This window comes from Schistocerca piceifrons, chromosome 3 (genome assembly GCF_021461385.2).
Source record: "Schistocerca piceifrons isolate TAMUIC-IGC-003096 chromosome 3, iqSchPice1.1, whole genome shotgun sequence".
NCBI lineage: Eukaryota > Metazoa > Arthropoda > Insecta > Orthoptera > Acrididae > Schistocerca > Schistocerca piceifrons.
The window spans coordinates 52,746,595-52,890,773 of record NC_060140.1 but is presented as its reverse complement, the minus strand read 5'-3'; the positions used below and the strand labels follow the sequence as shown (position 1 = coordinate 52,890,773).

Here is a 144,179-nt window from a genome sequence, read left to right as displayed (position 1 = left end):
TAACTGTTGTTGTGAAACACAAACAAATGTACAGTTCAAAGAGTTTACTGCGAAGTGCCGCCAGTGTAGGCAACTTATGAAGCGGACAGTTCTCCACAAAACAAAAGAAACCACAGCCGTCTAGACTATACAGTTCCAGAGAAAAATGCCAGTATGCGAAATGATGGAAAATAAAATTCTCGGAAATGTCGTTGCATGATTATTTTCAAATATTTACTTAAAATAGTAAACAATCGAATATTTCAATAAACCAACACCAAATTAAGCATAGACATCCATATTTTCATAATTTTCATAAAAGTAAAAACGTCAAATTTTGTCATTTTTTGCACCACGCCTCCCCTTAAGTGATTGTCAAAGAGTTATGATATATTTAGATATGTGCTTGCCATGTAATCTCGCCAAAAACCACTTTATGTGAGGGACCAACTTAACCTCTGTTGGACATGTCCGACAGAACAGACAGCGCTGTTTTTGATGCAATGGCCGGAAACATCAATATTTCGAGGGAGGTACTGACGTCAGCCGTTATTAGGCATTGGAATAATTCTGTGGCGAAAGCTGAAAATTTCTGCCGGGACTTCTGAGAGGCACCCACATGCCTTGCTCATACTGTGGCATCAAGCAGTCAGGCCTGCAAGATGAGTGGCCTGCCAAGCGAGTGGATTCATTCTTATTTATCGAGTAACATGAACTCTAGTACTCACACTTAAGTTACAAGTTATCCTCCTATATGATTAATACGCAACGGAAAAACGCATCTGACTATCAGACACTACGCACTGGCAATACCACATTTTCTTTTTGTCTTTTATTTAACGGCTTTTACCGACACGTGGCCACCGCACTGAATATGAATGGCGCACACATTATAAATTCGGGACATTATTACAACATACAATTCAAAGGAAAAGTCCGCCAATCTTTTTTTTTTTTCACTATCTTATTTATTCCGACAAATTCTCTAACCTAAACACGCAAATTCTATAACCTACAACAATAACACATGAGAAATTCCGCCCAGTGGGCATGGCTTTACAATGGTGAATCTCTATATTATGGTCTCGTAATTATTTTTAACGCTACAGTGCACTTTCTGGATAGGATGGTGGATCTTTTATTATACGTCACACTTCGACTCTCACAATCATCATCACTAAACTTTCCTCCAGACCGAGCGGTACTGAAGGAACAAGCATAACCCACTAATCTTTTGAAACTACCTCGCTACTCTCCCATGCAAACCACACATACCCAAATTACATGACATACACCACACTACAACATGAAATACTACACAGAAGATGGTCACAACAGTATCACTTTCCGCTTTCCCACTTCAATTAATATTTATCCCAGTTTCACACGACACTGCCCCACTTTGTAATTCTACTTTCCTACTATATACTCAGGAGATATTTGCACGTCTTCCTGTGCAATGCAAGCCAAGTGGCGTTGCTGGATAGACGGCCGACTCACCTTGCTTCTCTCTCAGAGTTTGAATCAAGCGTCACACGGAATCATATCACGCAAAGTAAAATTAAGAACATCACACACGCGAGTCCTCAACTGATACGATGGACGAGTACTTCTCTTTATCCTTTGTCTCATACACAGATTGAGACTCACACAGTACTCACCACATGGAAGTACTCGTCTCTAATTTCAAGTCCTGCACACGCCATTTCTTAAATATTTCAACTTATGGTACACACGCTATCTCTTAAATATTTCAACTTATTGTACATACGCTAGTAATTCAGCTTAACTTAAGCACACGGAAGTATTTCAACTTATTGCTACATGTGGTTTCATTGTGACCGTTGGTCACTTTCGAAGATTACTACAATCCCTTTAATATTACCTGCCTGACATTTAATTCTCCCCACAAAAGTTCCTGAAATAGAGAAATTAATATTTCAAACTACTCTTAAATATTCCACATACATACCATGTCTCCACTCTTTCGTCATTGCGGAGCACAACTAAAACAGGTCTTAACAGCACAAGATCCAGCGGCAGAGTTCTGAAGCATGGCCGTTCTTGAGGTTCTCTCCCATCTCTGTCGAGGTGGGGGCAGCACCTTGCTATCGTATTGGTCAGCCACATTTCAGGCGCTCAAAGCTCTGGTAAATTTCATCTCTTTGGACCCACCGAAGGTGGCCAAAGGATCGACTCAAAGATGATCATATATTCACATTCACTATCTGCGGTTAGCAGACCACCATACATTCATTCATTTCACAGATCTCACCAAACTGGATGTAGGGATCTACTTTGTGGGAGTGCACAGGTGATCAATTAAATAAATAAATTGTCATTCTTTCCCACACTGGTATCCGACTTCGCTGTATTAATTGAAATTGAGTTATTTTACAAAAAATGTGTTGTTCTGACAAAAATAATGAAGTATGTTGTACCTATTTTCAATGTCGGGCGGTACTGTACCCTTTCACCACCGGCTACCCATGCAGAAAAAAATGGCACGGTACTATCCTTGCAATGCGAGGGTAGTTCCGAACATTTTTTTAAGCAAGCTGTATTAGAACAAACTTAGTAAGTCATGAAAATAACCAGGAGGAGACCTTAGCCCCTGGTGACCTCAAATTGACGACCAAATGTTTTTACTTTACCAAATTATTGACACAGTTGTTGCATTATTGTACTCGCCACAATCCGGAGTAACGTACACATACAGATTTACAACAATCCACATGACAAATAAAACATTACATCATACAAATAAAAATTAATGGTGAGATAAAAATTTGCTTAGTTACTGGGATCTTTGTTATTTTTATGAGTAATCCAAACTTCACTAATTCTATGACAAATGAAAAAAATATTAATTGTACTCATGAAATTTCAAATAGCTCACCGTCCAAACACAGAACAAGTAATCTGACATTAATAAATTGCGTTGTAATAATCTTTACACGGCAATGTCTAAATACAAAACAAAATCAACAAAAGAAAAAAATTTCGTACACTAGTTACACGTAGAAGTCAGGCTCCATATCAATACACGCATTAAATAGTTAGCAATAAGTGATTGAATCCACCAGTAGCTCTCGTATCTTACTCTACTGCTCATTTCTCTATTGTTACATATTTAGACGACAAGAACTTGCATTTCGACTAGCCTTCGTTACACTTTAACGTGAAATATCACCACTGTGATAATGAAAATAAGTGGCTTCAGTCAACACACCAACAAGATCATTACTGTCCACGACATCAAAATGCATCAATTATTTCCGATATTTGATGTGCAATGCAAACTCTTGTCCCCTGTGACAACCTTACTGACCAATGCAACAAGAGCCACTACGTTAGTATTACGCCACTGGCTAATAATTAAAGCATCATTGTACCAAATATTCTAATAAACATGCTACGTGAACTTGATAACTCAGAACAAACAAAAAACAAACACTAACTATTCTAAACACAAATGTTAATGAAATACAGTTACACTTGCTGTCCCTTCAGGAATGAAACATATAAAAAAAATTTTACACAATTACAAGTACAAATACATTGTTCCCTATCTTGCGAGTCACACGGAATCACTTCATTTTGTGATTTTCTTGGGGTCAAAAAGTTGCTGATAGTTTTCCTAGAAACACTGTCTCGGTGTCTAAGCTCTCCCATGGTTTCCCGGACGAAAGTCTTTAAGTCACTCAAATCGGCATTTTGAACACGCACTGATCAGTAAACTGTATCTCACATTAAACACAAATGTCATAGTCACACTCAGCGTACCATCCACACGAATCTGGTCGTCCAGAAATGGCCCTACAACTACTATTACCCACGGTTCTGTCCTTTCAGTTCATGGTGTAATTAAAAGTCGTAAGTTCCAACAACCAGCACTTATTCCCGCACCAATTAAAGAAATGCCTCCTACTACAGACGCAAATGTCAATGTCCCACTTTAGTTTCTTGCGTTCATACAATAATTAGTCACCAAACGACAACTGTCCTCTTCAAGAATACCAAGCGCCCCACATGCAATTCACAATGCACACTTAACAAGTCACTGCCAAAAGTTTATGGATCCCACCGTTCAGTGGTCAAGACAAAACAAAACGATCGTCCTGTCTGCTAAAGACAAAATCTTTTCCACCACTCACAACGTGGGAACACCAGTCCTTCACCTTCCACCTTATGGAGACATGCGAGCAGTCATCTTGCTTCACGGCTGCACAGTCCAGTGCTAGTTAATAGTTGCTGGTAACAAATGCCCGCCGGGCTCTGCCGCGCGTCGTCCATTCTGCCGTGGCGCCGCTGCGCGCCCCATTGAGCAGAAGTAACCACCCGCTGTTGCCTCCGTGGGATACTTTCCCCAGTCATAAGGGTGGCGGAACTCATGAATGGCCAGTGGTACGTGCGTGTCGCCCCAGGCCGTTGACCTGCTGTACCGGCCGCGTAGAATGTAGCCCGACTGGCAGTGGAGTGGGGAGTGCCGCGGCCCTGTCGCCTGCTAGCGGTATGGGCGTTACAACACCCAATCAGTCAGACCCTTCCGTGCATCTCGCAACATTACAGACAAAACGATATTCTTACATTATTTAAATACTCATTGATTACACATATGATCTATTAGATACATTGGTAATAAAAGAATCTTTGTTCTAAAAAAACATAAAATTATACACCTTAGTTTTCTACATATACAACATCAACATTTATCCCTTTTCTATATACAGCCCACACTTGTGCTATTCATTGTACCTGTCGTCCCTCATACAAAACATGAAAGTGTAAAAAAAACAAAAGGAGTAATAAGCAATCTATACAACTCAAAATTACAATATAAAATAGTAGACTACTCTAACATCCTATCAAAGTGAAAATATTAGAAACTGTTGATTCTAAAGCTACAATATACAGTGAACCTTTGTGCTTGTGACAGACTGAAATTAATACCCCTTGAAAGTGTTCTAACAAAAAAATAAGAAATAATCTACACAGCTCACAACTACCTACCACATGTTATTAACTAGTAAACTACTTTAACATCCTAACACAATAAACATTTTAGAAACTGGTGACTCTAAATCTACAACATACATTACACCTTTGTGCGTGTGACAGACTGAAATTAGTATCTCTTTATATATTTTACATTGTATTATATATAACAACATTTCTAGGACACGTGTGTACCATCCACATGTCAGATCCTGACCTGCCATCGAGGTTCATCCAAATCAAACAATAGCACAATAGTGTTTTAGTTATGGATCGGTAGCATCCCTTTACCAGAGTCTGCACATTGATCACAATAAATTCTACGACTCTCACTCACCAGACATCACATTTTCCTTCTCATTCAATCCACTAATACACTAACAGAATAGGTCTAGAAGTCAGCTAACTTTAACACCACCACACTCACGACAACATACCATACCTTTGCTCCCTTATACTCATAACACCACCACACTCACGACAACATACCATACCTTTGCTCCCTTATACTCATAACACCACCACACTCACGACAACATACCATACCTTTGCTCCCTTATACTCAACCACATAACACAAGAAGCTGTTTCGGAGATAGCATTCCAGTCTCCGAATTCATCCTTTCACTTTGGCACCTCTCTCCATCGGCTTACCTCTGCATTCGCTTTACCGACTATTCCTCCTGCTGAATATCACTTTAGAATTGCGACATTTCATCTAAGAACAAAAAATACACAAATTATTCCTCCTGCAAAATAACTGTACACATTATTGGTACCGTTTTGATTAGTTATACTGGTACCAGGCTTCAACAACAACAAAAAATATTATTTTTGCCAAATTGCAAATGTTATGCTAAGAATTAGATCTACACTTATATTACATCTTACGTCAGTATTCCACAACGTTCACCATCTGGATCTCATACTCCCTTTATGTCCTTTCACATTGTGCAGTTGTCCTCATCTCTTCATTCGTATTTCGGCTCTCCGTCCGTCCATTACTCCATCATTTCCTGGTCTTCCTTCGCCATTGGCATCAATCTCTATTGCAGCATACACAGGTCTCTCTGTAACATACATCTAAGACATCTCCACATTATTAATTCTACTCACCTTTATTTACCACTGTTTCATCACGTCGAATCTTTCTTTATTAATCACAATGCTTCACGTCGCTTCTCTCCTTAAATATCACCTTTATCCACTACTATTTATCACGTCGCTTCTCTATCTGCCATCTTTATCCACTCATTAATCATCACGTAGTTTCTGCTTGATCCTTATTCATATGACAAAAAATACCTACATACACCACTCTGTCGACCCCTGTTCATGACTCATTCGACCAGTCTATTCCGTCATACTTCCTGACATCCCGCCTGAAAATTCTTATGTTCGATTTGCCCCTGCACAACGTTACACACCACAAATAAATACACTGACTACCATAAATTGCCTACTTTCAATCTATCCTTCACTTTTGCATAATTTGATGTTAGAAATGTGATGAAGCCCACGAGATTGTTTTCCCTTGATCGTCTCAATCAGTACAGCATTTTCATGGACAATCCGCCTCACTCTGAATGGTCCACTATACACAGTAAAGAATTTGCTAGTTAGGAATCTAAGCTTACATAAAAATTAAATGTGTGCAGATAATATACAAGCTGGGAGAAATGGGCAGCCCAAGTGTTAGAAACTTAGGAGCTAGTGGCCTCTTTCCCTAACACCAGATTCCGAACAACCATACACAGCACTTCATTATAACTGTCACCACGACAATGACATCAGATGGCATCTAATTTAAAAAACTTCGATCACATTACAGATGTTTCCTGTAACAGCAGTATTAACGTACCCTATTCCATACTGACCACAATGTTGACCTTTTTTTTTTTTTTTTACATTACGTGTTAAGTACGTGCAATAGTCAAGTCACACTAATTAAACTGGACTCATTGGCATTATTACATAACATTTTATCAACTGGTTTCTTTGAGGAAACAGTCCTTTTACTTTACAGTTCGAAATAAAAATTTGCAAATTTTGCTCTGAGAGACCAGCCTAACAGATGCCATTACTGGTGTTTTATTCTCTGATCAGAAGTATGGTATCTGCATTCCTACATATTAGTAGAGTATGTCTGCTACATAGACAATTTTCAGTGCCAGCTGCATGTGTTTTAAGGCAAGATGCTAAGGGCTGATATGTTGGATTTGTTTCTCCTATCCATCAATCTATTACGACAAGAAAGAAATACCAGGATTCTATGCTCTCCTGTCATTCTGATAGTTTCTGCCGTTCCTATCCTCGACTCTGTCTGACCTATGAGTCGTTTCGCCGTTCACAATGTTGCTCTCATTACCCAGTTCCTGTAACAAGTGTTGAAATGACGCGGAATCGTCTAAGCCTCTGCCCGCTATCACTATATCTCTGCGCAATTTCACTGGCAACTTCGCTACACATCCTAATGAGCTCCCCAGGTTCGTATGTCTCATCCAAATACCTATTTCGTCTCAGCATTTCCTGATAGCACGACACTGGATCTCTTGTACCACCTTCGTTACGATTTGGCATCATCAATATGCTTTGCGTAACCTGGTCCTGCTTACTTTGCGACCAGAATTCATTTAAATAGCTACTACAGTCTTTAATATCCTCCTGCATTTTCGCTCTAGCCTCGTCCCTCAAATGGTTATACACTAACTTCGTTTTGAGGAGCAGTCCCCACGATGAAGGTAATGAATCTTGAAATTGAGACAGCCTTGGACTATACCCAGTTGGGTCTGCCACCTGTTTTATCCGACACAACCGTTCTTCTGACTCTGTGAATTCGTCTTCCTCTTTCTGCCTATTTTCGTTTTTTGAATTTATCTCCCTCTCCCTCTGCAGTCTACCTGGTGGTGTTTCACCTTCGCTTCTGCACGCTAATTGCAACTGTGCTAGTTCTTCCCTATGTTTCCTATTTGTTTCTAATTGTGCCTCTTTAAGTTGTAATAGTGATTGTACCTCCTCCTGGTCGGCATAAACCTCTCGCTGCGTACTGTCAGAGCCTGTCTCGCCTCTTATACTGAGCTTTTCTACATCTGCACTAATCGTATTCATTCTGACCACTACCTCTTTGATTCGCTCATCCGGCAACACGTCCCTACGCTCAGTAGTATCACTCTCTATTGCAAATACTTGTACCTCCATATTATTAGCTTTTTCTTTCACGGCGTCACATACTTCCTTCAACGCACCCAGATTCTTCTCCTCCTCATCTAACTGATTATTAACTGCGGGCAGACGCTCATCGATGACTGTGTGTAGCTTCCTCATTGCCTCTTTATTTCCCTTATCCAATGCCTCCATACTTTCCTCACTATCTTTATCCATCGCTTCCCATCTTTCCTTATTACCTCTATGCATCGTGTCCACTATTTCCTTAAACTCCCTACCCATCTTTTCCAATCTTTCCTTATAATCTTTATCCATCTTCTGTAAAAACTGCAGTATCACATTATCATCTGCTACTTTCGACGCGCTCACCTCGTTCGCCTGTGAAACCGTAGCTTCGCGAAGGGTAGCTGCACATTCACTGCATACCTGACATAGTCCCGGCTCGCCCGCGTCGTTGGGAAAAGCCCGCGTTTGTGGACAAAGCCCGCCACATAAAGGATCACCCAGCAGCGGTCCACTGAACAATTCAGCCCCTTCGGAGTATTTGCCATCCCCGCTCATTAACCCATCGTCAACAGCTACTTCCTGCTGTACTGCTACGTTCACCCCAGAATCGCTATTCTCCATGGTGGCTACACTTTTCGACTGCGACCTAGTTACTACGGACATTACGCAAAAAAAATTATGCAACGATATTCCAGCCTCGGACGATATAGCAATTGATTACATAAAAAAAAAGAAGATCCTCACCAATCCAGAAAGAAATTGCAAACAGAAAAAAATTTACTTCTTAGTGCTATCACAATAGTTTCCATCAAAAAATAAAAAAAATCTTAACAGCAAACCCTAACAGCTAAATATCCTGGCAAAAATATATCCTGGCAAAGTATATCCTGGCCAAATTATCCTGGCAACAAAATATCCTGGCAGGGTCGAAATTATGAGAGGCATCCACATGCCTTGCTCATAATGTGGCATCAAGCAGTCAGGCCTGCAAGATGAGTGGCCTGCCAAGCGAGTGGATTCATTCTTATTTATCGAGTAACATGAACTCTAGTACTCACACTTAAGTTACAAGTTATCCTCCTATATGATTAATACTCAACAGAAACACGCATCTGACTATCAGACACTACGCACTGGCAATACCACATTTTCTTTTTGTCTTTTATTTAACGGCTTTTATCGACACGTGGCCACCGCACTGAATATGAATGGCGCACACATTATAAATTCGGGACATTATTACAACATACAATTCGAAGGAAAAGTCCGCCAATCTTTTTCTTTTCACTATCTTATTTATTCCGACAAATTCTCTAACCTAAACACGCAAATTCTATAACCTACAACAATAACACATGAGAAATTCCGCCCAGTGGGCATGGCTTTACAATGGTGAATCTCTATATTATGGTCTCGTAATTAATTTTAACGCTACAGTGTACTTTCTGGATAGGATGGTGGATCTTTTATTGCACCTCACACTTCGACTCTCACAATCATCATCACTAAACTTTCCTCCAGACCGAGCGGTACTGAAGGAACAAGCATAACCCACTAATCTTTTGAAACTACCTCGCTACTCTCCCATGCAAACCACACATACCCAAATTACATGACATACACCACACTACAACATGAAATACTACACAGAAAATGGTCACAACATTATCACTTTCCGCTTTCCCACTTCAATTAATATTTATCCCAGTTTCACACGACACTGCCCCACTTTGTAATTCTACTTTCCTACTATGAACTCAGGAGATATTTGCACGTCTTCCTGTGCAATGCAAGCCAAGTGGCGTTGCTAGATAGACGGCTGACTCACCTTGCTTCTCTCTCAGAGTTTGAATCAAGCGTCACACGGAATCATATCACGCAAAGTAATATTAAGAACATTACACACACGAGTCCTCAACTGATACGATGGATGAGTACTTCTCTTTATCCTTTGTCTCATACAGAGATTGAGACTCACACGGTACTCACCATGTGGAAGTACTCGTCTCTAATTTCAAGTCCTGCACACGCCATTTCTTAAATATTTCAACTTATGGTACACACGCTATTTCTTAAATATTTCAACTTATTGTACATACGCTAGTAATTCAGCTTAACTTAAGCACACGGAAGTATTTCAACTTATTGCTACACGTGGTTTCATTGTGACCGTTGGTCACTTCCGAAGATTACTACAATCCCTTTAATTTTACCTGCCTGACATTTAATTCTCCCCACAAAAGTTCCTGAAATAGAGAATTTAATATTTCAAACTACTCTTAAATATTCCACATACATACCATGTCTCCACTCTTTCGTCATTACGGAGCACAACTAAAACAGGTCTTAACAGCACAAGATCCAGCAGCAGAGTGCTGAAGCATGGCCGTTCTTGAGGTTCTCTCCCATCTCTGTCGAGGTGGCGGAAGCACCTTGCTATCGTATTGGTCAGCCACATTTCAGGCGCTCAAAGCTCTGGTAAATTTCATCTCTTTGGACCCACCAAAGGTGGCCAAAGGAGCGACTCAAAGATGATCATATATTCACATCCACTATCTGCGGTTAGCAGACCACCATACATTCATTCATTTCACAGATCTCACCAAACTGGATGTAGGGATTTACTTTGTGGGAGTGCACATGTGATCAATTAAATAAATAAATTGTCATTCTTTCCCACACTGGTCTCCGGCTTCGCTGTATTAATTGAAATTTAGTTATTTTACAAAAAAAAGTGTTGTTCTGACAAAAATAATGAAGTATGTTGTACCTATTTTCAATGTCGGGCGGTACTGTACCCTTTCACTTCAACCCAGATTCCCTGCTTTACGTAGGCAGTCGCCGCAATCCCTTCGGCTATCCGCTTTCTGGCCAACTAAAATGCTCATTACACGCTACGACGTAGCATCTCTGTCCATTTACCGCATTTGCTTGCAGCGTTTCCGCTGCTCCTGCAAGAGATTTAAACCCCACTGTGCATCCGCCCTGAGGGTATCAGAGCAATCGAGCTGGCAAGTATACTATACACGTATGTGTAGTGTCTCTTCTGCCGGACATGACCGTAAGATTGACTCCTACGACATCCTCAGTGCGGATGCACAGCAGCATCTTAACCTTCCGTGATGATACAGGAAACGCTGCGGGAGATGAGCCAAATGGACAGAGATCATACTTCAAAGTTGAAATTTTCGGTCGGCCGGAAAACGAGCTGAAACTGCCAAAGAGGTTAAGGTGGTCCCTCACACAACGTGGGAAATTCAGGTTCGAGTCTTGTCCAGCACAAACTTTCCACTAGTTGTGGCCGATGTCAGTACCTCCCTCGAAATGTTGATGTTTACCGCCGCTGTAGCAAAAACAGTGGTGTCTGTAAGTTTGACTGCTGCCTAAAGAGCAGACACCACACACGTGTACAGTACGTCTGTAAGGTGTGTTATGTCCTAGCCAGTAATGCCACCCGAGCCCGCTGTCAAAAGGTTGGCAGCATCAAAGTCCGGACGCCGTCCGCATAAGCAGCGCCAGCGAGACAGGAAATCGCCGCAAGTCTGCGCGCGCCACCGCTGGCTTCTGGCTTCTTAAGCGCTGGAGTCGCGAGCGCTAGGACAGTTCTGCATTCGCCGCTCAGTTGTATACTCGCCACCGAATTGTGTACTTGCTAGTCAGTTGTGTGTTCATCGCAGCAGAGTTGTTGTTTGTCGTCAGCCGACGCTGACCTAGCCGCTCCGACTCGAACTAGACAGATTTCTGTAGACACCGAGTTCCCTACTGTGTTTCTGTATCTTCATGAATAAAGATAAGTACCGACTTTTATTTAATCTGAGTGTTTGGGCTTTCATCTTTCTGTTCACTGTTCCAGCGGACCGGTCGGCCCGCTATTAAAAGTGTGGCGGTGACTTCGTAAGCCATTTCTACAGCCAAGTGTTTGTCGCTACGAACACCGCCACAAAAAGGTGGATTGCTGTGATATCGTCAATGTGAATGCACAATAGCGCCCAAACCTGTTGCCGAAATACGGGAAACGCCGCGATCAAATGACGTAAATTGACTGGACGATCCTTAGTAGTATTCGATAAACTGAGAATTTCGGTCACCTGGAAAATGTTCTCAGATAGCAGAAGAATTTAAAGCCTAACAGAGGAAATCTGGGTTTCAGCGCTCATCCTGCGCAAATTTTCAACTTCCGCCATTGAATTATTTCAGTACTTAATTGCAGCTGACTTCAGTAACTCCCTCGAAATATTGATACAATGTGCACACTGCCAACAAATGCTATACGGCACTCGTCACTTGGACCAACACTTACACCGTTTGCCTAGAACTCTCCTCAGTTACGACTATTGAGAAATTTGTATTGCCAGCATACAACAAAAATCGCTGTTACTGTTAGTTAAAGAATGTTGCACGATTCATGGTGTCAATTCCCTCCAGCACTACAACAGACATTAGTCAAGTCTATGCCACGTCGTGTTGCGGCACTTCTGAAGAGCCAAAGAAACTGGTACACCTGTCTGATATCGTGTAGGGCCACCGCGAGCATGCAGAAGTCCCGCAACACGACGTAACATGGACTGGACTAATGGCTAAAGTAGTGCAGGAGGGAATTGACTCCATGAATCCTACAGGGCTGTCCATGAATCCGTAAGAGTACAAGGGGTTGGAGATCACTTCTGAACAGCACGTTGCAAAGCATCCCAGATATGCTCAATAATGCTCATGTCTGGGACTTTCGTGGCTACTCGACGTGTTTAAACAAAGAAGAGTGTTCCTGGAGTAACTCTGTAGCAGTTCAGGGCGTGTGGCGTGTCGCATTGTCCTGCTAGAAATGCCCAAGTCCGTCGGAATGCACAATGGACATGAATGCATGCCGGTGATCAGAAAGGATGCTTATTTGGGTGTCACCTGCCAGGGTCGTAACAGTCCCCTGCTGACGTGAAGGGTCTATGGATTCATGAGGTCGCCTCCATACCCGGACACGTCCATCCACTCGATACAATTTTAAACGAGAATCGTCGGACCAGCCAACATGTTTCCAGTCACGAACAGTCCAATGTCGGTGTCGACAGCCACAGACGAGGTATAAAACATTATGTCGTGCAGTCATCAAGGGTACATGAGTGGGCCATCGGCTCCGAACGCCCATATCGACGATGTTTCGCTGAATGGTTCGCACGCTGGCACTTGTTGGTGGCCCAGCACTGAAATCTGCAGAAATTTGCCGAAGCGTTGCATTTCTAAATGATTCTCTTCATTCGTCGTTGGTCCCGTGGAGACCGCAACACCATATACTACTACTAGCACTACCACAAACGCCACTACCACCACCACTACCACCTTAATGAATATGTCTCAATGACCACACGCCCTTAAGAAGCTTTATGAACACAATATCCCATTTCGATTGATGAAGTTTCCCCATGAATGCCGCCGTAACACTCGATGCAGCAGTACCACTTTAGTAGATTTGTAATGAACGTCTTTGAGCTCAATACAGACACCTCACTAGGAATGGCATAGGTGAAAGTACGTAGCATCATATTCCTGGCAATGAAAATAGATTGTTTTCCTACGCTGCAATGTTAATAGTGCCTTTGGAAACAGCATAGCATAACTTTCCTGTTGCTGAAAGTATCCCAGCGGACTGAGAGGCCATAAATAGCTGTGATACATGCTGTACACACTTCGATGAGATATTGCAACCCTCCAACACAATGGACTACTGTCCATTTCAGAAACTGGAGCATGGTTGGGGAAAAAATTGTGAAGTCCTAAAAATACGTCTGTGTTCCGGTGGGAAGCAGTGCCTTAGGTCTAAACGTAGGGCACTCGTGGCACGCAGCGGCTGATGACAGTGTGACCGTCAATGGAGCCTGTCTCCTGATGTTATCTGAGGCGTCCACGCTCTTAGAATGTTGTCGTTAGTTATGATCACTATCGACAGCAGAGTGTGTATGAAAAGGCCTGGCACTGAGTCAAGGGCAAGCAGGTGAGCACACAGTGACTAGGCCAGCACTCAGCAGCAACGGTGCACCTGCGAAGTGCTTCACGATATTGGAATGGGGCTATAAATAACACAGATGTATCCCACACTCAGGTCTTCACAGCTGCACAGGTTGTAACCTGCCAATTAACATATGCTTTACGTGAGAGATGTTCATATGACATTTTGGAGACAGGGCCAGTGATATCACATATCCTAGGTACGTTGGAAAAGATTAGCTTTGACAGTGGCATTAGTTAGCTCTCATTTCTGCCATTAACATATGCATTACGTGAAAGCTGTTCATATGACCAGCTGGAGACAGGACCAGCGCTGTAGCCTATTCCAGGCATATTTGTAAGTATATGGTTCAAATGGCTCTGAGCACTATGGGACTTAACTTCTGAGGTCATCAGTCCCCTAGAACTTAGAACTACTTAAACCTAACTAACCTAAAGACATCACACACATCCATGCCCGAGGCAGGATTCGAACCTGCGACCGTAGCAGTCGCGCGTTTCCGGACTGCGCGCCTAGAACCGCTAGACCACCGCGGCTGGCATTTGTAGGGATAAGCTGTGACAGTGGCATGAGGTAGCTCTCAGCTGTGATCCCAATGCCACAACATGAGCTTGGGTTGGGTCGAGTGGTCTCTGATAGCTTTGCTGCCATACTCGACCGAACAGGTCCAAGTACCATGCAGATGCCTGTGGTGTCAGTGGAACAGATAAATAAACGTTCTGTATTATACATTGTCGTGGTGGACGACAGATTTGGAAACTGGAGTGATCTGTAGAGATTGAATAAGAGCACCCTAACCAGTCCTTCCGCCAACCTGTCGTCTTCTAAAGTTGTATCCCCAGCGCAGAAGACAGCTCGTCGGTCGTGGGATCTTCTTCGGTAGGGGCTGCTGTGCTGTCATCTCGAACTTGAACCCGTGTTTGTGTTTTTTTTTTATGGTGGAATGCCACTTGCCCAGGTTCGTCTTCGTATATACAGAGGGCAAGATCTATAGTACTGACAATGATGGTAGGCGACACCTGTCAGTAATGTATTCTGTTTGTTTATATTTTAAAATGTCACTTTTTACACTGTCTGCTACAACACTCGACACAGCTTTCTCAGTAGTACGGTAACTTTCCTGACAACTTCAAAAAAAAAAGTTCAGATGTGTGTGAAATGTAATGGGACTTAACTGCTAAGGTCATCAGTCCCTAATCTTACACACCACTTAACCTAAATTACGCTAAGGACAAACACACACACCCATGCCCGAGGGAGGACTCGAACCTCCGCCGGGACCAGCCGCGCAGTCCATGACTGACAACTTCCGAAACAGAGATACACGTCCGGCTGTGAAGAACACCCGAAACACAGTGACTAGCGCAGCCGAAGTACTTCGCCTCCCAGGCGCGCCAAACTGACCCGAAGGTGTCCGAGGCACTTCGTTTGTAATGTCATTCCTCTCATATTTCTGAAAAGTAGTGAAATTTAATAAACAACAACAGTTTGTAGGGTAGCCATGAGTGATTGCCATACTGAAAACTGGATTAAATACAATGAGAAGTACATAAATAATTAATAAGAGAAGTTTGGCGTCTTGGCGCCTAACACCTGAATGTGCCGACCAATCAGAAGCCAGTACAATTGGTGGACTCTCCCATGGGAATGGTACATGCTGTATCATCTGCTGCTTGTATCTCACTCCACTTTTGTACCATATGCTACTTCAAGCTACATCAAGGCGAGCTTCTGGCATGATAAAATACTGGCGGCCACAGCTAGGAATATCACACTATCCTCCCCAGTGACGGCGATAATCCTTTAAACAAATGAAACCTTGACACGGTTGTTCCTATCCCTTCCTACTGCTCACACAGCAGAGGTGCGATGCATTGTTTAAAACACTAAATATGCGTGTAACACAAGTGGGCTGTGAGGTCACATGGTTTTGAACGTAGGAGAAGTGTGATTACAGCACTTTATATTTAGGGTAAGTATATTTTTGAATTTCCCTCCCTTTTCGTTTCCCGTCGTTTTAGGCTTAGCAAAAGTGGTCGAGGTACCCATCTTGGATTTTTGAGGTCCCTACCATTTTAAACTTTCCACAAGTGAGCTACTTTGAATTTATAGCCATTTTAAAACTTGGTTAACTGGCCTAGCTCCCCTACATTGAATTTTGTAGCTTCCAACCGTTTTCAGATTTACGCCATTTTAAACTTAAGACATTCGAATTAAGTATGCCACCTTGTATTGTGTCATCAGAGATGTCGGGTGAAATGTAGCAGTGTTGAATGACAATGTAAGCAGATGTCACCTGAAATCTGGTAAACGTGCATCCTTTGCCCTTCTACTCTCGTACTGCAGGTACACCAGTTGAAAGACACAATAGGGAATCGGTATTTGATAAAGGAGTAAGAAAGCGTAGTAGTCTACTACGCACGTTATTAAACCTGCACGATCATCAAGCACTAAAGGAAACCAAAGAGAAAATTGGAATCAAAATGAATGTTCCGAGAGAGGAATGAAACTTTAACATTTGGCCACGGAATTGCGTAACTGTCAGAAGCTGCTGCAGCATCAGTTTAATGGAATAAACGACGCCACAAAATGAAGTTAAAATAAAATCACTAACAAAAGAAAAGCAAGGACAATGGAGCGTAGACAAATTATAACTGGTTTTTGTGAGAGAATTAAAGTAGCGAATCGGACACTAAAAGTAGTAGATGAGTTTTACAATCTGAAGAAACAGATGATGGAGGAAGTAGATACGATATAAAGCGCCGGCTGGCAATAACAACAAAATCGTTTATGAAATAGAGAAAATTGTTTACACTGAACTTAAAAGTAAATATTGACAGTTTTTTTAACGTAATTCGCTGGGATATATTCTTAAACGTTAGTTACATGTGTATGATAAACAATACAGACAACAGGCAGACGCAAGATTTGGAACCGCGGTGATACAAAAGTATGTTATAGATTAGATGGGTAGAAGAGGTAGCTAATGAAGTGTATGTCAAATTGAGGAGAAAACAATTGTATGATAGACCCTGACTAACACAGTGGGTAACTCATCAGTAAAAAACATGAGAAATCAAGGAGTAGTTGATTCCGTAGTAGAGAGAAGTCCGCACTGTGGGGATGGGGGGGCGGGGAGGGGTTACAGTAGTTACACACAGGTAGGACCGACTTGCGAGCAAAGATGCATCAAAGCCCACAACAGTAATAAATAACCTGACCAGTTGAGCATCTCTATCTCAACATCGACAAGAGGTTAGGCGTTCACGACTTTTACATATACAGAGTGGAGGTCGCATGAAAAAGGGAAAAAGGGTGGTGATGGTGGTTGTTGGGATGTTGAAGGGGAACTAAACAGGGGAAATAGGGGGAGGGGGGTGAGCGGACAATAAAATCGACATGGGCAATTTTTCTTGAACCTTAAGATATGCAACCTAACTTAAATCACCCACATCCGGGACAGATGATGTCAATTTGAGTGCCTGTCTTAGTGTGCAGGAAATGTTTGGTTTTATTTTTTCCACCCTGTATGTAACAGTAAATCCTCGATTCTTTGAAGTCTCAAATTCCCACGCATAAAGCTGCCCAGGCCTTATTACTTTACAAATGAATTATTCTGTTAAATATGTGACGTTAAGCATGTAAGTAGAAAACGTTGGACAGGGGTGGAAACTATACTTAAAGGTTGTTGGAAAACACAAGTGCTTTCATTATAAAACATAGAGAGAATGTAGTCTGTGCAATTTCGGCTCCATTTTAAGCAAAAGTAAGTTTCCCGTGCTTCTCAGAGTTTATGATGTATATCTCCTGAAATATGTGTCGTACAGTGATATAATTTTGCACGTACAGTCAGCACAATATGTAGACTCTGTCTGCAAGGCGTGTTGCCAACAGTGTTAGTGGTAAGGAAGTAAGCAGCTAAAAGCCATGCTTTATGAAGTTTTACTGCGCACCATTTTAGTCAGAAGCTACTTTTCCTCACATCTAAATGTGTATGAGGTCATATCTCCTGAGCTCGGCACCCTACAACGAAATAATTTTGCAGGTGTCTCCAGTGACATACATGGGTATTGTCTGAAAATTGTGTTACGAATAGTCAGTAGTAAGGAATTATTAAATTAAAAAGCCTTGTGTGATGCTACAGTTTTAGTGCAGAGTACATGAGCAGGGAAAATGTAAATCTCTATAAACGTTTTTCCTATGGTCATTTTGTGGGAGTTGTGAACTTTAAAGATTTTCGTAAAGCAGTCAAATTAGTGTAAAGTGTGTCGGAAGTGTTTGAGTTCTCTCAGTCTTAAATATCAGATGCATGAAGTCCGGGTATTTGCTCACCATTAGTTATTAACTTTAGTCCTCGTCTCATTGTATTAAACATTTAACTTAAGATTGTACCTCTAAAATGAGTAGTTCATGATAGCGTTTTAAATTCGGTCAATAATAACGCGAAGTATTTAAAACCATTTCATACGCAACCTGCATCTGGTATATGGCATCGGGTTCCGGAATATTTGCTTAGCTACACTGACGGAAAAAAATTGCAACACCAAGAAGCAGCAGGGCGACACAAATAAAAGGTGGTAGGCGTGTTTCTACATCTCAAGGGTGATACCTGTTCAGATTTCGCGCCAGTCGCATAGGAGTAGCTCTAGTAGCGCCACCACGAGGATGAAAATCGTATTTTATTTAAATACAACCTGTAAGGCCTCGAGCGTAGGCTACTTCGAGACTGGGCGGGGCGTCGTGAGTTGATGTTAGTGAAGAGAGCCGCTGTCAACACATCCCTAAGTTTCAACGAGGTTGTGTAATAGGGCTACGAGGAGCTGGATGTTCCTTCTGTGATACTGGAGAAAGATTTGGCAGGAATGTAGCCGCTGTACATGACTGCTGGCATCAGTGGTCACGAGAAGGTGGTGGCACCAGGACCGGACGCCGGTCGGCCATGTGGCACTACCGAGAGCGTCGTGTTCGACGTGTGGTTCTGGAGCATTGTACTGCATCTGCAGCAACAGTCTGAACAACTGTTGGCACCAGAGTGACATAAGGAGCTGCTACAAATCGCTTACTTCAAGGACGTTTATGAGCCAGACGCCGTCTAGCGTGCATTCCACTGAACCCAAACCATCGCCACTTGCGTCTTCAGTTGTGTCAAGTGAGAGATCGTTGGAGGGCAGATGGAAATTTGGTGATTTTTCTGATGAAATATGGTTCTCGCTCGGTGCCACTGATGCCCGAGGGTAGGTTGAAGGGCTCCAGTTGGGGGCCCACAGCCGAACCGCCTGTGTGCAAGGCACACCGGACCTGCACCTAGAGTTATGGTATGGGACGTGATTTCGTATGACAGAAGGAGCGCTATCGTGGTTATCCCAAGCACCATAACTGCTAATTTATACGTCATTATGGTGATTCGACCTGTTGTACTGATAGTTGTGATCAGTACTCCGAGGGGTGATTTCCAACAGGATAACGTTCTCCCACACACAGTTGTTGTTTCCAACACGCACCACAGTGTGTCGACATGTGGCCTTGGCTTGCTCAATCACCTAATCTGTCTCCAATCGAGCACATACAGGGCATCATCGGACGATAACCCCGTCATCTACAACCAGCATTAACCATCCCTGTATTGGCCGATTATGTGCAACAGGCACAGAACTCCATCTCACAAACTGGCATGCGGCGTCTCTACAACACAATGCATGCATGATTGTCTGCTAGGATCCAACATACTGACCTTTACAACATTTATCAACGCACCAGCGTTTCACATTTCCATTGGCTTATCTTGCCCTTACATTAACCTGTAATCTTGAAATGTTAATCAGTTAAATATGTTACCTAGACAAAAGTATTCCGGAAATTTCATTACTCTATATTATTCGCTTTTTTATGTGGCGTTTTTATTTTTTCGGCGGTGTGTGTAGACTGGTCAGATATTTTTTTAACGCCCCTTGCCCATAATAATTACTAAATCGCATTTTAGTTCCATATTCCGATTTATACATGTCTGCCACAGTTGGCATATAGGTTCCTTTCCTTTAGCTCACCATCTTCACAGTAAAGTGTAATACAGTGAGTGTGTCGCTGTCTCTCACCTACTGATTGTTCACACATTTACTAAACGTTTGTCGTGCTATATCTTGATTGTCATACTCAAACTTATACGCACTTCTTCAATGTAATAAGTAATTTGTATTGTGAACTGCAGCGGCGAATGGCAATTTGTGCCAAGGCAAGAACTCCGAGGCAGATGCGGTAACCACTACACCACCTTGTCACAGTGGCTATGAGACATGGACTGCACTACCACGCCTCCCTCCTCAGTGTAGAAGTCCATTCACACGTTCGCCCACTTAGTGCTCCCCTTAAACTCGAACTGCATTTCAGAGGCTCTGCAATTGTAATGGAACACCATAGATGTTTGGAACTTGAAAAGTTCTTTGGAACCATACAGCTCCATCTGATTAAGGCACCAATGTCTGGATTTCAGGCAGGATCCCCCGTTTCGTTCGATGCTGAGGTATTTTTCCAGTATATGTGGAGAGCCTCTGGAATGCAGTTAGAGTTTAGAGGAATGTCTAGTGGGATGCAGCGTGAAAGGGAACTTTTGTCGAGAAGGGATGAATGCAAGGGTAGTCTGTGCAGTAGAGGAAAACCATTGTGTCGGGTTGGCGTAGTGGCTAGCGCATCTGCCTGCGTGGGCAAGAGCTACAGTTTCGGATCCCGGCGTTGGTAAAAAGTTTCATTCATCGCTTCACTCTACATACATACGTCATAGATGTTTGAGACATGAATAAGTCTCCGGAGCCATATAGTTTCATTTGAATCTAATGAATTTCTTACAGAAATAAAAGAACGCACTGACAACACTAAAACTTTATCAAGTTACATCTGTGTGAAAACTACAGTGAATTTTGTTGAGTTTTATTTTTCGGACACAACACTATCACTAATCATTGATTAATTGCTTCGGTATCATAATACTAGTGCTGAAGATTAGGGTGGAACGTTACGAAGTCTGATTTGGACCACTGAAAAGAAAACAACATTGTCAATTGACATCTCGAGTAATCGAGACATCAATAATACTATCACTCACTGGATGTCAGTCGCAGTATTTGTCGTAGGTGGTAGACGAGGAAGACACATTTACCATATTGTTGCAACGAAGACGTCTACATTCCGCGTGACATTTTTCTGGAAGCTGTAGTATTAAAGCAGTAGTAACTTCTAAAACGATCATATGTCTAGTGATAATCAGTGAAAATACAATGTCTGTTTAGAACAACAGTCGAAATCAAGCACTGGAGTTCTCTGTAATCTTGCGTTACCTGCAGACTGAAAGGTTCACCACTCTACGCGTACCCCAAGACAGCAGGTGGTGACTGCTCGTTTAATGTTTGTGTCCCCTATTTTCACACTAGGGTTTCTCTGGAGAGATCTTTTCAGTGAAGTGTATGTTGTTTTGCTATCGGCTATCTTGAGTTCGTTGTTGTGACATCACTGTGTTACACTGTGTTATTGTTTTGAGTGTTCCATTTTCTCTTTCTTCTAACTGGGACCTACCGTTAGTAGACACTATGCCTAGAAGACCGTCTGCGTATGCGACAACTCCTTCTGTCGTTGTTGTTTACTCCAGTAGTTTCAGGATTGCTTCAATAGCGATATCCAGAAGATGGCACCGCAGATCAATCGTTGGGGACAGCCTTTTGTAATTCGCTTGATTACTTTTCGGCTGTCCATCTGCCATTCGACCACTCTGTTCTTACTGTAGTCTAGTAGACTGTTGTGTACTGTTTCTGGTACCTCCATATGTCTGAGCCTCTTGAACATTGAGGCCACCAGAAATTATCGAAGGCACTCATAATGTCGATCATAATTGTCATTGCATACTTAGCCCTGGTGTTGTTTGCAAATTGTAAAGCTTGGTTGATGGCATCATCAATCGCCCTTCCTTCTCTGATACCGAGTTGGTCTTGGCTTAGGCCATGGAGAGCTCTGTGTGCCTGTAAACGACTGCACAGGAGCTTTTCCTGCAGCTTTGCAACCGTATTCATAAGACATGTAGGCTTATATGACTTGGGACCTGATGGATCCCTGTCAGCTGCGTTCTTTATTACGACTGCCCTGTAGACCTTCTAAACTGTAGGCACACTACGCAGTCGTAGAGCTTTGTTTAGCAGAGTTATAAGGAATGGAGTGATCGGTTTTAATACTTCTGAATGAATTCTGTCTGGTCCAGGTGCTTTTGTTGTTTTTTAGCTCTGAGATCGCTATCGCCACTTCTTCTTGCGCAAAAGGATAGGTGCTGCGGCAGTGTTGTATGGTACATTCAGTTCCTCTCGCAGTGTTGCTTGTTGATGTGTGTCAGTGCTGGCGGTGTCATCAGGTAGGAGCCTGTGCAGCAGGAATTGTGCTCTTTGTCTCCATCCCTTTGTCATCGCGCCGTCATCCTGCCTTAGCGTTCCCAGAACTAGTGAGCTCTTTATATTTACTGTATTTGTTTTGTATGGTTTCCCCCATACGTTTGTCTGTATTTGCGTTACCACATGTCTGTCCCAGTGCTGTTCACCTTTTTGTATTGGGCGTTTACGAGCCAATATGCTTCCAATCTTCTTTGTCTATCTCTGTCTGCTATTGACCGTTGACCGTCGATCTTCGGGTTTCTAGTTTTACTCTAGTCAGTTTATTTGTCCATGGTATTTGCGTGCGTTTAGTGTTCTGTGTTTTTAGTATGGATATATTTTGTGCTTTTGTGATGTGATTGGTAAGCATGTGTGCACTGAAGTTAATGCTTCTGTCGATGGTTTCAAAGGTTTCCGTCTTGTACTATTGCTCGAAGCCTCTCCCAGTCAGCTTTATGGAATAGTAAGCGTCGGGTGGCTACTGTGTTGGTTGTGTTGTTTTTCTTGTTAGTCTGAAAGTGATCGCGTTGTGGTCACTGACAGTAATTTGGTTTTGAATTTTCCGGTCCGTTATGCATTACCTGGCAGTGTTGTTTACGAGTGTGATGTCTATATTACTTTTCGATACGTCATGTTCTCTGTTTGATGGTATGTTCCCTTCTACGTTCGTGTAGTCACGTTTGCTGTATGACGTCGTTTATTATGCGTCCTCTGTCGTCTGTTTTGTTGGAATCCCACAGGGTGGACCTGGCGTTTATGTCCGAGGATATGAGAACCTTCTTACCTTGTACGTATTTGGCTACTAGCTTTATACACTCGTAATATGGAATGCCTATATATGGAATGACTGTATTCATCGTACAGTGAAGCAGTTATCAATATATCTCCTTGGAATGAATGTTCAACTGTTAACAAGTCTTCATTACATAATTCGGCTATTTTAACAATGTTTATATGTTTATTTAATATAAAAACTGCTCCCTTGTTGTCCTGAATACCGGTTCTGGTGACCACATTTGTTGGGAAGCATGTCAGCCTTGTTTGGTGTATGGCTCTTGTAGACAGAGTGTATCAATGTTTAGGTCTTTAACCATATTGGGAGTTCATCACTCACTTGTTTGTTCCTCACTGCATTCAGTGGAATGTTCATTAGTGTTACTACTGGCGTGCAACGTGTACGTAGAGCCGGCCGGTGTGTCCAAGCCGTCCTAGGTGCTACAGTTTGGAACCGCGCGACCGCTACGGTCGCAGGTTCGAATCCTGCCTCGGGCATGGATGTGTGTGATGTCCTTAGGTTAGTTAGGTTTAAGTAGTTCTAAGTTCAGGGGACTGATGACCTCAGATGTTGAGTCCCATAGTGCAAAGAGCCAAGTGAACCTCCTATTTCTTTTTTTTTTTTTTTTTTACGTAGAATTTTTGCTACCAGTTTGAGTTGAGCACAGTCGAAGTACGTCTGTCCGTGTGACCTGCCCCTGCCCTGACTCCGTCGGCATTGATCTTATTCTTGTCAAATAATTCTTCTCTTCGTATACGTACTTGCATTATTAAATCTAACAACTGCTCGGAGTCGGTTGGTATGCTTTCCTTCTTAAGGATGATTCTGTCTGTTTGCTCTGTAGTTGGGAATCACACAGAGTCACCCTTTGGATGCAGCTGCCTAAGCAGCATTCTTAGAGCTGTCTGTAAAATTTCCTTTCTTTCTAATCTACTTAGCTTAACGTTAAGTTCTAAGTCACTATAACTAGGGATTTTGTTGACTGTGATGGGCGCAGCTTTTGTGGTACGAGATGCCATCGGGCTGGTGCTGGGTGAGAGCATCTCTCGGACAGAGGTGGTTGTCTTTGCAATGGCGCCGTTGGTGGTGGGTGCATTGGACCTCATGTCGGCAGCCTGGTACGTAACTGTGGAGTCGGTCGGTCAGCTGAGGTCAGCGTTTTGTGCCGTGTGGCGTGTCTTGGTGTTGAAATACACACTACGTCATACACATTAATCACTTCTTTTGTCACACGGTGAGTTCTAAAAATGCTTTCAGCCGTATGTAGAAGACTATTTTTGTGTGGTTTTACTAGGGTTGCGATACCATCCGTTACACTGGGGGTGGATTTCTTCTTATTCGGTTTTTTGTTGTGATACTGAGAACTGGTTGTTTCTGGAGTATCATTGCTTTGTTCTTTGGTGGCATTGTTGGATTGTGCAATGGATGATTGTCCTACTGGGGGGTACTGGCTTCTGATGTGGTGGTTTCATCTGTTGGTGTGTTTTCATTATGTATTTTACAGGTATCAATTGGACACTTGTATTCATCATTTTCGTTTTCATTGTCACTACCTTCGTTTTCATAATGTATTATGTTTTGTGTATTCGCAGTCTCCGGCTGTGAATTTGGAGTCAGTATGGTTTCATGAGTGGATGGTTTTATATCTGTGTCTCTTTTCTCTACCGTCTCTTACTCGCCAGTTTTGTTGTTATTACATTCTGTAATATGCGGTTCGGTCACACGACTGGGTTGTATTGTGCCTGGGTTCAGTAATCCGCCTGATACAAAACCTGCATGTTTTATGTACAACTCACACTTGTTTGTATCGTATTTGCTTCCATTCTTACTTGATTTGGCTAGTTGTGTTTGGTTTTCAATACTTGCGTGTTTTATTTGTTGTCTTATGTTGGGTCTAATGTTTGGATTGTCTATTCTCAAGGCTGTTGTCGATATGGCGCTGTGGTTTTCGCCGGTATCTGACTGTTCGGGATGATTTAATAACTCGTCCTCCTATTCCTCTGTTCTTTGGATTAACAAGCATTGAAAGTTAATTCAGTAGAACGTCTCTTTCTGTATTAGTTTTTCTACCTCGTTAGTTATCGATTCTTGCATAAAATAAAGGCGAAACGCGTATGGCACTAAAATTGTGTTTTATTCAGTTGCTGTCAGACGGTCCATAAGTAAAAATTATAAATATACCGTAATGTCTAGTAACTGTCTGTATGTCTGAAATTCTCTTCCTTTTCACTTATTACATTGTCTTCTCCTGTTTCTACATGGAATGCATGCTATGGATTCTCTGGTCCTGCACTCGGATTTTTTGTGGCCGGCATGGCCACACTTGGCGAGTGTTATAGCCTCTTCGCTTCTGTGTGTGTTGGTGCAGCGACCGTAGTCGCAGCACTTATACAATTGAGTCACAAAGTTGGAGTCTTTGACATTATATGACTCGAGGTTAATGTAGACTTTTGGTTTTTGGTGAGGTACCAATAACATTTTGGGACCTGTTTTGAAGCGAATTTTCACGTCTTGCTCGATCTAGTCGTTTCGTTGCTTAAGTTCTGCTGATGGACGCTCTCGGGAAATTCGTTGTCAGTGATTGTGTCAGGGACTCTGTGGTCTATATCTAGAGACTTTAATTTTCTCGAAGCTTCACATACGATGGTGCCCAGTTCCCTTGTTTCTTCCATAATTTTTCTGCAGTCATCTTGAGCAGCAGTCTCTACGATAACTGCAGTTTGTATTGTTCGAATTGATTCGATAAGCAGGTTCTCTTTTCTGGGCTTTATTTTTGCTTCGGAGTTTGCCTAACTGAATTTTCATCTTGATTGGCTGTTGATTTGATGAACAATGCTGTGACGTGTTTAGATTTAGCTACTTTGATAGGCTTTGCCTCCTTTGTTTTGGGTGACGATGTCAGGGCTGCTGCAAATGCAAGTGTCAGGCTTTGATTTTGTGCTTGCTCACTCACCTTTGTGGTAAGTTCCCTAACTTTTTCTTGCAGCTCCCTATTGTGATTGCTCAGTACATTATTTTCAATCTTTAGTTTCCCTAATTGTTCTTACAAATATTCTATTTGCATCTCTTTGGCAGGGTCTGATGCTTTTTGAAAGGTCAGAGAAAACTCGACTTTTCTCCTCCTGTAATAATTCAACCTTTGCTTCAGCTGCTATCAGCTGGAACGCAAGAGGAAAAAGCTTATGTTCTAAAGTCCTGAGTATACTCATCAACAAATGCTTGGCGTTGGGTTCTCCTCATAATTCAGAGATTATATTGTCTGGGGGGCATCAGGGTGTAATCTGCAGCTGTGGACGCCATTTCTGCTGGGTTGCGCAGAGCAGCTATTTGCCACCTACCTCATACTGTCGAACCTCGTCTATTGCCTGCTACCGAAGTGGTGTATCATGTGTGATGGATGGGAAAGGCTTGGCAGTCTGCATAGTGTTAGTACAGTTAGCCATCGGAAGGTAATATTGTTTGATAGATGGGTGTTATACGACGGCCAGATGCTATAAGCTTTACTCGTCTCTGACAGGACCATTTTGACTTGAAATTTTCCATAACATTAGCTCATATAACTGAACCTCGACATACATAAGGGAAGCCTCCAGTTCAACTGCAGAAGATCTCACCATGCTGGCGTACCTGCGCGCACGGAACGCTCGTTTGCTCTGCAACTTGTTTGCTAATAGGAACAGTGATGTAATTGTCAAAATTCAAATGTGATTCCTCGTACTTGCTATGAGCAGTGCAAGACGGAATGTTACCAATTTTCATAAAATACTTCTCACTACACAACTCGCGATGTGGAGTAGGTGTGTGCAAACAGAGTCAAGAAAGTAAAGAAAAATGGGGAACTAATCTTAATCTTCACAACTTATAGTCGAGAACAAAAACTCCATGTTTAACTATGCTTCATTACACCATGAGAACAATACACCTTTTCATAAAATTCTTACACCTAAACAAGTTAGCAAAACTATTTCTTAATAACGGTCCTGTGTACAGTTGCCTTCCTTGACACTTATTTCAGCTAGAGGACAAAACCATATATTGTATTATAAAATTTCCACAGCAAACTTCAACCATCCTCAATGTTCTAAAGATAAGAAACTACACAGTTACCAATATAAAACACTGTATTACCATAGAAGTGGGCTTTTGTCATCATACCATTAACGTAATTTAATTATCTCAATATCTTTCCTCAGAGCATAATATTACAAAGTCTCTTTTTACATAATGCTGCCTGCACTACATGGGTTCCATCATTTCAATCGAAGTACATTGCCAGACTGTCCAACACACACTGCTACTATCTGGCTTACTCTAACGAACACCTCTCGTCTCCAACAAAGTCTTACAAAGGATATGGTTGTATCAATATTAAAGATGTTGAGTACATTTATCACATTCGCTACTTCATTCACATTTGTGGTAAAAACTTACTGAAAATTGTCATGGCAAATAGGGCAGCCTCCTTCCAAAGGTAGAGGGTGAAACTTGGTGCTGGCACATAGCGTACTTCTATCGAATAGCAGCAATAGGACCCCGTTCGACGAATGGATTATCATTTGCAGCGTCTCGTGCCCTCATTTCTTCAGACACTGAGCAAATGTTTTGAATGTAGTGTAGGACATAGGCACGAAGACTGGTGATCAGTAACTTTCTGCCACCACCTCTCCTCCCCATGCAAGTACAATACTGGAACTGAAAATTTTCCACCACCAGGATTCGAACCCACTTATCTCTGAGCCGAACGTCACTACACGGACATACATTAGTGATCTAGGCTAGAATGAAGGTACTGGAGGTTACACGGAGAAATAAAGTGAGGTATAATGTCAATTATGTGGTGATACAAATTTGTGAAAGCAAATGTGATCATTCTGCCTGAGGTCAGGGATTGTGTGGCTGGTTGATTTGATCATGCCACACGCACCCTCTGCTTCATACTGTCCATACCGTCAATTAACTCTGGCATGTAACACGCTTGGTACGTGATACGTGTAATGAGTGTTCCATTTGACATTCCTCATTTAGTCGCACAACCAAAATCTGTGTGTGTGTGTGTGTGTGTGTGTGTGTGTGTTGACATCATCACTACGGATGTTCACATTTTTATTTTACTCTTTACAAATCTCAGGAATGTGCTGGAGGTAGCAGAGTTTCCCTCGGATCTGGAAGTCGGCGTCAGAGATGGCTCGCCAATAGACAATGCAGTCGACTCTGACAATTCTGTGTCAATGAGAGAGGCGCCCATCGAGCGGAATACGATCTCCAGAGACTTACAGCTAACGGAAGACACGAGTAATCTGCCCGACCACGTGAGTACAGAGGCTTTTCAAAAGCTGATACTCAATTTGAAACATATGTCTGTCACTTCAAACATATCAGTGACTTATCGAGTGACTGCAACATCTCAACTTGTGTCCAATCCCTATGTGAAGGAACACAGCAGCGTTTTACTGTAACGAATGTGAAAACTGCAAACGTAACATATGAACTTCATACCATAAATAAGGTCCGCGGCAGTATAAAGGTGATTAAAATTTAATAATGATTATGTTTGAAACAGAGTAAGAAACAGTTGCATGGCATAGTTGGCTGGGAGACCCTGATAATCAGGTTCAGTTACCTGTTCGGAAATAGCTTTCTTCCTCTTCTCCCGATGTGTCTTCAGTGGCGGATACAGAAAAACTTCAAGGAGGGGGCGCAAAATATATCTTGAGCTACCTTTACTTTTACCGTAATAAAAAATAATCAAGTCACATACAAAGTTTAAGAAAGTTTTATTTAAACTGGTTACACACATTTACAAGAGAATGGCCTCTTATGATATAAAAAAGTTACAGTTGCGGTTCTTTACCTGAAACCATGAATTTTATGCACCTATTCACAATAAATTTCTGGGTGAGCGTTCGACAGCATAAGTGCCTTTAAGTCGATCCTCTTTCATTATCGGCCTCAACCATATTTTTGTACGCCGCAGTGTTGAAAAACTTCCTTCTACCGTAACAATAGATGCAGGTAGACAAGGAAATATTTTTTACAGCGCGTGCAAAGTAGGATAGTCAGGTCTAGGAGAAACAGACAACGCTTGCATAAGAGAATCACTATCATTATGGGCGTTCATGCTCATTTGCTTGTATTGAAGAATCTCTTCCATTAGTCTCTTTTTAATCACAAAGAGTGATTCTTCCTCAAAGAACGGTTGTTCAGTTAAGCACTGATTGAATTTATGTGCCAGATCATTAACTTATGTTTCCGTAGTTGTGAGGGCAAAAGTATTTTGAAATTTAAATGATAAATATTTTCTTCAGTTAAACGTTCTCTCATGTCAGTCGTAACATGATCCAGTGCTGGAATAAAAACAATTCTTTTCCTGTATGTCATAGCATCATCATTATGATCGCAGTTTTCCGTGTGTTTTTGTCTGCCTGTAAGACGAGGACTTTTATGGAGTGTGAACAAATGCCTACTGTGAAAGCGACAAACCAGTATGTACCTTACGACGCATAAAATAAGGGCGAGTTTCCAATGATGACGTCATCCGGCAATTTATGTGTGTGGAGCTGTTATTACCGATTCCGGTCGTTTCTAGTGCTCTCGACAGAGGGAATATATTGTAATAATGCGTTTTTAGGAATTTTCCCGAAAGTCACTATTACCGAAGGTACAAGCATCAGTAGTTTTCCATACCTAGCTCGTATTACGAGTGTGCTACATAGGGAAGTACAAATACTCGATAACTCGACTGAGTCGAGTCGACTGACGACAAATACGAACGAATAGCGTGCAGGCTGACTGAGGGGGCCAGCGCTGGTGGCAATACACGCGGCCCCGCTGTTGTGGTTACTGAGGGGGGGGGGGGGGGGGGGGAGGGCGCGGAAGGGCGCGCCACTGCGTGTCTTAAGTGCATATGTTGAGAGTATGTGAATTTAATGTATGTACAGGGTGACAATTATTGAACTATATGAAATAATATCGTCACAACTTCTGAACTGCTTGCGTCAGTACTGTACGGTTGGTCGCGGGGCATTATGGGAATTACATCTACATCTACATCTACAGCCATACTCCGCAAGCCATCTGACGGTGTGTGTGGCGAAGGGTACCTTGAGTACCTCTATCGGTTCTCCCTTCTATTCCAGTCTAGTATTGTTCGTGGAAAGAAGGATTGTCGGTATGCTTCTGTGTGGGCTCTAATCTTTCTGATTTTATCCTCATGGTCTCTTCGCGAGATATACGTAGGAGGGAGTAATATACTACTTGACACTTCGGTGAAGGTATGTTCTGGAAACTTCAATAAAAGCCCGTACCGAGCTACTGAGCGTGTCTCCTGCAGAGTCTTCCACTGGAGTTTATCTATCATCTCCGTAACGCTTTCGCGATTACTAAATGATCCTGTAACGAAGCGCGCTGCTCTCCGTTGGATCTTCTCTATCTCTTCTATCAACCCTATCTGGTACGGATCCCACACTGCAGAGCAGTATTCAAGCAGTGGGTGAACAAGCGTACTGTAACCTACTACCTTTGTTTTCGGATTGCATTTCCTTAGGATACTTCCAATGAATCTCAGTCTGGCATCAACTTTATCTGATCATTCCATTTTAAATCACTCCTAATGCGTACTCCCAGATAATTTATTGAATTAACTGCTTTCAGTTGCTGACCTGCTATATTGTAGCTAAATGATAAGGGATCTATCTTTCCATGTATTCGCAGCACATTACACTTGTCTACATTGAGATTCAGTTGCCATTCCCTGCACCATGCGTCAATTCGCTGCAGATCCTTCTGCATTTCAGTACAATTTTCCAATGTTACAACCTCTCGATATACCACAGCATCATCCACAAAAAGCCTCAGTGAACTCCATAAGGTCATTTATGTATGTTGTGAATAGCAACGGTCCTAGGACACTCCCCTGCGGCACACCTGAAATCACTCTTACTTCGGAAGACTTCTCTCCATTGAGAATGACATGCTGCGTTCTCTTATCTAGGAACGCTTCAATCCAATCACGCAATTGGTCTCATAGTCCGTATGCTCTTACTTCGTTCATTAAACGACTGTGGGGAACTGTATCGAACGCCTTGCGGAAGTCAAGAAACACGGCCTCAACCTGGGAACCCGTGTCTATGGCCCTCTGAGTCTCGTGGACGAATAGCGCGAGCTGGGTTTCACACCATCGTATTTTTCGAAACCCATGCTGATTGCTACAGAGTAGATTTCTAGTCTCCAGAAAAGTCAAATTAAAATCTCCACCCAGAAGCCTAACATGGTGGGTAAATCTACTCGAAATATTTTCCAAATTATCCTTCAGGTGCTCGGCTACAACAGCTGCTGAGCCATGGGGCCTATAGAGACATCCATTTACCATGTCTGAGCCTGCTTTAACCATGTGTGCATATTCTCACGTGTCTTGTTGTTTTTGGACATTTCCACGTGAAAATTTCATGGTACAGCATGGATGAACGTATAGCGCTTTTGAATGCCTAGTAAGTGAGCAATAACCCCGAAACTGCTGCTGAAAGGACGTTTGCCACCGAGTTGAAGCTGAAGACAACCGGTCCTAGTATGCTAACTAAGAATCAAGAATTTGATTCGCAAGTTTGAGAGAACGGATAGTGTTCGTGATGACGGTGTTGGCAATGTCGGTCGTCGAAAAAGTTTGAAAACGCCTTAAAACATCGAGAAGACACCCGCTGTGTTTGAAACCAATCACAGAATGTCCATCAGACGAGCTGCACGAAAGGTGGGAATCAACCGGGAGACACTGCGACAAATTGTTGTTGGCATGCATCTCTTTCCGTACAAAATTCAAACCCATAGCCATTAAGCCGGAAGACCATGAAACTGCAGTTGTGTTTCACCAAAACTATTGCCCACAGAATTCAAGCACCTCACATAGATGTGAATACGGTTTGGTTTAGAACGAAGCCCACTCTCATTTGCATGAGTTCGTCAATAAGCAAAATTGACGCATTTGGGGGAATGAGTATCCGCATTTCGCCATCGAGAAGTCTCTGCATCCTCAACAGGTGACTGTAGAGTGTGCAATTTCCAGTCACGGAATAATGGCAAGGTGACTATTGAGCGGTACGTGAAGGTTTTGGTTTCTTTCCCATTATCCAATGTGACCTTGATTTCGACAAGATGTGATTCAGGCAAGATGGAGCTCGAACTTATCGAAGAAGGACAGTATTTGATGTCTGGTAGGAGCACTTTGTGGACCGCATTCTGGCTCCAGAGTACCCGTAGCCCACTGACATGGGCTTTGATTGGCCGCCATCTTCTCTGGATCTGAACACCTGCGACTCCTTTTTGTGGGACCGTATTAAAGGCAAGGTGTACAGCAATAACACCAAAACCACTGCTGAGCTGGACACAGCCATTCAGAAAGTCATCAACAGCATCGATGTTCCGACACTTCAGTGGGTATGCAGAAGAATTTCGCAATACCGTTTGCGGCACATCATCGCCAATGGTGGCAAGCATATCGAACATGTTATAATCTAAACCCGAAACTCTGTGGTGACGTTTACATGTTGAATAAAGAGTGTGCACGGCATAGATTGTAGCTAGTTTACGGTTTATTTCACACAGTTCAAAATTTGTCGTCCTGTATTTGTACTATAGCGACATGTTTGTGCTTCAGAGTGATGAGACAAGGCAGAGCGCGAAACCTAGTGCCAGTTCATATCCCACTCCTCTAGAACAGCAACAAGAGTTCAACCATGGTTAACAAGAGCATGTAATGGGTGGATCATTGTGAACTGCGTCACATGCCCTCGCTCCATGGTTCACCCCAGAAAGATTTTCGATTTAATATGGAAAACTGGCATTAAGTATGGTAATCAGGAAGTGTAAACTCCCAAATCTCCTCCCATTGATGGCCAAATACAGTAAGTGAACATTTCTCTCATTGCCAGGATTCGAGCTGACTACCCCTCAGTCGATCTCCACAACACAGCTCTGCGTTAGTGATCTTGGCTATATAATCTGTTAGTCGTGGTGTAGCATCACTGAGGACTTTTATATGGTGCTGGAAAGTCTCCAAACTCGTGATTAATACAAAAATTCGCAAGACATCAACAATGGTTGCTGCAAGACTTTGCCAAACATATTGTACACAATCGTATCTCGAGCACGTTCAGTGGCTGGCATTTCAAGCAAATATGGGAGCTAGAGAAAGGACGGCACCAGTCATTCTTCGAAGAATAAATGGACGTTCTCCGCTACAAGTGATCAGTCATCTTCTTGGTAAAATATGTCAGACGCAGGGACACAACGTTGGTCTCTACCAGAAATATATGCCTGATGTAACTAGTCGTAGTTCAGATAGCACTCAATATCCAAAAACTTTGGTAGCACACCGAATATAACGGTGCTTCATACGAATAATATGGACCTTTATTCTCCATGAAGTTCCAAATGCAAGTTACCAACCATGGGCGACACAATAGTATCTGTAAGGTGTGCATATATCACTGCTTTGGAAACCCTGTACAGGATCGAAGGATGGTAGATGATGTCGTGAGGAAAAAGTTGAGGATAGAAAGAAATTTTCGAAGAGAGACACACCCTTCATTAGTAAATATGTGTTTCTTTACAGGCAGAGCACTAGCATTATTGTAATGTACCATCGTAGGTCTTTAATGATCTTGGGGCATTTCCAAACGTCAGTCTTACTGTCTTTCGGCACATAAAAATCAGGTTTATAGGCACAGCGGTCACCGAACGACAGCCGTTGGGTGCTGAGAGAGGTAACGCAGTGGGTAGGACACTGGACTCGCATTCGGGAGGACGACTCTTCCAATCCCGCGTTCGGCCATCCTGATTTAGGTTTTCCGTGATTTCGTTAAATCGCTTCAGGCAAATACCGAATGACAGGGCATGGCAGACTTCCTTCCCCATCCTTCCCTAATCCGATGACCCCGATGGCCTCGCTGTTTGGTCTCTTCCTCCAAATCAACCCAAGCCATGGAACCCCCCATCTTAACACGGTCTCTCTTTGAAAGTGTAGCAGGAATATTAGGGGAACTTAAGTGCGGCTCCCTGGATAATGAGAATCTAGTTCTCACATAATCATAATGAGTAATTGGGTGCAAACATCTCAATAGGAGGAAGACCTCATCAACAGCATTGACTACATTTACACAGAACAAACTAGTCATACTCAGTATACTATATACGCATATCGAATTGCATTTTGTTTTCCTCTGTACCTGCTGTGGTGTTGTACAGCTTTACGTAGAGAACTCTCAAAACTTGCTATTATCAGTTTGCACCTGGCTGCTTGACATGATGGAAGCGAGCTCACTGACAGAAACAGACGTAGACAAGGAGGCTGTGCTGATGCGGCTGGCGAATTATATCAGTTAAAACGGTGTGACAGAAACTGCAGAAAGCAGACGGCAACAATGTGACGAATTATGTTATAATATGCAGTAATTTGTTATTATGTAACTGTAACAGAGGGTCAGGAGGTCCTAGTAGGTATCAGGTAGATTATATAATGGTAAGACAGAGATTTAGGAATCAGGTTTTAAATTGTAAGACATTTCCAGAAGCAGATGTGGACCCTGACCACAATCTATTGGTTATGAACTGTGGATTAAAACTGAAGAAACTGCAAACAGGTGGGAATTTGAGGAGGTGGAACCTGGATAAACAGAATAAACCAGAGGTTGTACAGAGCTTCAGGGATAGCATAAGGGAACAATTGACAGGAATGGGGGACAGAAATAGAGTAGAAGAAGAATGGGTGGCTCTGACAGATGAAGTAGTGAAGGCAGCAGAGGATCAAGTAGGTGAAAAGACGAGGGCTACTAGAAATCCTTGGGTAACGGAAGAAATATTGAATTTAATTAATGAAAGTAGAAAATATAAAAATTCAGTGAATGGAGCAGGCAAAAAGGAGTACAAACGTCTGAAAAATGAGATCGACAGGAAGTGCAAAATGGCTAAGCAGGGATGGCTAGAGGACAAATGTAACGATGTAGAGGGATATCCTACTAGGGTAAGATAGTTACTGCCCACAGGAAATTTAAAGAAACTTTTGGAGAAAAAAGAACCACTTGTATGAATATCAAGAGCTCAGATGGAAATCCAGTTCTAAGCAAAGAAGGGAAAGCAGAAAAGTGGAAGGAGTATATAGAGGGTCTGTACAAGGGCGAAGAACTTGAGGACAATATTATGGAAATGGAAGAGGATGTACATGAAAATGAAATGGGAGATACGATACTGCGTGAAGAGTTTGACAGAGTACTGAATGATCTGAGTCGAAACAAGGCCGCGAGAGTACACAACATTCCATTAGAACTACTGACGGCCTTGGGAAAGCCAGTCATGACAAAACTCTACCACCTAGTGGGCAAGATGTATGAGACAGGCGAAATACCCTCAGATTTCAAGAAGAATATTATAATTCCAATCCCAAAGAAAGCAGATGTTGACAGATGTGAAAATTACCGAACTATTAGTTTAATAAGCCACAGCTGCAAAATACTAATTCGAATTCCTTATAGCCGAATCGAAAAACTGGAAGAAGCCGACCTCGGGGAAGATCATTTTGGATTCCGTAGAAATGTTGGAACACGTGAGGAAATACTGACCCTACGACTTATCTTAGAAGAAAGATTAAGGAAAGGCAAACCTACGTTTCTAGCATTTGTAGACTTTGAGAAAGCTTTTGACAATGTTGACTGGAATACACTCTTTCAAATTTTGAAGGTGGCAGGGGTAAAATACAGGGAGTGAAAGGCTATTTACAATTTGTGCAGAAACAAGATGGCAGTTGTAAGAGTCGAGGGACATGAAAGGGAAGCAGTGGTTGGGAAGGGAGACAGGGTTGTAGCCTCTCCCCGATGCTATTCAATCTGTATATTGAGCAAGCGGTAAGGGAGACAAAAGAAAAGTTCGGTATTAAAATCCATGGAGAAGAAATAAAAACTTTGAGGTTCGCCGATGATATAATAATTCTTTCAGAGATAGCAAAGGACTTGAAAGAGCAGTTGAACGAAATGGACAGTGCCTTGAAAGGAGGATATAAGATGAACATCAACAAAAGGAAAACGAGGATAATGGAATGTAGTCGAATTAAGTCGGGAGATGCTGAGGGAATTAGATTAGGAAATGAGGCACTTGAAGAAGTGAAGGAGTTTTGTTATTTGGGGAGCAGGATAACTGATGATGGTCAAAGTATAAAGGATATAAAGTGTAGACTGGCAATTGCAAGGAAAGCGTTTCTGAAGAAGAGGAATTTGTTAACATCCAGTATTGATTTAAGTGTCAGGAAGTCATTTCTGAAAGTATTTGTATGGAGTGTAGCCATGTATGGAAGTGAAACAAGGACGATAAGTAGCTTAGACAAGAAGAGAATAGAAGCTTTCGAAATGTGGTGCTACAGAAGAATGCTGAAGATTAGATGGGTAGATCACATAACTAACGAGGAGGTATTGAATAGAATTGGGGAGAAGAGGAGTTTGTGGCACAACTTGACAAGAAGAAGGGATCGGTGGGTAGGACATGTTCTGAGGTATCAAGGGATCTCAAATTTACTACTGTAGGGCATCGTGGAGGGTAAAAATCGTAGAGGGAGACCAAGAGATGAATACACTAAGCAGATTCAGAAGGATGTAGGTTGCAGTAAGTACTGGGAGATGAAGAAGCTTGCACAGGATAGGGTAGTATTGAGAGCTGCATCGAACCAGTCTCAGTACTGAAGACCACAACAACAACAACAGAGATGCATTTATCCCAACTTTACTATAAGGCTGATAATTTGTTATAGTTCTGTTGTAACATGTGACGTTTCGTTATAATTTTCCTGTAACTTATGTGGTTTTGGTAGAATTGGAAATTAGCATATGGCATCGTTGGCCAGGAGGCCCCATTTCGGGAATTTCGGACGCCAAGTGTTAGTCGTTTTTCATTCGACGTCATATTGGGTGACTTGCGCGGATCTAGATGAGGATGAAATGATGATGACAACAAAACACCCAGTCCCTTAGCGGAGAAAATCTCCAACCCGGCTGGAAATTGAACCCAGCTAAGCAGAAGGATCATTATGGTACAACTTCACTATAACAAAGAGACTAATCGGCAACATGGGTCAGTTTGTTTACAATTTAGGTGTAACATGGAGCAATCTGTCAAAATTTTCATATATTCATATATTGTTAGGTGGCGAGTATTTAGTGATAGGTATAGACCTGGTTGGTAAAATATTATGTATGACTAATGTATATAACAAAACTAGTCAAGCAACAAAAAGCCAAAACATAGTGAAATACGTTATTAAACCAACACCAGAAGGTGGACGTGACAATTAAACCAATGATATTTAGCATATAAAATAAACAATCGATATATGCAATAAATGCAGGGTGGACCATTTTAGTCCATAATGTGAAACAGTGTGGGAGAGATATAACATTTAGCAAAGTGTGTTGGATGTAAGTTGTAGGTAGCAAAGAGGGTCATGCATTGCTACTAATGACTGTGGCCTTGAAAATGATTTTCAAGATGATTTCGCAGTTTAAGTGATTTTTTAAAATGGGAACCCTAATATCTGATATAAGGTTTGAAAAGAGTGGCAAATTATATGTATAAAATGATAAATTATTCAAGATTATGGCAAGATTCAATGAAGGTCCAATAAGCAAATATGTTTTTAGTTCTAATGGGGACTGTCTCGGAATGGAGGAGAGATATAACTAAATACAATGTCAGATACAAATCGGAAGGGGCGTAAGAGGGCATGTGTCATTACCAACAACTTACTTACTTACATTACACAATCAGGCCCAATGGACCACGCGCTGCTTTGAGAGATTGTCTCCACTTCAGCCAATCTTCAGTTCCTTTCTGTTCCACCCCTCCAGAAGTCCCACTCTCTGAAGATCTTTCTATACGCAGTCACTCCATCGAGTTCTAGGTCTTCCCACGGGCCTCCTGCCGGTTGGCTCGGTGTTGAGTACAGTTTTCGGCCCTTCGGTTGTCCTGCATTCGAGCAGCATTCCCTGACCCCTGTAGTCGTCGTCTCTTCATTATAGTCACGTTTTTCGGCTTTGTAAATATCATACAACACTGCATTGTGACGAATCCTTCATATTTTTCACTCTCATTATTTTAAAAAACTGGTCCAAAAATCTTCCGAAGGACTCTCCTTTCTAATATCATGAGTCTGCTCAACTCTTGCTTGATTGTACTCCAGGTGGCACATCCGTGTAGTACTACTGGCTGTTGAAGTGTTTTGTAGATGTTCATTTTGAAATGTCTTGACAAACTTCCAGTTTTCAGGCGAGTATTAAGGCCGTGACAACAGCGATTACCTGCCTGTAGTCTTTCCTGTATTTCTATTTTAGTTCGTGGTCCATCTCTGAATACTGCGCCCAGATAGTTGAACTCCCTGGCTTGACGAAAAGAACCTTCAGTTGTCTGTAAGGGTGGAAGTGTTTCTTGAGATTCATTATGTCTGTTGTGTAGAACCATGTATTTATTCTTGTTACGATTGATTCCAAGCCCCATTTTCCTCGCTGTTGTTTCCAGAATGTCAGCCATTTCCTCCAGGAACATGGATATCCCTAGAAGGAAAAACAATCAAACCAAATAGACCACACAGCAATTAACGCAAAAGCCAGATGTTACCAGATAGTAGCACTATACTATCGACATATCCGAGGTATTTGATGTTCATGTCCCCGGTCTGGACTCCAGTGAGTGCATTAGATGACATCTCTCGCATTACCTTCTCTAATTCGAGATTGAGAAGAATAGGTGAGAGTCCATCGCACTGCCGTAGTCCGTTTTTTATTTTGAATGCTTCAGTCACCTTATTTCCAATTTTTACCTTTGCTGTAGTATCCGTCAGACAGGGGCCTTCATGAGGCTTACTAGCTTCTTGGCAAAACCGAACTCTTCCACACACCTCAGCATACTTTCCCGATGAATGCAATCATATGCTTATCTGAAGTCGAAAAACAGCATGTGTTGTTCTTGGCCAAACTCCCACCTTTTTTCTACGATTTGGCCTAGGACAACGAGTTTGTCGATAGTAGAGCTCCTGTGACGAAATCCTCCTTGATATTCTCCAATGATTGTGTCTGCCAACGGTTGGATTCGATCTAGCAGACAGTTTGAGAATATCTTATAACAAATATTGAGCAGAGCGATACCATGGTAGTTTCGACATGCCATCAGGCCATTCTTCTTGTGGTTGGGACAGATTAGTGCATTCCTCTAGTCTTATGGAACGTTTCCAGTGTTCCAAATGGTCTCTACCAATTTTTGTGAATCTTTGCGACAAGGTATTCACCCCTTCGTGAATTATTTCTGCGTGGATGCCATCTTCTCCTGGGTCCCTGTCCTCTTTAAGCCGTTTTATCTGCTTCCTGATCTCTTCTGCAGTTTGCGGTAGGTATTCAGTGTCTGCTGTCTGTGGTAGGGGGAAGTTAGAGTGTCGTTGGGTCTTCATAATTTAACAAGTCACTGAAATATTCTTCATATCCCTTTGGAATTTGATATTCATTTGTCAGCATCTTTCCTTTGGCATTTTGTATGAACTTCTCAGTGGGTTTATAGGTTTTCCTTAGATATTTGACTTTTCTGTACATGTTTTTCATCCTCCTTCCCTGAAAGCCTTCTTCTGCTTCTGTAATAACCCCACTCCGGAACTTCCTCTTTTCTCTCCGCAATACCGCTTGTGTTTCTCTTCGGACTCTGTCAAATTCTGCCTTATTGCTCTGATCAGTTGCTGACTGTAACCACACGTCAGGCTTCTTTTCCCCTGTTGACCGCCTCTTCACAGACGTCATTGAACCATTTCTTCTTCCTCGCCACTCTTTTTCCAATGACTGCTCCTGCAGACTTTGTAACCACGTTTCTAATTGCTTTCCACTGCTGATTTGCATATGAGTCCTCTGTCTCCGGCAGTACTATAAAACGATTCCTGTTCTCAACTTGAAGTTCACTTCTGGTTTCTTCCTGTGCTATTTTTTTCTATTTCTAAGCGTGCCACTTTCTTTAGTTTACGTCTTTGGTTTGCTTTCAGGTGACTCTGCGTTTACTTTTAACCAAGAACTCAGTCCCACGGGAATTTCTTACATCCATAATCCAATGCCTGGCTTTTGCGTTAATTGCTATGTGGTCTATTTGGTTTGACTGTTTTCCCTTCTGGGGATATCCATGTTCATTTGTGTACCTGTCTATGTGGGATGTTAGTGCTACTGATAAATATGCCCTTGGACGTAGCAAAGCTAATTATCCTAATTTAATTGTCGTTATTATTTTCACGCAGACTATGAAGGCCTATTTTGGGAGTAAAGCTGGTCTGCTTTAAAATCTTGGCATTAAAAGCGCCGATGAGAATTCTGCAGCTATTTTTAGGGATGAAATCCATTGCACCTTCCAGTTCAAAAAATGGTTCAAATGACTCTGAGCACTATGGGACTCAACTGCTGAGGTCATTAGTCCCCCTCCCCCCCTTCCAGTTCTGCTTAGAATATATCCTTTACTTGATCTTCACTTTCCTCTATTGGTGCATGATAGTCCACGAAAGTAAGTTGGTGGTTTTTCAGTGATAGGGTTAAAATTGAGATTTTTAGGTTCACTGTAGTAAAATTATTTACAATTGGTACCATGTCTTTGTTAACACAGAAACCAGTTTCAAAACTGTGCTTGACTGCTTTCTCATAGAATACTGTGTGATTTTCTATGTCTATTGTCCCTGTACTTTCCTATCGAACTTCCTGCTGGGCAACCACCGACATTTTCTGCTTTTCCAATTCTCTAACTAAAGTTATTGCCGTCCCAGGTTTGTACAGAGAATGTACATTCCATGTTCCAAATCGTAGTCCTTTTCTATGCTTAGTTAGTTGTATTCGGTGTCTGTTCTGTATCCGAGGCTTCCCTCTACATTCGTAACACGACTGGTTTCTTCGAGGTAGGGTTGTTAGCCCGACGTACAACCCCCAGCCTGGAGGATCAGTGTATCCCATTTAGTCTGGACCATCTCCTTAGACCTGTCAGGCTTGGGAGGTGCTACCGGCAGCCAAGCTACCGCCGGCACAGCTCTCAGGATCATTTGACCACGCAAGCCCCACCACCACGACTAGGTAAGGATACCGGTGGGGATTACCAATAACCATGATATTAAAGTTAATTTTCGGAGGTCGTTCGAATGTTGAGTTTCGTTTCATGGAAACTCCTATTTGTGACGTCGTATTTGGAAACGGACGAAGGGAGATTTGAACTTTAAGTTTTAATTCGCGTGTTTATGGTCGGAAATAAATAAATCACAATGTATAAATGTTATTTTGACGTTTGAAAGACACAACGAACATAAATGAAATGTAGATCATTCCCATCACCTCTCATTCCCCAGGGTACCCTATCAATTTTGTACCTAACATTGTATTTTGCTGTAACCTCTTCTATTCCGAGTTAATCTCTACTAGAATTAGAACCATATTTATTTGACAATCATTGAACCTTGCTGTGACCCTCATTAATGTGTCATTTTATACGCAAAATTTGCCGCTCTTTTCAAATCTTAAATCAAATAATACTTTTCCACTTTAAAAAACCGATTTAAGCTCGAAATCACCTTCAAAATCACGTTCAAGGACATGGGCATTAGTATTAATACATGACCCCGTTTGTTACCTACAACTTTTATCTAAAACATTTTTCTGTACCTCATCTTTGTCGCGAGTTATTCTGTTGGCAATATAGCTCATTCGAATGAATTCCTTCAAATCATTTCAAAGTTTCAAGAAAGCTGTACTATTGAGTAATTATGGATGCATTAGTGTGAGGAATTTGCAAGCCAGTACAAAAGATATCCAGCGTAGGTATGTTACAGTATGAAGTTTAAACGATTTACAGTATGCAGATCTTGTAGATACGATGCTACATACATGGGACGCTAATGGTTTTAAGCATATTTTAATAACCAATGCCGGCCGCTGTGACCGAGCGGTTCTAGGCACTTCAGTTCGGAACCGCGCTGCTGCTGCCGTCGCAGGTTCGAATCCTACCTCGGGCATGGATGTGTGTGATGTTTTTAGGTTATTTAGGCTTACGTAGTTCTAAGTCTAGGGGACTGATGACTTCAGATGTTAAGTCCCATAGTGCTTAGAGCTATTTGACCCATCTGAATAACCAATGTGACAGTCCACATGGTAAAACATTTCGGAAGATCTAATATTATCAGAAGACGGATTTGTAGTGGATATACGAACATTCAGTTCTTCTTGTTAAGGAATGTGGCTTTTCAACGTAATTGTAAGAAACAAGACTGTCCAAGTTCTCCGAATATAGTCATAAACCAAGGCATTCATCATTTGAATTTGTTTACCTCCCAAGATGTTGGAAGATAGCATTTCAGGGGAAGGACTCTTAACTTTCACAAAGCTAATGTTGTGCCGCGAGACAGGTAGCCAGAAACGTCTGAGCTCACCACATGAATATAAAAGCGCAAAAAAATTAAAGTGTTCACAGGTGAGCCCTATAATCTGAAAGCAGGAGTGAGGACGCTATCCTCTTACAAGTGCCAACCTGTTCTGTGCCACTGCCTGATATTAGTTCTGTCTTGTATCGGTACAGTGCAGTGTTGTACTATCTAGGTAACGTGCTGTGCTGTCGCATATGTATGGGCAGCATGAGATGACAGATACTCCTGAAAACCTGGAACAATCCACTGTAGCTCAGTTTCAAGAACATCTTCCATTTGCTAACAATCATAAGCTGTCATTAAACTGCACTGGAAGTCAAAACAACATATCCTGTCTATTATGACTGTCCATAACTTTAGCCAGCAAAAGACTTCCTCTGTTGAAGGAACCACGCCTATATTCGTCAGACATGATATAAAAATCCTGTGGTAACATACAATAAATATACCACACATACAGGTGCGTACGCAGCAGAGCAAGCCAACTAAGATTAGTGTTAATCAGAAATGATTTGGGCAGCCTCTGAAAACGTCCAATGCCTGTGTCTCAAAATTAACACACTGCATATCTCCCGCAAAGTTTCTGAATCGCATGCCTCTGAAATGCGTTTACGAATGGATGGGTGATATCAGAGACTGCATATAACACTCTAGGCCGCTGCATTCATGTCATGTCCGCCAGACGGAATTGCGCTCTACCCTTGATGATAGGATAATTCTTTTGTCCGTAAATGAGTCACACAAGAAAGACATATTTCTTTTTGTCAAATTTATTTGTGCTGTTTCTGATGACAGTGACTCGACTTGTCACCTGTTATAAATATGTTTGGCTCTCCGATGTTGTTGACGCATATATGGAACTGACCAGTAATTATAAGCTGAACCATCCGGAGCTACCATCACCACGACTTTTACCTACTGTCTTACCCAGTTAATTAACGCGCTCAAATAACTTGGACTAACACTAGATTGCGGACTAAAATGGAAGCCTCATCTACTAACCATTCAACAGAAAGACCACAATACCTAAAATTACTAAAACTATTAACCCGCTGAACATGGGGACTGCACACTTCCACACTCCTCCAAACATATAAATCCCAAATCCGACACATCCTCTGCAATGCAAATATGGCATGGACTTCCGCTCTTCCCTCCATTTATCGTGCCCCAGATCCTCGAATGCAATGCACTTCTCCTAGCCTTCGGATCTGCTTACCCTCTGCCAGCCACATCCTCTACCAGTTTATTCACTGATCCTTCTACTCTGCCATGCCTCTACCACCACAGTCCACCTCCACACTCTCCCAGTGAAACTTTAACCACCTTCTCTTACCCAACCCTGAAATCCACTCTGATATACACCAGTCCTATCAGATCTGAAAGAAACCACCCACCATCTACCGTCACAGCTTCCTTTGTGTCCACTTCTCTCCACTCACATCCTAAGGCATCGTCCAGAACAGCATCCCTCTTTGTTCTCTGAAGGCCCTCCCCCAAACATCCACCCACAGAATTACCCTCTTATGCACATAGTCTACATCCACTCATTTGTCTTAATCAGTCAGTGCACTGGCTTCTTACCTTTTAGCTAAGGAGACTGTCCATCTGTCTTTAACATTTTATGAAGTATTCATTTACTATTTCATGTGCGTCAATTTATTACTTAATCAACAAATCATTTTTTTAATTATAAATTATGGAACTGACTGTCTTTTCATTGTGCCAGACATCCAGTATGTCAACTGCTGTATCCAATTTCCATTATATTTTTTATTTCTCTTATATGCCTAAAGAGTGCAAATTTGTTTCCGCTGATGGCCCACTGCTCACCTTTATAAGATGAGGAGAATGAAATGGCAATAAAGGAAGAAAAAGAGGGAACCAACAGCCACCTATTGAACAAATCACACATTACTTTCTTTTGTGGTGTATTTAAAAAACGTAGTGTCTGAATGTTTTTCTGGTCCCTGAGCTATTGTACATGTTCTTCCAGAGGATGGATGTGCTTGAATTTTTGAATTTCCCTGTGAGACATATGTGTAGCCATTGTACAACTGATATCATTTTAAACTTAGCATAGTTTTCAATTTTCCCCATTCTTCAATATGGACTATGGTATTAATGTGCTTATTGCATTTTAAAATTTCACTGCCATTGTAACTTCGGTCACGTGGGCTGTTATGTCAGAGGCATTGTGTGGGTAACTGCAGTACCACCACAACCAATACACTGGTGCTGGAAATTAGAACTATTATCTCAAATTTATCCATTTTACACCATTTTTAACCAATGGTGAGAGGGCTCAGGAGTTCTAAATTTTAGACTTTTTGTCCATTTTCTACGACTGTGGGGTCTATGGTGGTGTGGAGTTAGCTGTTATGGTGTAATTGGTGTGGTAACAGAATGGGAACTCTCCCCAGTGCAGTATTTGTAGCCTCACAGTTCTATCCTATCACAAATATTTAAATAGCAGAAGTGGGCTAGCAACTTGCGGGGTGGGGGGGGGTGGGGGGAAGGGAATTCTTAAACATAGAAGTTGATCAGTGAACTGTAGTGTCAGAGGGGTGGGTGAAACTGTTTAAACTTAAGACAGCTGGATTACCACGATTTTAATACTAGGACAACTGATATGTAACATCAGGGAGAACCCAATAGTCAGCTTTGATATAGAACACAAAACACAAGAAACCTCAGTCTGTGCTCATATCTCCAGGTCAGCAACGTTGGATTGTCGTCTTGAATTTTGCGACGTATGAGATACTTTGGATTGTTCTTACATTCTTAGATCCGCCATCTTGGACTCTATTCTTAGCACAAGTGGTCTTACAACAATGCACTCTGTGCTAGTGTCCATAAAGTCCACCATACTCGTTTCTGATGACACAGAGTTGAGGAAAATCCAGTGGCCATCATTGATCGTCGTCTTGTATTCTGATATCATCCGACTGTGCCATTATCCCATATCAGTGATCTTCGATGACTATATGGCAATCTGATACCATAGGAGTGGGTGAAACGAATGATTTTTTTTTATTTCTCACCATTTTCTACTTGGGATTCTAAATTTAGAACATACATGAAATCTGACAATCACGCAGGCTGGCCCATAAACCTAGGTCTGCCATCTTAGATTCCGTTCCAAGCACAAGTAACCTACTTCCACCATCTTGGGTTTTCGACCCAGTGCGTGGTTGACCATTTTGAATTTCCTCGTCAATTCACACATCAGTAAATTCTGTTCTGAGCTCTGATGTCAGAGTGGAGGAAAATCCTGTCACACAGCTGGGCTATTTTAAATTTCCTTTCCAATTTTTAATTTCCTGCCACTTTGCACATAAGGGTATTGTCCTCTGAAGTCACAGGAGTAGGTGGAGGGGAACACTGAAAATGCATGATGAAACGCCCGCTAAATCACGGGCCTACCCTTAAAGATTTCGCGATTTTGATTGTAACGCTGGGTTTGCCTATGATGAGCTCTCAGTATATTATGCCTGGCCCGGTTCCAGTTTTCCTTGCTGACCAGCAGATTAACCTGGGGCGGAGTAAGATGCTGAATTTTCCACAAGTGGGAAAGAGGGGAATTAACTGGGTAGGAAAAAATCAGGGATGCAGGTGTAACTCGCGAGGCTTCATGAATGGCTGTATTAAAAGCAAAACTGAGCCAGGAAAGACTGGAATCCCATTTGCTGGGAGTTTTCTGATGATAAATAATCTAAGAGTATTTGAGATAGCGATTAACCCGTTTCACAAAGGACCCTTTGGGATAATACGGGGTGGTGGCAATATGCTTAACACCGTTTTGGAAGCAGAGGGTCTTAAAAGGGCCCAAAAGAAAGGCGGGAGTGTTATCACTAACAAGTTGCTTAGGTGGCCCGAAAACACTAGAAACACTAGTCAAGTGATTAATCGTGGTGGTAGCGGTAACGTTACGGCTAGAAATAAGCCAAGTAAACTTAGAAAATGCGTCAATTACCACGAATATATATCGATAACTCCTTTTAGTGCATGGCAAAGGCCCAAATAATCTATGTAGAGCTTGTGCGTAGGAGAGGGCTCTCGTTCGGAACTAAACCAGCCTTGTTGAGGGGCATAGTCAGATTTGGCTACGTTACATAAGCGACACTGAGCTACCATCTGTCTAACATCTTGGTCCATGGAGGGCCAAGTTAAGCGCTCCTTGATCATTTGGAGCGCCTTTCAAGTGCCCAAATGACTACCCACCAAGGAATCATGAAAATAACAGCAAACCGGTCGGACCAAGGTAGCAGGAAAACAGATTTTGGATTGCCGAGCATCGCCGACCTTCCTGCACAGAATACCCCTCTTAATCACATATTCTTGAGAGAGGTCTCCTGCCAACACACGCTGCTTAATGCAAGCCCACACAGGATCCTGACCCTGATGGTGTGCAATGTCCTCAAACAGAAGGGAAATTGACATAATACGCTGCAGTTAAGATTGTCACAACCCACCTGCTTCCCTCCGGCACCTCTTCAGTAAACATCCTGCTGGGAACATCCGCCAAGACATTTTCGGAACCTTTAACATGCTTAACTTCGAACTGAAATGCTGAAATACGCACTGCCCACCTGGCAATAGGCCCAGTCTCACGTAGCCTCACCATTACCCAGCTCAAAGCTTTATTGTCGGTTTCCAATTGGAAAACCCGATGTTTGAGGTAGAATCGATACTTCTCTAACGTAAATAAAACGGGCTAAGGCCTCCGAATACTTAAGCTCGCCATCTGTTAACCGCCGAGACGCGTAAGCTAATGGTGCTCTCTGCCCCTCGATTTCCTATAAAAGAACAGCTGAAATGCCGGGATTAGAGACATCAGTCTGCACAATAAACCTCTGGCTAAAATCCGCTACCCCAGGAACCGGCGGATTAGCTATGGCTGTGTTAATATGCTCGAAGGCAGCCTCCTAGCCACGTCCCCACTCCAAACGCACACCATTACGGCGTAACTGATTTTATAGTGCTGCCAGCTGAGCAAAACTGGGTACAAAACGCCTAAAGTAATTTACCATGCCAATAAATTTTGCGGTTCCCCACTTATCAACAGGAGGAGGCAACGCCCGCAGGGCTTTCGATCGCTCTTCATCAATACGAATACTCTGACCAGAGACTATATGCCCTAAGAAGGATACCTCCCGCTTAGTCAGCGATATTTTACTAGGTTTGCCCGTCAGACCAGCTTGCTGTAACCTCAAAAGAACTTGCCGAATATGCTCCAAATGATCCTCGAACGAACAACTGTAGATAACTAAGTTGTTCAAATAATTGTAGACATAAACTAACTTTAAGTCCCCAAGAATATTGTCCAATAAACGAGTAAGCGCTGCCGCTCCGGTGGCTAACCCAAAGGGAACGCTGTTAAACTCGAACAAGTTCCAATCCGTGTAAAGGCGCTGATATGTTTACATTCTTCCGCCAAACGAATTTGATAATAGGCCTGTTTCAAATCGAGAACAGTAAAGCAATTAGCCCCGGGAAACCAAGTTAAAGAATTATGCAAATCGGGCAAGGGTACTGACTCGAGTACAACTTCGGCTTTCATACGCCGGAAATCCACAACCGGTCTGAAATCGTGCCCCTGATCCTTAGGCACCAGAAAGATTGGAGAGGCACAAGTGGAAGTAGAGAGTCTGATAACTCCATCTTCCAGCATCTGAGATATCTTAGCCCTGAATATCTTAACCTTCGGAGGTGAGAGGCGACAAGGAGATTGCCTACCGGGGTTGTCATCGGAAAAACATATATGATATTCAAGAACGCTGGTAACCCGCACGTTTTCGCTGAGGAGTTGAGAAAAACTGTGTAACAAGTCGCGCAGCTGGGACTCCAGACTGGGCGAAAGATGGTCTAGATCAAATTGATTAGCAGCAACCTCCACGCCGAAAGTCCGGCGGCTCGGCCTACTCCAGGTTTCGCGCACTCACAAAGGCCAAACTACTCACTAGAAGCAAATTTAAAAGAAAAGGTGCGTCCAGAATAATCCAAGATGAGCCCGGTTTTACAAATGAAATCACGCCCCAATATTAGATTAACAAAGAGTCCCTTAACCAAGGCTAAGGATACAGGCCAGGAAAAATCAGCTACCGGTACACTGCTCCGGACCCAACCCTGCAAAGGCAACACCTGGCCATTGGCCACCCGACATCTCTGCACCAGAGACGGGACCGAACGAAGCCTAGTAAGATGCCCAAATTCCAAAAACCATTCAGGACTCAATAATGACAAAAAACTGCCGGAATCCAGGAGACCACAAAGGGGCTCGCCACCTACCCGAGCACAGAAATAAGGTAAAAGGGACGACGCGGCGGGTGGTCACGCGGGTACACCTTGGCCTAAATTTCGAACCCTGCTTCGTGGTGCAACCTGGCTTCATCTATTAACTCTAGGAGCGCGAGGCTGATCACAAGAGCGTAAAAATGTGCTGAACTTCCACATATGAAACAACACCTGGGTTCCCTTTTACTAATTTCTACAGATGTGGGCAATCCGGAATCGACACCCATGTCGCGCCTCGCAACCTCCCAACGTCCGTGACTCTCAAGGAGTAATGCGGATGCTGCTATAACAGCACAGCGGAGTTCTCCCCAGGTTTCAGGCTGCTTAGCAAAAATAAAATACGACTTATCCGCCGCACACATTCCCTTGAGGAGGATAGAAACTAATTCACGTTTCGGTTGTTCAATCAACAAGGCCAAAGAGGCTGTGAGGACTCTATGAAGATACTGAAATAACTGCTCGTCACCCCGCTGCACTTCCCGAATGTGGCGGCACTCAAGTTGTTTCCGAACCCCAGTGGATAACCGCTGACTAATTACAAGCCCCTCAATTGTTCCAAAGAAAATGTTTCGGCCATGGCTCGTGAGAGGATGCTCTACAACTCGCCTCTAGCTAGCGGGTACGGAAACAACAAAACGATGCGGTGCGGGACGCGAAAAGCAGCCGCGTGCTGTTCGAGACGAACCAACAACCACAGAAAATTCTCTACTTGATCAATCCGCTGTACCATCAACTCGGTTAGATCTTGAAAGAAATAAGCCAAAGGGTTCGGCAACTTAGCAAACGCGGCGTCTAACTCAACGGGCGCCAGAACCATGCCACTCCCGGGCTGGCCTACATGTTCCTCTTATGTCACAAGTCACCATCCTCAATCTTCATCCCATTCAACTCCAAACATGTAAGTTTAAATTGCAACACGCTTACCAGAGATCACAACTCAGCGGCCGATTTTCTATGCTGCTCTCCCAAATCTAAAGTACTTAAGTCGGCCACCCGACTGGTTAAATGCTCTGACTGTGCTCGGACGCGACCCAACTGACTGTCACTAGGTTGGGTTCCTTCTAAGAGACCAATAGTGTCTTGAAGACCCTGAAGAGCCTCACCGAGAAACTGGATTGCCGCACTTGTTTCACCGATCACAGCCAAGGTGAGGTAAACCGGCTGCACGCAAACGAGCCACCAATTCTGGAACACTGCCCTCCGTCGGTTGACGCCTTATTGCCAACTAGTAAACAAGATAGTCCCTTCTCAGCAGGCCGATCCCTGGACACTGTCTGACCGGCATTATATTAAAACCTGAAGCAATAACAACCAAAACAATACCGCGCCGCAGACAGAATGGAAACAAAAGTGAAGCCCACCGCAACTAGGTTGGTAAGCACGAGCGCGAACCTCGCTGCTCTCCCAAATCTTAAGTACTTAAGTCGGCCACCCGACTGGTTAAATGCTCTGACTGTGCTCGGACGCGACCCAACTGACTGTCACTAGGTTGGGTTCCTTCTAAGAGACCAATAGTGTCTTGAAGACCCTGAAGAGCCTCACCGAGAAACTGGATTGTCGCACCTGTTTCACCGATCACAGCCAAGGTGAGGTAAACCGGCTGCACGCAAACGGGCCACCAATTCTGGAACACTGCCCTCCGTCGGTTGACGCCTTATTGCCAACTAGTAAACAAGATAGTCCTTTCTCAGCAGGCCGATCCCTGGACACTGTCTGACCGGCATTATATTAAAACCTGAAGCAATAAGAACCAAAACAATACCGCGCCGCAGACAGAAAGGAAACAAAAGTGAAGCCCACCGCAACTAGGTTGGTAAGCACGAGCGCGAACCTCGCTCTGCTACCAGTGAAACGCCCGCAAAATCACGCAGGGCTAACAGGTAATTAGGATTGTGGAAAGGGCCAAGGGAGTTGCGGTCGGATTGATTTCACAATGTAATTTATTATCATTTAGTTCACAAATACGCTTTTGAAGGAATTAAATTTGCGTAGCTGCTGAAGGCCTCCAAACAGATGCTTTAGAATAAGTTAAATTTTGAAAATACATGACACACACTTAAATTTACGGGTAAGATAAGTCGTATACATATATGAGATCAGCATGCGGAGCGGCTGAAGGCCGCCGGATTACATCTTAAAAATTACAAATATACTATGATGATTACTGAAGGCACAAGGCCACAAGGTTTTAAGATGATAAAAGGGCTGATGGCCTGCAAGGTGCACAGAAAAAGATAAACAAAATAAATAAGATGGCTGAAGGCCGCGAAATAAAATTATGAAAATTAAGGAAATAAATATATTGCACCAATCGGTAAAACAATACATTAAGTTTACAATTTTCATTTTGTAACACCAACGGCGGAAGGCCCACAATAACCTGTAAAATCTTTCAGAGGAAATTACAATAACATTTCACGAGCAGAAGGTTCAAAATGGCTCTGAGCACTATGGGACTTAACTTCTGAGGTCATCAGTCCCCTAGAACTTAGAACTACTTAAACCTAACTAATCTAAGGACATCACACACAACCATGCCCGACCGTAGTGGTCGCGCGGATCGAGACTGTAGTGCCTAGAACCACTCGGCCACCCCGGCCGGCTCAAGAGCATAAGGCAATAATGTTTGGACTCTAAGGAAAATCTGAGAACATGTTTCCAGGGCTGAAGGCCCTCAATTAACATTGCCCAATTGAAAATACAAAATACTGTAAAGCCCCAGAAAACCTTTTAAAATAAATTACAACAATATTAACACCGCCAAAGAATTATTAAGGGAATAGCACTCAGAAACCTCCAGGGGATCGGTCTGCCTTCCTTCACTTAGGCGAGACGTACTGTGAGCCCAACTACACACGATTCGTCCGAATCCAACCAAGGGACAGTCACGGACCGACCGACCAACCGCTTGCTTGCCTCGACGGAGTACACGAGAATTCACGGCCCCAAAAAGTTAGAAGTATCACTATCCCCAAACTATGAGCTGCCAAAACTACACACCATGTTGGGGAGCAACAACCGGTGAGGAAAAGACGCTGCCTAAAAATTACATTAGCGGCCATCGCAGGTAACCAGAACACTAACTGCCACAAGGCAGAATATTCCAATGGTTCACTTAACTATGGATAAATTAAATTAATCAATTCCACCTGACGGCGGTTATCTCGAACACTTCAGTAGTGGTTGCTCACAGGTAAACCTCCACAACATCAACGCCGGAACCAACAAAGTAATGTTCAAAACCACTCAACCTTCACGTGCTGTGTCGGCGAGCGACGATGCTCGTAGCTATCGGACAGCTCCAGACAGACTCCGACACTGCGCAGAGACCGCCAGCGGGCGCAGTCGACTACGCAGCACGGAGATGTCCTCGGACGAACCGACTGACCAACAATCCACCAAAAGTCAGGCCCGGCTTAAGTGATGCGTGGCGGCAACGGTATGGCGGTTCGATGTCCACGCAGGGCTCACTGCTGCTGCAAGCCGGCAACTGGCTGGCCCGGGCTGCGCTCCAGACACGTTGCAACTGACTTCCAGGGCCCAACTCACGACCCGAACTGTCGCCGTGAACTCTCCTCCTCACACGTTCCGACAGACTCCACGACAGATGACAACCGGGAAGTCATAGCAGCCGACCAAAGATCCTATCAGAGGTGATATATCGACAATCGCTAATAGCGCCGATGACAGTCAGGCAAAACAGCAACTCGGTAACACCAGTAATTATAATCAACTTGGTGAGATGGAAAGACGTTACAACAGGGTGCAAAATACCAAATGGTGGGACGGTGAGCCATGCAAGGCTCACATGACATCATTGAAGACGTTAATGGGGGAGGGGGGAACACTGGCAACAATGCAGAGAAGGCTCAGACTGGGTCAGTCACCCTACTCAAGTAACTTACAAGTGCATTGTGACGTTTCTGCGTTGTTCTCAGCAGTCAGAGCCTGACCCTAGACCATTATTCAATGGAAAATAATGTATTGTCATTATTTCATTGGCAGGTAGTGTTATCTGTGAACCAGTGGACGCCACAGGCTGCCACCATGCTGCCTCAGTTTCTTGTCATCGTGCGGACGCAGAGTGGGCTGGCATGTGAGCTTGAGCCGCCCTCCTCTGTGGATGACGCGAGGGAGTTGCTGAGCCACATCTCTGCTCTGGATGCTCGCCACACCGTCAGCGAAGTCATCGTCATCAACTCTAAGTCAGTAGCCCACCAGCTTCAACTGCTTACATTACTTATAATTATTCTACATATAGAAGTTAAAGAACATAGAACTATTTGCAAAAATCTGCCATTAGGCTAAACGTATGATTTAAGTTCCTTCCACCATCATTCAATATTAAAAAAGTCTTCTCTATAGTATCTTTACCTTTATTAATGTTCAGAATTCCATTCGTACAGTTCCGACCACTCACCGCTCATCGTCCTCGTTACTGAATTTTGCACAACCTCATGAAGCAGTGAAAGGTAACTAGTGATGTGAGAGGTGAAGCTGAACAGTGTTTGTGTTGCAACACAAAAAGAGTTAATATAAGTGAATTTTGATTTCGGTATGTTACCACAAATTGTGCGATGGCTTAGTAATCTCTCAACTTGTGCTGCCAAACAGTTTTACTTAAGCAATTCTAAAGAATTCACATTAAGCACGCATTGTTTAGATGGGTGAATTGCAACATAACGGCTTGGTAACACTGTTTAGCATTGCCTGTCACCGAAATAAAATGATGGAAAGTTGAACAAGGGTTATAGGGGTCCGCTTCTTCATTTACAATGGTCAATAATTGAGCAGATGAAGTGAAAATTGTACGCATATCTCCTGCAATTCACATCTTTCAGGTATCCAATAACTACCAACACATGTGTAAACATAAACAAGAAGTAAATTTGGTTTTGGGATATCAGTGCTTGTCAGGTAATATCTATATTAGAGCAAAGATTACAGTTAAATTCGTAAAATGTGCCACTCTCAACCAAGTGTTGTTGTTGCGGGCTCGAGACGTAACATTAGTTTGTTACATTTCCCTAAGCCAATCTGTCCTGCTTATCCATCTTAACCCCTTCGTAACCTACAGCGCACTACATCCATTTGAGCCTGTTGATTGCAGTCAAGCTGTGGTTTTCCATTACAATTTTAACCTTAGTCCGCCTCCTCCTACTTTTGCCCATTACCAAATTGGTGCTGTAGGAAGTATACTCCAGGAAAATACTTAAATGTGTATTTAATGGTAAAATATTCGTTCTTTTCGGAAAAGTATTTCTTCCAATGCCATGTCTGTCTTTTATATCCTTCAATACAGAAGTACTGTGCCATCGTCAACTGTCTCGCTCCTCAAACAGCAGAATTCGTCTACTACTCTCATATTATAAATTTACGAGAACTTTTACTGCTTCCGTCACTTTTTGCTAATATTTATTAGCACGAAGCATTTTTTCAGCATGCTGCCATATTCAGGTGCATTTCGCTTACATGTAAATTGATTAGAACTATGATGGGGCTTATTTTCTGGATATGCCTCTGAGATTATATTCCACGTTTAACGCTATGCAGAAATATAATTGTATTTCAGTGAATACCTTGGTGCAAGTTATATGTTTTAAATCATGCCTTTAGTGTACTTACTTACGTTTTTCATGGAAATTTATCTGTTTGGCAAGCGGAACCCAGTAAAAAACACGTCATCACGCAACACTTTCACATTCAGATGTTAACTGCTAACATAAACTATTTCAGTTGCCAAGATAGCACAAATATATATATATATATATATATATATATATATATATATATATATATATATATATATATATATATATATACAAAAATATTTATGTGTAGGCAACATGCGCTGAGGTGACAAAAGTCTTAGGATACCTCCTAACATTGCATTGTACCTCCTTTTGTCTGGCACAGTACAGAAAATCGACGTGATATGGATTTAGCAAGTCGTTGGAAGTTCCCTGCAGAAATAGTGAGCTGTTGTGCCTCTACAGCCGTCCACAGTTACGTAAGTGCTGACGGTGCGAGATTTGATGCACGAACCGAAGTGTCAATTATGTCCCATGAAAGTTCGATGGGATTCATGTAGGGCAATCTGGGTGGCCAAACAATTCGCTCTAATTGTTCAGAATGTCCTTCAAACCAATCGTGAACAATTGTGGCCCAGATGCCATGGCGCATTGTTATCCATAAAAAGTCCATTGTTGTTTGGAAGATGAAGCCAATGAACGGCTGCAAATCATTTTCAAGTAGACGAACGTAACCATTTCCAGTCAATGATAGGTTCAGGCATACTCTATTCTATGTAAACCCAGTCCACACCATTATGCAGCTACCACCAACTTGCACTGTGCATTGTTGACAACTTGGGTCCATGGCTTCGAGGGGTCTGCGCCACTCTTCACCCCTACTATCAGCTCTTACCAACTGAAATCGGGACGTATCTGACCAAGTCACGGTTTTCCAGTCGTCAAGGGCTCAACATACTCGTATACGGTCGCGAATCCAGAACTGGCGCTGCAGGCGATGTCGTGCTGTTAGCACAGGCACTTATATAAGACATCTGCTGCCACAGCCCGTTAACGCCAAATTTCGCCGCTCTCTCCTAACGGATACGATCGTCATATGTTACACGCTGATTTCTACGCTTATTTCACCCACTGTTGCTTGCTGTTCGCACTGACAACTCTACGCCGCTGCTCTCGGTAGGTAAGTGAAGGCCGTCGGCCACTGCGTTTGTCCGTGGAGGGAGGTAATGCCTGAAATTTGGTATTCCCGGCACACCCTTGACACTATGGATAGCGGAATACTGAATTCCCTAACGATTTGTAAACTGTAATTTCGCATTCGTCTATCTTGAATTAGTATCTGCGATCAAATTATGTAAACTCCCGTCGTGCCGTGGTAATCAGTTGGAGACCTTTCACACGCCTCACCTGACTACAAATGACAGCCCCCCCAATGGACAACCCTTTTATACCTCCCGTTCGCAATATTACCGCCGTCTTCATATGCGGATATCACTATCCCACTACTTACATCACCTCAATGCACAGTAATATTAAGACAATTTTCTTATCTCTTTATATTAGTAAAACAAGCATTCCATGTAGGAGAAATTTTTGGAAAAATTTACAATGTTCTTACTAGGCTATCGTTTATCCAGTTCTTACCATGCACTGTGCCATGAATGAATATTTCTGATTCTTCATACAAGTCCATTTGGTACTAAATTGCACCTTCAGACGTCAGTAATCTTATGCTGTTTGATGTATCCCGCGTTACGAGAAAATATGACCCAACCAAATCTAGAATTTGATGCTCAGCTGAACTCAGGACACGCCAGTATCCCTAACGTCTTAGTTGTACTCCCGTTTCAGGGGACCATTCCTTACAGACACAAACAGACCCTCTTCACTTTTGGTAACGCCAAGTGAAGATCATAGTGTTACACCGTGGTTCAAAATAAACTTTCAGCATTACTTCCTGTCGCTAGCGAGGAGAGGAGAATCCGTTGCACCATGACAGAGGCCAGAGTCACGCCGAGTAGAACGTCTGTCACCAGTAATCTTCGTTACTCTAGAAATTTTATTTTATTTAATGATCCAGTCGTTATGAAGCTCACAGTAAATTTATTTTGTTTGCACTGGAGTTGATTAAAATCGTAGTGCAGAGATTTGAACTTGGATCTCCCTTCCGCGGATATGACCCATTTAGGAAGATACAGTTCCATGATTTCGTTGTTTCCAAACAAGATAACTCCTCGAGGTTTCCACAGGATGCTCGTCTCTGGGTTACGATCAATGTTCAGCAAAAACGTTTTTATCATCAATTTAAATCAAAACTTAGCATACACACGCCTATTTTGTTAGGCAATAATAGATATGAATTCTTACCTCTCCTCAAGCGGCAATGACGATAGGAACTGGTTTTGATTGCTAGTTAGATTCAGAGCTTTTTATTACGTTGTTTCAGGTCCTAGTGCGTCACTCCTAGCTATTTGTGAATACGAACAAGGTAGTTAATATCTCTTTGTGTGCAGTCAACAATGATGATGTGTGTAGCGTTCGACTCTCATTCACCTCGGAACTGTTCCCCACTTTACTTCTAGTTCCGACATGACCACATCTCGCTGCTGGTCAGAGAAACCCATAATTGACATCAATCCGTGACTGGACGCCATTCTAATCGAGGTGGTTAGTTCAGTTGACTTCACACAGCGCTGTCATCACATACACATCTGTCTGCAACGATCAGAATGTAAGTGTACGTCTACCGAGGCTCAGTTCTTTGGCAGCCTGGCAGACAGGGTTGACAATGTGCCGTTTCTCATTGGAGGGAACTTGCTCTACTCATGCATTCATCGAGTGGCTTAAGCCGCTTACAGGCACTCGCACTTTGGAGTTGGTCACGTGGAACAGTTGTGATACGAAGCAGGATACTGATGAAATTGGAAAAACGCGATGAACTGAGGTTAGTAATTAGTAACAATGATGAAGAGATTCTATCAGGAAACTACTAAAGAATTAATTCTCTAATCAAAAGAGGCTCAACTAGGTAGGATTCTGAATAAGGGTCACCTACGAAATGTCCTGAATTTTAATATTTTCACAGCTAACACTAACGACAGCGAAAATGTCAACTGTGACACTACTAGAGAGGTCTGGTGTGAACAAAAACTGTACGGTTTGACTTGCTTGTAAAAAATAAACACTTACTTTATTTATACATTTTGCACTTACTGTATTATTGAACACTGGGCATTCTCATACTCTTGACTATTTGAACTGAAACGAATAATAATAAAACTATATTTAACACAAAACAACAATTCAGTCACGTTGTATTAATGAAGTTTATTACAAAAGGAAATGATTAGAATACTGTACTTAAAATTGTGATATACAGATGTGTCACAGGCAAAGGGCGACAGACGAAAAAGAAATCTCTTCAATAAAATTGGTTCAAATGGCTCTGAGCACTATGGGACTTAACTGCTGTGGTCATCTGTCCCCTAGAACTTAAAACTACTTAAACCTAACTAACCTAAGGACATCACACACATCCATGCCCGAGGCAGGATTCGAACCTGCGACCATAGCGGTCACGCGGTTCGAGACTGTAGCTCCTAGAACCGCAAGGCCACTCCGGCCGGCTCTCGTCAACACATACAATGCTACATAGTAGAAGCGAAACGACTAGTCTTGATGCTATTTCTGAACTCACTGCTGTAGAACTCTCAGAACTGGGCTAGTCTTCAACTGAGCAGCGGCCAGGTGGCGCGGCGCTTATGTCCTTTTCGTGCTGAGGTCGCTGCCGTCGGGATGTCGTCCTAGAGAGGGGTCGGTCCGCGCACAGTTGGCAAATGCCTTCTTCACTGCCCGCTCTCCTCTAACGTTCCCGACTGGCGTGCCGGCGTTTGACTTTACATCGGAACACTTCTCCCCCCTCCCCCCCCCCCCCCCCCCCACCGCCCCAAAGCGAAGGACCGTCGTCGTATAAGGAGCTCGACAACGGGAGGGGATGAAGGATCGTGGACGCTGCGCTGGATCGGAAGCTGTGGCCGCAGGGGGCGTCAGACTTCCGGTCGTACCCCATCATCTGGCGGGAATGTCCAGCAGAAAACGATCAGAAGGGTATACGTCCACCTCCTCAGTCCCATAACCAGATGTAGAAGGCGTCGGCTACTGCTGTGTTGGAGCGTCCAGCACCATCGGTAGCACGAGAGAAGGTGAAGGTCCCGTCTCCATGAGGTCATCCCGCGGTGTTGTTATGACACCTTCTGGCAGCCACTGTGGCCGCACTGTCCTAGGGATCTGTGAATATGGGGGAAGAGACACAGTAGGATTACCGTGCACGTGACAGTGGCGAATTTGATTCTGATGTCGGTGCTGAAATCGATACATGCATGCGCCAAGTTCACGAAAGATCTCGCCTCGCACCCACCGTCCGCTACCGCTAAAAACCCTGAAAAACACAATATGACGCGGCACGAAGCGGTACTTGCAGCCCTTCTTCGGTGTGCTGAGGGGGGTGGGGCAGGTGGCACAGTGTCCGATGGCGGCCACTGTGAAGCAATTCCGCTTGCGACGCACCATCTCGTGGGTGTGAACGATAGGAGAAGAGGAACAATTGCAATGCTTAATCCCTGGTGTGTGTGGTGCGACGTTTGGCCATCTGAGGCACGAAACTTCTGACAAAACGTTGCCCTTCGCCGTTTGACTGTGGATGGAACGGTGCTCTAGTCAGATGCTGTATGCCATTGCGTTCATAAAATGTTTCAAATACATTTGACGTGAACTGAGGAATGTTATCTGACACTGTGACTTCAGGCACACTTTCGAGGCAAGAAATAGAGAGCCGGCCGGTGTGGCGTGCGGTTCTAGGCGCTTCAGTCTGGAACCGAGTGACCGCTACGGTCGCAGGTTCGAATCCTGCCTCGGGCATGGATGTGTGTGATGTCCTTAGGTTAGTTAGGTTTAAGTAGATCTAAGTTCTAGGGGACTGATGACTACAGATGTTAAGTCCCATAGTGCTCAGAGGCATTTGAACCATTCGAACCAAAAAATAGAGAACATCAGAATTGTGCTAGGTGACGACGTCGAATTCATTGGCACAGTAACAGGAAACTTGCTATACGAGTCTACCACAATCGACAAACGAGTGTTCCACAAAGGTGCTGCTAAGTTTATGTGCACACGTTGCCATGGCGATTGACACTTAGGACAAGCAGAGAATTTTTGGGGCGGAGCATTTGGTCGTCCATACCCTGCCAAGTACAGGGTCGACACGCTAACTGTTTCGTACATACAATCCCCCGAGTGTCCTTGGTGTAGTAACTGCAATACTTCTTTTTGCAAAGCTTTGGGGATCAACCCACGTGACTGTCCACTGTCATTCTGAACAAGTATCACACCTTACTCTATAGCGAGGTTATGCCAACTTGCCAAGTATCGGCGCACTACATAGTTCTTTATTCTATGCAAAGAGCGAGGCCAAGAAGTGCGAACGTATTTTAGCAAAATGTTCAATTCTGAATCAGCTTCCGTGGCCTGTATAATTTTCCAGAAGTTCAAAGGAAAGGAGTGAAGCAATTCAGAATACTGAGCGTCGATGTGACAACAAGATGCAGCAGAAGCATCAACGTCTGCATCAGGGCAAATCGGAAGCCGTGAAAGTGCGTCAACACTACCATGTGAAGCTGTCGGACGATACACCGTCTCGCACTGGTATTGAGACAACAATAAAACTAATTTTTACAATTTTTGAGCAGTTCGTGAAGGAACTGGCTAAGTAGGATGAAACAAGGACTCCAATGGCTTGTGATCTGTTACTCAGTAGAATTTTCTGCCATACAAATAGTGTTGGAATTAGGTGACACCATACACAATAGGCAATGCCTCTTTCTCGATTTGTGAATAGTTACACTGAGCTTTGGACAGATGCTAAAGCAGGACGCCTGTCTATCACCAAATCTGTGCGAAAGCACTGCACCGATTCCGGAAGCCCGCCGGTGTGGCCGTGCGGTTCTAGGTGCTGCAGTCTGGAACAGCGAGACCGCTACGGTCGCAGGTTCGAATCCTGCCTCGGGCATGGATGTGTGTAATGTCCTTAGGTTAGTAAGGTTTAACTAGTTCTACGTTCTAGGGGCCTAATGACCTCAGAAGTTGAGTCCCATAGTGCTCAGAGCCATTTGAACCATTTGATTCCGTAAGAGCAAGCGTCAGTAGGACGAGGAATTCCGTCTTATGCGAGACATCTTTCTTCTGTTTTGTTTCACCCATACATGTGTCACCACTTTTTGTGCTATTTTCAGTGGGTCATTTTTTATATTTAACTGCAAAATTTTTGTTACATATTAACATTTAAAGAAACTTTTGGTACATAATATTTACAATTGTGAATGAATAACTGTTGTAAAATGTTATTCATCGTTTGGTCATAGCTCTCAGTTGAGATATGTATTAACGACCTCATGCACTGTGTGTTGTTTACAACATCATGCCAAAGTTCTATTTATAGCTTAATTGACAGAAAGAGTGGCTGTATGCATTAGTTTACATACCTAACATGATGCTGTTGGACATTTATTTTGGTAGCTATTCTGCTACACAATCTACAATTTCTCATCTCCAAACAGTAAAACGTAACTTTTATTTTTCTCTTTATTATGCATTTACAAACGGAAATGAGTATCTAACACGTTTTTTGTGTGTAACTTACGGTTTTGATATCGTGGTGCTTTCTCATATGTTAATGGCGAAGTTAATAGGCTGATTTCCTGACCTATGGTCGCTTGACACTGCACTTTCTCCGATTTTTCAAAACATAGGCGGAGTTTTCACCGCCATTACGTGTTGTTGTGGCTATATAGTATTTATTTGTTTCGTAGCTTGTTTCGCTGAGTGAGGCGCACGAGTTTGAAGTGTATTTAGCATCTGTGGTGTTTGGGTTGTGTGAGTGAATGTGTGTGTGTGTGTGTGTGTGTGTGTGTGTGTGTGTGTGTGTGCAGGACTGGGGCGCAGAGTGAGAGAGAGAGAGTGGGAACTGCAACACCATGAGATGATTAGGAAGCGTCAACTCGTTTGTCAGGATCAAAGTGGACCAAGCATCAATCACTGAACAATGCATCTTTAAGTTTTTGAAAAGCTTCTTTGCACAAAAGGGACATTCTTGCGACGCAATAGAGCTGGATTTGTGCAGCATTTGGTATGAACTGAATACAATAGTTTGTTTTCCCTAAAACTGACTGCATTTGTGTGACATTGCGAGGAACTGGTATGTCTTGTATGGCTAACAAATGTGACTGAAGAGGATGTACAACCTTGACCGTTTATGAAATGACCAAGATACATCTACTCAAGTTTAAAAAAATCACACTTGTCCAGTCTACTACTTTACTCCTGCATCACATAACACACAAAACTAAGCAACAAATTTGCAATATGTTCTTCAGGTGTACGACCTGCTACAACTATATCGTCCTAATAGTTTGAACAGTTTGGTACTTGAGCAGTCAGTTGTCCCAAACACCGTCGGAAACTGGCAAGTGCGGAAGCACTGCCAAAAGGCAAATTCAAATATTTAAGCCCAAATGAGTGGTCACAACACACCTTTTTGAGATTTTTCATCTAGTGCTGGTTGAAGATATACATTACGCAAATCAATTTTTGAAAAGCAGCAACCAACGCCTAATCTGTCGTTGTGATCCTCTTTGAGTGGAAATGGATAAGAATCGATCACAGTTTGTGGGTTGACTGCAGACATAGTCAACACAGAGGCGAACGCGACCTTGAGGTTTGGAGAGCAGAACCATTGGACTTGCCCACTGACTGGCTTGTATGGGCGCAATAGCTCCTCTATCTTACAATCCTCTAACTTCAACAGTAACCTTGTCCCATAATGCAATGAGAACAGTTGTGGACCGGCACAATTTTGGCTGAGCATTGTCTTTCATAGTAATATGTGGAACAAAATTGTTAGCCTTTCCTGAGCCTTCAGGAAGACTTCAGGGAAATCATTCAGCAAGCGAGCTACACTATCTTTGGCATTGAATGTAGTGACTGACAACACATTGTCCTACATCACAGGCAAAGTACAGTTTCTGAGAACGAGAATGTCTTGTCCATTATAAGCCATCAGGTGCGTGCTATTTTTAGACAGGTGTGCGGATTCTAACAGTTCATATATGATACGATTCAGCAATGTGACAGAGGCACCCGCGCCCAACTGAAATTTCACGCGTTTTCCAGTAATAGCCAGATGAACAGAAACCTTGTTGGACTGATGAAATGATGGATCGGACTGTTTCAAAATCTGTTCTCCGAGTCTGACACCGGTTACATTGTACACGATAGCATCACACAACATAACATCTGAATACAAACCACGACAAGCACATTTGAATATGCATTTCTTTGTCAAACCCAGAAAATCTCTTATCCACTCGGCATAAGTTTGTTCTGACCGTTTCATGCAATTAAAGAATAGATACGTAGCTGCTACCACATTCACTAGTTGGTCATAATAGTTAGTTAGTGACTCTACTCCCTAATCATAGGAAAGTTCACTCAGAGTGGCGTTAGGAAATAATTTTTGGATGAGACAGAACACTGCACTTCCTACCGTAGACAAAAAATAATGAACTTTCACAGTACTTGCTATGTTGTGAGCAATTACGCGGGCTTCAAACTGTTGCAACCACTCGATTCATTCCTCTACTTGTTCATTAAACTAGCGAAATGGTGTTATGGTACTCAGAGCCACTGTAGGTACAGTTTGTTGTTCTGTCAAGCGTGCAGCACTGGTCAGTAACAGCTGCACCGTGTTTAGCAGGGCTGATATTTGTTGGCTCTGAAACTAAAACATCTGTGTTAGCTACGTTGTACCTATCGCTGGCAGCTGAGGCGCCTAAGCACTGAGTGGGAGAGGTGGGGTGGGCTTGTCGGAAGACACAAATGTGATAAACAGACAAGGCAAACGATAAAGATAAGTACACAAATTCCTGCAACGCCCACCTGAGACACTGATTAGCAACAACACAGTAAGACACACTATTAAGACAAGCAAACACAACCCTGTAAAGAAAAGACAATGTAGAATTAAGGTGCCAGCAAAACACAAAAGCAAATTTCTGCCAACTAGGCTCTGGGTTGTCGCTATGGAATCCGTTGTGTCCAGCCTATTTATCGAATATGGGGTGTCTACGAAACCTGCTTCTCGGGTCGCTAGACAACAGTTCAATAAAGTCATATTAATGAAGTTTATTATAAAAGGAAATGATAACAATTCTTTATTAACTTTGTGAAATACAGACGTGTCACAGGCAGAGGGCGACAGACAAAATAAGAAATGTCTTCAGTACATGCAATGCTACCTAGCAGAAGAGGAATGACTAGCCTTGATGCTATTCTTTAACTCGCTGCTGTAGAATTCGCAGAACTGGGCGCAGCTGCCGGATTGTCGTCCTAGATAGGGGTCGGTCTGCGTCCAACTGGCTGACGCCTCCTTCACAGCCCACTCTGCTCTAACGTTCCCGGCCGGCGTGTCGGCGCTTGACTTTACGCCGGAACACATTCAATTTGTGAAACCACTGCTTGCAATACAGATTTTGTATCGTCCTCCAAATGACATATATTTTCTTTCCAGATGGATGTATCGTTATATTAGAGTAGTATAAATGACTATAAATAATTTCGCTTTGTTTACTATGACATACAATATGTTTAATATAGCTAATTCTTGTGTGTCTCTAAAATGAAATACAGGTTGCTGCAGAATACTCCGATGAAGTGCGAGAAACTGGTCCGTGCCGAAACCCCAGTGCCACTGCCGTTCCTCGTCAGGTACGTGTCTTAACATTTGCGATTAAAAGTCAGAATTATAAAAATTTTCCGGCCTATTGAGCCTTCCGAGTAAAATTTATTGGGTGAAATCACATCCGCGCACGCAGAGACTATTTTGAGGCAGAAAAACTTGTTCGCCATGGAGTAATGTCTTGGAAATATCAACTCTAACATTACCCACCGTGAAACCCTACATTTTATTATTACAAGTCACCGAATGGCTATTCACGCAACCAGTGTTTTTACTTATTTTTTTTATTCTGATATGATTAGGGCTATCTGGTACTCTCTTACACTGTACCTGGTTTCCACACATACAGTGCCTGTTTGCATCATTATTACCTAAGAAATAACAATTTTAATATGACAAATAGTACTAAAATAATTTGGGTATCTATAGTGACAATGTGAGTAAGTACATACGGACTATAAGTTAATAAAGTTAATAGTTCCAGGACCATAACATTAGTGATGATGGCTACAGATATAAAAAGAATTTGTAAGTGCACAAAACAGACCTTTCTGATACAACGATTCTCGGGAATATATATTTAAGGTGACTATATCGGCTAAGAATACTGCGAAATGTGTAAGATCAGGTTGGAAAGAAGGATGTACACTACTGGCCACTAAAATTGCTACACCACGAAGATGACATGCTACAGATGCGAAATTTAACCGACTGGAAGAAGATGCTGTGATGTGCTAATGATTAGTTTTTCAGAGCTTTCACACAAGGCTGGCGCCAGTGGCGACATCTACAACGTGCTGACATGAGGAAAGTTTCCAAGTGATTTCTCATACACAAACAGCAGTTGACCGGCGTTGCCTGATGAACCGTTGTTGTGATGTCTCGTGTAAGGAGGAGAAATGCGTACCATCACGTTTCCAACTTTGATAATGGTCGGATTGTGGCCTATCACGATTGCGTTTTATCGTATCGCGACATTGCTGCTCGTATTGGTCGAGATACAATGACTGTTAGCAAAACATGGAAACGGTGGGTTCAGAAGGGTAATACGGAACGCCGTGCTGGATCCCAGCGGCCTCGTATCATTAGCAGTCGATATGACAGGCATCTAATCAGCATGGCTATAACGGATCGTGCAGCCACGTCTCGATCCCTGAGTCAGCACATGGGGACGTTTGCAAGACAACAACCATCTGCACGAACAGTTCGACGACATTTGCAGCAGCATGGACTATCAGCTCAGAGACCATGGCTGCGGTTACCCTTGACGCTGCATAACAGGCAGGCGCGTCTGCGATGGTGTACTCAACGACGAATCTGGGTGCACGAGGGCAAGACGTCATTTTTTCTGTTTGCAGCATGATGATGGTCGCATCCGTGTTGGACGACATCGCGGTGAACGCACATTGGAAGCGTGTATTCGTCATCGTCATACTGGCGTATCATCCGGCGTGATGGTATGGGTAGCCATTGGTTACACGTCTCGGTCACCTCTTATTCGCATTGACGGCACTCCGAACAGTGGACGTTACATTTCAGATGTGTTACGACCCGTGGCTCTACCCTTCATTCGATTCCTGCGAAACCCTACGCTTCAGCAGGATAATGCACGACCGCATGTTGCAGATCCTGTACGGGCCTTTCTGGATACAGAAAATGTTCGACTGCTGCCCTGGCCAGCACGTTCTCCTGATCTCTCACCAATTGAAAACGTCTTGTCAATGGTGGCCGAGCAACTGGCTCGTCACAATACGCCAGTCACTACTCTTGGAGAACTGCGGTATCGAGTTGAAGCTGCATGGGCAGCTGTATCTGTACACGCCATCCAAGCTCTGTTTGACTCAAGGCCCAGGCGTATCAAGGCCGTTATTACGGCCAGAGGTGGTTGTTCTGGGTACTGATTTCTCAGGATCTATGAACCCAAATTTCGTGAAAATGTGATCACATGTCAGTTCTAGTATAACATTTGTACAATTAATACCCGTTTTTCATCTGCATTTCTTCTTGGTGTAGCAATTTTAAACGCCAGTAGCGTATAAGTGTAACAAGTGCGCACAGGGACAGTTATAATCATTATTGTTTCTTCAGAAGATATTTCATTAACTGTCTTCTGAAGCTGGAGATGTTATTAAGTGCTCTAATACACTGCGGGAAGTTATTTCAGAATCCTGTTCCTGCAACTGAGAAGGTCCTCGAGAATGTGGCTGAACGATGAAGGGGGAGAGAAACAACTGTTCCTGATGTGTTTCTGCCATGTCGTTCAGACAAGAGGGTTAAGGTCGAGGAGAGATATGGGAGACATTGTACGTCGATAAGATAGCAGAGGAGACAGAGGATATGGAAATCTCTGCCCTTGTCTGCAGCTAGAATAGTTGTGCATATGATGGTGAAATATGATGAAAGTGTCGACCATCACAGATAAAAGAAACACAGGCATTCACAACCAGTTCCAGGTGCTGTTAGTTTTCCTGAGAAGACCTTGAAGGATAACATCGCTGTAATCAATGACTGAAGATCTCGCGCTGGAATAATTCGTATACTTTCAATATCCACTGTTAACTCTATCTGTATGGATGACCAACGCTTAAGCAGTCTTATCAGTTGATCGAATGTCGTGTAACAAGTTTCCTTTCTAGACTGACTGTATTTCCGCAGCGAATCGAAGTAGGGTTCCCGTTTTACCTACGATTTAACCTTTGTTATTCATTTTCATATCGCCAAAAAGTATTACTTCCATTTATTCAATGACTGAAAGTGTAAGGTTTGTACAGGTTATTTTTTCAGGTCGAGAAAGAAGACCTTTTTATATTTTTGTAGAGGATGGGGAGATGCTAATGCCATCCTGGACACTGTAGTTACGTGTTCAGTCCGATTTATTATTTCATCTATTATTACTCCTACACTCTTCGCTTTGATAGCGAAAAGTATGTCACTTACCATGTCTCTATTTGTAGCTTCTTTTTTCATCTATGTTGCAGTAGTTGCCGTTTCTTTAAAGTTTCTTTACAGAGACAGTGTACTGTGGTGGGTCCATTCCACTAGGACATTGTCTACTGGACATACATGTATCCAGTGCTTCTTCAGTTACTTTCTACTCATTTTAACTGCCTGTGTACTTTGGTAATCACTGGTTCTTCAACTTTACAGCGATCAATTCAATCTCATTTAAATGTAGATATCCTCAAGGAGATCGTGTGTGTTAGCTTCCAGTAGGTCTAATACGTATCCCTCAGGAGTGACTTTCTGAACCGCTTAATCTCAGTAGTTTTGTATCGTTTCACATGTTATATTGCTAAGGGCATCACATACATTGTGGTCTCCTCCAATGATGACAGGATGAATAGAAAACGTATGTACTCAAAGGTTTTGGATACATCTAGGAGTCGACAGAAGGACCCAGTTACCAAACTGAGCCCGCAGTGAACGACGTCAAGGTGACTTCGATGGCTGGCCCACCTAAATTTACCCCATACATAACAGGACTTCAGAGTCTGTGACCAGATGTCAATTTCCTGATGCAGTAAAACAATAGTCACAAAAAATCTCGAAAGAATCATCTTCGAATACCAGAACTAATCCAAGAACTATTAAGTACAAAACATTCACACTATTTTAACAAATTATCTGTTAGCTCAAGAAGAGGTGCAATAGTTTTTCAATAATGAAGTCACAGGATCGAATTTCTTGAGTAGAATCTTCTTTTACATTTTCAAAATTCTATATTTACATTTACATCGAAAGTAAATTAACAAATACTGAATCATTTTGTCATAACGACTAACATCTTTTAATTTTAAAGTAGTATTCACATCAAAATGCGAAAGTGAAAGATAAATTATAATTTGCTGCAAATATGCAAAGCTTCAAATGAAAAATAAAACAATTATTCTGTATCCAGAGATTGAACAATATTATTGATACATTTAGTTTTTTCATTTAACACTAAGGCATTTCGGATGTCTGTACCAAATTGTAATTTATTTTCACATGGTTTTCTTTTCCAATACCTTCTTTAGTCACACTTTTCCATGTCTTTCTTTCTTCCCTTTTTTCACCCTTTTTCTTATTTCCATTATTACTGGTTCTCATAGCATAGATATACCTGCCTACAACTTGTCCATACTGTTATCCTTCTCATGAACGAGTGTAAACTGTTGTTTTCTACACTGTAGTAAATACTGGATGTTTTATACATTCTATATTAGATGTAAATTTCAAAATACTTATCGTACTGAATGTAATGTAAAATATGTAGAGTATCTGGTTAGATGTAAGAGAAGGTCCGATGGGTCCAATCATCCCAAGTTAAATAAATCTACAGAAAAAGCAAATAAATAAACTGAAATAAAAATTATGTTTATTAAAAACTAGATTTTTGTCCATGGCACCACCCATGTACACAGATGTCACTTACATTTCACACATACTTAAATTGCGCTTATATTTAACATACTTCACATACATTTTTTCGCATGTTTTATAGACATTAAAGTGATTTTTCACGTGCACTCACAAATGAATCCTTAGGAACTTGTCCAGTCTTCTGCTGTTTCACGCCAAGCAGCGCCAGAGTCAACATTAAATGTAACTGCGATGTTCAGCCATGTGGCAGAATCTCAGGCCCAAAACACTCTGACAAAATTATTAGCTTGAAGCTCTGTGTAGTGTTGTGATGTGGTTGACACACTAAACAACACAATTTGTATGTCATACTCTTAAAATATTCCAGGTCAACTAAATACAGGAAAGAAATAGCCACAAATTGCTCTCAAACATTTTTAAGTGTCATTCCCTTTCATCCCCACATTCAGCTGTGTGGGTAGTACGGGTCTCTTCATCCCACAGCATTTCTACACAAACAATGACCCATGTATATATCAAATCTCATTGAAACTGCTCCAGGTGTTCCTGAATTACGATTTTATGACACACATAGTCACCTCCATCCTCAGCTGTAGGGCTTATCGGGGCGTCTCACTTTTCTATATAGCAAGTCCGGTAGAAATACCATCAGTTGTTACAGAGATGCATTGATATGTCACTGTATTTGCAATCACGCCTCAGCTAGGGCTGGAAGGAACGCCATCAGGACTGTGACCAATAAAACTAGCATCTCGAAAAACTAATGACATGGCGTTAATATAGGTCGTTATCGAATGTCTTCACATGCAATGGCTGCTCACCAACAACCGTAGAGGGATAGTAGGGGTGCATTACCCCACACAGTATTTGTATAGAAATAATTATATAAATAATGAGCGATGCACATGCAAACGAGTGGCTGAAATTGCTCGAAATCTTTCTGAGTCAGGTTAGCATGTCACTCCCTTCTCACCAGAAACTCTATCGGATGTAGCTGGTTTTTCACAGCACAGTTTTTATTTTTCGATAGTGAACGAAAAATCTACCACATCTGGAGGAAATCTATCCAGCTGTTTAGGGGATTCGGAACATTCATACCATATATATATTTTCATAATGTACATCGATTACTAGCTTTTTAACCATGGCTACGTCCATGTACATACATGTGACATATGTTGTACCCACCTTTTCCTCCCACTTAGCTCTATTTCCTCTTCCCCCTTCCCCTGTACATCTGCTTCTCCACACTATCCCTGTTCACCTCCTCTTTTCTTTCATTGTCCATCTCCTCTTCCCCCTCTCACAGGACATCTTCTTGTGTTCCTCTCCATGTACATCTCCTTCTCATTCTTTCTCTGACCTCCCGCTACTGCTTTCTCTCGTCAACTCCTCACTCTCATTATACGTTTCCTCCTCTCCCTCTCTCTGTCAATTTTCTCCTCCCTCTCTGAGTCAATTTTCTCCTCCCTCTATAGCTGACCATCTCCTCCCACCCCTCTCTACGTCCATCTTGTCCTGGCAACACTTCCCGCCACTTAATCTTTCCATGTTCTCTCATCTCTCTCTGTCTGTCCATCCTTCTCTCTCACTTTCTGTCCATCTCTACCTCCCCTATTATCCTCAGCTGTATCAGTTTGCACAAATACCGCCAGGAACATATCTGATACCACCCACACAATACACCAGTCATGCTGGGCAGCTAAGAAGTCAGGAACTATCTTTTTCCTTCACTCCACTGCCATAGGATCTAGGTGGCACGTACCCTCACTGCAGTTCTTTGCAGGCAATAAGTAGTATATGTATCAAATTTGGTTGAAATTTATTCATTGGTTTAGGGGAAGATGTGGAACATTACTTATTACTTTTGCCGCACTGTAGCCATTGCTCAGTCTATATATATATATATATATATATATATATATATATATATATATATATATTCAAATGTTCCTAATATAGATTGATATAGTGAAAATCTACCCAATGATTTTGTAATTACGAAACTTTTTACTAAATTCTATTATTGTGGTGAAATCCAATGAATTACAACTTTATACAAATGCTGATACAAAATTAAAGTACTATGAGTACATCCTTCAAAGTATCGAACTGAGCAAGTAACTGTTGTTGTTGTGGCCTTCAGTCCTGAGACTGGTTTGATGCAGCTCTCCGTGCTACTCTCTCCTGTGCAAGCTTCTTCATCTCCCAGTACCTACAGCTGCCTGCATCCTTCTGAATCTGCTTAGTGTATTCATCTCTTGGTCTCCTACTACGATTTTTACCCTCCACGCGGCCCTCCAATACTAAATTGGTGATCCCTTGATGCCTCAGAACATGTCCTACCAACCGATCTCTTCTTCTGGTCAAGTTGTGCCACAAACTTCTCTTCTCCCCAATCCTATTCAATACTTCCTCATTAGTTATGTCATCTACCCATCTAATCTTCAGCATTCTTATGTAGCACCACATTTCGAAAGCTTCTATTCTCTTCTTGTCCAAACTATTTATCGTCCATGTTTCACTTCCACACATGGCAACACTCCATACGAATACTTTCAGAAATGACTTCCTGACACTGGATGTTAACAAATTTCTCTTCTTCAGAAACGCTTTCCTTGCTATTGCCAGCCTACATTTTATAGCCTCTCTACTTCGACCATCATCAGTTATTTTGCTCCCCAAATAGCAAAACTCCTTTACTACTTTAAGTGCCTCATTTCCTAATCTAATTCCCTCAGCGTCACCCAACTTAATTAGACTACATTCCATTATCCTTGTTTTGCTTTTGTTGATGTTCATCTTATATCCTCCTTTCAAGACACTGTCCATTCCATTCAACTGCTCTTCCAAGTCCTTTGCTTTCTCTGACAGAATTACAATGTCATCGGCGAACCTCAAAGTTTTTATTTCTTCTCCATGAATTTCAATTCCTACTCCGAATTTTTCTTTTGTTTCCTTTACTGTTTGCTCAATATACAGATTGAACAACATCGGGGAGAGGCTACAGCCCTGTCTTACTCCCTTCCCAACCTCTGCTTCCCTTTCATGTCCCTCGACTCTTATAACTGCCATCTGGTTTCTGTACAAATTGTAAATAGCCTTTCGCTCCCTGTATTTTACCCCTGCCACCTTTAGAATTTGAAAGAGAGTATTCCAGTCAGCATTGTCAAAAGCTTTCTCTAAGTCTACAAATGCTAGAAACGTAGGTTTGCCTTTCCTTAATCTTTCTTCTAAGGTAAGTCGTAAGGTCAGTATTGCCTCACGTGTTCCATTGTTTCTACAGAATCCAAACTGATCTTCCCCGAGGTTGGCTTCTACTAGTTTTTCCATTCGTCTGTACAGGATTCATGTTAATATTTTGCAGCTGTGACTTATTAAACTGATAGTTCGGTAATTTTCACATCTGTCAACACCTGCTTTCTTTGGGATTGTAATTATTATATTCTTCTTGAAGTCTGAGGGTATTTCGCCTGTTTCATACATCTTGCTCACCAGGTGGTAGAGTTTTGTCACTACTGGCTCTCCCAAGGCCGTCAGTAGTTCCAATGGAATGTTGTCTACTCCGGGGGCCTTGTTTCGACTCAGGTCTTTCAGTGCTCTGTCAAACTCTTCACGCAGTATCATATCTCCGATTTCATCTTCATCTACATCCTCTTCCATTTCCATAATATTGTCCTCAAGTACATCGCCCTTGTATAGATGCTCTATATACTCCTTCCACCTTTCTGCTTTCCCTTCTTTGCTTAGAACTGGGTTTCTATCTGAGCTCTTGATATTCATACAAGTCGTTCTCTTATCTCCAAAGGTCTCTTTAATTTTCCTGTAGGCAGTATCTATCTTACACCTAGTGAGATAGGCCTCTACATCCTTACAATTGTCCTCTAGCCATCCCTGCTTAGCCATTCTGCACTTCCTGTCGATCTCATTTTTCAGACGTTTGTATTCCTTTTTGCCTGCTTCATTTACTGCAATTTTATATTTTCTCCTTTCATAAATGAAATTCAATATTTCTTCTGTTACTTCTACTAGCCCTCGTCTTTTTACCTAGTTGATCCTCTGCTGCCTTCGCTACTTCATCCCTCAAAGCTCCCCATTCTTCTTCTACTGTATTTCTTTCCCCCATTCCTGTCAATTGTTCCCTTATGCTCTCCCTGAAACGCTGTACAACCTCTGGTTCTTTCAGTTTATCCAGGTCCCATCTCCTTAAATTCCCACCTCTTTGCAGATTCTTCAGTTTTAATCTACAGGTCAAACCAATAGATTGTGGTCAGAGTCCACATCTGCCCCTGGAAATTTCTTACAATTTTAAATCTGGTTCCTAAATCTCTGTCTTACCATTATATAATCTATCTGATACCTTTTAGTATCTCCAGGGTTCTTCCATGTATACAACCTTCTTTCATGATTCTTAAACCAAGTGTTAGTTATGATTATGTTGTGCTCTGTGCAAAATTCTACCAGGCGGCTTCCTCTTTCATTTCTTAGCCCCATTCCGTATTCACCTACTATGTTTCCTTCTCTCCCTTTTCCTACACTCGAATTCCAGTCACCCATGACTATTAAATTTTTGTCTCCCTTCACAATCTGAATAATTTCTTTTATTTCATCATACATTTCTTCAATTTCTTCGTCATCTGCAGAGCCAGTTGGCATATAAACTTGTACTACTGTAGTAGGTGTGGGCTTCGTATCTATCTTGGCCACAATAATGCGTTCACTATGCTGTTTGTAGTAGCTTACCTTCATTCCTATTTTCCTATTCATTACTAAACCTACTCCTGCATTACCCGTATTTCATTTTGTGTTTATAACCCTGTAGTCTCCTGACCAGAAGTCTTGTTCCTCCTGCCACCAAACTTCACTAATTCCCACTATATCTAACTTCAACCTATCCATTTCCCTTTTTAAATTTTCTAGCCTACCTGCCCGATTAAGGGATCTGACATTCCACGCTTCGATCCGTAGAACGCCAGTTTTCTTTCTCCTGATAATGACATCCTCTTGAGTAGTCTCCGCCCGGAGATCCGAATGGGGGACTATTTTGCCTCCGGAATATTTTACCCAAGAGGACGCCATCATCATTTAATTATACAGTAAAGCTGCATGCCCTTGGGAAAAATTACGGCTGTAGTTTCCCCTTGCTTTCAGCCGTTCGCAGTACCAGCACAGCAAGGCCATTTTGGTTATTGTCACAAGGCCAGATCAGTCAATCATCCAGACTGTTACGCTTGCAACTACTGAAAAGGCTGCTGCCCCTCTTCAGGAACCACACGTTTTTCGGGCCTCTCAACAGATACCCCTCCGTTGTGGTTGCACCTACGGTACAGCTATCCGTATCGCTGAGGCATGCAAGCCTCCCCACCAACGGCAAGGTCCATGGTTCAAGTAACTAATAAACAAAATTTAAACAAAAGAACGAAAAAAAACTATTCCAGTGTGCATTTGTATCCCCAAGAATATATGTAAGAAAAGACTTTAACTCCCTCATTGGGAAATTTTTTTTTTGTTGATATGTTGTTTCAACCGTTTTATGTGCAAATTATAGAAATTAAACAGCAGAAGTGTGCCAGTTTCCTTAGGATATTTGTCTTCTTCCCTAAAGTTAACACGTGGTGTTTGCGTTAATATCATACCGAGCAGTTCTAGGCGCATCAGTCTGGAACCGCGCGACCGCTACAGTCGCAGGTTCGAATCCCACCTTGGGCATTGATGTGTGTGTGTGTGATGTCCTTAGGTTAGTTGGGTTTAAGTAGCTCTAAGTTCTAGGGGACTGATGACCTCAGATGTTAAGTCCCATAGTGGTCAGAGCCATTCGAAAAATTATTCTTAATATCAGGTATCGGTACATTTGGTAAATGGCGCAAGTATTTTGTATTTACCTACACTCGGAAATCTTTTTATCTTCAGTCGATTTTATCGAGTGTTTTTGAGAGACGCGTCGCACTGCTTTAGGAAATATGTGTCTGGTCAGCGACCTTCAGTCTCCATAAGTGTGAAAGAACTCTAAGGGTGTAGAGAAAGCAGTCTCGAACAACCGGTATCACACGCGACATCAGAACCCACATCGGTGGGTTAAGTTTCTCCTCCACTGCGACTTTCCCCGTCAGCTTGTCCCTTTCAAAGTGGCAGGTGCACGCTCACTGTTGCAGCCCAGAGACCGTGGTGGGGTCGTGGCAGGTGGAGACGGGCTGGCTGAGGCTGGGCCCCCAGCTGCGCGCCCTGCTGCCGCCCCCGCAGCCCCCACAGCCCCTGGCCATCCCCTGGAACGAGCAGAGTCCGCAGCACCCACCCCCAGTACATCTGCGTGCCTGCCTCTCACATCCTAGACTGCAGGCGGCCAACATGCCGGCCTACTGGAAGGAAGTCTTCGCCATCATCACGTAAGCATCCTAGCTTCCGCTTTACTGTATTCTAGTTTCTACACCTACACCCTGCGAATCACTTTACGGTACGTGTCAGAAGTACTCACGTTCACGAACGGTCGGAAGAAAGACTGCCGGTAGGTCTGTGGATGAATGGCGATTCATCTAATATCCTCATCATGGTCATTTCGTGTCATCATGGTCTCCATATTAGAAAGTTGCAAGGTCCACTTTTAAAACTTTCTTACAAAACCGATGAAGAAATTCTATTGTAATTGCAAACTTTCTTATCGTTCCTGAAAATATCCATCTTTAACAGTATGACATTATGAAGTGTCTGTTAAATTAAGTCTGACTTCGCTAGTAACACTGGACATTAAACTACCACTAGAAATTTCCCTGCTTAAAGATGCCATCTACGGAAAGCCAGCGAGGCCCATAAACAAATAATATACTTGCATCATCCGACTAGCCTCAGGAATGACTCGACGCAACACAACGAAATTTCTCTAGGCATCTGAAATTATCTACTGTTGTTTGTTACCTATAAATGTAACATTTTTATGGAACAAAATATAGAGACGTGAAAACAGCTGCTGCTCAGAAACTGCCAAAGCAAACTGACAAAGTTATCTTAACATGAGTTCCTAATGCTAAGAAAGACTTATATCTGAACGTTCCTTAGGAGCAAATATGATGCTGAGTGAAAAGTTAATTGTATTAGGCACAGAAAAGATTAGCTTACTTACTTCTGCATAGGCATGTGTACATAATCTGAGTTTATATCTCTCAAAATTTCACTTCAGTTAACTATAATACTTGGTGGTTATAAAAACAGAAATTCTATTGTAATTGCAAACTTTCTTATCGTTCCTGAAAATTTCCTTCTTTAACAGTATGACATTATGAAGTGTCTGTTAAATAAAGTCTGACTTCGCTAGTAACAAGTCCAATGTGGGCCATAATTATCATATGGGGACGAAAGTTGGTAGATTTTCTAATGTGCCACTGCAGTGCCTAGTTACACTGAAAAAATTTTGGTCCCAGTTTAGACCACCAGCTGCAAATATGGCACTGTGAATGCAGAAGAGACATATATAAATGTTGATATATGTGGTAGTGGATTAGGAATTGAATGTCCGAAGAAAAGGTCAAACATGTGAGAAACGCATAATGTTTATTTTATTATTAACCACCACTGGACATAATTTGTTCATCATTAACACCTGAAATGTCAAGGAGGTGCAAAACAGCGCCAAATTTGAACCTGGTGGCCAAAATTGGAACTAACTTTTTTGAGAATAAATTGGTTCCTCAGTAACCAATGAGCATAGCTATTAATACAATAACTATAGCCCACCCTGGACGTCTGTGAGTAGCTACAATGGAACGACAATAACTAAATTTAAGAATAAAGTTTTAAGTGGCTGAAGGCCACAGTTGATTTACATAAACTGATTTACATAAAACACAATAAAAAAATTATTTTAAAGCATTGGCTATAATAGATTACCAACAGACCTTTAAACACCGATGAAAAGGACAGTATAGACAATGACACTCAGACGCCTTTAGGAGAGGGGGGCTGCCCTCGAAATACTATCGTTCACTTAGGTGAGACAGGTGGTGGGCCCAACTACACTTGATCCGTCGGTACCCCAACCGAGAGACAGACACGGACCGACCGACCAAACGGCTTGCTAGCCATCAATCGGTACATAGAAACTCAGACCAAACTGTTACGGACGTGATTATCCACAATGAAATATGTATTAATCTGTCAAAACAACACTCCATGTCGGACTGCAACAACAGGTGAGGAAAGGACGCTGCCTGAAATTACGTTAGTGACCAGGGCAGGTAACCGGAACACTAATGGCCAAAATGCAGAAAATTCCGCTGGTGCACTTGAATTGTAGTGAATCAATATACTTAATTGCACCGCATGGTGGCTCAATTTCACCACTACAAACACTTGGTGTTGCTCACAAGAAAGGCTACCCAACAGCAAACCACTGAAAGTAATGATTCAACAAGAACGGACGTGGCTTGGGTACTTAACACACCACTCAACTTTCACGTCCTGGATCGGTGAGCCACGAAGCTCGTAGCGATGGACAGCTCCAGACACGCTCTGACACTGCGCAGGGACCGTCAGCGGAGCCAGCCGACGGTACTGCACGGGGATATCTTCCCTGGTCCGCACCAACCAACTGACTACCCGCAGACCCCCTAGCCAGAAACTGTATGCACAAGACCAAAGATGGTACACGGTGCAATATCAATACACATCGCTGCTGCCACACATAGAAGGAGGAAGAACCACGACATAACCGCAACAATGGCGGGAAACCATACAGCACACAACAATCAACAACAATACCAGACCAAATATAACTACCAGATCGGTATGACAGGGGAACGAACAAGATAACAGCATACATGACAACAAGGTGCCTGAAACTGATTCTAAGCAAGATGGGGGAACACTTTTGCGTTGGGGAATTGACATGTGGCATATTGTGGCAAGCTATAAAGTGGAAGTTTGGCAACCATGGATGCTTACTGTAGCTAGAAGTCCTGTGGGGTTATTGGGTCGAAGGCGGGGGAGGGGGAGGGGGGTGGGGCGGTATCGCAAGTGTGGGTGACTATTGTTGCCACAAGTCCCATGAATGTATTGGTGGAAGGTCAGGGTTCAGCAAACATGTCATCTACATTTAGATGTACATTAACATCTATATCTATATACATATTCTGCAACCTATCATATGGTGCAGGTTGCAGGGTACCTTGAACCACTATTGGTCATTCCCTTTCCTGTTCCTCTTGTAAATGAATCGAGGGAAAAACAACTGTACATACTCTTCCTTACAGGTTTCACTTTCTCTTATTCTGTCTTCGTGATGGTTGGACGAATGTTCTTTTCCAACAGTAGAATCGTTCAGCAGTCAGCTACAGATACTAGCTGTCTAAATATTCTGAGCAGTATTTTGTGGAAAGAACACCATCTCCAGAGATTTTCATTTAAGTTGACGAAGCAGCTCAATAATTTTCAAAAGTGTATCTAACATGCCAGTAACAAAATCTGGCAGTACGTCTCTGAATAGCTTCGAGATCTTGCTTCAATCTGCCTGATGGGGATCTCAAACACTCGTGCAGTCCTGAAGAATGGGTTGCACTATTGTTCTATAAGTGCAGATGACATAAACGTTTTTAGACTTCTTCAAGTAAATACAACTCGAACATCCTCTTCCCAAGTACCAAACTTACTTGGTCATTTCACTTAATATCACTTTGCAACATCATATCTAGATAGGTAATCGATGTGACTGTGTCAAGCACCATATCAATGTATTTGGATGTTATAGTATTATTTTTCTTACTCACGTGCATTAACTGACATTTTTCTAGATTTAGACAAGCTGCCATTCATCACACCAAATATAAATTTTAAATCATCCTGTAGCATCTGCAGCCACTTAACGACACTTTCCAGTACACTACAGTTTCATCAGCAAATGACTACAGATTGCTGCACCAATCGTACCACATTTCCCTCAGACGCTGCTGACTATACCCTCATCTCTGATTAACACTCGTCGATGACGACATTGTGCTAAGTTCTATTACTTAAGAAGGCTCTGAGCCATTGAAATGTCTGGGAACTATTCAGAATGCTCAGACCTTCGTTAACACTCTGCAGTGGGGCACTATGCAAATGACTTCCAGAAACCTATGAATGCAGTATCTGCCTGTTGCCATCCATCCATATTTCATAGCATTATGCATGTCTGAAGGAGAATTCCATCGTAAATAAAATTAACAAAGGGAGTACAATGTAGTATTTATCTTCCAACACCTAGTAAGCGACTGTAAGTAATGTCTCCCTGTACAGTAAGATACATAACGGATATAAGAGTGCAGGTTGTAGACACGTCATTGACGACATGTGCAAGTTTGGGCCTGGCTGTGAGTCGTGCTCGGATAGCCAAACGGTAAGGCGACCACTCGCGACAAGCGAGAAATCAGGGTTCGAGTCCTGGTCCAGTACAAATTGCCATTGTCGTCATTCGACTGAAGAGCTGTTGGTTTCCATATTAGCAAATGTGAATACATTTCATGTAGAAGTTTTTCTGTGTCAAATGGATTTGTTATGTTCAAACTCAGTATATGGTCATAAATTCTGCAGCAAACCGATTTAAAGGAAGTTTATCTGTTATTTTGCGGGACAGTTCTCTCACCCTTCTAACATACAGGGGCCAGTTTCGCTTCTCCCCAGTCGCTTGTGACGTTTTGCACTGGGTGCGGGATTCGCTTTAAATGCAAGCCAAGCAAAGTGCCGGTGCCAAAGAGTAGTCTCCATGATACCGAAATGGCATTGCAGCTGGACTTGGCAATGTATTTTTTATTCAATTCTTTTGGTAGCTATACCTGCTTCCGCCTATTTCTATGTGATCCATATTGGAGTCAATGTGACGACTGAACAGAGTTATGTCTCTCTGATACTCCTGCATGAATCATTTTTAAACGTGAATGTTAAAGTTTCTCATTTCCCTTTGCTGTCTTATGCTGCTAAGGTATGATGGTGGAGGTTGTTGTATGGCTCGCACATCAACCTTTTCAGAGATACACGAATTTCTACTAATTTTTGCCAGTCCACAGTTCTCTGGTGCCTGAGAGTGCAACAGTCTCTGCTTCCTTAACAATTTCCTCATTGTGTTATTAAACCACTATTGTTCTTTTCCATCCTTAATCTACTTACTAAGTACATACTTTTGCAAAACATGATATATAGTGAGTATAAACTTCTCCCATAATCCTTCTATTGGATAAGTAGTACGCTAAAACCTGCTTTCTGCTCTTCCTAACAATAATACTCTCCAAGCTTTCATGATGCATGTATTGAATTTATAACCATCATCACTAACCCCTGTCTCTACACTGAAACATTATGGTGAGGCCTATTTGAAGCTACAGGGTCTAAAATATTTCCCTTGTTTGAATGTCGTCGATCCATGTGCTCAAGAAAGTTTTCGGAAAGTCTACTTTCACTGGTACATGACTACTTTGTAATTCGCACTTAAGTGTCCAGCAGAAAGTGCTTCGAATCTGCTTCAGATTATTTCTCTACCGTTCCACTCTCTAAGAGTGCATGGGAGAAACGAACGCTTATATCTTTCTGTACGAGCTCTTATTACTCTTATTTTATTAGGTGACCATTTCTCCCTGTATAGGCTGGCGACTGTAAAATATTTTCAGTCAGAGGGGAAAGTTGATTATTTAAATTTTCGTGAAATATGCACCATATCTTTCACTTTAAATCGGATTATGTGGAAATATATATCCTGAAATACACCCTGTACTGAAAGTGCCCTCCCATATAGATAGTTAGACCCAAGAATCATAACAGAACATCATCTGATTACAAACATTATATAGGAAAATCATCAGTGAAGGATGGGAGTAACTTCCATTCGCACATTGTAAAAATAATCAGCATGAATAGAGGTTTCAGTAACATTTAATTGAATGAATGTGCTAAGTTCCGATGTGTACATTCTGTAATATTCACAATGTGTAAATAGCTCAGCATGTGGCCAAAGTACATGTAATGGGCATGCTTATCTATGTCTGTTACCATAGCCTTTCCATTGGTAAATCTCAGTATTCACGCACACACAGCAGAAGTTATGTGGAAAATCATGAACTACTTTGGAAAAACTAAAACAATTAATAAGACCACAATGCAACTGAATTTACAGCCACAAAGACATGTCCTCTAGAAATGCAAACATTAAATGATTAAGGCCATCATGTAGGCACTGTAATGCATCTGTTAAAGTAAAGGAATAAATGTGACTGAAAAGAAATGAATGTATTTAACTTCTTCTAAATGAAATTGTTTGGAGACACAATACATCACAGTGGCAAAAGCAGAAGCCTCACAAAGACAGGTAAGACATAAGGAGTTCAGCTTTGATTAAATTCGCACCTACTGTTCGCCAAAATAAAACTTTTCCATTACCTGATTCCGTAGTAGTCAAGTTCAGAGTCAAAGTTGGTAAGAAGATAAGTGTGGTGACGGTGGACCATGATAAAGTATAAAGAGACAAAATGTTTTCCATTGTATAAGTAAGACATTGATCTGACTTTAGGACAAGAAATGTAGACAAAAAGATAATATTTGTAAAGATGCAAATCTGCATGCATATAATGGCATGCAGATGGAATGCAAATTGGCTTGTTAGCAAAACAATCACTGTCCAATGTAACTGAAACAGACAAGGAGATGAATTCTGGACTTGTCATTAGTAACACGATCTCTAATAGACTGCTATAAAATACCATTTCACTACTATTTGTAATAGCATAGGTAACACGAAAATGTGTCCTTGCATGACGTTGGACAGAAGCCCTAGATGGGATATTTATGTTTTTGGCAGTAGACTCTAATTTCTCACAATTTCTTTTCACGCTAAATTTATATTGGTCTTTCATTACAGTTGCACTATTCCTTAATGTATTTCTCAGATTTTGCAGTAATGCATTAAGCTAATCTAAAAAAAAAGGAACTTTTACAGATTGAAACAGCGTTTTGCTCTTCAACCTGAAAACTGCAGGGAGTAGGAAAAACTAAAATAAATATCTAACAAGTTGTAAGTGGGTACATTCAGTGCACTAGGAAATTATTTGATGAACAATCCCACCCACCCACAATAATAAAATATAAAAAATTAAATCAATAAAAATTTATTCACACAATGAACTTCAGATCAAAATATTCGTTATCTTTACTTTTCGCTCTTTTCATTCCTTTATACTTTAGTTTAATATCACCATCCTCGAAAAACTGAAAGCCACAGTTATAATTTTATTAAACTTACCTAACAAAATAATTTTATATTTATTATTAAGCTCCATACAGATTACCTCTCCATATATAGTTTTTAAATATTCACAGCCTGTTATGCAATACAATTCATTTATTTCTAGCTCACTACTCATTTTAAACAAATTTGAATTGCCTGCATTATTTGGCTTTTTCGGTACAGTATCCATTTATATAAAATAAAAAAAATAAAAATATTAAAATCCTACACTCAAAAGTCTGTGCTGAGTATCATATGTTAAATTTTTCTTAACATACATAACTATGTAGGCAATTGTATCTTTTCGAATTTTATGATTAACTGTGGCAACTAATTTCATCATAGATTTCAGTGTGGCCAAGACATTCATTCTCATAGACGTATTTACTACAGAAAAAGGAAAATTTTCATTAAAACTGAAAGGATTTACAGTGACAGCACCATTCAATTGAGTGACTCTTAGAATCAAGGAAAGCATTATATACTTTCAAATAATTATTGGTGTAAGTAAGGCATATCAAATTCTCAAGAATTATCAAAATTACTAATATCTAGTTAAAAATTTCTTTTTCCTTCTACTCCAGATTTTTCATTTGTTTGTGATTCAAAGGAAAATATTGGAGTTTCTGGATTTTACAGTCTTCCTTCAAACTCTAGTGAATATTCTTGTTCATATTTTATGCCAGAAGTGCGAGTTTCCGTAGATTCTACTACAGTTTCACCTCCTTTTGGAAGTGTATCGTTTAGTTTAATCACAGCATATTTTTTATCAGTCCATCTAAGAACAGCCTCTAAAGCACTTGAGCTACAAGTCAAAATTACAGTTAAATCTTCTTCCCACATCTCCTCTTTATGATCTTTGAAGTACTTTGTCCACTAGATTTCTTTGGTGGATTTTTCAGTGTTCTTCCATTTTATCTTATCGTTATTGAGGGTATCACCTTCCTTGGTTAACTCACAAGCTACAGTTCTTGTTAATCTCATAAGGACAGATGAAGTAATAAATGGATGTTGCATTCTAGACAAAATTTTGTTTCCTTTCTTTATATTGATGACCTCAAACAGCCCTACCACATACTTCACAATTAATCTTTTATTTGATTTTCGAAAATATGATTGGAAATCAGTACTATCTGCTACGATAATACTAAAACTCATGAACTACTCAGTGTGATCAGCATGAACCCAAACATCTCCTATATTTATATTAAACTCTGTGTGCTCTTGGGCAGATTTCGATTATATTAAGTCGTCTCATTCACAGAGAATGAGTGAAATTGCTGACTATCGATTTTGTTCATGATTTAACAAACAAACTTAATACGTTGTTTCTAAAATTAATGTAACATAAGCACCATTAAAGTCTATCAAAATATTATTTCATCAGTTATAGTAATTTCTAGGTCCACAATAGGTTCAAAACTAGCAATATATACTGGATAATTTGGGTCATGACTTATTGGGCCACAAAATTCAGAAATAGTTTAAATGAAGCATTGTTATTAGTTTCCTATTAACATGATCAGCATACTCAATAAACATTCCATCAGCCAAATTAAAATTTATTTTAATTAATTCAAACAGAATAATTTTAGAACATCATTAGAAACCGTTTTTCTATTTGGTTTAATTATTTGATTATTAATTCAGAGCACACTTCCAATATTATCTTGTTTTATATCCATATACAACTTAACATTACTCTCAATACTAACTCTATTTGAAATTTCATATTCTTTAATATGAATATTTGGCTTTTTCGATTGAATTACTTTATTAAATATTTCAGACTATATTGACCTTCAGGAATTTCTATCCTTTCTCCATCAGAAACTGTTTATTATTTTTCAAAGTAATATTTGAGTTAAAAAACTTGAATAAAACCAACTACTGCAGCATTATTATAGCTATATCATACATGTTCAGTCAATTTTTTTTTTTGAGAACAGGCGTCTTACCTGCTCATTAACTATTAAAAAATTTATGAAATAAATGACAGATTGGGAACCAAAACTAAGAAATCCAGAAAGTAAGTTAAAAATGAAACTCGTTGAATATTATCATATTCTATTTCATGTGCAATCACTGGACAAAGTGGTTGATTCCAGAATGAAATTTGCACTCTGCAGCGGATTGTGCACTGATATGAAACTTCCTGGCAGATTAAAACGCTGTACCAGACCGAGATTCGAACTCGAGACCTTTGCCTCTTTCAGGAGTGCTAGTTCTGCAAGGTTCGCAGGAGAGCTTCTGTAAAGTTTGGAAGATAGGAAACGAGGTACTGGCAGAAGTAAATCTCTGAGGATGGGGCGTGAGTGGTGCTTGGGTAGCTCAGATGCTACAGCACTTGCCCACAAAAGACAAAGGTCCCCGAGTTTGGGTCTCAGTCTGGCACATACTTTTAACCTGCCAAGAAGTTTCATATTAGCACACACTCTGCTACAGAGTGAAAATCTCATTCTGGAAACATCCCCCGGTCTGTGGCTAAGCCATGTCTCCGCAATATCATTTCTTTGAGTAGTGCTAGGTGTGCAAGGTTTGCAGGAGAGCTTTTGTAAAGTTTGTAAGGTAGGAGACGGGGTACTGGCAGAAGTAAAGCTGTGAGGATGGGGCGTGAGTTGTGCTTGGGTGGCTCAGATGGTAGAGCACTTGCCCACAAAAAGCAAAGGTGCCGAGTTTGAGTCTCAGTCTGACACACTGTTTTAATCTGCGAGAAAGTTTCATTAATTATTGATAATTGTATTTTAGCATCTAGATGGCTAAATTGGAAAGTTGTGGAAAATTATTAGTTTTATTCACAACAATGAAGAAATTATTGCATTAGGTCAATGTCAAAATTATACATTTGTTGTATTGATGACTTCATTCTTGAAAATCAAGATGCAGTTAGAAAATATTTTACTAGAGGAAGATACAAAGTAATTGATTCCTCTTATTTAGCTCAAACTTATTTAAAAATACCAAAACAATTAGTTGGAGATTATCTTAATTTTTTAATATTACTAGACAAGATGATACAAATTTAAATCATATTTATAGGTTAGTTGGTGGTGATTCAAGACTTACTAATTTTAAATAAATGTGTTGTATTTGTTGCCATCATCAATTTGGATTTTTTACAATAGACAGGACTAGGAAAACGACTGAAGGTAAGATCAGAAACTGAACATAGAATTTCATAAAAACATAAACATAAACATTAATGTTAAAAAATTGTTTAGTTAATGTTATTAGTCTTTAATAAATATTTGCAAAATACGATCATATTAAAGGACTAAGTACACCTTCGTTGTACAATCAAGAAGTTGTTAAAAAGCTAGATGAAATAGAAGAGTAGAAGAACAATTATAAGAATAATTTAAAATATGGAAAAACCACCAAATAGATTATGAAAAATTTCAAAAGGAAGGTCAATCAGTTATCGATTCTATTGAACACGTTAAGAAAAGGAATCAAAGGATTAGGTGGTAAAGTATTAAAAGCAACAGAATAAAATAGAAAAGTTGAATAACAAATAGTTAATTTTCCTCACTATCAGTTACATGAAATTAATGATATACCACCAATTAAACAATATGAAAGTCCACAATTTGTGTAAACTAGAAGTGAACCAGAAGTAAAAGATTTATTAAGCCAGAGAAGAGACTAACGGTAGAAAAAAGTAGAAAAACGTTAAAAAATAAATGTAAGTGAAGAATGTTAGAATTTATTAACCACCATGATGATAAAGTATTTAATTAAGACCTGTCAGCTCATTAATTTGTTGGTAAATTACTAATAACATGAATGGACATAAATTAACTATTGGTGGTAGGGAATATAAAGCTACAGAAGATTAATGTACCTTTCAACTAAAAAGATCGTAAGTATGGAATATATGAATACACTGTATACAGACCCTGATTTATCAGTCTATGTAGTTATATTTTTCCCATTTGTGAGCACTATTCTCTGATAATAATCTGAATAAAATTAAATCTAGTAGAGAAAATAAATGCAAATATTTCATAAAAGTAATGGTTGATAACTTCTTTCTAGCATTTAGGTGATTCACTGGAAAGTGTGGAAGAAAAAATTGGTGAAGGTTTAGTAAACAATATTGAGAAAAAACTAATGGAATGTGTTTGGGTTTTCTGAAGTCCATCAGTTAATGTACAGTTTAGCAGTAATTCATGGAGAAGAATTAGCTGGAACTAAACATGATCACAATGCAAAAGTTGGAATATCAAAAATGTTAACAAACAAATTTAGTGATTTCATCATCAAAAATTCAAAAGGAATTTTGAATTTGATCAGACTTTTGATTAATCTTCCACACACATTTTGGAAAAGTGAAAAACATGGTGAAATATTAATCAATTTGGATTAAAATAATTTACCAATGCCAGAGATTCATCTACCATGGTTTAATTACTGGGGGGCCATTCCTGAGTTAGAAGAAAGACTAGCATGTGCTATTACTGGAACTAAGTGTAAGAAACATGATATTGCATGCAGAGATAATAAAGATTTAGAAAAACGACATGAAGCAGATAAATAACTTCTTTTGGGTGCATACAGAGAATGCATGCAAGTGATGCTGCATTAGGTGATAAACTAGCAAAAACTGCAGCTAGAGGAACAACATATTGAAAAACAAAATTAGCAATGGGCACAGCCGTGACTTATGATGCTGGATTAAAAGCGGATGACAGTAGTTGAGGGTGTAAAAAATATTAATTGTTTTAAATATGTAATTTAAAATTTCAGTTGATTATACTTTCCTATCAAGGGGCAAAACTAAACCAAAATCAATTTTTCTTAAAATCAACAATGAAAAATTAAATATTATTGAACCATTTTTAAATATGTTCAAGAAGGAAAGAAAGAGGAAAAACTGGAGAGAAGTTACTTGTTTCACTAACTGTTCCTGTTTTGAAAAGGATTCGATATTGATCTAACAAAATAGAAACATGAAGATTTCTTCCATTACTATTAGCTGCATTACCTTATTTAACAACCACTGGTGCACATGGTGGTTGTTTTGCACCAATTGAAAATGCAGTAATAAACAAGAAAAAACTGATGCAGGATAGGAAGAACAGATAGGACAGATTTGTAGCAATGGAAAAGAAACCTGTCTCAATGTAAAAAAAGTGAAAAAAATTTCAATGATATTTGGACTTTTATAAAGGGACATTTCTGGAGATATGCTCAATAAACATATAGATTTTCAATCATTGGATCCAAAATTTAATAATGAATTAATTTCAAAATTTGAATGGTTATTAATCAAACATCAAAGATTTACACTCATCAATAGATGCAAAGAGTAATGAAAATACAACCACCATTACAGTCATGAGAATCAAAAAACAAAGATTTCAATCTTCCATACATACAAATATAAATGATTTGTTACCAAAGTTAAAAAAGAATTAAATACTTAGTAACTAGAAGTCATAGCAGTTTTAAATGTCGAATGGCAAATGTAAGTGATCCAACTGATGCAAAAGATGTAGTGAAAAAAGAATATTTACATAATGAATCGATAAATCATTCTTGTTGCAAAACCTGAAATACAAGTATTCTAATGCAATTCAATAATTATGTCAATAAAGAAGAATCAAAAAACTTTGTTACAAAGAATGAATACAGCAAAATGCCACAGTTGCAATACAAACAAACGGCGTTTATGATGGTATCGTGGAACATCACCATTGTATATCACTTACAAGAGATTTACTACAAGTCAAACTTACATCACTAGATTCGAGAATAAATAATTTACACAAGAAAGTGCATCAATATCTAGATGATCTGAAGCCTTTAGAATAAAATTAATAATTACATAAATTTTAGTTCTATATAAATGGATAATCATAACCATATCTACTGTTGGAAGTGTAAAAGGTTTGCTGAGGCACATAAGCCCCACAGAGTAAGAACTAAAAATCGAAGAAAGAGAATTGAATAGGTTTGTACACTATGTAAAAGAAAAAAGAGTATATCCCTTAAAAAATTGTAGGCGAAGGTTAAATATTTGTGATGATATTATTAATGAATAATGAATTACCTAAACCAATGAGAAAAACCTTAAAAGAAGAAATGTCGTTTGCTAGGTATAAATGATTCAGCTGAAATGGACTTCAGAAAATGGAATGGAATTTCAATAATTAATAACGGACTTAGATATTTATTAACATTTACGGATGTTTTTTTTCAAATTATGCTTTGGTTATTCTAGTTAAAAGTTAAACTGGTAAGAATGTAGTTGATGCTTTTGAAAAAATATATAGATATGGCAGCAATCCAAAATAATTACAAACAGATAGTTTAATAGCATTTGATAATAGAGAAATTCAATAACTAACAGAAAAAATAAAGTTAAACATTATTCAAATTATACAGGAGTAAAAGAAACGAAACCTTTAATAGAACACTTGAGAAAAGGTGTTAAAAAATTTTTCTCTTCAACCAAATTATAAATACGTAGACCTACTTTTGAAATTAATTGATGAATAAAACAACACAAAAAAATTCAACTGTAAAAACGAAACCAACAGTAGTTAATAAAAAAATTAGTTACTAAACTTAAAGGACTATTTGAATAAGGATATACAGTGAATTGGTGAACAGAAGTTTTTGAAATTGAATCTGTTATTTATTCTAATCTAATCACATAGAAATTGAAAGATTTAAATGGTGGACCAAATTTTTATAAACAGGAAATTTTGAAAACGAAATTTCCAGGTCTTTAATGGGCTGCAAAGTTTTAAATAAAGAAGAGAATAAAGTTTATGTTAAATGATTCGGTTTGATAATTCACACAATAGTAAAATAATATTTTAAAACCTTATTCAAAATTGTGTACAAATGCAGTTCATTATTGAAAATTAAACGCAATTGATGTTGAATAAAATTTTCATAGTGTTTTTTGTTTCATTAAAGATTCATAAAGGATAACAATAAATGTCAAAATAATTTGAGGATTTTAAATTTGAGTTGATGGAATTTTGTTTATTAGATGTACATATAAATTCTTATAAATGTTGTTTAATATTTAATTACGAAACAGTACTTCGATATTAAGTTTTGTTACTAAGAAACGAGAATCAAAATAAACCAGGTCGTTGATAAACTTTGTATTAAAATTTGACTTTTGGTGAAGTTACCAAATAGGAGTCCTTCTACATTTATATAAAAAAATTAAATTCTTTGTGAGAAACATGAATAGCCATGTTTAAAACTGGTGAAGAGTAGTCATTACAACATTAATCAATTCTTCTCGTGAATAATTATCTAAGATTTAAAATAAATTCAATAACAAGTAATTCTTAAATTTTCTTTCATTTGTGATATAATTTTCCTGCACTTTGTACATAATTATTTCTTAAAAATTTCTCTAAATTTGTCTGTGTATTTCTGATAATGTGTGTTTGATTTTGTACATTATTAATTGTGTTCAAATTCATAATAATCATAATTATAAAGACAATCATATAATCTTAAAATAACAGAAGTCGGTCTTAAATTTTCGTTAACTGTTGGAGGAACAACAAGAGGTAATAGTGTATTTATTTCTTCGTTTCTTCTGTTTATTACATCAAAAGCCATATAAACAATATCTCTCAAATTTTCTTCTCGATTTTCAGCCAATTTCTTTGTATTTTCTAATCACTCTATACAATAATCTTTGTATTCGATTTGATTTCAGTAGGTATCTATCGTTTTTTCCAATCTTATATTCGACATATGCACCAATTTCTGGTAATAGTTCATGTGTAACCCATTTTCAAGATACTTTTGCTTCTTGCTTTTACAATTTAAAAGTTAAACAATATAAACAAAGTTCATTGATAAATATTGATGATTTTTCATTACCTCTCAATCCTGAAGTGGTCTCTGGTTTTAAATTTACAAATATAATTTTATCTTCTATTTCAACATGTTAAAAAATAGCATAGTCAGTGTCTTTATATTCTTATATCTCAGCAACATCTTTTGCTTTACACCACAGTTTATGATTTTCCTCAATAATCACATATTCTTGCTTGCCACTATAGGAAAGCTTGTTATATGAAAGCCTATGTTTGACTTCACTCACATAGAATTGACATATATTAGAAAAATCAAACTTCTATAGTGGGCCCATTCAAAATTTCGTCATAAATCTTCTTTCTCTTTTCATTTATTTTATCAACAATCTCATTATACAAGTCACATAATTTTGCAACAAAATAAGGCAGACAGTTAAACTGAATATTGTACATTTCTTTACTTTTATCCACTGTGTGTACACCACAATAAGCATTAATCAAATGTTCTACTAATTTATAATCTGCACATGCATATTTTCTGACATACAATATTTTATCTTGTTTAGGTCTTCCACTATTCAGACTGGATAATCTTTGTGAAAGACGATTTTTGGGCAGTACCTCACCTTTCACGGGCAAGTGCTCTACCATCTGAGCTACCGAAGCACGACTCATGCCTGGTCCTCACAGCTCTACCTCTGCCAGTGTCTCGTCTCCTACCTTCCAAACTACAGAAGCTCTCCAGCAAAACTTGCAGTACTAGCACTCCTGAAAGAAAGGATACTGCAGAGACATGGCATAGCCACAGCCTGGGGGATGTTTCCAGAATGAGATTTTCACTCTGCAGCGGAGTGTGCGCTGATATGAAACTTCCTGGTAGATTAAAACTGTGTACCCCACTGAGACGCGAACTCGGGACCTTTGCCTTACGCAGGCAAGTGCTCTACCATCTGAGCTACCAAAGCACGTCTCACGCCCGGTCCTTGGAAGGTAGGAGACAAGATACTGTGAGGACTGGGCGTGAGTCAAGCTTCAGTAGCTCAGATGGTAGAGCACTAGCCCGCGAAAGGTAAAGGTCCCGAGTTCAAGTCTCGGTCGGGCACACAGTTTTAATCTGCCAGGAAGTTTTGAAATAATATGTGTTTAAAGATTCAATTAATGCTTTTGAAATTGCTTTAACTTTATGGGGGCCAGAGTCATGGCCTCTGAAATTCCAAGTTATATAAAATATAAAATATCATTCATTATTAAAAAAATTTTTAATTAAACAATGGTATCAAAACACCTTTAATGTATCTTTAAAACAGAAACCTATATTTAACTGACAATTATTCTTTTCAATAAACTCAAAAATATTTTTCATATGTGTTTCGGAACTAGTGACAGCTGCATTATCATCAGCTGAATCATAAACTCTTTTTCCATTATGAAGATAATTAGACTGCTCTTTCGCCCAATATTCAATATTCTCCTTATATCGCTCACATTATCCTCATGAGTCAGTGTTATATATCCCTCTTTAATTTTTCCAAATTCTTTCTCGAATTTTTCTTCCTTCAATAATATAATGATGCTTTTTCAACGTATATCTTTTTGGTTTTTTTGTTACCAGCTGTAACAACTTTAGGGTTTCCTTCAATTTATTCAGTAATAATTTTAATTAAACAAACGAAAAATTTTCTCACAAAATGGAAGTGACAAGGAAGTGTAAAAAATGAAAACATGACAAGTCAATTGATAAGTTTCTTTATACATGTATATGAAGGACAAGGATACTCATATCTCTAAACAAAGTGATAAAAAGTATCACAAAAATAGGTGTGTTAAAGTTCTTTGTGTGTGTGGAAAATGTACTTCATCTGAGTATTATAAGAAACATTTAAAAATTTCGTGAGAGGAGCATTCAAAAATATTGTCATCCATGAAAAATTATGATTGTGATAATTCAACAAAATTGTATATGGTGTGATGAAGGTTTTAGTTCCTTTTACTTTAAGCATTCAACAACGAACACACTCTCAAGTAAATGTGGGATTTGCAAACTAAAAAACAATATAAAAGGAAAATGGTGTGTAAATGTGGAAAAGAAATAGTTAAAGTGATGTAAAAGACATTTATGGTCAAAACGTATAAGAAATCTATTTCTTATAGTTTCATCTCATTTCTGGCAAACCTAATGTTTTCTGTTCTACATAAATGGAAGCTTCACTGAGAGAGCTGACAGATTGCTCAACTCCAAGATTATTGCAGAAGGAATAATTTATGAGTATATAGCACACTTGGAAATTATTATTTCATTAATTTAATCGTTTCAATTAATTTACCTCCTCCAACAAGAACTCTCGATAATTTGAAAGTAAGGGAACTCAAAGTTCGAGCTAAAAATCTTGGTGTTAGAGGATACAGTAAATTGAGGAAGCCAGTTAATGCAAATGGGTTATAGGAGTTTAAATTTCATACACAATTAATTAAAAAAACTAAATCAAGGCCAAAATGTATAAGTAATATAAATTATTTCTACAGATTTGATGATGATATTATTGAGAAACTTTACTACCAAGACAAGAAAAAATACTGAAATGACATCAGACTCAGCCAGTTAGTAGCAAACTATTTCCGCAAGAGAAAGAGACTTAGTCATGGTTTTCAGAATGCATTTATTTGAGATTAAAGAAATAAGTTCGAGATGTAATGAAAAATTTCAAGCTTTGTCTATTGACTATAAAATAGCCTTTAATGATGTTAATATTGCTAAACTGGATATTGTTAGTGAGAAAATGGATTATATGATGTAAGTGATCAATTCTGTAGTTGAAGTAGCAGAAAAAAGCACTAATTCTAGAAAAGGAAGTAAGTTGAATGTAACATCAAAACAATGTTGTCAAAGTTCTACAGGATTAAATGCTCAGATAATACTCGTGAATGTGCTAGAAAATCAGAGCTATATTATCATCCAATGAGACTGTTGATATATCAGATAATTTAATTTCTTTTCAGATAATAGCAATTCCTAGCGGCAGTAAAGGCAAAAAAATAAGAAATCTAGCTGAAGACTAGAAACAAAAAATGTATTACTCGAATTAATAATGATGACAATCTGTTTTGTCCTAGAGCAATATTAGTTGCTTTAACATACCAGAGAAATAATATCTGAGGCAGAGAACTAACTACAAATGAGATTCAGAAAATTAAGGAAGAGAGAAATACAAATTACAAAATGAGTTAACTGACAAATTATGTAATCATTTGGGTGAATATAACCAAGAAGGCTTTACTTTAGATAATATTAAAATGTTGAATATTTGTAGGATAACCAAATAAATCGTGTATGTGCTGAGAATTTCAATTCAGTTACCTATAGTGGCCCTTAGAAAGAAAAAATGATTTATCTGTATAAAAATCACAACCATTTTGATGTAATTAACAATATAAAGACTCTCTTGTGATCAGTATATTTCTGCAATAAATGTAACAAACCATTTAAAACAAAAGATAAACATATTTGCAAAATAGAGAGAAAAGTCCATGTTTCATTCAAAAGAGAAGAACATGTTTGTGAGGAAAGAAAGATTTACTGTGAAAGCTGAAACTGAATTCTTAAAAACCCAAAAAGAAGTTTGTGATTGAGGATATAAATGTGAAAGATGTAAAAAGATTTGTCTGAGATCTAAAGAAGACAAATGTGGCTCTGCTCTTTGCACAAACTGCAATCAAGCAGTAAAAATTGGAAATCATAAATGTTACATGCAATACAGGTTGCAAAAGTGGTATTTGTGAAAGAAAATTTGGTGAGGATTTTATAGTTCAATGTCGCCCAAATTGTAGTAAAGATGGTTCTTGCATTACTGGAGACTTCAAACGTTTTTATATTTTGATGCTAGGAATGTAGAAAAATAGTTGCCGGTAAACAGTTTGAGTATTGTGAACAAGGATTCCCTATGAGAGAGCATTATACCTATACAGAAAGATACATATTGTTTGATTATGAAGCTCAAGAAGAAACTGGCGTACATATCCATATCTCATAATAGTTCACAATTTTAAAGGGGGTATTGTTAGTAAATGTAAGAGAAATGAAGAATTCTGTAGTTGGATGATATCTGACAAAAAAAAGTATTGTACATTCATAGCTCACAGTGCTAAAGTATGCAATTTACTATTGATTTTGATGTACTGTGTTGAAAATACAATATAGCCATATAATGTCTACACAGGAACAAAATTAATGTTATTGGAGAAAAACAGTTAGGTCTAAAAGTTATAGATAGCAGTAATTTTGTACAAGGGCCTCTAAGTAGTTTTCCAAATAGATCTGTTTTGAATGAATTGAAGAAATGCTACTTCGCACATTTTTTTCAATACACAGAAAAAAGAAAATAATATAGGACCATCTGAAGATATTCAATATTATTTTGTTGACACTATGAAACCGAAGGAAAGAGAAGCATTTAACAAATGGTGTAGCTACAGAGTTAAAGAAAATTATACATCCAATATGAAGAATGAAATTATTGAGTACTGTAATTCAGACGTATACATTTTGAGAAGAGGTTGTTTAGAACCCAAAAAACAGTTCCTAGAAATAGCTAATATTGATCCATTCTGTTAGTTGACAATCGCTGAAGTTTGTATAGCTATATACAGATTTAGATACTTATCAGAAAATGAAATTGCTGTATTCAATACAGAACAGAAAGAGCATTATAATAAAGAATCCATCGCTTGGCTAAACAGTTTAAACAATAATAATATCTAACGTGGTCTTAATATTGGTGAGGTAAAATTAGCTTGTGCGAAAGCAGATGATTTTGATAAAAGAACTAATACTGTTTTCTGATACCATGGTTGCTTTTGTCATTGTTGTAGAAAAAATTTAAAGGTGAGAATATCAACAATAAAAATAAAGAAGCAATGGATGACCTTTATAAAAAGGCTTTAATGGGAAATCCAGAAATATGATATGCAAATTTAGTATAGATGGGGTAGTGTGATTGGCTAGCCTCACCAGAGTATAAAAATCTTAAAAAAATTAGAGAGTTACCAGAAGTTGGTGAACCATTGTATCCAACCTATGCAGTTTATGGTGGTCACACAAATGCAGTAAAATTGAGAGTTATAGCTCATGGTGTTAACACAAAATAAGAATGATGATGTTTGCAGTCTTTATCCAACTGTAGAATATTATGATTTCTATACCACACAACATGAAAAAAAATATATTAACTAAGATATTATTCTAAAAATTCGTATGGATTTAAAATTGTAAAGTACTGGCACATGGAGGATTGTTCATCCTGTTCCACCTATAAGAATAAACCAAAAACAGTTGTTTCCTTTGTGTGTCAAATGTGTGGAAGAAAAGATAAGTAGATGCAATCACAATGATGAAGGAAGAAGTTTTATTGAAACTTGGATGACTGATGCAGTAAAGTTGGCTGTGAAAATGGGTTTAAAATTTTAAATGTCTAAGAAGTGTGGGATTTTAGAAATAAAAGCAACATAATGTTTAAAATTATGTCAAATATTTTCTGAAAATGAAATTAGAAGCCAGTCTACACGATTTTTAAACTGATGAAGAGTATATCAAAACACTTAAAGAGAAATTAGATATTGCTGTGGACCCCGATATTATAAAGGAAAATCCAGGAAAACGAGCTATTGCTAAGATGTGTCTCAAATAATTGTGGGGAAAAGTTTGGGCAATGGCAGAATGTGAGTTAAAGGGAATATGTAACAGATTTACAGCGATTTTATGAGATACTAGCCGATAATCGATTACTTACTATAGACTTAAATTTTCTTAATGACAATATGGTTCAGATGAGGATCAATTTGTAGGATTGTAATACAACTACAAATATTTTTATAGCTGCATTTACTACATCACATGCTACACTGACATTGTATGACAGGCAAAATGATCTAGGAAAAAAATTTTGTAATAATGAAAAGCACCAGTTTGTAGTCCAAAAACAACATGGTGCTTTTCATTTATTATAATGTTGTTCTGCCAAGAACCGATGGAAGATTCTGTTAAAAATGTTATACATTTTGATACCAATTCTGTAGTATATATTGATGATGGCAAAGTCAATTTACAAAAATGTTGTATGTTGGGTGACAGGACAGATGACTTAGGAGATAATATATGGATTATTAATTGTGCTTCAACTGGACCAAAATGTTATTATTATGAGAAAAATGATAAAATCTCTGTGAAGAAAGAAAAGAGATTCACATTAAATTACAAGTATATTCAAAAGATGAATTACTAAACTACAATAAGATTAACTGAGAGTGAAGTGAAGGAAATGATACAATTAGAATATAGTCAGATCACTAGAGATGCTGACACTAAAAACCTAGTTTACACATTGCCTAAGAAAGAATTCTTATTGTACTACAATAAAAGAGTAGTTCGTGAAAATTATGATACAGTGCCTTATGGATATTAAATATTATTTATTATTTACGAAATGTTAACAAAATGAAAGTAATTCTTCCATATCTTGTAATGTAAGAATAAGATACGTACCATAATTGTACCAATGATATAAACGTGTTGGTTGATTTTTTTGTATTCTCTATCTTCCAAATCTCGTTACTGAGTTAGAAACTATTACTATTAAGTAAAAGGCTTTAATAAATTTTGTATTATTTTTTGTAATTTATTTATTGGTAAATTATAATTTGCTAAATTCTTTAGAGACATAAAAATGGGAGAATGTGAGTTTTCGATTTCCTCCCAAATTACTATCTCAGTTTCATCATAACTATGAAAGTTTGTTTTTTATTCTTCTTCTACTTCATATATTTGCTTTAACACATTAATACTGTCAGTGTGGTGAGTATGGTCCTCACTTCTGAGAGATTCTATAATTAAAGATGGTTTAAAATATTCTTTGCAAATATTACATTGAAATTCCTTCTCTCTTGGTTTATTACTTCTATCAACAAAAATGTCAAATTTAAATCAATCCCACACGTTAGTCATATTTATATTGAGTGAAAATTTTAATATTAATTTTTTAATTCTATATAAATGGGTTCTTTACTAAAAAAGTTTACTAATTCAAGCAATTCCAGTTTCTTTAAAAAGATTGGTTAGCTGGAAGTAAATGATTGTATAACATTACAGGCTGTGAATATTTAAAAAATAGATATGCAGAGATAATTTGTATCTAGCAGGATAGTAAATTTAAAATCATTTACCCAGACAGGGCAATAAAGTAGTAACTAACTGGGACTTCCAGTGTTTTGAAGATTGTAATATTAAGTTAGAGCATAAAGGAAGAAAAAGAACTAAAAATTATGATAACAAATTTCATGATCTTGAGTTCATCTTGTGAATAAATTCTTATTCATTTAATTTTTTATATTGTATTTTTGTGTGTGGATGGGATTGATCATTAAATAATCCCCATGTGCACTGAACATATCCATGTCCACCACTGGATTCAGGTAGTGACAAGATTTCAGAATCACCTCCACCCCCATTCACGTCAACACACTATCCTTCAGAGTCACCCCATCAGCATCACTCACCTAAAATACACCACTTCATTATTTAACATGCTATTCTGAACACCAGAAACCACATGTTCAACATCTTGAGTAGAAGTAGAAAACAGAATATCACTATACTAGTACTGAACCATCAACCTAGATTCCACATTTCTATCGAAGTTTATCTTTAATATATTGCTCTTCATAGCCCTCTCGTTTACAGTTATCCTCTACATTTTGTAATAAAATTGAAATAATCCAAACAGTAACCAGTCTCCCTAAGGATGTTAGACTGAACCACAGACCAATGGAATAAGTTCAAATCAAACAGCTGACAATAAAGGAATGTTGTGGATTATCACTTCACCAGTGCACACCAGAGACTGACAAAAAAAAATTCTGGGCAGGTGGACAAAGTGGCCTACAGAAACTATAGAAAATGTCACAACTATCTTTACAATTTAATTTAGTGATATGTTAAAGCATTTTTAAATGGCCAATATCAATGATACTTCATCAATGATGTTATTGTTACAGTAGTATAAAGTAAGAGAATGAGCCATAGTAATCTCATTTAACATCATAGTAACACTAAATATGAACATCTGATTAAACTATAATTGTATTCTAGGAATGTGTTAGCCTCACTTCAAACTAATGAATGTCTTCTGCTACATATATTCACTATTGGAGAAAACTGGCGTTGGCAAGGGTTTTTTATTTACAGCTGTGCATCCATGCCTGTGCATATGACGTCATATGTCCTGAAGTTTGTCTTACAAAATTTGCAAAGTGAGTTGCAAATGGACTTAATAGCAATGAAGAAATAAATTTCGTCATACATGATGCAGCAGATTTCCACACATATCACTGTTTATGACGTAACATCTGCTAAGCTATATGTTCTACAGTGAAAGAATTTTTCATTTACATTCAGTGGTACATATTCATATCGTCTAAAAACTTTGTCGCGAATGTATTAGTAGTTAAGAGGTAATATATTAGAAAGTCATGCCTCATGCGGAACTTTTACACCCTAAATAATGAAAAAGTAGGAAATAACAAACTTTTTCCTTATTTTTGCAGAGGTCATCAGTCAGAAAACATTTCGTGAACGTTTGAAATAATGTGTAAAGTTTTGTTATAAGTTGCTAAATGTTCTCCTTCTCAATAACTGGATGCAAAAGTCCAGGAATTCAAGTGTCATAGGGTATGCTTTTTTTACACCCCCACATTTATTCTTTTGATAGTTAGATGGTTCTTACCCCACAGCGATTGTAGCCTGATGGTAATGTACATGAGTACCAAAAGTTTGCTTGAAATCCATTGAGAGGTTTATAAGGAGATATGGAACACACACACACACACACACACACATACATTCATTTTTATAGTATGTACAGATACAATGTGTGACAATGCAAGTGACAAGAGCTGTGGGCAGAGGGTTGACAGTATTGGAAAATGCCAGCAGTAATGAGGGAATAGCTGTGAGGATGCCAATATCAATGTCACACTCACACACACACACACAGCCATCATACGACTACTGTTAAAGCAGTGTTTTCATTTTGTTCTAACGTTGAATACTTCTTCATTGAGAGATGGTAAGGTGCCTATATGTCTAAAAAGTATAATTTTTCTTTATTTTGTATTGAAAAGCAATATATCTTTCTTGAGAAACGTCAAAGCTGTGAGAGTAGTTCATCCGAAATATTAATGCCAAAGAGCTGATAAAGCTACAATTTTGCAGAAATACTATGGCTACATGTCTTCTGGTTCACAGCACAACTGACTGCTGCAGTCGCGATGTGCAAAAGTGTCTGAATGATCAGTATTATTTATCATAATGCTTACCTCAGCTATCATAAGTATCGTCTCACACAACTGAGGAAACATGTAAGTTTCATCTGAATTGCGTAAAATGGGGAAATTTAAAAAAAAACACAATGCCAATATTGCAGTTTTTCCAAAAATGACACAAGCGTCACCGGAGTTGATTATATTGCTGCAATTTCTCTCTCTCTTTCTTTTTTCTCTCTCTCACTTTCTCTCTCTCTCTCTCTCTCTCCCCCCCCCCCCCCCCCTCTCCCTCTGACCCACGCACACATGCACCTTCCCACACACACACACACACACACACACACACACACACACACACACACACACACACACACATGGCATAGTGTCCCATTTCCGTATTTCATCTCTCTTTCACCCTCTGTCTCTTTTTGTGCATCACTAGAAACAGGTTGTTGCAAATACTGTACTTCTCGTCATTAAATTTCATCTCACATTGTCACACACTGTATCAATAAAACTTTGGGCAATATACAACACTGGCCGCATCCTCAGTAAGTCTATTCTCTCATTTTTTCTCTCTCTGCTTAATACTACACTAATGTTGAAGTCAAATACTGTACTGTCTCATCACAAATTTCCGTCCCTCCCTCTCTTTTATGGTGAAGCATAATCAACATAATGCATCACAGAGGTAACAGAAGGGGGAAAAGGCAGATAAAAATATTCCAGATATAAAATTTATTACAAAGGAATATTACATTCCAAAAGAAATTACATTAATATTTGATTATCTGTGCATATTTACATACACCAGCCAGCATTGACTATTTCATACACATTAACTATAGTGAGGGATATTCATTGTTTCAATTATCCGATGTTTTCTTCATTTTCACAGATACACCTAAATCAGTTACACATTACATTTAATATTTTACATTTTCATATTATAGGCTTCGCTCACTACATAGTGCCAGTCGCATTTTACACTCCAAGCAATGCAATGGCTATCTGATGATCACAAACATATGTCAACAAATAATGATATATGATGACAAAGAAGTTAAACTAAAACCAGGTCACATTTATTTGCTGCAGTCGATCATGGAAGAGTATAAATGATTTATGAAGCGGAATGTAGTAATGCGTGAAGAGAGGAGATGTGACATAAATTTTTTATGTACTGTTGATTCACTTAATTTTTTGTAGGTACTCTCAAAAAGAATGCATCAAGGAACCTCAAGATAATGAGGTCGTATTTTCCTGTTGAGTTTAATTCAGTTAATAGGAAAGGAATTTTTATGTATGAGTATGTGAATTCACTTCAGATAAAATTCACATCATTTACAGTCGACTGTGACCACTAACTGTAATTACAATTCACAAATATAATTTACAACTTTTTTTTTTGTTCATCAGTCTACTGACTGGTTTTCTGCGGCCCGCCACGAATTCCTTTCCTGTGCTAACCTCTTCATCTCAGAGTAGCACTTGTAACCTACGTCCTCAATTATTTGCTTGACGTATTCCAATCTCTGTCTTCCTCTACAGTTTTTGCCCTCTACAGCTCCCTCTAGTACCATGGAAGTCATTCCCTCATGTCCTAGCAGATGTCCTATCATCCTGTCCCTTCTCCTTATCAGTGTTTTCCACATATTCCTTTCCTCTCCAATTCTGCTTACTTACGGTTTCCATTTCTCTCCCTCCCTCTCTCTCTCTCTCTCTCTCTCTCTCTCTCTCTCTCTCTCTCATACACACACACACACACACATACACACACATGCACGCATGTGCATTTTCACATTTTTTCACACAAAGACAAGAAAACTAGTAATCGTAATGTTTGTACATATACATATATATCATCATCATTTTTCAGGGGCTAGGGACCGCAAGCTAATGTATTGATCTTGTCCATAAACATAAAATTTTTACCACCCTGTGCTGATACATTTAATTTGAGCTCTATAACAGAAGAAACTATGTGCCACTTTGAATTGCTCAATTGTTTAATGTTCAAAATTGAACATATATTGCCTATAATCTTCGATGGTCAAGCCATTAACACAAGGCTGTTTAAACCGTTTACTGTCCACATTTCACATCCTGACTCGGTCTCAACTGCATACATTTTTCTTCGTAGGCCAGCAATTTCGGTAGTAGGTTAATCATTGAATTTATCTTTCATTAATCCACCCTCCTTTCTCTTCACAAGTGGAATGTTATGTCTATTATTCACAGGAAATCGAAAACATCATACCATGTGTGGAAATAATTCCTGACATCCTCGAAAATATTTTGAGTTTTAATGTGATAAATTAAGCTGTCGGTGTGGTGTAACACATTTTCACATGGTTTGCTGGAAGCTTGTTTAGAACACATACAAAACGAAAGTTTATAAGAAGAGTTCCTGAAATATCCAAAATAGCCATCCCTGATGTACTGGATTTATCAAACACTACATTATGTCTCTTCAGTTCAACGTCAAGTAAAACTTATTTATATATAAAATTTGACCTCATGTATGTTTGCGCTAGCAAAACTCGAAAAGTTGGTGATTAATTGACTTGAAATTTTGACGGAACACTGAATTCGAATACGTGCCTGTTGCTGCTTACTTATTTCTAAATGTAGGTAGTATAGAAATAAATATATAATACAAAAAAGGGAACATTTTTACCGAAAATCTCGAAAAGTTCTTGCTCGATTCACTTCAAATTTTAAATGCTACTCTGTTAAGGAATCACACAAGAGAATCTCATTTTGCAATAATAACAAACAGGGCTGAAAGGCAGACAGAGGAGGTAAATGAGACAGAGAGAGGAATGCGAGGAAACTGGCATAGAGAGCGGGAAGAAGATGGACAGAGCGGGCATGAGGAGATAGGTAGAGGTATGTTGGGAAGAAGATAGACAGTGAGGAGGGCAGAAGAAAATGGACAGAGAGAGGGGGTAGGAGGAGAATATGAGTGGAAAGAGGGGGAGAATAAAATTACGACGTTTTTTCCTTTTTTTTCTTTAGCATCTAACCAGACTAAGCCACAGAAATGCTACGATTGGTAGCTCTAGTTTTAGATAAAAATTACACTCCTATGAAAATTTGGTTTGTAAATCAATGGAGAAGTTCTGTATCTATCTTCCCAGTATTTTGCTAGTTTTATGTCTTGCACCTTTCATACATATTGTCTGGTGTTGCCAGACACATTATTATTAATCAGTTTGAAAACTTTTCCTCTAAATAATTATTTTGCATTAATCTGAAAGTCTGGTTCCGTCCAGGGAAGCCAATTTACCTTTTTTGTTTCAGGTTTCTGCAGTAAATAACATATTTTTTCTTGTCATATAAAATTCATAACAGTTTCTTTGGGTTGTGACTGTTGGATGATAGCGAAATCAGAGGATAATCGAGATCCACATCTCAAATGTACCCCCTGTAATGGATTAGTCTGCTCTATTTCTCACAAAAAAAGTTCCAACTCTCTCTGAATAAAGCAGAACAAGATTTGACACTGGAAGATACCGTAAGACTGCCCAGCCGTAGATGCTTTTCTTGACAAGATAAGAAGTGTAAAATTCGTCAGTTATTTAATTATAGCTAACTGCGAAGCTATTGATCGCAACAGTATGTGTGCATGAACAATGCATAATAACCTCTCAAATGCTTCTTTCAGTAAACTGAAGTTTCTTGATATCGATAATAAGCTGCAGCTCTGCTCTATTAATTTTCAGCAGAGCGCTCCATGCCAATCAATTTGAAGTAATATAATGTGCTGACTTCATTTCATATATTTTAAGTCATACGCCATGAAATTTTCTGAAGACGTCAGACAGCAGTAGCATACATATTTTCAAATACAAATCATAATATTCTTCTAGGAGCTGAATGCATTCCTTACACTGCAAGATCTTTGACAGTCGACTTCTGTTATCATTTCACCTCGTAATTAATTCTTAATCTTGTCACCTGCAGTTAAATGATTTTCCAGTAAAATACTTCACTGCTCACTTATTGATATAGATAACTATCCTTCTGACTGACTAAATCAATCCCACGATAATCACAATAATACAGGGTGGCTATACACTGTTCAGTCACATCAATGTGACCAGTCGTCAGAAGCCTGAATAATCATCTCTTGCGCCGCAGACTTCTGCGAGTTGTGCTGAAAGAGTGTCAGCCAGGCTCGGGAAGACGCTGACTCCAGTGCTGTGGCCAGCTGCTCTACGTTTCTTAAGTGAGTATCCTTGGCACAGACAGCCCGACTGAGATAATTCCACAGTAATTGGATTGCGTTTAAATCCGGGGAGTTTGGTGGCCAATGAGGTATGCTGAACTCATCCTGGTGCTCTTTGAACCATACACGTACAATGGGCGCTCTGTGGCTTTTGGCACTGTCTTGCTGGTAGATGCCATCATGTGGAGGAAAGACACAATGCATGCAGGAGTTGATATGGTCCACAAGGTAAAATGAATACATGTTTTGGTCGACTCTGCCTTCCAGAATGACGGAATCATCCAGGAAATATCACAAAAACATTTCCAAGACCGTAACACTGCCTCCTTCAACATGGATCCTCCCGACGATTGTTGCAGCGGTATTTGCCATCTATCGTGCGGAGCATAAAACGTGAATCATCTGAAAGTGCCACTAATGGACGTGCAATTCCTGTAATGGCCTGGATATTCCATCCTTCATCGCCTATGAACAGCAGACACCATGGGCGCGTGATGCAGGCACTGCTGCCAAGGCCCATGTACTAAAACGACCGCTGAACGGACGTTGAGGACACGGTCGGTAGCCACTTGGTTCACTTTGGTGGTCATTTGCTCAACAGCGGCACATCCATTCACCTGTACACATCTCCTCAGGCCGTAGTTCACCCCTATCACCTACGGTCAGTTGTGCAACTCAGTTGCTTCGGTGCCGTTTTTGCATAGCGCCATTTTGCCATGCACCGTATACTTTAACGACGATGGAACGCGAATTGCCTACACACTCAGCAGTTACAGAAATGCTTCCAGACTTGGCCTAAAAGTCAATCATCATGACCTCTTGGGTTTTAAATAAACTGCTCCACACTGCATTCCTCTTCACCCCCTCCCTCCAAACATACGTTATATACCCTCCACCGCTAGTGTGCCACCTGTCATCTGTGAATGGACACTGCAGATTGATGTCGAAAATAGTCGGTGGTCTCATTAATGTGACTCGACTGTATAATTAAACTTTCGCTACTTGAGCCAATGTAGACGGATAACTGTATACCACATACATTACCTAACTTGACAAAACTGATGAGCAGACTGGGTGCTGCACGGTTTTGTTTTTAGTAGTGTTAATGTCATGATCTGCCGTTAGTTGCCGGTAGTAGTACAGCAGCATAAGGTTGAAACACAAGCACCAGTGCGCCTTACAGTTGCAGTCAGTCAGCACGGGTTTGGAGAACTAGAATGGGGCTTTTCTCGTAAAGCAATTTTATCAAAACTATAACGATGGTGCTGCAGCTCTTCGAGAGTATCGATGCACTAAAGGAATATGGAGAGGAACTATTTCGCACAAGGGCTGAAGAACATGGTTCGGAAGTTCAAATTAACTGGCGATTGGGGAATTGCCTCTGAGAAAGGCCGAGGGCCAATTGCTCCACAAATTGTTTAAGAAGTTACTGCTGCCGTAGCTGAGAGTTCTGGACGCAATGTGTGATCTCCAAGCAGTGCACGTGCCGTGTCATGGTGAGTGAACTTCCCATGACCAACCGATCAAAAGTTGCTGTGGGCAATCTAATGTGATTGCAGGCTGCAGATCGTAGTCACACTGAACAACGTTTGTAATCTGGAACGTGAACGTGGTCGCAGTTAACAAAAGTGACCCTCTCATGTGAAAATTACAATGTTTTTCTTTCAATGGCTTATTCATTATTACTTTTCCGCATTTCCTTACAAATCTTTCCTGCGATCACTCGTTTTCAATGAGGACTTACTGATGTAGCGAAACTTTAATTATAACGACCCTGTACTTTCTCATCATCTCGAATTTGTCCAATTTCAAGTATGATGCAGACTTTACAAGAAATGTCAAAAAATTTAGTGAGTCGATACATCGAGAATTTATATTGCACCTCTGCTCTCAGTCTGTTACTGCAATATTCTTCACAAATTATTGATATTTCTTAAAAGACATCATAGCCGCCGTTGACTGTATAAAATATTTATTGATACTATTGCAATTTCGGCCTTATGGCTATTTTCAAGTAACACTGCAAAGTTACATTGTCAGAATATAAAACTATCTATGAGACTGCCACAGTCAAAAGGCTGCATTTTGACAACGACATGTTCTCATGTTAGATAGTTTTATATTCTGACAGAGTGTAACATTGCAGTGTTACTTTAAAATGGCCATAAGGCCGAAACTACAATATTTTATACAGTCAACGACGACTATGATGTCTTTTAAGAAATATTATGGGACTGTGAAGCCCAACCATCAGAAGTTAATCAAATTATTGATACCTATCTGTTCGATATAGCAGAGAAATCTGACCAAGATTTAGTTTGATTTCTTTATTGGCGTTTGTCATAATCTGTTAACATATGTTCACGATCAATAAATGGCCTTTGTAAATGCTCAAATTGTGAAATACTATTGGCACTGTAGAGTGAGGCCTATTGTTAGGGTAGAAGGTGGCTTGTGCACCATGTGCATCTGCATGATTCAAATGGTAGTGGTCTCCGTGTCTGATATCACTTTCCCTAAATGGTGCACAACCAAAACACTTTAAGACAAAAAAAAAATCTTACGTAAATCGAAGGAATCATCCGAATGTGGTGCAAATCTGTAGACGTGCTCTACCTTTACGAACAAACAAATTATTACACTTTTGGAAAAATTGCATAATTTATTCAGAAGGGAGAGATTCAGAAATTGAGCAAGTACGTAATGCATTGTTTCACCGCTGTCCTTCATGCAAGCAGTTATTCAGCTTGGTACTGTCTAATAGAGTTGTTGTACGTCCTCGTAAGCGCTGTCGTACAAAATTCTGTCCAATAGGTGCATTCCACCGTCAAAATATCGAGGTGGTTTGAGTGCTTTAGCATAATGCTCCAAACGCTCTCAAATGACGAGAGACCAGGTTACCTTCATCGCCAAGGTAGGGTTCGACAAGCACGGAGAACCGCAGTAGAAACCCTCGCTGTGTGCAGGCGGGCATTATCTTGCTGAAATGTAAGCCCAGGATGACTTGCATTGAAGGGCAACGGTACAAGACGTAGAATATTATCGACGTACCGCTGTGTTGTAAGGGCGCCGGGGGTGACGACCAAATGGGTCCTGCTGTGAAATGAAATGACACCCCAGATCTTATCTTGTGGACGTCAGTTTGCATGGCAGTTGACAGTCAGCTCACTATCCCGCAGTTGCACAGGGCAACTCTATACACGTTTTTGCTTCTGGAATCTCGTTGAATTCAGTATAATTGCCTTCTGTTATGAGACCTGGATAAACTGACTATACCAGAGGTTGTATAGAGTTTCAGGGAGAGCATAAGGGAACAATTGACAGGAATGGGGGACAGAAATACAGTAGAAGAAGAATGGGTAGCTCTGAGGGATGAAGTAGTGAAAGCAGCAGAGGATCAAGTAGGTAAAAAGACGAGGGATAGTAGAAATCCTTGGGTAACAGAAGAAATATTGAATTTAATTGATGAAAGGAGAAAATATAAAAATGCAGTAAACGCAGCAAGCAAAAAGGAATACAAGCCTCTCAAAAATGAGATTGACAGGAAGTGCAAAATGGCTAAGCAGGGATGGCTAGAGGACAAATGTAACGATGCAGAGGCTTATCTCTAGAGGTAAGACAGATACTGCCTACAGGAAAATTAAAGAGACCTGTGGAGAAAAGAGAACCACTTGTATGAATATCAAGAGCTCAGATGGAAACCCAGTTCTAAGCAAAGAAGGGAAAGCAGAAAGGTGGAAGGAGTATATAGAGGGTCTAGACAAGGGCGATGTAGTTGAGGACAATATTATGGAAATGGAAGAGGATGTAGATGAAGATGAAATGGGAGATACGGTACTGCATGAAGAGTTTGACAGGGCACTGAAAGACCGTAGTCGAAACAAGGCCCCGGGAGTAGACAACATTCCATTAGAACTACTGATAGCCTTGGGAGAGCCAGTCCTGACAAAACTCTACCATCTGGTGAGCAAGATGTATGAGACAGGCGAAATACCCTCAGACTTCAAGAAGAATATAATAATGCCAATCGCAAAGAAAGCAGGTGTTGACAGATGTGAAAATTACCGAACTATCAATTTAATAAGTCACAGCTGCAAAATACTAACACGAATTCTTTATAGACGTATGGAAAACCTGGTAGGAGCCGAAATCGGGGAAAATCAGTTTGGATTCCGTAGAAATATTGGAACACGTGAGTCAATACTGACCTTACGACTTATCTTAGAAGCTAGATTAAGAAAAGGTAAACCTACATTCCTAGCATTTATAGACTTAGAGAAATCTTTTGATTATGTTGACTGGAATACTCTCTTTCAAATTCTAAATGTGGCACAGGAAAAATGCAGTAAGCGAAAGGCTATTCACAATTTGTACAGAGACCAGATGACAGATATAAGAGTCGAGGGGCATGAAAGGGAAGCAGTGGTTGGGAAGGGAGTGAGACAGGGCTGTAGCCACTCCTCGATGTTATTCAATCTGTATATTGAGGAAGCTGTAAAGGAAACAAAAGAAAAATTCGGAGTAGGTATTAAAATGCATGGAGAAGAAACAAAAACTTTGAGGTTCGCCGATGACATTGTTATTCTGTCGTAGACAGCAAAGGACTTGGAAGAGCAGTTGAACGGAATGGACAGTGTCTTGAAAGGAGGATATAAGATGAACATCAACAAAAGCAAACGAGGATAATGGAATGTAGTCGAATTAAATCGGGTCAAGGATTTAGATTAGGAAATGATACACTTTAAGTAGTAAAGGAGTTTTGCTATTTGGGGAGCAAAATAACTGATAATGGTCGAAGTAGAGAGGATATAAAATGTTGACTGGCAGTGGCAAGGAAAGCGTTTCTTAAGAAGAGAAATTTGTTAACATCGAGTATACATTTAAGTGTCAGGATGTCGTTTCCGAAACTATTTGTATGGAGTGTAGGCATGTATGGAAATGAAACATGGACGATAACTAGTCTGGACAAGAAGAGAATAGAAGCTTTCGAAATGTGGTGATACAGAAGAATGCTGAAGATTGGATGGGTAGATCACATAACTAATGAGGAGGTATTGAATAGAATTGGAGAGAAGAGGAATTTGTGGCACAACTTGACAAGAACAAGGGACCAGTAGGTAGGACATGTTCTGAGGCATCAAGGGATCACAAATCTAGCATTGGAGGGCAGCGTGAATGGTAAAAATCGTAGAGGGAGACCAATATATGATTATACTAAGCAGATTCAGAGGGATGTAGGTTGCAGGAAGTACTGGGAGATGAAGAATCTTGCACCGGATAGAGTAGCATGGAGAGCTGCATCGAACCAGTCTCAGGACTGAAGACCAGAACAACAGCACCATGAGACCTGCTTCGAACAGAGCCCCAATTACTAGTAAGACGTGTCTGGAGAATCCTGGACAATGGTGAGGTATCAACCTGACTGCTGCCTGCCCTACGGCCCGACAACCAGTAGTGGTGGTTTGGGTTGCAATTTCTTTTCACAGCAGGATTCCTTTGTTTGTCATCTGCGCCACCCCTACAGCACACTATAGACTACGTCTAATTTTGTTGCCCTTCATGGCATACCATCCCGACCTTGTATTTCAACAAGATAATGCCCGTTCACAAACGGCTGGAGCTTGTACTGCTTGTCTTCGTGCTTGACAAACCCTGATTTTGCTAGCGAGATCGCTGGATCTATTCTCAACCGAGAACGTTTGTTGCGCTATGGGAAGGGACCTTCAACCAGCTCGGGGTTCTGGCGATTCAGTGCACCAATTGGACAGAATATTACACGGTATCCCTGAGGACGATATACAATAGCTCTATCAATCAACCAGTTGCTTACATAACAGGCATAGATGGACCAACACGTTACTGACTTGCTCAATTTCTGAAGCTCATTCACTTTTTCTGAAATTGCAATCGTATCTTTGTCTGTACATGTTCATCACATCTGTCGATATATGTTTAATCAAATAATTCCTTCGTAGTGCGTCGTTTTCTATCGTCTTAGAGTGTATAACAAACCTCTGCTAAGCGAAACGTTAAATCCTCTTTGGGGCTTAATTCCATGTTTTTCTTTTGAAATGAAAACTAATTCACTGACTCTGCAATTACATACAGCAGTTAGGTGAACCATTTCATACAGACGTTGCCTTTATACAACTTAATCTCGGAATATCACTGGTCATGGGCACAGTTTTTGTAATAGGCTATGCTGAAAGGTAATGTTAACTTAATACTATTGCACACTGGAAATTACATGGCACTTTACCCTCCTATACATCATCATGTTACACCAAAATTGAACTAAAGGCTCAATACATTATCGTGTTACAGAAAACTGGAACAAAGTACTCCTTACGTAGCTACGCTTACAAAACGCAAGTGGGTTCCATATACCAAGTGAAAAGCACTTCGTAAGCCTGGCATGTTTGTTTTACAGTGGGAAGATGGGTAGTGAACAAAAAAACCTGTTGTAAAAATGTTTTATTAATTTTTAAATGTACATTTACACAAATAAGAGAACATTATTTGGTTTTTACCATTTCTTGGTCATAATGTATTTTTTACCAAAGATATTAGTAACAGTTGTAGCAGAAATAGTAGTACATTATTATTTTTATGATTTTCTGTTTTTTTGAGCTTTTTTCTCATTACAGAGGCTTATCTCCTACATAACAATTTACTCGGAAATTACTGCACAAAGAATAAACGTACTGAAACTATATTTCCAAACATTCCTCAGGTATTTCGATCTTGTGTGTCCTCTTCCTCTGCGCCCATTCTCCTCTTTTTGGAGCGAAGTGGCCATAGATCGTCCTCTTCTTTTTCTCCCCTCCGGTGCAAACTCCAGTATCAATTTCGGTATTCTGGCTTCCTCCAATCGTCTTACATGCCCGTACCACTGTAACTTTTTCCTGTCGATTACATCATATATTCTTTCTTTTATTTCCATTCTACTTATTATTTCGGTGTTCCTTATCATCTCTTTCCTGGAAAGTCTTGCCAGATCTTCTCCAGAAGTCCATCACCAGAGCTTGTAATTTTTTAATGTGCTTCAGGTTAATTGTCCAGGTCTCTGTTCCATACAAACCACACTAATATACACCACTGGCCATTAAAATTGCTACCCCACGAAGATGACGTGCTACAGACGCGAAATTTAACAAACAGGAAGAAGATGCTGTGATACGCAAATGATTAGGTTTCCAGAGCATCCACACATGGTTGGTACCGGTGGCGACACCTACAAAGTGCTGACATGAGAAAAGATTCCTACCGATTTCTCATACACAAGCAGCAGTTGACCGGCGCTGCCTGGTGAAACGTATTGTGATGCCTTGTGTAAGGAGGAGAAATGCGTACCACCACGTTTCCGACTTTGATAAAGGTCAGATGGTAGCTTATCGCGAATGCGGTTTATCGTATCGCGACATTGCTGCTCGCGTTGGTCGAGATCCAATTACTGCTAGCAGAATATGGAATCGGTGGGTTCAGGAGGGTAATACGGAACGCCGTGCTGGATCCCAACGGCCTCGTATCACTAGCAGTCGAGATGACAGGCATCTTATGCGCATGGCTGTAACGGTTCGTGCAGCCACGTCTCGATCCCTGAGTCAACACATGTGGACGTTTGCATGACCATAGCTGCGGTTACCCTTGATGCTGCATCACAGACAGAAGCGCCTGAGATGGTGTACTCAACGAGGAACCTGGGTGCACGAATGGCAAAACGCCTTTTTTTCGGATGAACCCAGGTTCTGTTTACAGCATCATGATGGTCGCATCCGTGTTTGGCGACACCACGGTGACTGCACATTGGAAGCGTGTATTCGTCATCGCCATACTGGCGTATCACCCAACGTGATGTTATGGGGTGCCATTGGTTACACGTCTCGGTCACCTCTTGCTCGCATTGACGGCACTTTGAACAATGAACGTAGCGTTTCAGATGTGTTACGACCCGTGACTCTACCCGTTATTCGATCCCTGCGAAACCCTACATTTCAGCAGGATAATGAACGACCGCATGTTGCAGGTCCTGTACGGGCCTTTCTGGATACAGAAAATGTTCGACTGCTGCCCTGGCTAACACGGTCTCCTGATCGCTCACCAACTGAAAACGTCTTGTCAATGGTGGCCGAGCAACTGGGTCGTCACAATACCACAGTCACCACTCTTGATGAAGTGTGGTATCGGGTTGAAGCTGCATGGGAAGCTGTACCTGCACACGACATCCAAGCTATGTTTGACTCAATGCCCAGGCGTATCGAGGCCTTTATTACGGCCAGAGGTCGTTGTTCTGCGAACTGATTTCTCAGGATATATGCACCCAAATTGCGTGAAAATGTAATCACATGTCAGTTCTAGTATAATATATTTTATCCAATGAATACCCGTTTATCATCTGCATTTCTTCTTGGTGTAGCAATTTTAATGTGCCAGTAGTGTAGATTTATGTATTAATTTTTTAGTTCTGCTCATTACATTGCTGCTCCTTAAGACTGAGTTAAGCATCCCACTGACCTTCCATCCGCTACTAATTCTTTTATTGATTTTTGACTCTGATTTTCCCTCGATTTCTAAAACAGATCCCAAATAACAGAAGTTGTTTATCTTTTTGATTTTCTTTTCTTCATTGTGTACCTCATCTGGATCGTTAGTCAAGTATTCTGTTTTCTGGTAATTGATCTTTAAACCCTAAATTTTGTATGCTACTGCTAGTTGATTGCACATATAGTTGACATCCTCCCCATATTTTGCTACGACTACTTAATCGTCAGCAAACAGTAAATGATATAGGTAAACTCCATCTCTCATTACTAATCCCATAGTATTTCATATACGAGACCATGTTCTAAGGCTAATATCTATATAGGTTTTAAATAGTGGTGGTGACATGGGACAGCCCTGAAAAAGGCCTTTGCTTGTTCTAAATTTCTGTGAAAGTTTATTATCAACTTTCACTTGGCAAATGTTATCTTTATACATCCTTTGTATTATTTTAATCAAGGAAGGGTTTATGTTTGCCATATGTAGTGCTCACCAAAGTAATTTTCTGGGAACAGTATCATACGCTTTTTCTATATCTATGAAAATTATTCCTATATTTTTTTATTTTTCCTTATGTTTCTTCAGAATCAGTCGTAATGGGAAAATATGGTCTACACATGATATCCCAGCCGTGAAACCACGTTGTTCTTCTTGGGTTCTAAATTTTTTTTCCAGTTTGTTTTTAATTAGTTTCGCAAAAATTCTCATTAATTTGTTTGTAACACAAATTTCTGGATAGTCTGAACAAATTTTGCGATCCCCTTTCGTAAATATGGTATTAATGCAACCTAGCCTCACCTCAGTGGATATTGAATGTCCATGTATCATTTTGTTGATGAACTGTGTTATCAGTTTCACAATTTCGTCACCACCATGTTTCAGATACTCCAGACTGAGATTGCCTGGTCCAGGTGTTTTACCATCCCTTCTTGTTCTCAACGCTTGAAGTGCTTCACTTTCTAAAATCTGGATCTCATCCTCTTCATGTCCATTTTCGTCCACTTTTCTCTCTTCTAGATATTGTTCTCTGTCCTCATTTAATAATTTTTGGAAATACTTGTCCCTTTCATTTTGTGTTATCGGTTGGAGATTGGTTGAACTTTCTGTATCCTGTCGAAGCCCTTTTAATACTGACCATGCTTCGTTTGCTCTCCCAAATCCTAATTTGCTATTAACCTTGGCACATGTTCTTTCCCATGCTTCATTTTTTGCCATCCTTATTTCTTCATCATTTCATTATTCTTGTATATTGATCTTGTTTCTTCTGATTTATCATTCAACCACTGAAGAAAAGCATTTCGTTTTTCTCTGACGAAGGCCTCTATTTCCTCTGACCACCACTCTGCTGCATGTTTGGGGTTGCCATCTTTTTTACCCAACACCTCTGTCGCTATAATTTTCACATTAGTTTTTGTATAGTCATATATTTCCTCTGTGCTTCCTTCAAATAATTCAACCAGTCTCCTTTCCATCCTGGCCGTTCTGATACTTTCGTCTTGTAGGTTGTCAATATTAAAAGGTAAGTTTTCATCTCTCTCAGCCTTTTTCGCTTTATTTATGTTACTTGTATCATCCCTTGCATTCTTGCATGGCCAAAAAGATTTCACTTTTGCTAGATGCTGGTCCGATCCACACTGGGATCCTCTGTAAGATCTGACGTCTACTGCCTTGAAACTACTTGTTTGCCTAACGATAATACAATCTTATATAGAACAAAGTTCTTTAGTGTTCTGTTGCCAAGTATATTTATGAATGTCCTTGTGTTTGAAAAATGTGTGGTAATTTTTGGATCAAATTGTTCACAAATTGCAATCAATCTTTCCCCATTGTCATTATATTCTTCCTCTCCATGTTTTCCTACTATTCTCCAGGATTCTCTAATTCCTGCTCTTCCATTCATGTCTCCCATGATAATCAGTTCCTTTCTTCTTGGGATTTTTTCAATATTCTCCCTAAGGGGGGCCCAGAATGTATCTTTCTCCTTATCTTTTGTGTCATTCGTGGGTGCATATAGCCAATAATCACAACTTCCGTAGCTAATACTGTCATTTCAACAGTTATAATGTGTTGATTGATGAATGTCCAATTTGTGATTCTTTTTTTCCATGACTTCTCTATCATAATGGAGGCTCCGGCTTTGGCTCTTTCTGCTTTTGATACCCACTCCAGATATGTACATAATTATTCGGTTTCTCTTCTCCTTGGCCTTTCTTCTTTGTTTCAGCAAGTATGACAACATCCACATTGAATATGTCAAGTTCTGCAGGTAGTAAATATATTTTAGTGTGAAATACCTTGCACATTCCAGCATCCAAACATCATTTTCCGTTTCTCATCGCCAGTTCGTCGTCCGAAGTTCCAACTTTTCCGAGGCATATTATTAGGTTTTTTTAGCATTTTTAGGTTTATATGTGGGTGAGGAGCTGGCCCACTGCACAACACCCACCCTGGAGGATCAGGTAATTTTTGCTCAAGGTTTCCTTCCTTTAGTCTATAATAAACCCTTATCATACTACAAGGCAGCAGTTGCTAGTTTTGGTCCACCTCGAGTATTTTATTTCCCCAGTAGCCCCCATATCTGGTGAGCAGTCCTATCCGCCACCTGGGGAGGTGCATGATGGGAGACCAGCAAACTCCACAAAGGTTATTTTTATTATAATCCTTGCAAACTCTTGATGTCGCAACATATGGTACATGTTACCTCTTTGGATTTTAATGAGCAATACTGCATCTTAGTGTAGTCATAGTCTTTGCAATTCCTTGCACATGACTGGGTGTCTACAGATGTAATTAGATCCGCTGCTTGCGAGGTTTCCCATTTTCATCTCTGCTAAGGGTTTGTGGATAAAACCTGTTAGTTGACTGCTACTAATAGAAATCCATTCGTCTGACTCTCCAAGATCTGCTCAACTAACTGAGCTTCATTTTATTCACCTAAAGAACAGGAGAACCAATCTGCCTTTGAACTGGATAGTTTCCAGAATTCTTTTGCATTAGAGTTTTTCTGGAAATTTTTGGTAAGTTACTATGGGACCAAACTGCTGAGGTCATTGGTTCCTAGGCTTTCACACAACTTAATCTAACTGAAACTAACTTAAACTAAGAATAACACACTCCCATACCCGACGGAGGACTCGAACTTCCGAAGGGGGGAGCGGTGCAAACCGTGGCAAGGCACCTAAGACCGCACAGCTACCCCCTGTTGCTGGGTGTTTTGGGAACTTTGTATGATCTACTAATATGTGCTACAGGAACACCATTTTTGCAGTTTCCAAAGTTCAAGTAATTTGTTGTTCATCATACTTGAGAATATTCTACTCTTATATTTTTGTACCCGAAATTATAGTTGGGAATCGGGAAGAAATGATATGCTGAGCAGGTAAGTCAGTGAGAGATGACAAAAATAGGCATTCAGAACTGAAATGGTATTCTAACCTGAAAGTGTCAACTATTAGACATTAAAATAGCATCTTAACGCCACAAGCTGGCACTGTGCCTGTGCAGTGAGAGTCAGCAACTGGTTTTTAAACCAGTGTTCAAGCACCAGTAGCCAATAATGTGTATGTGCGTCTGGTGTCACTTACTTAACCTTAAAACGCTATTGCAACGCCAGTAGCCAATAATATGTATGTACAATGGATGTCAGCTACTTGATCTCCACACAGCATCATGGTACTGGTAGTTGACAAGGGATATGTGCAGTGGGTGTCAACCACTGAATCCAAAGTCTGTACCGTAACACAAGTGGCTGACAGTGTGCTTGTTGTAGTGGGAGTCAGCTACAGGGTCCCAAAATTATATTCTAAGCCAAAAGCTGAAAGTGTGTATGTGCAGTAAGTATAGTGGGGCAATGATGGTTGGTTGATGTATGGTGACTGCCGTTGCCCTGGATGCTATGGTCCATTACCCCTCATACTTTAGGGTATGACATTGATGGTTAGGGTGACTACCATTACCGCAAACAAGTGGTGATTGAATATGTACCATAACTTCTCAGCATGTGACAGCTACTAGATCTTATGACTGTACTGTGATCCTAGAAAACTGACACTATGTGACAGTGTGTGTCAGCTATTGGATCTTAAAACTGAACTGTTACCCCAGAAGCTGATGGTGTTGTGCCATAACCCAATCTTAGGTGTTAGCTACTAGATCTCAGATAGTATTCTAACATCAGATACTGATAGTGTTTGTGCCTTAACTTGGCAGTAGATATCAGCTGTTGGATATCCCTCAGTTTATATTTATTTACATATAAACAACTGAACTTGTAACAAATTGCCCCGTACATCATCATGTTGCAAGTTTCTGTAACTATGTTGATGTATATGGCAATTTGCTGTAATATAGGCATGGATGTGGTAGTTTGTTACAATCTTTGCTATAACATAGGCAATTAGTTCCATATTAGTTATGCATGGGGTAATTTTGTAGCATTGTTGCTGTAATGTAATTCGTTACAAGTATTGTAGTAACACAGCGATGTATGGGTCAATTTTTTGCAGCTTTACTATGGGATGTCTATGTATGAGCGAATTTGTAAAGATTTTGTGTGATTTTTATCTGTAACTGAATGCAAAAGCAATGAAATCCAGTAACTGACACATACACTTTTTAGCCTCTAGTGCTATAGTACTATTTGAGTTCCAGTGCTGGCATCCACTGTCAGATTGTGATACACAAATTATCAGCTTTTGGTGTTAGAAGACAATTTTAAGATCCAGTAATTGCCACCTTGCTACCAAGATGCAATACATATGTTATCACCATGTGTTTGGGATAGTGATAGTCATCCTGTAAACCAACCTATACTGCCAACCAGTAGTATTGGATGGGCAATACTACCCATCATTGCCCCACAATAACACATACTGCACATTAAGTGTCGGCTTCTGGTGCGGCAAAACATTTTCGTAATTCAGTACCAAACACCCACTGCATGTACACACAGCCATGTTCCCATATTAAAATGGTGTTTGAAATCCAGCAGCTGTCATCTGCTTAATGTGCACAGTGTCGGTTACTGATGCTACAAAATATTTTAAGACCATGTATCTAACACATTCTACACAAGACAATTTCAGCTACTGGTGTAACATTATTGTTTTAAGATCCAGTAGCTGACACCCACTGCACTTATAAACAGCTACCTATTTCAGTTGCAATGCACATTGAAGGTCCAGCAGCTAATGACAAATGCTACTGCTACTGCAGTTATAGCACTTTTTTAAGACTCAGTACCTGGCACCAACTGTGACATACACATTGTCAGATTCTGATCTTTGAAGACTGTTTTAATAGTAAATAGTGACACCTACTGCAAGAAAATGAACACTACCTCAGTTCTGAATGCCTATATCTTTGTGTCACCTATCATTGCTGTAACTCGAGATGGGGAAAGGAAAGGAACGAAGATTCTCAAGTAGAAAGACCGTCGAATGTTTCCTGCTTTCGAAGATAGAAAAGTGGTATGCCCATTACAAGTGCCAAAGCTGTAGAAACTTTCCAGAATAACTACGATGTATAACATTTCTGGACAGTTCTAAACAAATGACGCCCTTGGTGAAGAATGTGGAGCTCAGTTAGTTAAGCGGAACTTACAGGGTCGGAATAATAGATTTGTTGTTAACAGACTCAACTAATAGGAGGTGTGGACAAGCTAGTTGCGGAGTTGGGGCTCCATTCGAAGATGGCAAACCTGGGAGGAAGTTGATACTAACGTTTTTGCAGAGACATTCAGACATAGACAAAGAATTATGGAGGCAATGATTACATCAAGTAGCTGTTGATTATGTATTTTGACAAATTTAATGCATGAAAATATCAAACTTAGCCCATCAATTAACCTGTAAGTTATATCAGCAGCAAGCAATAACCAAGCCACCAACAGATATATTTAATTTGAGGATCCATTGCACCTTGAAAAGTTTGTAGCGATATAGAAGTTTAGTCAACGGTGAGTGCGACTTAATCAGTAAGTTTTATCAGTAATGCTATTATGTGAACCTTGTGTGTTTTTTATGTAGCAGAGCAGTTGTGCTATGGCAGCAGTGACGTGTGTTTTGTTCAAAAAATATTGTAGATTTGGAAAAATCAATTTTTTCAGAATCAGTAAATTGTAATTATAAGTGTGTATTATGATAAGCAGCCTTCATGTGTTTTCTACTTGAAATCTTTAGTTATTTGATGAATAATTTTATTTTGGTTCAATGATCATATTTTCGAGACATCTGTATATGAAGACTTGTGCATCACTTTCTTTGGCCATATTGCGTGTTTAGGTCTCATATTCAGTGGATCACGATGTAACATTTGCGTGTTATAAAGTATGCACTTTAAGTGAAACAACGGATTTAATATCTCATCAAATCATCTTCTTCTCCCAAAAATGCTACCTGGTCAGTTCGTCTTGTCTTTGGCTATGCTCTGTTTTCATGTCAAGTATTCGGTGAATTACGATTTTGCTGTGGTATTATTTATCAGTTGATTATGCAAAGGAAAGGAACGACAGTCTGAAATCGTCTTAGAGAGCTTTGGTACCACGGTTGGGGTCGGTAAATGTCGCAGCTTTCCTCGATAATTTGTTTTCGTGCATAACCACAAACAGGTCTAGATCAAATGTAATATGGGTAAAAATCAATATTAGGCTCTCAATAACATCTTTTATGTTTTGTTATTATATAACGTGATTCATTATCGTTTCTGACCCCCCCCCCCTCCCCCAAAATGACGTTTCATAAGTAAAGCATTGTTGAAAATATTCAGAAATTATCAGATTCTATAGTTTTATCATTGTACCACAAGTAACAAACACTGAAGGAAGCCTACGATAAAAATGGCAACACCACTTACCTATTCTGGCAGATATTTTAGATGTGGAGATGCCAGTGTAACATTTAATAGTAACATTGAGTGTGTGTTGTTATCTCGTTATCTCCTTGCTCTGCTACAACTGTGCATTCTCGAGACAGTCTCGTTTAGACCTAGGATGAAGTGTCAGATGCTTTCTTAGAATGTTATTTTAGAGGATCACATGTGTGTAATATAGTTATAACGCATTGTAGATGTGGAAATACTGTTAAGTTACACATTTCATACATTTTGACAGATATTTTAGACATGAAAACAACGTTGTGTCAGTTGGCATAAGAAATATCATGCTGGCGTATTTTTCACTCACATTTTAGACATGAAAGTAATACCTATTATGCATTTTGATAAATAGTACGGGTCTCTTGGATACTAAGAAAATGACCATGATTTATGGAAATTTGGTAAACCTTAACCTACTTTTGGAAAATAATACAAGTCTTTTGGACACTTTCATATCGAAAAATTCAGGTGAGTGTGTGTGTGTGTGTGTGTGTGTGTGTGTGTGTGTGTGTGTGTGTTTATATGTAGTTTTTTGATACGGAATTATTTAATTTTGTCTCACACCAAGTGTAGATACCTTTGGACATGAAGCAAAATTGAGAACATTCCGATATTTTTGATATGGCCGGGATGGTGGCTCTGGAACTGCACTGCCATTGGCTGTTTCACTTTAATGGCCTGTAAAATACTGGTTTGGGATGGGCCGTTTCGTTTTAATGGCCTCCACAGTTGCAAGAAATGAGGTGTGTGTGACCTCTTGTACTTTGAGAGATATGATGTATAATTAGGCGTCTCTTATCATGTGATGATAATGATGCCTGATGGGGCGCGGCTGTTGACGTCATAGGTAGGGAACTGACATCATAAAGTAGTGTCACGAATGTAAACAACGTTAGCCTGAACCCTTATACTGTCATTCGAAGTGTCGGAACAGCATTAACCCGAGACCCACGAATTCGTGACGTCATACACGCGTGGCTGCCTTTCAGCAGCAGCGTCGTTTCCACACTGAGGTCCGCAGCTACAGCAGTTGCTCCTACGTCGTAAAATCCCGTTGTGTTGCTATTATTAGTGTAGCTTTGAATTTGATAGGGAAGACATCACGAATACGGGAGGAGCGTGGAAGTGTATGTAGGTTGTAAGGTTACTGTACCCTCAGCTATTCCGACTATCGGTCTGTGTATAAAAGCCTTGCGAGTAATGGCATCGACGAGTTGTGTGAATAAGTAAAACTGGAATGCTCTGCGTTTAGCGCCGCGGACGGTAGGGGCCGGACGGTGAAGTCGTTGGCGAGTGGTCATAATGATTGTACAGGTCATTCCCAGTATTTGATTCCTAGATGATTCGCCCGTTGATATTGAGAAAGTAGCTCATGTGAAAATCTGGTCTGTTAAGGACACTGCAAGTACAGGGCAGTGCAAAAGCGACTACACACTTAGTTAATTTTTAATAATCTGAACATGATATAAGCAAATCATCAGATTACAGTATCCATCACTTCTTTTTATATTCACACTGCTTTCCTTCTTCCTTAGCACTCCGTTGCAGGCTGCCTGGCACACATTGACGCGCATTCGGGCACAACTGATTGTTGTGGTCCAGATTGGGCATGGGAAGTGTCTTGAGTGTAATCGGTCAGCTCATCAAGTGCTCGTTGTTTCCTTCCACAGCATTCGTCTTTAAGTACACTCCAAAGCAAGAAATCTATTGCTGTGTCATCGGGAGATCGTGTTGGGAAATCAATTGCATCACGACGTCCTAGCACTTATCCTTCGAAAAAGTTATCAAGGCTCTAATGCTTCATGGGACGGATCTCCATTGGGTTATAAGCAGAGTTTATTACAATTGTCCATATGCATGACTAGCTTAGCGTCCGCAGATTCATTCGTGTGCACTGTATGGTCTGTGCAGACTTTTTTGTTTTTATTTCATTGTAAATTTATGTTGTACACAAACTGCAACGTCTTCTAAACTTTCCATGTTAATTGAGGCCATAGAAGCACAGTTTTTTCTGAATGTACTTCTGACCAAAAATCCATTCAGGTAGCTAGAGTAGAGGTTTTTGACAGTTCTGCCATTTGATTCCTTGTGGTGATATTTAAATCGTACCATTCAAAGCTTAACGCATATTTCTTTAGAAGTCAAATATCAATATCCATCCTCTCAAAATTAAAAATATTTTAATATAATGGAATGTTTTCATAAAATAATCATTCCTTATTTAGACCCTTAGGGCTTGAATTGACAAAAAAAATGTTGACACACGTTTATCTTATTTGTAACTGAGAAGGAAATATAAATTATTAGAGATTTAGTTTGAAACATGCTATCGTGTTGAAATGTTCCAACAAAAATTTCGTCCCGTATTTTACCCCCTCAACGATTGAATTGCCCCGGTAGCTGAGTGGTCAGCGTGACAGACTGTCAATCCTAAGGGCCCGGGTTCGATTCCCCGCTGGGTCGGAGATTTTCTCCGCTCGGGGACTGGGTGTTGTGTTGTCCTAATCATCATCATTTCATCCCCATCGACGCGCAGGTCGCCGAAGTGGCGTCAAATCGAAAGACCTGCACCAGGCGAACGGTCTACCCGACGGGAGGCCCTAGCCACACGACATTTCCATTTCCAACGATTGAATTTCCAAAAACACTGAAACGCGATTCTTTTTCTAATTTCCAGTTCAGAAACAAAATACAAATTGTCTTAGATTTAGCTTTGAAAATGATTTCATAATGAAATACTTTCCTAAAATTTTTCATCCGCCATTTCATGCAGTTTCCGGAAAAACAGAAACACCATGTCTTTATGTATAACCGAGAAGTCAAATAACAAATCTCACAGGGGGAGGGTTAGAAACGTTTTGGTAATACTTTAATAATGATTTATTTTCAAAAACAACTTCACTCACTATTTTAAGCTCTTAGTACTTGAATTTTCAAAAATGCTAAAGCATTGTTTTATTCTAACCAAGAAATCAAATACTAGTTCTCGTAGTTCTAGATTTAAAATTGCCTTAATAGAGAAATTTTTTCAAAATACGTTTCATTCCCTGCTTCACCCTCTTAGGTGTGGAATTTTGAAAGATCCCTTCTTAAACCATGCCTATAGTTTGGGATCAACTCCCTCTCTAAATTTCAAGTTCTGTCCTTTGTGGTTTGTTCTGGGTGATGATGAGCCAGCCACTCAATCAGGACATTTTCTGATGGTTTCTGGCGTAGCCAAACGAAGTAGAGCCACGTACGTGCCTCGAGTGAGATTTCAAAACAATCAGTTTATTAAGTCACGGATGCAAAATACTAACGCAAATTCTTTACAGACGAATGGATAAACTGGTAGAAGCCGACCTTGGGGAAGATCAGTTTGGATTCCGTAGAAATATTTGAACACGTGAGGCAATACTGACCCTACGACTTATCTTAGAAGCTAGATTAAGGAAAGGCAAACCTACGTTTCTAGAATTTGTAGACTTAGAGAAAACTTTTGACAATGTTGACTGGAATACTCTCTTTCAAATTCTGAAGGTGGCAGGGGTAAAATACAGGGAGCGAAGGGCTATTTACAATTCGTACAGAAACCAGATGGCAGTTATAAGAGTCGAGGGACATGAAAGGGAAGCAGTAGTTGGGAAGGGAGTGAGACAGGGTTGTAGCCTCTCCCCGATGCTATTCAATCTGTATATTGAGCAAGCAGTAAAGGAAACAAAAGAAAACTTCAAAGTAGGTATTAAAATCCATGGAGAAGAAATAAAATCTTTGAAGTCTGCTGATGACATTGTAATTCTCTCAGAGACAGCAAAGGACTTGGAAGAGCAGTTGAACGGAATGGACAGTGTCTTCAAAGGAGGGTATAAGATGAACATCAACAAAAGCAAACCGAGGATAATGGAATGTAGTCGAATTAAATCGGGTGATGATGAGGGAATTAGATTAGGAAATGAGACACTTAAAATAGTAAAGGAGTTTTGCTATTTGGGGAGCAAAATAACTGATGATGCTCGAAGTAGACAGGATATAAAATGTAGACTGGCAATGGCAAGGAAAGCGTTTCTGAAGAAGAGAAATTTATTAACATTGAGTATTGATTTAAGTGTCAAGAAGTCGTTTCTGAAAGTATTTGTATGGAGTGTAGCCATGTGTAGAAGTGAAACATGGACGATAGAAGAATTCGACATGTGGTGCTACAGAAGAATGCTGAAGATTAGATGGGTATATCACATAACTAATGAGGAGGTATTGAATAGAATTGGGGATAAGAGGAGTTCGTCGCACAACTTGACAAGAAGAAAGGATCGGTTGGTAGGACATGTTCTGAGGCATCAAGGGATCACCAATTTGGTACGGGAGGGCGGCGTGGAGGGTAAAAATCGTAGAGGGAGACCAAGAGATGAATAGACTAAGCAGATTCAGAAGGATGTAGGTTGCAGTAGGTACTGGGAGATGAAGAAGCTTGCACAGGATAGAGTAGCATGGAGAGCTGCATCAAACCAGTCTCAGGACTGAAGTCCACAACAACAACAACACAATAGAGGCGGCTTACACCACGTGCCGGTATTACAGCCCACACAATAACAGCGAGTTGATTTAGCGGACGCTCCAAAACAACATGGTGTTTTCCGTGAACAAATAAGTACAATTAAGTCGGCTTACGTGCCCTGATAACATAAACGTGACCTCATCGGATCACAAATTGTTTATAAAGAAATTCTGGTTAAGCCGATACTGATCGAGCATAATGTCACAAAATAGTAGCAACCTGTCTGCATCATCTTTCAGCAGTCCATGTCTCAGGCGTGGAATGTACGCTCCGAAGTTCTGCTAGGATAATTTCCTTTGGATTGAACGTCCTGGAACTCTGCCGCTAATTGTCCGGTGGGCTTCTCTGAAGTAGTCATAAAAGCCAAACAGATAACTGAGCTCTTTATCGTGATTTTTCTAGGTTGCTCAGTGCGACGTGGATCCGAAACAGAATTAAATTGTAAAAAGCCATATATGTTGTTGGATTTCACTCGAAATGTTATGTGCATTCGCCTAGAACTGTACTTACACCACCTTGGTAGGCGAACATAACAGTGAAAATCCTTGATTTGTGAGAAAATTTTATTTGTATTTTCAACACTGTGTTAAATGGTTACTATTCATGTGTCAGCAATACATATTATTTCCTGCTTCCTACAACTGTATCGACGTACGTAGTACGAAACAAGACACGTACTTTCTCTAAGCGTGTTGTTACAGTGGAAAAACCCTAAAAATAAATGGTTATTATTAATCGGAATCTTTGTGTAGAAAATTACATCAGTTTCTGTATCCACACAGTATCTCGTTTTACGACGAAAGAGAAGAAGTGTATCTTCCCCACGACAAGCAACGAACGTATAACGGATAGGACGAGACAGGATGTTACAATATCTTGGGTCTTTGAACGCAACTACCTTACCAAACAGTGAGAAGGGATTTATGAATAGAAATCTCTAAGCTGATAACATATAGCTCAGGTTTTGTTGTGGCCTTTCACTGCTGCCTACAATGCTCTGCTTCTGTTTATTAGGGAATTTCTAGATTTATCTCTGCATCTTTCTGGAATTCATTTTTTCATTCAGATGCACTATAAATCTTTTGTAGTAAAGGATACCAGTGATGATACAGTCGACGGCTTTTTACCTTACCTGTATTTTACTTTCAAAGGGCAGCCATACCACATCGGCTGGCAGGCAGAGTTTCGTCTCCAGATGGATCAGCAGACGACCAGCCACGAGAGCAACAGCCACCTACCGGACTTTCATCTGCTGGTCTGTCGCCATCATCATTTCACCATCGGCCTAGGAGGTCATTAGATGACAGGCCCAGAGCACCTGTCTGCAAATGTAAGGACAGTGAATATTCAGTACAGAGCCAGGTATTGGTCAACGTGCAAGGGTCTAATAATTACCAGGTACCGCCGCCCAGTCAAGTCACGGTTGACAACAGCCCTGTGGAAGTGACTCAGCTGCCACCCAATTGGCCATTTCATCCAGGCGCACCACCACCACGAAGATATGTGTGGACAGAAAATATTTGGGAAGAGGTCATTTATGAAAACGGTAAATGGGATGTAATTACCCCTAGACGACCACTAAACCCACCCTCACACACCCAGGAAAGTCCCCAGCCACTGTATATCTTGGTTGATGACGTATGGATACTCATAACTACAGTTGATATACTATGGGATGACGAAGTGAATTCGTTCCATCCCCCTCAAAAATTACTCCATTATCAACCAAATTCGTCACCTACATATGTATGGATAGAAAATAAATGGGTTCAAATTGTTAACATAAATAATCAATGGATTGCGACTGCACCAGCCCAGGGTAATAATATACCACCAGGTTCTCAAAATAAGAAACAGATTGTATTGGTCTGGGACACTAAGAATTGGGTCTTGTTTAAATTATCTGATCTCTTTCCAGCTACCAACGGACCTCCTGAATATCAAAGTCATCATCCCCAGAAACCAGGAGATCCACATTCTGGAAACAAGCACCCTACTCAACGGTTAAATAATCAACAGCACATATCACCTTATAAGAAAGAAGAAGAAAAGACAGGGAAACATCCTGAAAAACTAACAAATGCGAATTCTGGAAGTAGCATCCCACCTCCCTTAGGCCTGTATAATGTGCAACCTGTATCTAAACCGTTAAGACCGCTAAAACAACCACCGCCACCATCAACACCACCACCATCACCAAAACCGAAAGGAAAACCGAGACCACCAAAACCACCACCAGCCAAACCAAAACCCCAACCACAATCGCAAAAGCCAAAACGAAAACCGAAACCACCAAAACCACCACCAACCAAACCAAAACCACCACCACCAAAACCACCACCAAAAAAAAAGAAAATGTGCTTTTTCAAAAAGCTACTGGGACTGGGACTGGGGCTTGGATAAGCCATACACACACGCGTGCACACACACACACACACACACACACACACACACACACACACACACACATACACACACATATATATATAGTCTCAGCTATTTCCTTGTACTGTCTGTTTCTATGGAACTCTTGCAAACCAATGAAACACATTACGCTGAATGTCCATGCTGCTTTTTGCTCTCCAGATATTTCCCTTGATGCTTGTAATTAGTTACAAAATATTCAATATCTTAACTTGAGCCATTATGGTACATGTAGTTGCAACATGGCGTCAGGTTCTCTAGCCATCATTTTAATTTTACTGACGAAAAGTATTAGCTTGTAACATACTCTCAAAATAATAACAGTAATGGCAGTATTGAGTGAGCTAATAGTACAGTGTATTCAATACATGGATATGTAAATACTGGTTGTATTATATGTGTAAATGTGTTACAGATGCACAAGAGAAAGTATTCATTCTTTACCAATACTGATTTCGCTTTATGCAGGCAGTGTAATATGTGAACCAATGGTATACCATGACAAAACACTGAAGAAAGTTGAATAATACCTGATATACGATTTATTAACTAGTAAATGAGCTATTACAGTAAATTAACAGAGACTGGAGGTTAATATTCAATATTCTCAGTTACAACTTACGCTGCAAACATTAATGAGGTTAATGATTAATTTTAAGACTGTTTATAAAGCAGAAAAGGAATGTAATACCATTTAATTTTAAAAATAGCTAATAATTGTGTGGACAAAATTTATTTAGGAAATTTCAGTAGTTATGTTTATAGACAATTTGTGTTATTTTGTCTCTGTTGCTTTATTGGTTTCTGCATACAATGTCTACTTCAAAAAGTTCAACACTAAAGCTATGAAGTGCCTGAGAAAGATTGTACCATATCTATAACTGAAAGATGTTGTAAAATGGAGTTATGTACAAGACTATAAGAATGCTTATCTCTGATTCTGTACCAAGCTGTGTGTCTTTCTCTTTTAGGTGTGGTATGAAATGTATACCATGCACTCAAAATAAATTATGACAATCACTACTAATGAGTGAGGATAATATATGAAACCAATTTGCTCTCCCATATATATTGCAACCCATATGTATTTATATTCACATGTATTGTGTTCATACTCTGACACAGTATTTAGTACTGCATTACATTCATCTCACGCAATCAACAACTAATCATTGACACAGAAATGTGAAGACTGACAATGACTTCTAGAATCATCTCACAGATACAGACTCAAAATAAACTGACAAGAAAGCTCTGTAGCATCTCAGAAATATATTCACTTTTTTTGATAATACTTTGATACTTTATATTGCTGTGTTTTAAGTAATATGTCCTAAAAAGATATATTTCTAACTTATAAGTGAATTATGAAAGATGTACCCTATATCACTTACAGCCTCACCTATTGTTCTTGATAAAATGTGGCATAGAAGCTTTAACAGACTTCTACAGTACATGTTAGCTACAAAATGTACATAAGAAGTGCTTGTGTCATTTACTCAGTATGTACTTCCAAGTCCAGACTGAACCTGTGTCTTTTTTAATTGAGATACTGCATAGTAAATAATGCATGAAAATCCACAATCGTTATCCTGTAAGGACAGACGCTACATATTATGATTATATCTAAACTGATAAGGTTCCCAAATTTTCCCTGTGTACAATGTGACTTCCTACACAAAGGCAAACTCAATTCCAGATTCTATGGTCTTCTCTGAAAAGGTACCACATGGTATTATTCCTTTCTTGTACTGCATTCTTATATCATCTCATGTCAGAATCAACTTTAATATATACAGTTAAATATATATTTATGATTACATAAAAGTCATAATTACATATACATAGATTGCGATATAATAAATTAACTAGATTTAGAACTAGGCCAAGTATACAAGCAGATAACATTTCTCGAAACTGAAGAACACCTAGAGCATTTTCATTGGAAATCAGTAAATATTGTTCTGATTATGAAAAGGACAGAGAGTGCATTTGCGTCTATGTCTGACTGTTCGTTCTTGTCCATTCTCGCAATGGCTGTCCTCTGTTGTAAATCCCAAAGAGCTAAGTTGTTGCTAAGCCCAGCTGAAACCAGTCCTCGTTGGAATCAACCGGAAGACGTGCATACAGCTCTATGCAGTCTTGATGTTTACAATTACACAATGAAAATCGTGCCTTATATTGACGAAGCTTGGGCTGAGACTGTTAACGGTCGAACAGTGCGTGAGCTTCAACGTTCTCCAGCTTCATCCGTTCCTTTTCAGCAGCGACTGCTCGATGAATACTTAGAGGTGACATTTCAACAAGACAAAGGACTGCATTCTTTTTACACAAGTAAGCGGCCCATTGCTAATTCGCTCCTGGATTGATTTATTCTAACTTAAAAGATGTAACGAGTGATTCACTCATATGTATTGTGGAGATATTTCAGTACTGATAATGCTAACACTAAGGAGATATTAAATCATTGTTATACTGAATCGTTCCATGAGCGAGTATATTTTAGTCCAAATGTCCGAGGAAGATAGAATCAAAAATAAAAAGCGACCATATGCAGTGGTAAAAGCAGCTAGAGTCTAATACGTAGGATTTTAAAAGTCTGTGGTACCTGCACAGGAGTTTGCTCCCGGAAAGTGTGTTCACATCATATTAAGTTCACAGATCACAAGTTCACAGGAAGTGGAAAAAAGCTTTCGATCATAACCAAATTAAATACGTCTACTACAAGGGCCTATTATTTAGATTAAAGTCCAAAGCTGGAATTATTTCCCAGTGCACGAAAGTACCATTTCATACTGCACTTCATATGTTTTTAACCAATTCACCGAACAAACTACGTTTCGATCCAGTCGTGCTTTCACGTAATGTAGTTTAAACATTCAAATTTATTATTGATTTCATTGTTGGACACAGGCCATCCCTTAAGACAATATAGTTATTGACACGTTGTTGACGGTTGATCGATACGTTACAGTCTTCCTCGTGCAAGAGAAGGATCAGATCACCGACTCTTATTGTTCTACAATAATAAATTACTCACCTATTTACTGAAGAATGATACTGACGTCTAAAAAACAGCATAACGATTTAACGCTTTACTAGCAGTATTATAAACAACACTGTAACTACCTCATACGACACAACAATGGAATTTCGACTGCTCTCTTCTCTGTACTGCTTTCCAGTTCTCTGTGGTTTTGTAGCTTTCAATGAATCTAAGATCTTGTTCGCCTGCTTTCACCAGATAGAATGCTGGGTTGCTTCCACTCTTGAATTTACCTTCGTTGTGGATACAAGGTGGCTCAAAACTACTTAAATATGGATCTCGATTGAAGTACCTAAAGCGAAATAGACTTGTCACATCGTAAATGCAGACAGTAAAGCTTAATCAACATATAAGAAACTTGCATTTATGAATTCTTTCTCATACAAATGACGCTTCAAAGCACCGACACTAGAAATTCCACTGAAAATGATCATTCATTATGTACTTCAGGCGTTATTACTTGTTGAGCTTCCTCTTTACTTCTTTTCGATTACCCTCCCATTTACAAATAGCCCCCCATAGTGATCGAAAGAGCACAGTAATGTAGTCCACAAAGGTAAAAATGGCCAACAAATTAGCAGAGTAATCACGCAGGCTCAAAGTAAGTCCTAAGCGTAATACTTTTTGAACTGTTGGATGCGGTGTACGTAATACGATTTGATCTGGTCCACATTTTTCAGCACTAATTACTATGGGAAAGAATACGAAGTGACCTCATCTGACTCAACAGTTTGGAAACGCATAAACCTGTATTTTGATCTTGGTTGCATTTAATACGTTCTGAAACGATGTTCCTCATACGTGCAAATACGAGGAGTGTTTTTTAAGTAAGGTCCGCTTTGTTGGAGACACTAGTAGTTCGCGCGCATAGTGCAACTAGCGCATGCGTCGTGTACCGGCATGCAGCGGTAATAACTGTGCTCAGTTTCATCTCTGTAGCTAACCTGTACGGCTCTGCTCTGTGCTTTCAAAATATTTAAGACTATGAACTCGCCCGCCGCGTGTGAGGTTCGCTCAGTAATACGGTTTTTGTCAGCCAGGAACCTGTCACCTGCAGAAATTCATTGACAGATTTGCGAAGTGTACGGTGATACTGTTATGAGTGAAAGCAAAGTGCAAAAGTGGGTCAACGTTCATGACAAGGACTGCTCCGGTCGCCCCTCTTTGATTATAGACGATTTGGTGGCTTCTGTTGAAGCGAGGATTCGTGAGAACACGAGCTTCACAATAACAGGTCTCTCAGGCGAATTTCCTGACGTGTATAGATCAGTGCTTTACAACATTGTTTCTGAAGGCTTCAAGTTTAGAAAACTGCGCTCCCTATGGGTCCCAAAACTCCTAACAGAGAACCACAAAAACCAAAGGTTTGACTGCGTGATGAATTTCTTGACTCGTTACCACGAAGAAGATGAAGGCTTCTTGATTCAGATCGTATCTGGAGACGAAATATAAGTTTCGCATATCACGCCCGAATCGAAGCAACAGAGCGGGGAATGGAGACACACACACTCGCCTGTAAAGGTGAAGTCCAGACATACTCTGTCCCAGCGCAAAATGATGGCGTCGGTGTATTGGTATAGGCATGGTGTTTTGTTGGTCGACTTCATGCAACGAGGTACCACAATCAATGCAGAAGCATACTGCCAAACTCTGAGAAAGCTACGCAGAGCGATTCAAAACAAATGATGTGGCATGCTGACAAAGGGAAATGTCCTTCTCCATGACAATGCAAGACCTCACACTGCAGGCCAGACCAGCGATTTATTGGACAGTTTTGGCTGGGACGTTTCAGACCACTCACCCTTCAGTCCTGATCTGGCGCCAAGCGATTCCCATTTGTTCCCCCACCTTAAACAACAACTCAGTGGCAACCATTACAATGATGACGACAACGTGAAAACGGCAGTGAACTAAGAGGTTATCAGAGCAGGTGGCAAGTTTTTATGAAGAGAGTATTTTAAATTGGTTGAGAAGCATGATACGTGTTTGAACAAACTTGGCAACTATGTCGAAAAATACAGTGAAGTATGTACTTTCTGAAAATAAATTTACTTTTTTGAAACAACCTTTCGTTGTGTACTTATGTTCAAACGAAGTCTACTTAAAAAAACACGCCTCGTAGCTTACGTTTGTGCAACTGTCTAAGCTTCAAATGGCTGTACGACTTCGCAGCCTTCTACACTGGTGATGTGAGCCAATCAAGCCCCAGAACTCAAATGATTGTGCATCATACTTTTCATTTGGAGCTTACAGAGGAAGTGATTGCTAATGATAACCTGATTACTGCCATAGTGTGTCAAATCGCAATGATAACGTCGACATAGACATAGGTAGGTGGAAAGACAGCGCCGCAGTTCGTGCACTAAGGGAGGATCTGAAAGAACATAAAACAGACTCCAACCACTCAACTTTACTGTCCTACACGTGAGAGTGTGGTCAGGTTGTTCTGTAGCTGTTCACTTGGGCGTTGCAGCAGGATGCGTAACTACACAATCTGAAAGCTCTTTTCCATTGACCTCGAATGCTGTAAAGATGTTCGTCTCTTATAGCATAAGCAACATAGTGCCGTAGGTTCAAATGGTTCAAATGGCTCTGAGCACTATGGGACGCAACTGCTGAGGTCATTAGTCCCCTAGAACTTAGAACTAGTTAAACCTAACTAACCTAAGAACGTCACAAACATCCATGCCCGAGGCAGGATTCGAACCTGCTACCGTAGCGGTCTTGCGGTTCCAGACTGCAGCGCCTTTAACCGCACGGCCACTTCGGCAGTGCCGTAGGTCCTTTTATGTGTTCACTCACCTCACTGTTGCAGAAACAAAGCGTCAAATAGCCAGTTACTAAAGCTAGGAACACCAAATAATCAGAAACAAGAAATAATACTAATAACTATAAAAAATGACAACCTTAAAAAGTCCAAAACATTAAGCTAGTGTAAAGTTACTTGTGACTCTTGCTGTTGTAGTTGTTGTGGTTTTCAGTCCAGAGACTGGTTTGATGCAGCTCTCCATGCTACTCCGTCCTGTGCCAGCTTCTTCATCTCCCAGTACCTACTGCAGCCTACATCCTTCTGAATCTGCTTAGTGTATTCATCTCTTGGTCTCCCTCTACGATTTTTACCACCCACACTGCCCTCCCGTACCAAATTGGTGATCCCTTGATGCCTCAGAACATGTCCTACCAACCGATCCCTTCTTCTTGTCAAGTTGTGCCACAAACTCCTCTTATCACCAGTTCTATTCAATACCTCCTCATTAGTTATGTGATCTACCCATCTAATCTTCAGCATTCTTCTGTAGCACCACATTTCGGATTCTTCTATTCTCTTCTTGTCTAAACTATTTATCGTCCATGTTTCACTTCCACACATGGCTACACTCCATACAAATACTTTCAGAAACGACTTCCTGACACTTAAATCTATACTCGATGTTAACAAATTTCTCTTCTTCAGAAACGCTTTCCTTGCCATTGCCAGTCTACATTTTACATCCCGTCTACTTCGACCAACATTAGTTATTTTGCTCCCAAGTAGCAAAACTCCTTTGCTACTTTAAGTGTCTCATTTCCTAATCTAATTCCCTCAGCATCATCCGATTTAATTCGACTACATTCCATTATCCTCGTTTTCCTTTTGTTGATGTTCATCTTACATCCTCCTTTCAGGACACTGTCCATTCCGTTCAACTGCTCTTCCAAGTCCTTTGCTGTCTCTGACAGAATTACAATGTCATCGGTGAACCTCAAAGTTTTTATTTCCTCTCCATGGATTTTAATACCTACTTTGAAGTTTTCTTTTGTTTCCTTTACTGCTTGCTCAATATACAGATTGAATAGCATTGGGGAGAGGCTACAACCCTGTCTCACTCCCTTTCCAACCACTGCTTCCCCTTCATGTCCCTCGACTCTTACAACTGCCATCTGGTTTCTGTACAAATTGTAAATAGCCTTTCGCTCCCTGTATTTTACCCCAGCCACCTTCAGAATTTGAATGAGAGTATTCCAGTCAACATTGTCAAAAGCTTTCTCAAAGTCTACAAATGCTAGAAACGTAGGTTTGCATTTCCTTAATCTTTCTTCTAAGATAAGTCGTAGGGTTCGTATTGCCTCACGTGTTCCAACATTTCTATGGAATCCAAACTGATCTTCCCCGAGGTCAGCTTCTACCAGTTTTTCCATTCGTCTGTAAAGAATTCGCGTTAGTATTTTGCAGCCGAGACTTATTAAACTGATAGTTCGGTAATTTTCACATCTGTCAACACCTGCTTTCTTTGGGATTGGAATTACTATATTATTCTTGAAGTATGAGGGAATTTCGCCTGTCTCATACATCTTGCTAACCAGATGGTAGAGTATTGTTAGGCGTGGCTCTCCCAAGGCTGTCAGTAGTTCTAATGGAATGTTGTCTACTCCCGGGGCCTTGCTTCGACTTAGGTCTTTGAGTGCTCTGTCAAACTTTTCACGCAGCATCATATCTCCTATTTCATCTTCATCTACCTCCTCTTCCATTTCCATAATATTGTCCTCAAGGACATCGCCCCTGTATAGACCCTCTATATACTCCTTCCACCTTTCTGCTTTCCCTTCTTTGCTTAGAACTGGGTTTCCATCTGAGCTCTTGATATTCATGCAAGCGCTTCTCTTTTCTCCAAAGGTCTCTTTAATTTTCCTGTAGGCAGTATCCATCTTACCCCTCGTGAGATTAGCCTCTACATCCTTACATTTGTCCTCTAGCCATCCCTGCTTAGCCATTTTGCACTTCCTGTCGATCTCATTTTTGAGACGTTTGTATTCCTCTTTGCCTGCTTCACTTACAGCATTTTTGTATTTTCTCATTTCATCAGTTTAATTCAGTATCTCTTCTGTTACCCAAGGATTTCTACTAGCCCTCTTTTTTTTACCTACTTGATCCTGTGCTGCCTTCACTATTTCATTCCTCAAAGCTACCCATTCTTCTTCTACTGTATTTCTTTCCCCCATTCCTGTCAATTGTTCCCTTATGCTCTCCCTGAAACTCTGTACAACCTCTGGCTCTTTGATTTTATCCAGGTCTCATCTCCTTAAATTCCCACCTTTTTGCAGTTTCTTCAGTTTTAATCTACAGTTCATAAGCAGTAGATTGTGGTCAGAGTCCACATCTGCCCCTGGAAATGTCTTACAATTTAAAATCTCTGTCTTACCATTACATAATCTATCTGAAACCTTTCAGTATCTCCATGGTTCTTCCATGCATACAACTTTCTTTTATGATTCTTGAACCAAGTGTTAGCTATGATTAAGTTATGTTATGTGCAAAATTCTACCAGGCGGCTTCCTCTTTCGTTTCTTAGTCCCAATCCATATTCACCTATTACGTTTCCTTCTCTTCCTTTTTCCTACTGTCGAATTCCAGTCACCCATGACTATTAAATTTTCGTCTCCCTTCACTACCTGAATAATTTCTTTTATCTCATCATACATTTCATGACTCCTGCTAAGTACCGAATATCTCACATATTTACACGAGAAAACGCTGATCTTAGCGGGAATCGCGTACCAGTAACAGAGAGATAAAAAAAATACTTTTTTCTCTTTCGTACAAAACCACCTACCATATGCAGTCTAACACAAGAACACAGGCATTGGTTGCTGTTTCTTCAAAACTACCAAGTAAGTAATGTACTGAAGCCCTGGGGTGACGTTACTTACCAACACTGAATTTAGCGATCTGTGTATTCCTGTTGGTACAGACACCCAGTAGCACTAGCACACTGTTTAAAAGAGTTTGGCACGGCTGTGATACTTGTAAGCGGTAGTAAATTTTAATTGCACTACTCTCACTACAACATCTCACAGCACCTTGAGCAGAGTGCGATTAGCCAGAATTAGAACAATCGATCTACCTCTTTGCATTGTGTGATTTGCAACAGGGCAGCGGAGAACAAGTAGTTCGCAGGAATAAGAAAAGCATGACATTTAACCAAGAAAATCGTCAAACAGTTTTCAGTGCTCTCTCCAATCGTCACAGTAATTTATTTTCCCCCAAGTCAACTGCCGAGTAAATCATCTTCACAGTTTTTAGTCTTTCAGTACCTCTTAAGAAAAGAAATAGCCACCTTGTTTAGTCAAGAAAGTGATTTCAAACTGTTGTAGCTGACTGGAAATACCAAAAAAATTGTATTGTCCGTGAATCGAAAATATTATAAGTGAATAAATGAAAGATCTATATTAACTTTTGGTTATTTGGTACTAAAATATACCTTTTCTGTAATGAACATTCTTAGATTCCAAAACGCAAATGCCCTCTTCATAGCAATTCATGCAAATATGCTAAAATACTAGTCATTATATCTAATTAGCGATTGGAAAAAAAGGAATAAGTTGACTAAACTGTTTAAATAATTTTTCATTGCCATTAATTTATTGTTTCACAGAAGGAAGATGTCGTTGAGCTACCGACCTAATAACTAAATGCTGCTTTGAAATATTCTGAGCTAGAAGAGATCCCCTTGGAGCCCAAAAAAGTCGAATATGTTCTTCTTTAAAAGACTCTGACAGTGAAGTGGGAAACCAGCTGCCTCTATCCTCATTCTGCCATTCTCATCAAAATTTTTGGCCTGCAAACATATTCACGCTCTTTTAGCGAAGAACATACCTAAATCTTGTGGTGTCACCGCCAGACACCACACTTGCTAGGTGGTAGCTTTTAAATCGGCCGCGGTCCGCTAGTATACGACGGACCCTCGTGTCGCCACTATCAGTGATAGCAGACCGAGCGCCGCCACACGGCAGGTCTAGAGAGACTTCCTAGCACTCGCCTCAGTTGTACGGACGACTTAGCTAGCGATGCAACACTGACGAAGCCTCGTTTATTTGCAGAGAAGATAGTTAGAATAGCCTTCAGCTAAGTCAATGGCTACGACCTAGCAAGGCTCCATAGGAATTGATAGTTATCGTATGAAGCATGTCTCATCAAGAACGATGTATACAAATGATGGATTACAGTTAAGTATTCCAGAAGCTACGTACTTTTCTTTATAGCATTCATTACGTATCCTGTTTCAGACCTCACGCCATCCTGCGTGAGCTTATAGCGTGCATTTCGGTCTCCTCAAACCACAATGTGTCGGCACTTCTGTCGACACATCAAATCTTTCACCCACTCTCTCTTTGTAGTAAAGCCTTCATATTCAGTATTTCTCTCTCTTTGCCATTGTATATATATATATATATATATATATATATATATATATATATATATATATATATATATATATCTTTCTCCAACATTCTCCTTTTCCTCCAACTGATTTACGGTATATCCCACTACCACTGTCTTCTCTCTCACTAACACTATCTCCTTCTGTCTTCCTTAACCGTCACCACTGTCTGCACCGTACCTCAGTAGCTCGAAAATTCTGGGGGTTCCAAATTATTTGGTTCCCCTGTATCCACGTGATTAAAATTTCTGTCCAAAGCACATCCTTCCCTGTACCTACGTGTTAAACATCGCCGGTCTGGGAGGGGTGAGATCCACCAATCCTATTTACGGTCCCGACTTACCAGTGGTTTTCATTTTCACTGTCGCCTCTCACTTCTGCCCCCACTGCTTCTACCCCCATCCATCTCTCTTCTTTTTTCCTGCCGCTGTCTCTCATTCACCATCACAATTTTCTCTTTCTTTGACTGTCACTCCCATTGTCTCCAGCCATCTCTCTTTCTCTTTCACTGCGTTTCTCTCTCCCAGCTTCTCTATCCTCTCTCTCCCGCTGTCATTGTGTCTCTCCTACTCTGTTTCAGCACAGAAAAGCGTGAATGTGTCTTCAGTCCAAAATTTTTGTGAGGAAAACGAATTTAAGAGTGAGACAGCTGGTTTTCCACTTTTCTGTCACATTCTTTTATAGAGCAACTTATTAGCCGTTTTCGACCGTTTTTTCACCGACTCCCCTTTTCCCTCCTGTAGCAGACCGTATTGAGTATATGAAACAAACTCAATATATCAGTAAGCTTTTGACAGCCCACATTTATATGCAGGGTTTAATTATAAAGTTAAACTTTCAAATCACTGTAGAAATAACGCCACTGGTCATAATGACTTAAAATTGCAACGGAATATTATTGGAGAAGGGAGAAAACGTGTGGCAGAAGAAAAATAAATAGTTACAAAATATAGCAATAGCTGCCGCTGTAAGCATCATAATACTGGCCGACTACAAATGAAAAATGAATCCTACAACAATACCTAAGGAGTACGTTTTACGTTAAACAAGCTGTATTGCTCAGTGTGCATGGATGTACAGGTGTGATATCGTTAGTTACGTAATCCCATCCACCACGGCATGATCATATGACATCTGATGGCAAAAATCGGTTTTTAACTGTCCTGAGGCCAAAAACCGCATAAAAAGCATCAATCAAAATCAAATCGGATTGTAAATTTCCGTGTGACTGGCGTAAACCATGCTGAATATGCTGTCCGACATTTCTGCAACAAGCTGAAACCGAGAAACAGCATGTTACACAACTGATCGAAGTGTTTCCGGAGTCACGTCCAGACTGTGTTGCGCAAATCTCTCAGATAGCCGACAGCTTCAAGTCACGCGGATTAAGAGCAGGTGATCGGGACAGCCAGAATGCAGGGAAATGGCGGCTGATAAATCTAGCATTTCCGAACCGACGCTTCAGCTGCTGATGAACTCGATTTGCAATGTGCGGAGGTGACCCATCTTGCATAAAAATGATCCTCTCCACACATCCAAGCTGTAGGAGTCTTGGAATGAGGTGGTTGCGCAAAAGACACTCATAGTGCTTACCAGTGACGCTACAGGTAACAGGAACGAAAGCACCTGTCTCTTCGAAACAATATGGCCCTATGATAAATGATGCCACCAAACCCGCAGCACACAGTGACCCTCTCAGGACGAAGTGGTACTGAGTTATTTGCGTGTGGATTTTCCGTTACTCACATTCGACAATTCTGTGTATTGACATACCCTGTCAGATGGAAGTGGGCTTCGTCTGTCCAAAAACATGTGCGTCGAGTCATTGACCACTTCCATGCGGGCAAGAAATTCTAAAGCAAAGGTCTCTCGTGCTGGCAGGTCAACAGGAAACAACTCGTGCATATGGGTAATTTTGAATGGATAGCAAAGAAGGATGCTTATTAGGATTTTACACACCGTGCTCACGGGGATGTCCTATGTTCGGGCAATTGTCCGTGCACTAAATGTTTGCACACAACCACTCATCTCCTCCTGCATTTCTGTGGCCACTGTTTCCACTGACCTTGAATCAGTTTGTTTCCTCCCTCTACCAAGTTGCACACAAGAAGAAATCGTCTTTTCGAATTTCCGAATCATTTTCTCCAGACCCATGAAAGTCATTGGACCAACGCCTTTTTTCAAAGTCTTCAGTGTGCGGAACATCTGCAGAGCGATGTGTGCACCGTCATCATCCATTTAATGTAGCTTTACAAGTAGAGTGATATCCTGCATTGAGACAGTCATGGGGAACGTCGCAGACGCGAAGGAAGCCGTATACCCGGCGTGTTTATACCAACTTCAACGGGTTGTGCAAATGACAGGTGTTTTCATTTACGTATTCTGACTCTTACAGCGCCATCTATTGATCGATTTTCACTATATTTTTTTCCTCCCTTCTCCGGTAATATTCCGTTGCAATTTGACGTCATTCTGACTAGTAGAGTTATTTCTACAGGGTTTTGAAAGTTTAACTTTAATTATAATCACCCTGTATATAAGAAGGAAGGATATATAAAGAGGAATAATTAGTCTAAAGTCTAAAAGCGCTACTTTCGTAGTTAAAACTGACTGCGAGAAAGAAGATGAAACCGCGTATACTCACAGCAGAGTGTTTTACTTTCTCATTGTCGTATTTAGCGGAAAACTGTTACATTGTTGTTTAAAAATATGTGTGTCTGTATGTTCAATAAACTTTTGTGTAAAGATCTCAACTAAATCGGTCAAGAGATGCCGAGATGTTTGCTGACAACTTTTCCTTATATCATACATATTTAAATACGTTAAAAATGCATATATAACGTATGTCAAGAACATTTGCGAGATTTTTTGCTTTTGAAAGCTTCCCTAGCATATACAATGCCCATAGAATCGAGCAAACATGCGTAGCCTGGAAAAGACGCCTTTCAAAACTCTAAAGCAAATAGAGCAGATTAGAATGACTAAGATCTTGATCGCAACTCGAAGACTACAGCAATCGAAATGGCTGGAAATTTGATGATAGCTAACTGAATTTCTACTCGGTGACATAATTTCACTTCTCGCGTAAGGGGTTCCAACAATAATGGACGCATGTAGATTTTGTCCAATTAAGCTAAAGATTAGAGGGTCACTAAAACTTTTCATATCGTGTTTATGGTAGTTTTCAGGCCGAAAACTGATTTCACGCAACTCTCCGCACTATGACTGGACCAGTTTCTTGCATCTGCGTAAACTTTCCGTCCTATATGCAATTCCATTTGCTTACTCTATTCAACCGTTTGTTTCTCTCTACAATTTTTACTCCCTCGTCACCTCCAGTATTCACCTGTATTGCAAAACTACCGCCTTCATTAAGCTGTAAACACAACACAAATAACTTATAACATCCTCCCTCGAAATTATGCGAAGATAAAGATTAACTCACAGTCATTTTTGTTAATGACACTATATAAATATCGACCGATATTAACATCAGTCAGATGGGAATTAAGCTGTTAATCTGTTGTATAATTTTGTTTTAAATCAAGTAAGAAATCCGCAGTGCTACAGCACTAAAATCGTCGTTATGGATAATTGATTTCTCAACAAACACGAAATACGCCGTTGGTACTACCATTATTGAGTAAACGAGTTGATGGAAAAGCCTGATTCTGGGCATTTCCAATTCATCAATCATGCAGTTGTAATTCTCCAACATTTACAGCAAAAATGTCGTACTTGTCTTTTTTATGAGCATCGCTTCATCAGTCCTGCTTACGAGCGTTGGTGCAGACGCTTGGTAACGAGATCTCACAAGAACAGGTTTTATTCGATTCGCATAAGTCTTGCTCTCACACGTGAGTCATAGATTTTGGCATTCCTTTGTCTATGAGATGGAGGATTTACATCTCTTTTAAATCAGGTTCAGTTGATGGAAAAGCCTGATTCTGGGCATTTCCAATTCATTAATCATGCAGTTGTAATTCTCCAACATTTACAGCAAAAATGTCGTACTTGTCTTTTTTATGAGCATCGCTTCATCAGTCCTGCTTACGAGCGTTGGTGCAGACGCTTGGTAACGAGATCTCACAAGAACAGGTTTTATTCGATTCGCATAAGTCTTGCTCTCACACGTGAGTAATAGATTTTGGCATTCCTTTGTCTATGAGATGGAGGATTTACATATCTTTTAAATCAGGTCATGAACCTGCTGGTACGGAATTCGTTCTCTGTTGTGCAGTGCGCTCTCCTCGCAGTTGTGCCAGTCATCGATGAATTTCCGTTCCTTGCACTCGTTCCACTGTAAGAAAAAGCGCAACATCCCTTTGCTCGTATTTTTATGCCTTCACTTGTTTGTTTAGTTTTGTGCATTACTGAGTGCACTGGACAGTCCACTGGTGCGCGTGCACGTGGCTGTGTTCCCAGGTCCATCTGGCGGCGACTTCGGGCACACTCGCCACAGCGCTCTTCTTAGGAGGACACCGTCTTCGGAAGGGCGATCCTTACAGCGGCTTTCATTTCACAGCGCCCGTTTCGTTTCTTTTTGAATGACCCTAACAGAAAACACAAACACAATTGGCATTGTATGTTCGTCGTTAGCCATCACCATTTGTCACTAAGAAAGACTTTTTGGTTCATAGAGGTCCAAGACTTTCAGACAAGAACAGCCGAGCCAAGAAATTACTACGCTTCGAGTAGTGTTCCGAAGGAATGATACTGAAATCGAGGCGAGACGAGATACATCCACTGGCGTCGTTGTCATGTTTATACTAAGGTAGCTGATAGTATTTTGTTTACTTGCAACTGTGGTTCTCAAACTTTTTTTCTCTGAGCCCACCTTCACGGAGAAAAATGCAATCAGCCCCCCTCCACCACAACCCAGGCCACTACATTCATAAAAGTAGCCATTTCTTATACTCAGTTTCACCAAATTCAATTTAGAAGTGTTTCACGCAAAGAAACCAAAACGACGTCAATTATTATAACGAAAATAAGGAACAAATTGTTCATTTTTATCACATTTCAATTTATTGGAAAAAGTGTAAAATGACTATACTCACAATTCAGCAAACAACGATTACTAGGGTATTAAAAGTTTAAATTACCAGTACAAACGTCAGTGTGGCAGTTGTGTTTGCTATTAAGAAGAAAGTTTCTCAAGACACTGTGTAACAGCAGAAACAACCACTCAAAGTTCTTTGCTTACATTCAACTTTGAACGGTAGTTCGACTTCATAGCTGCCAAATGTGAAAAGCCAGTCTCACAGAAAATGTTGAAAAAGAAATCAGGATCTTCATTACATTTTGGCTCAGCGTTGGGAATTTCTTTCCAATATTTATCCAACATTCGTACAAAGACACTTCTTTAAATTTACTTTTTCTAGCTCTTGAATCCTTAGACACGAAGGTTTTGGAGCATTTTTGAATGGATTTTTTTGTTTCAAATCAAATTGATCGAAATTGTTGCTGAAATACTTTTGGAAGTGAATTTTTGGTGTTCCAAGATGCTGATGAGGGTTGGCTCTCCAGTGTCCTCCAACAGTGGCACTAGAGCATGGAACATATTTAGCGTGACACATTAGATTCGGTTTTGTCACAGCTCTAATTTTCTTATGAACGCCTTCACTTTTTCATTCAAAGATAGTACAGTTGCCTGATTACTTGAAGTGTTAAGAATATTTAGTTTCTCAATAATATCTGTGAGATAAAGTTTTCAATAAAAAGTAACCTTCGCTGAAACAGTCTCCTAGAGAGTGACTTTACTCCTTTAAGAAACAGAATACCTCAGTCCTGAGTTCAAACATTCGTTTTAGTACTTTATCCCTTGAAAGCCATTGAGCATTATTAAAAAAAGTGCAGTTGAATGTGTTCAGCACCCATCTCCTCAAATAGCACTTTAACAAGCTTTGTATTTTTAGATTTTGCCTTGATTGTTTTAACTATTTCTATAACCGCTTGCAGCAGCTCATGAAAGGGTAGCCTAAATTCTTTACCGGCCAGAGTTCACCTTCTCTCCCGCCCCCCTCGCCCTCCCATGCATGATTCAGTGAGTCCATACTGCATCAGGAACTAAGGCTTTAACTTTTGCTAGCATTCCAACATGAATTGTATACAATGAGCGAGTTCTATATGTGCATACTCGAATGCCTCTATTAAATGATACCCATTTTGATATTTAAAAAAGTACTGATTATATCAAGAAGGCTAGGAGCTGTAGCTGTTTTCAGTATCGGTTCACAGAAAAGCCATTTATCTCCTATGTTTAGCTCATCAACGAAACGAACATAAACAACTAAGTGAGCACCGCTTCATCCACTTGAAGTGAAAAATACTTGTTACGCATTTTATCGATTAATTGGTGGAGTAAACAGTCAGAAATATCTAAAATTCTTCTCTGCACTGTGTCATTAGAGATGGGAACACCTTTCAACTGTTTCCCAAATGAGTCACCAGACAACCAGAGTTGTCTAGCTAAACCAGAGTTTCTGTAACCGTGTGTTGTTCCCTGTACGTAGAAATCCTGTACGAAATCTGTTAGGAGGCTAAAAGGACCATCGATGTCACATTCGTCTTTTTAGCAATGTTCTTGTGGGTAGACAATAAAACATTTAGTTTCCTGACAAAAAATTGTTTCGGTTTTCCGGTCAATTCAGGATAATTAGATTCATTATGTCTCTTTAACTTCTTAGCCTTCATCTTATCAGCATCTAAATTAGTTAAACAAATTGAAAGTCGTGGGTGGTCTTCAACACTGATTGTAGCTTTCATGAAGCCTAGCAATTATTAGTTATGTAATTTCATTTGGAAGGGAGAGGTAGGCAGGGAAAGGGAAGGAACTAGTAATGTCAACTGCATCCGCACTTTATGCGAAACTAGGGGCGACGAGTAAAAATATGTGTCCAGCCCAGGAGCTTCGGCTTACTATACACTTGCGGGAGCCACTACATCCTCCGGACAGACGGTACATCGCAAATGCGCCGACGGTATCAGAACGCCCCCCCCCCCTCCCTCACCCCCACCGACCGACATTCCCACCTAGCGCAACCCATCTGTGCCCTCCATGCTCACTACTACTTTGAGATGCCTACAGCAGGTCGAACGTAATTGCGCATCCGCAATGATGATGGTGGACTCATTGCCCATCGAGGGCGAATCAGTTATATGAATTGATGGTGTCTGCTCTTCCAGACGTGTCTGAAAGAATAAAGAGCATGCATTCGTATAGTTGATAATGGAGGACGTAGACTGGGCTGCAGATAAGTGGAATTTGGTGGGGACGTGGGTTGGCCGGGACAGTCCGCGCAGTTGCGACAGACGCTGTGCCTGGGTGGTGCAGTGCTTAACACAACTGCCTAGTAACTGGGAGATCCTGGGTTCGAATCCCAGTCTGGTACACATTTTCGCTCATCGCTGCAGGCACAAAGGCCTGATGCAGCTGAGATCAATAGCTCCCTTCCTTTCTCTTCCCTCCACCTTCAATTTACAAAATATGTATCACAGCTACGGTTCCGCGAAATGTTTGTTCTTTCGAAGATGTGAAAAAAAATAACGGGAACCATGCATTCATATAATGATATGAAATGTGATGTGACGTGGGCCCCCTATCGGGTAGACACGTCGCATGGTGCAAGCTGACGCCACTTCTGGGACTTGCATGCTGATGAGGGTGAAATGATGATGAAGACAACACAACATCCAGTCCCCAAGCGGAGAAAAAATCCGACCCAGCTGGGAATCGAACCAGGCCCCTTAAATGCCATTCTGAAGTGCGGATCATTCGGCCTATGGAGGCAGACCTTCACCTAATAAATAGTTCTCATCATCCCTTCTCGTTGTCGCCTTTGGAATATATCTCTCCCCTCCGCCAGTTGATGGACCACTGGTGTCTTCATGTCTATCATTAACCAGAAACCACTTCATACTGCAATAAACTCATGCTCGAGAAATCTGAAAAACTGTAAGGAGGCGTCGAAATACACCAGCCAAAGCATGCGCTCTGCGCGACAGTTACGGAAAAACAGCGCAGACCATAACGGGTGACGACCCACGTCGCCGATCTCACTCCGTCATTTCAAACAATGCTAAAAATACGACCGTCGACCAAGTCTGGTGTGAAACCGGCTTGGATGAAATTAAGTCCAGATCAATGGTATCTTCTTTGTCCGAAGGAAACGATAAACGTAATTGTTTATTAAAAATTTTTTTTGTAATGTATCGTGCCCTCCTTGCAAGCCATTCGCCCCAGC

The 144,179-nt window shown here is 40.2% G+C and overlaps 1 protein-coding gene across 1 annotated transcript; it reads left to right on the top strand.

Moving 5' to 3' along the window:
- Positions 1–75,065: 75,065 nt before the first annotated feature.
- LOC124790033 (RNA-binding protein 33-like) lies at positions 75,066–125,791 on the top strand. Its single transcript, XM_047257588.1, has 2 exons — positions 75,066–75,126; positions 124,416–125,791. The coding sequence occupies exons 1-2, from the start codon at positions 75,089–75,091 to the stop codon at positions 125,665–125,667; spliced, it is 1,290 nt and encodes a 429-aa protein (XP_047113544.1). The 5' UTR covers positions 75,066–75,088; the 3' UTR covers positions 125,668–125,791.
- The last annotated feature ends 18,388 nt before the right edge of the window (positions 125,792–144,179 follow it).

Bases quoted from the DNA above. Each gene is read 5' to 3' on its own strand.
- LOC124790033 (XM_047257588.1), top strand. From the start codon at position 75,089: ATGCCGGCCTACTGGAAGGAAGTCTTCGCCATCATCAC. The intron at 75,127-124,415 runs GTAAGCATCCTA...TTACTTTCAAAG, and splicing joins GAAGTCTTCGCCATCATCAC to GGCAGCCATACCACATCGGC.